The following is a 144,179-nucleotide window of genomic DNA, read 5'->3' as shown; positions in this document are numbered from 1 at the left end:
CATCCATATCCTGGCTCCTGCTATTGAAAATCAGGTGGCCATGGAAATAGAAGAGGATTCGGTGATGATCCCTAGTGAGGATACTCAATCTTGTTCAGGATCATGGATCTCACCAATCATGAGATACTTACAACACGGAGAGATTCCTGTGGGAGAAAACCCTAGGGCTTTCAGAATTAAGGTATCTCAATTCACAATCTTAAATAATATGCTGTATAAGCGATCTCTTGCAGGACCATATTTAAGATGTATCGAGGATCCTGAAGTTCAAAAAGTTTTAAAAGACTTCCATGAAGGAGATTGTGGAAACCACACTGGGGGCAGGGCATTGTTCTCAAGGATCTTAAGGACAGGATACTACTGGCCAACTATGAAAAGGGATGCTGTGGAGTATGCTAAGAAGTGTGATCCTTGTCAAAGACACAACAATATCCTTCATCAGCCGGCTGAATTTCTACATCCTATACCATCTTCTTGGCCATTCATGAGATGGGGGATGGATATAGTTGGCAAGCTCCCTAAGGCACCTGGTGGGAAAGTGTTCATGCTTGCTATGACTGACTACTTCTCCAAGTGGATAGAGGCTGAGGCTTTTGCCCAAGTCAGAGAAAAGGAAGTTATATCCTTTATTAAGAGAAATATTATAACTAGATTCGGCATTCCTTCTGAAATTGTATGTGATAATGGTTCCCAATTTATTGGGAGTAGAACTACTAACTTTTGTGACAGCTGGGGGATTAAGATGATAACATCAACACCAGTCCACCCACAAGCTAATGGTCAAGCAGAATCATCCAACAAGATCATCATCAACAATTTGAAGAAGAAACTTGGATCCAAGAAGGGGAAATGGGCAGAAGAATTACCTTATGTGCTTTAGGCTGATAGGACAACCCCCAAGAATGCTACTGGTCAAACACCATTCTCTTTGGTATTTGGGGCAGAATCAGTGATCCCAACAGAAATGGTGGTTCCAACTGCTAGAAGAAGTACCCGTGATCCTGAGGAAAATGATCAGAACTTGGTTCAAGACTTGGATACTATTGAGGAAATCAGGGATTTGGCTAGGATAAGGATGGCTAGCTACCAACAAAGAATGGCTGGTGCTTACAACAAAAATGTCAGGATAAGAAAATTCCAAGTTGGGGATATGGTATTGAGAAAAGCATTCCAAAAATACCACTAATCCTGCTGATGGGAAATTGGCACCAAAATGGGAAGGCCCTTATTTGATTGAAGCCGAAGCAGGAAAGGGGGCATATAGATTGCTTACCATGGAAGGTAATTTGTTACCAAGAGCCTGGAATGCTGTCCACTTGAAGAAATATTTCATGTAAGCTGATCCTTACATTTGCAGTATCCTTCAAGGATCCGTGAAGTATCGGTAATCCTAACTCTGGTAATGTCCTAAGCTCGAACTCTTATTTACATATTTTCTTATTTAAGGATAAGGATCATGTATCCTTCATCCTTCTCTCACGAGATTTTGAGTTCTGATAGTCCAGGTATCCTTAGCATATTGTCGACAGTCTTCAGAAGCAACTCAGATCCTTGGGTTCAACCCCAGTTGTTTGGGCTTGTCCCCAGTTATCCTTGGGCTTGTCCCCAGTTTCGCCTGTAGCGCACGATGATCCTGGTATAGTTCAAGTCTTTGGGACTAGTACTCGCTTTAGGGGCTGATAATTCCATCGTACTGGCTATACCTAGGATCCTACGTATAATGGTAGACGTACCATACATCCGTTCCTAAGGTTTCTAAGGTTTTCACGTTAGCTAAGGTTTTGGCATTATCATGTCACTAAGTTTGGATAGTCGCCAGTAAGGGCCATACTCCAGTTCACCTATGATCCTTGGGCTTGTCCCCAGTTATCCTTTGGGCTTGTCCCCAGTTATCCTTTGGGCTTGTCCCAAGTTATCCTTTGGGCTTGTCCCCAGTTATCCTTTGAATTGTTGGGCTTGTCCCCAGTTACTAACTTGTCCTTTATATTGGCTTAGTCCCAAGTTATATCCTATTTTCAGGTTTTCAAAGTTAAACAACTAAGGATCCTCAATCCTTATTATCTACTAAGGTTTTTCTTGTGGTTATCCTGATTATAGTGTTAAAGGTTAGGATCCTAACTTGGATTCTCAGGTATGATCCTTAACTATTTTTGATTTTATTCATTATTCATTAGAATAACCCTTATACTTTGACAACTGAACCTATGATCCTTAAAATGAACTACTTTTTGAAAGTTTTCGACTATAGGATATTTAATCCTGGATCATATCCTAAATTTCTTAAACATAATTTGCCTAACTTTTCTTACTCAGACAAGTATAAATCAAAATAATTGAAAGTTTAAAGGATATACAAGGATAACATCACAGGATAAGTCAAAAGTTAAAAGTTTTATTCATTCACAAAACATTTAACCCTTTAAAGTTGTCAAAATTGCCAACCCATGTTTCTACCAGCAAAACGTGGCCCGTCCACATGGGTTGGCAAAGGGTGTCCATTGTTCATGCGGTCATAGCATTGCAGGAAATAAAGGTCGGTAGGATAACAAGTGGCTTCATCCCCCAAATGGAGGATCCCTCCACCACCTATTATCCTACCTATTGTTCAAAGGATCATGGATCCTTACCCTAAAAACTATTTTTCAAGTTACAAACCCTTAAACTGTTCAAACAAACAACCACCAACAAAAAAAAACTGGGCTCCGGCTAAGTCTCGAAATTTCCATCATCGCCCAATCCTGCAGCTCAATCCTTCGCTGCACCATCACCACCAGCTCCGCTTGCCTCACCACCATGATCCTGGCCAGCACCTCCACCCTCAAGCATCGGGATCTCCTCAGCCTCTTCATCATCCTCTAGCTCTGCCAGCCTCGCCTTCCAGCCCTCCACGTCCCATGTGCTCCTGTCGAAAGCAGGATCCTGAGCCTCCATAGCCATTTGCAGCTGGATCTTGTACATAGCTATTGCAGCAGAGACCTTGGCATCCGATCTCATGCTTCTCATAGTCAAAGTTGATCAGCATCTTGGCAGCATCATCCTTGGTGGCTCGGAGCTCCTTCTCAAGATCAGCTATCTTGAGATCCTTCAACACAGCAACCTGTTGGAGGTCAGCAATCTGGCGGTCCTGATCCTCGACATGGCCAACATACGTCTCTATCTCAACAAATTTCTGCAAGGAAGACAAGGCATAATATCAGAAACAATCAATCCTCAAAACTATCAGGATACGCAAGTAAGGACAGTGATCCTTACCTCGTTGAAGTAGTCCAGAAACTGTTGGCGGAGCAGGGGCAGACCTTCAAGGACCTCGGCTTCAGAGGCCTTTCTCTTCTTGCCTCCTTTCCCTCTGACAGGCGCCTTGGGGACGGAAGCACTTGGGCTAGCAGGAGTCTTCTTCCTTGAGGATTTGACATTAGTAAGATCGGTGATGCTGAACTTCGAGGCTGACTTGGTGGATTTCCCAGCACCTACACAACCAAAATAAGATAAGTATTTTAACTTAATTCAAATTCCCGCATAGAATTACTTCTTAATAAGGATACTTACTTGACATTGTGGCAGAGGCAGAGGATACTTCCTGAGAATCCTGGGTGGTAACCTGGAAAGTTCTTATCTCAGGATCAAGCTTCTTAAAGGCCAGGAGTCTCTCTTTTGCAGCAGGAGTCAACCTAAGATGAAAAACAGAGCAAGCAAGAGAGAAGATGAAGGGGAATACCTGTTCAATCCTCTGGTCGCGGTTATAAAGGGAAGAGTCCTTGAATTTAAATGCAAACGATCCTATCCCTATTTCTATTTACAATCATGATTTGTGCAGGGCTGTCACCTCCATGACGTCAGATCGCAACGGATAGTTCATTCCTAACGGCTATATATCCGTTGAGTTAGTTATAGATAAGACCGGCAAAATATAACCCGTAAATATTATATATAGTTACTCCTTATATTTTGGGGGCAATTGTTAGTGCAGGATTTTAATGACCTATGATCCTTACATGATATCCTAACAAATGATCCTTGTTTCTTTGGCAGATAGTGATCCTCAGAAGAGCTTCAGGATCAGGATCATGGATCATCCTAAGGATCCTCATACTAACGATTGTTCTCTTTCAATTTAATGTTGTTTTGCAGGAATGACGAGTTGGACCTGGTCTTGGCAATGTTATTAAGGAATCTTTCACGTAAATCTCGCACATACATCACCGGAAATAGACGTTGTGGAGAATATGGAAACCTAGCACAAATTACGGGCAATTAGTTAGGCTAAATTTACTTCTATTTCTAAAGGGGTAACGAGCTAGTAGTTAGGTGACTTGCCTAAAATTCAACCACACACGCTTGTATAAATTGCACTCTTGAACATTCGGAAAAGACAACACATTTCTTACACGTACTAGCATACTACACCATAGTGATCCTTGTACCTAGCTCGTTACCATCCGAAGTTGTAAACATTGTTTGTTATATTGAAGTTTGGTGATCGGTAGTTTCCATCACCCGAGGTTTTTTATGCTGAAGATCATTTATTGATCAAGGGCTTTTTCCTCGTATAAATCTTTGTGTCACTTGTGCAGTTTTCATTTAAGTGATCCTTATCTTTGTTCATCATACCAAGTGTTTTGGTCAAAAATCACACAAGGATAATGCAACCAAACTTTATGTAAATGGGGTATGATGCTTGGTTAGTAGAAAAAGTAAAGGATCACTTCAATGTGAAATATGCAAAGACACGGTGATTTATACGAGGAAAAAGCCCTTGATCAATATATGATCTCCGGCATAAAAAACCTCGGGTGATGGCAACTACCGATCACCAAACTTCAATATAAGGAAAATGGTTACAACTTTGGATGATAATGAGCTGAGTACAAGGATCACTATAGTTTCGAGTGTCTAAGCGTGTGAGAGTTGTGTTGTGTGTTCTTCCGAATGAGGAAGAGTGTTATATATACAAGTGTAGGTGACCTATTTTAGGTAAAAAGACTAATAATCAGCTCATTACCCCTTTAGAAATAAAAGTAAATCTAGCCTAAATTATCGCCCTTAAATCATGCCAAGTTTCCATATCCTTCATAACGTCCATCTCCGATTAAGCACATGCCATAGTTGTGAAGACGTGTCCTTTAATTGTGATGCTAAGAGCGGATCCTGCTAGTCATTCCTGCAAAACAACATTAAATTCAACGAAAGCAACTGTTAGCATGAGGATCCTATGATGGTCCGTGATCCTGATCCTGGAGGTCTGCTGAGGATCACTATCTGCCAAAGAAACATGGATCACTGGTTAGGATCACATGTGAGGATCATGTATTGTAAAAATCCAGCCCTAACAATTGCCCCCAAAATATAAGGAGTTTATTGTAAATTAACGAGTTGTATTTTGTTTGATCTTATCTCCAACGGGCAACTCCGAATAACTAGCCGTTACAACCGGACTAGCCGTTGTGATCATTACGTCACTGAAGTGACATCCCTGCAAATCATGATTATAAATAGGAGATAGGGTTGGGATCGATCCTCATTTAAATTCAAGATATCTTCCCTTTATAATCTCCATCGAAGGTTGATCAGGTATTCCCTTCCCTTCTCTTCTCTTTCTTTCTTCTATTACTCTGTTTTCTATTCCCCTGTTTCTATTCTCCCGCAAGGATGTTTGCTCCGAAATTCTCCTCATAAGGATCACAAGAAGAGTAGTCCCCTAAAAAGCCAAGGGATCATCAAGGACTCTCCTACTGAGAGATGCTGTTACACCGATGCTCTCATTGATAGGATCCGTCACTGTTTTCCGGCGGATACCGTCTTTAAATCTTTTTCTCCTATCGCCCTAAGTGATTTTATCTCCGACACCTGGGTGGCTTTTCCTGCAACTCCGTTCTCCATAGGATATTCGTATCCTTTTCCAGCCTTCACCCAATCTTTCTTTTTCTTAACCAGCATCTCTTACATCCAAGCTATGCCGATGATCTGGAGGGTTCTGTATACCTTCGAGAGGATCATCGAGCAGAAAGGGATTGACCTAGGGATGGCGGAGTTGGCCGAGCTTTATGATCTTACCTTGTTTGGCTCTTATCGATATTTGTTGAAACGGAAAGCTGGGGAAGATCACCCTGTTTTTAAGGTTACAAAAAATGATACAAATTGGAAGCGACGCTTCTTCTTTGTCAGAAGGGATACCATCCCTTATGGGAAGGATCTGCCCAAGGAGTGGGCCACTCATGGTAGGATAGAGGATCCTCGAAGGATCACTATCAGACTTGTCTCTTATGATGAGGATCACTAATGTCCTTTTTATCTTTTGTGCAGCTATATCCATTGCTCATCTTAAATTAACCCCTGCCGCAAGAGAAAGAGTTTTAGCCTTTAAAAAGCTTGATCCTGAGGTTAGAAGTTTCCAAGTCACCGTCCAAGATTCACAAGAAGTATCCTCCGCATCTGCCACTATGTCAAGTAAGTATCCTTGTAAAAAGTAAGTTATATGTGAGATTGTTTGATTAATAAGGGAACTTATCTTGTTTTTTGATTGTGTAGGCGCTGGAAAGTCTGCCAAATCTGCGAAGTCTGCCTCCAAGTTTGGGATAGATGATCTCGCCAACGTCAAGTCTTCGAGGAGGAAGACTTCTGCTGCCAGTCCCTCCGCTTCAGCCCCTAAAGCACCCATTAGGGGTAAGGGAAAGAAGAGGAAGACTTCTGAAGATCTCCATGGATTTCCTCTGCTTCGCCAACAGTTTCTCGACTATGTTAATGAGGTAAGGATCACTTCCCCTGTTGGTTATCCTTCTTGAATATCCTGCTTGCATATCCTGCTTTTTTGTGGATCATCTGATCCTGAATCTACCTTATTTCTCTTTTGCAGAAACTTGCTGAGATCGAGACCTATCTTGGACATGTCGAGGATCAGGAAAGCCAAATCGCCGACCTCCAACAAATGGGCGTGTTGAAGGATCTCAAGATTGCAGATCTTGAGAAGGAACTCCGGGCTACAAAGGATGAGGCTGCTCAAAGGCTGATTGACATGGATGGCGAGAAGCAGGAGATCACCCAGGATGCCAAGGTTTCTGCAGCAATTGCCATGTACAAGATACAACTACAGATGGCTGCGGAGGCTCAGGATCCTGCCTTTGACAAAAGCACATGGGATGTTGAGGGTTGGAAGGCAAGACTGGCGGAACTGGAGGACGAGGATGAAGCCGAGGATATCCCAATGCTGGAGGGTGGTGATGCTGACAAGGATCAGGGCGGAGAAGCTGGTGGTGGTGGAGCAGCAAAGGTGTAAGCTGCATGATTGGGCGATGATGGATATTTGTGACTAGGCCGGAGCCCAATTTTTTAAGCTTGGTAGTGGTTTGTGGTTGTGGTATTTGAAACAATTGATGGTCTGTAATCTTTGAACAATAGTTTTTAGGGTTAAGGATCCTGGATCCTTTGGACAATAGGTGGGATTACAAAAGGTGGAGGGATCCTCTGTTTGGGGGATGAAGCCTTTGTGATCCTGCCGCCTTTAATTTCTTGCACCTGCTAAGACCGCATAGACAATGGACACCCTTTGCTAACCCATGTGGACGGGCCACGTTTTGCTGGTAGAAATGTGGGTTAGCAATTTTGACAACTTTTTGCAAGGGTTTAAGATCCTTTTGTTAATAAAATAACTTTAATCTTTCTGGCTTACCTCGTGTTGTTATCCTTTGTCTTCTTATTTCCCAGTTTTTAGAAACATATTTGTTAGAGTAACAAGAGTTGAGCAACCATGTTTAATAAATTTAGGATATGATCCTAGATCAAATATCCTATCATTGAAAATTTTCAAGGATCATAGGTTTAGTTGTCAAAGTGTAAGGGTTGTTCAGTATAATCAGAATAGTCAAGGATCATACCTGAGGATCCAAGTTAGGATCCTAACCTTTAATCAAGATAACCATAAGTGAAATTTTAACGGATAATAAGGATTAAGGATCCTTATTTGTTTAACTTCGAGAACCTGAAAAATGGAACATAACTTGGGACTAAGCCAATGTAAAGATAAATTAGTAGCTGGGGACATGCCCAAAGGATAACTGGGGATGATCCCAAAGGATCACTGGGGACAAGCCCAAAGGATAACTGGGGACAGCCCAAGGAACGGGACAGCCCAAAGGGATCGTATGTAAACTGGAGTATGGCCCTTACTGGCGACTATCCAAACTTAGTGACATGAAAATGTCAAAACCTTAGCTAACGTGAAAACGTTAGAAACCTTATGAACGGATGTATGGTACGTCTACCATTATACGTAGGATCCTAGGTATAGCCAGTACGATGAGGTTGTCAGCCCCGGAAGTGGGTACTGGTCCCAAAGACGTGAACTATATCAGGATCATCGTGCGCTGCTGGCGGAAACTGGGGATAATCCCAAGGATAACTGGGGTTAGACCCAAGGATCTGCGTTGCTTTTGAAGATCTTTGACGATATGCTGTAGATACCTGAACTATCATAACTCAAATGGTTTGTGAGAAGAGGATGAAGGATACAGGATCCTTATCCTTTGGTAAAAAGTAAGGAAATGTAATAGTTTTAAGATAAGGACATTACCAGAGTAAGGATCACTGACATCACCGGGATTCTTTGAGGATACTTCAATGTAAGGATCACATGCTTGAAGGATCATGTTCACATAAAGTATCTCTTTAAGTGAACAGCATTCCAGGCTCTTGGTAACAAGTTTCCTTCCATAGTTAGCAATCTGTATGCCCCCTTTCCTGCTTCAGCTTCAATCAAGTAAGGGCCTTCCCATTTTGGTGCTAACTTCCCGTCAGCAGGATTAATAGTGTTTTGGAATGTTTTTCTCAACACCATATCTCCGACTTGGAACTTCCTTATCCTAACATTTTTGTTGTAAGCACCAGCCATTCTTTGTTGGTAGCTTGCCATCCTTATCCTAGCCAGATCCCTGATTTCCTCAATAGTATCCAAATCCTGAGCCAGGATTGTAGCATTTTCTTCAGGATCACGAGCACTTGTTCTAGCAGTTGGGATCACCATCTCTGTTGGGATCACTGCTTCTGCCCCAAATACTAAAGAAAAAGGTGTTTGACCAGTGGCATTCTTGGGAGTTGTTCTATCAGCCCATAGCACATAAGGTAACTCCTCTGCCCATTTTCCCTTCTTGGATCCTAGCTTCTTCTTCAGATTGTTGATGATGATCTTGTTGGATGATTCTGCTTGGCCATTGGCCTGTGGATGAACTGGTGTTGATGTTATCATCTTGATTCCCCAACTGTCACAAAAGTTAGTAGTTCTGCTTCCAATGAATTGGGAACCATTATCACATACAATTTCAGAGGGAATGCCAAATCTAGTTATAATGTTTCTTTTGATAAAGGATATAACTTCTTTTTCTCTGACTTGAGCAAAAGCTTCAGCTTCTATCCACTTAGAGAAGTAGTCAGTCATGGCAAGCATAAATACTTTTCCACCAGGTGCTTTAGGGAGCTTGCCAACTATATCCATTCCCCATCTCATGAATGGCCAAGAGGATGGTATGGGGTGTAGCAATTCAGCTGGTTGATGAAGGATATTGCTGTGTCTTTGACAAGGATCACATTTCCTAGCATATTCTACAGCATCCCTTTTCATGGTTGGCCAGTAGTATCCTGTTCTAAGGATCCTTGAGAATAATGCCCTGCCCCCAGTGTGGTTTCCACAATCTCCTTCATGGAAGTCTCTCAACACTTCTTCAATTTCAGGATCCTCAATACATCTTAAATATGGTCCTGCAAGGGATCGTTTATATAGCACATTATTTAAGATTGTAAATTGAGATACCTTAATCCTGAAAGCTCTAGGATTTTCTCCCATCGGAATCTCCCCGTGTTGCAAGTATTTCATGATTGGTGAGATCCATGATCCTGCATAAGATTGAGCTTCTTCACTAGGGATTACTGCAGTATCCTCTTCTATTTCCATGGCCACTTGATTTTCAATAGCAGGAGCCAGGATATGGATGATAGGGATACTTATGTCTTCTGGAATTTTTAAGGATGATCCTAAGTTGGCCAATGCATCAGCTTCCGTGTTATCCTCCCTTGGTACCTGTGTTAAGCTGAAAGAAACAAAAGAGAGTGCCAATTCTTTGACTATCTCTAAATATTTGGTTAGTTTTTCACCTTTAACAGCATAGGATCCATTAAAGTGATTGGTGATCAATAATGAGTCTACATATACTTTAAGATATTTCACCCCCATATCCTTAGCAATTTGCAAGCCAGCAATTAAGGCTTCATATTCAGCCTCATTGTTAGTTGCTTGGAACTCACAGGCTATGGAGTGGGGTATTATGTCCCCCTGTGGCGATTTTAGTAGTATCCCGAGCCCTGTGCCCTTGACATTTGAGGATCCATCGGTGTGTAGTATCCAAGGATCCTTGGTTTCATCCAGCTGCTGGACTTCCAATTCTGCTTCTTTTTGTAGATCACTACTGAAATCAGCCACAAAGTCAGCTAATGCTTGGGATTTAATGGCTGTTCTTGGCTCGTATCTTATATCATGGGCACTAAGCTTTACTGCCCACTTAGCCATTCTTCCTGACATCTCTGGTTTCCTGAGGACATTCTTAATTGGAAAGTTAGTTCTAACAACAATAGTATGGGTTTCAAAATAATGCCTTAACTTAGTTGATGCCATGATTAATGCAAGAATAAGCTTTTCGAGGTGTGAGTACCTGGATTCGGCATCAAGTAAACTCTTACTTACATAGTAGATAGGATATTGTGTACCTTCATGATCCTTAACAAGGACAGCACTTACAGCGGTTGAGGATACCGCCAAATATAAGGATAACACATCTCCTTTTTCGGGCTTTGATAATGCTGGTGCTGAGGACATATATTCTTTAAGGGCTTGTAAAGCATTCTCATGTTTCTCAGTCCATTCAAACTTCTTGTTCTTCCTTAGGATATCGTAAAATTCTTTACATTTTTCTGAGGATTTTGATATGAACCTGTTCAGAGCTGCTATCCTGCCTGTTAGCCTTTGCACATCCTTAGCATTGGCAGGGGACTTGATGTTCACTAGTGCTTTAATTTGCTCCGGACTTGCTTCAATACCTCTCTGAGTTACCATATATCCTAGGAATTTACCTGCCTTAACACCAAAGTGGCACTTTGAAGGATTAAGCTTCATGTTATAATTATCAAGGATATCAAATGCTTCTTCCAAATCCCTTAGGTGATCCTCAGCTTTCTTTGATTTGACTACCATATCATCTATGTATACTTCCATAGTTTGTCCAATTTGATCTTTGAACATCATATTCACCAGCCTTTGATATGTTGCACCTGCATTTCTTAATCCAAAAGGCATGGCAATATAACAATACAAACCTGTTGGGGTCATAAAGGCTGTATCCTCTTGGTCAGATGGTTCCATCTGAATTTGTTGGAATCCAGATGATGCATCCATAAAGGTCAACAGTTCATGCCCCGCTGTTGCATCCACCATGGAGTCAATGTGGGGTAATGGGAAAGGATCCTTGGGACATGCCTTATTCAGATCAGTGAAATCGACACATACCCTCCACTTTCCGTTTTTCTTTTGGACAACGACCACATTGGCTAACCATTTTGGATACTTTACCTCTCTGATCATACCTGCTCGAAGTAGTCTCTCTACTTCTTCTTGGATAATGGCATTCCTTTCTGGTGCAAACTTCCTCCTTTTTTGATGGATTGGTTTGATAGACCTGTCAATGCCAAGTTTGTGAGTAATAATATCCTTAGATATACCTGTCATATCTTCATGTTTCCAAGCAAAGGTAGATTTTCTTCTTTTGAGGAAGGATATTAAGTCTTCTTTCATCTTGCCAAGGATCCCTGATCCGATATAGATTTTTGATTCAGGATCACTAGGATCCAAGAGGATTTCGTCCACATCTTGTTCCCTTGCCTCCAAGACATTCCTCGGAGGATACTGTAATTGCTATTGCTCCCTTGGCTTCGAGGTTGGCTTCATGGATGAGGTATAACAATCCTTAGCCTCCTGCTGATCACTGTCGATCTTGATTATTCCCCATGGGCTAGGGAGCTTCACACATTGATGGTAGGTGGATGGGACTGCTTTCATATCATGTATCCAAGGCCTGCCAAGGATAACATTGCAACAAGATAGACAGTCAATAACACAAAATTTCTGATAATTATGTAATCCTTCCACGTAGATTGGGAGTTTGATGTCCCCCAGAGTTTTCTTCGTTTCTCCACTGAATCCTACAAGCACGGAGGATCTTGGTGTGATGTCTGATTCTGGAATACCCATTTTCTTCAGAACATCAAGCTGGATAATGTTCACTGAGCTTCCTCCATCGATAAGGATCCTGCGGACAAAATGGTTAGAGATAAAGAGAGTGATAACCAAACTATCATGATGAGGATCCTGAATGTTAATGCGATCATCCTCATCAAACGTTATCATCTTCCCCTCTGAGACACTTGATGTTCTAATAGGTCTTTCTCCATTATCCATTTTTGACTCCTTTGCATGCCTTTTGGCCGCCGAGAAGGATGTACCACAGATGTCTGATCCTCCGGAAATAAAGTTGATCACTTGTGCATTTGCCGGAGGTGCTGGAGCCTTTTCAGGGATCCTTTCAGGATCCTGAGTCCTTTTGCTTTTTTCTTCCCAACAATTCTTTTAGGTGCCCCTTGCTTAACAGATATCCAATCTCTTTTCTTAAAGCTATGCATTCTTCAGTTAGATGCCCGAAATCCTCATGGTATGCACACCATTTTGACTTGTCTTTAGTCCCGGATGGTTTATCATTCTTCCTGGGCCACCTAGCTTTTTCACCTAGATTCTGCATTGCAAGGATTAGTTCATGATTATCAACGGAAAAACAATATTCTGAGATTGGAGGATAATCTTCATCATCCTCTTCTTGGTCAACAGCATGCACATTCTGGTTCTCATTTCTATGGTAGGATTTGAATTTGTTGTTCTTGAAGGAGGATCCTTGCTTCTCCTGTTTTGAGGATCCTACTTGTCTCTCCTGGATCCTCTTGTCATCCTCTAGCCGGATGAACCTGAGTGCCCGAGTTCTTACTTCATCTAGATTCCTGCATGGTGTCATAACAAGATCATCATAGAATAATGAATCCTTAAGCAGTCCCATTTTGAAGGCTTCAACAGCCGTAGCCATATCCAAGTTGGGAATGTCCAAGGATTCTTTACTAAATTTAGTTATATAATCCCTTAATGATTCATTATGACTTTGAGTTACCCTATATAAATCACTGGTTAATCTTTCAAATTTTCTACTACAAGAGAATTGGTTATTGAATAAATTAACTAAATTAGCAAATGAAGTAATAGAGTAAGGGGGAAGACTTAGCAGCCACTTAAGAGCTGATCCAGTAAGAGTGGATCCAAATCCTTTACATAGGCATGCTTCCTTCAACTTTTCTGGGATAGGATTGATCTCCATCCTCTCCCTGTATTGTGCTATGTGCTCCTCTGGATCCGTTGTACCATCATACAGCTTCATAGTAGGGATATGGAACCTTTTGGGTACCTCTGCATCACAAATTGGTGGTGCAAAGCGAGATACCTTGTGGCTTCCATCTGCAATCTCTGGGATAGGCTTGACTACCCCTGGAACACTTGAGATCATATCTTTTAGCTTCTGCAATTCCCTGGCCATAGCATGATTGACACCTGTATCCTGCATGAATCCATGGTTAGTAATAAGATGATTATTTAAAGTGTTACCTCCCATTGAGTTCAAGTTAGTGAATCCATATTGCTGGGATTCTGGGATAACGGAGGGACCAGTGGAAGCAATGGTCTGCATTGGAATGAAGTCCCCTTGATGGACATCTAGACTTCCTGTTCGCAAACTTTTTAGGGATCCTGGCATCTGGAAGGATCCTGGTATCTGGGATGATCCTGGAACGAAGGAGGATCCTTGAACCTGGGATGATCCTGGAACGAAGGAGGATCCTTGTCCCTGGGATGATCCTGGAATAAAGTAGGATCCTTGAAACTGCTGTGCTCCCGGATAGGCTCCCGAATTCACGAAGGATCCCATATGCTGGGGATAGGATCCTGCCGGCTGAAAGTGTGAGCCTGATGTCTGAGTCATTGCTGTTGATCCGAGGTGCAATCCTCTTGACTCTCCCACAATCTGCACGTCTGGAATTTCCGATGGCTGAGAAGTGATCATTGGAGTATCAAAGCTCAAGGATTTGGGCATCAGTGGGGAATGATCCTCTGCCGTTCTCCTTTGTCTTTTGAGATCTCCAATTTCCCTGAGGATCCTTTCATTAGTTTCATCCTGCCGCTGCATACGATCCTTCATCTGCAAAATCAAAGTAAATACATCACTAGTACTGGGAATATAAGAATTCATAGCAGAAGGAGATGGAGTTTTAGAATTAGTAGGAGTTTGTCTCTTCTCAGCATTCTTCTGGGATCCTGCCGGTGGAGGAGGTAGAGTGTTCTGAGATGAGGTGACTGCAGACATCGCCGTGGACATGTTTTTCAATGATGAAGCCATGTAATTCTTTGAAATGATTTCGAACAAAAGGTTTTCTTATGAATGAAGCACCAATTGCCCCACGGTGGGCGCCAAACTGTTTTGGTCAAAAATCACACAAGGATAATGCAACCAAACTTTATGTAAATGGGGTATGATGCTTGGTTAGTAGAAAAAGTAAAGGATCACTTCAATGTGAAATATGCAAAGACACGGTGATTTATACGAGGAAAAAGCCCTTGATCAATATATGATCCCCGGCATAAAAAACCTCGGGTGATGGCAACTACCGATCACCAAACTTCAATATAAGGAAAATGGTTACAACTTTGGATGATAATGAGCTGAGTACAAGGATCACTATAGTTTCGAGTGTCTAAGCGTGTGAGAGTTGTGTTGTGTGTTCTTCCGAATGAGGAAGAGTGTTATATATACAAGTGTAGGTGACCTATTTTAGGTAAAAATACTAATAATCAGCTCATTACCCCTTTAGAAATAAAAGTAAATCTAGCCTAAATTATCGCCCTTAAATCATGCCAAGTTTCCATATCCTTCATAACGTCCATCTCCGATTAAGCACATGCCATAGTTGTGAAGACGTGTCCTTTAATTGTGATGCTAAGAGCGGATCCTGCTAGTCATTCCTGCAAAACAACATTAAATTCAACGAAAGCAACTGTTAGCATGAGGATCCTATGATGGTCCGTGATCCTGATCCTGGAGGTCTGCTGAGGATCACTATCTGCCAAAGAAACATGGATCACTGGTTAGGATCACATGTGAGGATCATGTATTGTAAAAAATCCAGCCCTAACACCAAGCATCATTCCCCGTTTACAAAGAGTTTGGTTGCATTATCCTTGTGTGATTTTTGACCAAAACAACACCCACCTTAGTTTGTAGTTGTTTTGCAGCATATGCTCCAGGATATAGCTCCAGGATTTGCACTTGGGACGAATCGGAAGACTAGAGGATTGGCCCCCTCTCTCAAGTTTAAGGGGTCTCAATCCCTTCAAAGGTTTAAAGGTATTCACCTTTCTTTCGAATTGGGTTTAAACACCTCGCCTGGAGCGCAAGTTATCTAGGTATAGTTCAAGGTAGCTGTTTTGGTCAAAAATCACACAAGGATAATGTAACCAAACTTTATGAAAACGGGGTATGATGCTTGGTTAATTATGAAAGTAAAGGATCACTTCTGTGATAAAGATGCAAAGACACGATGATTTATACGAGGAAAAAGCCCTTGATCAATGAATGATCTCCGGCATAAAAAACCTCGGGTGATGGCAACTACCGATCACCAACTTCAATATAACAAAAATATGATTACAACTTTGGATGATAATGAGCTGAGTACAAGGATCACTATTGCTTTTGGTGTCTAAGTGTGTGAGAGTTGCGTTGTATGTCGTGTGTGTTCTTCCGAATGAGGAAGAGTGGTATTTATACATGTGTAGGTGACCTATTTTAGGTAGCTAAACTAATATTCAGCTCATTACCCCTTTAGGAATGAGATACAATCTAGCCTAAATAGCCGCCCATAAATCAAGCCTAGTTTCCATATCCTGTGCAACGTCTTTCTTCGATTAAGCTCTTGCCATATTTGTGAAGACGCGTCCCTGGATCATGATGTCTAGAGCATATCCTGCTAGATGTTCCTGCAAAACAATATTGTATTAAGCGGAAGTGGCCGTTAGTATGAGGATCACCATAATGTCCCATGATCCTGATCCTGAAGTCCTGCTGAGGATCACTGTCTGCCAAAGAAATAAGGATCACTGGTTAGGATCATGTGTAAGGATCATCTATAATAAAAATCCAGCCCTAACAATTGCCCCCAAAATATAAGGAGTTAATTGTAAATAGACGAGTTATATTTTGTTTCGATCTTATCTCTAACGGGCGACTCCAAGAAACTAGCCGTTATGCTCGGACTAGCCGTTGTGATCATTACGTCAGAGATGTGACAATCCTGCAGATCATGATTATAAATAGGAGATAGGGTGAGGATCAGTTTGTATTTAAATTCGAGATACACTCCCTTTATATTCTACACCGAAGATCGATCAGGTACTCTCCTCTTCTCTTTTTCTTCTCTCTACTCTCTTTGCTCTGTTTTCCGTCTCTACTTTGTTTCTGTTCCAAACATGTTGCTCCGGAATTCTCCGCACAAGGATTCCAAGAAGGATAGTCCCTTAAAAAGCCAGGGGATTATCAAGGATTCTCCTACGGAGAGGTGTTGCTTTAGTGATGCTCACGTAGACAAAATTCGTCATTGCTTTCCGGCGAATGCCGTTTTTAAATCCTTTGATCCTACTGCTTTGAGCGACTTTGTCTCGGATGTCTGGGTGGCTTTTCCTGCTACCCCGTTTGCTATAGGGTACTCGTATCCTTTTCCAGACTTTACCCAGTCTTTCTTTTCCTTAACCGGCATCTCTTACATCCAAGCTATGCCGATGATCTGGAGGGTTCTTTATACCTTCGAGAGGATCATCGAGCAGGAAGGGATTGATCTGGGGATGGCGGAGTTAGCTGAGTTTTACGATCTCACCACCTTCGGTTCTCACCGATATTTGTTGAAACGGAAAGCTGGGGAGGATCACCCAATCTTCAAAGTTACTAAGAATGATACAAACTGGAAACGTCGGTTTTTCTTTGTTAAGAGGGATTCCATCCCGGATGGGAAGGATCTGCCCAAGGAATGGGCCACTCATGGTAGGGTAGAGGATCCTCGAAGGATCACTATCAGTCCTGTCTCATATGATGAGGATCACTGATGTCTTTTTTCCTTTGTCTTTTATGCAGCTATTTCCATTGCTCGTCTGAAATTAACCCCCGCTGCAAAAGAGAGAGTGTTAGCTTTTAAAAAGCTTGATCCTGAAGTTAGAAGCTTCCAAATCACTATCCAAGATTCTCAAGAGATATCCTCTGCATCTGCCACAATGTCAAGTAAGTATCCTCATAGAAAGTAAGTTTTATGTAAAAGTATTTAATTTAACAAGGGAACTTATCTTGTTTTTGAATTGTGTAGGTGCTGGAAAATCTGCCAGGTCTGTTAAATCTGCCTCCAAATTTGGGATAAGTGATCTTGCCAATGTCACGTCTTCAAAGAAGAAGGCTCCTGCTGCCAGTCCTTCAGCATCAGCTCCTAAAGCGCCTATCCGAGGCAAAGGGAAGAAGAGGAAGGCTTCAGATGATCTCCAGGGTTTTCCCCTCCTCCGTCAGCAATTCCTCGACTACGTGAATGAAGTAAGGATCACTGCCCCTGTTGGTTATCCGTCTCGCATATCCTGTTTGTGTATCCTGCCTTTCTTGAGGATCATCTGATCCTAAGCTTATCTTTTTTCTCCTGTTGCAGAAACTTGCCGAGATTGAGACCTATCTTGGCCATGTTGAGGACCAGGAGAGCCAAATTGCCGATCTCCAGCAAATGGGTGTGTTAAAGGATCTCAAGATAGGAGATCTTGAGAAGGAACTCCGGGTCATGAAGGCTGAGGCTGCTCAGAGGTTGATCGATATGGATAACGAGAAGCAGGAGATCACCCAAGATGCTAAGGTCTCCGCGGCAATTGCTATGTATAAGATACAACTTCAGATGGCCGAGGAGGCTCAGGATCCTACCTTTGACAAAAGCTCGTGGGATGTTGAAGGTTGGAAGGCAAGGCTGGCAGACCTGGAGGACGAGGATGAGGCTGAGGAGATCCCCATGCTGGAAGGTGGTGGTGCTGAGAAGGATCAAGGTGGAGATGCTGGTGGTGACGAAGCAGCGAAGGAGTAGGCTGCATGATTGGGCGATGATGGATATTGTTGACTAGGCCGGAGCCCAATTTTTTAGGTTTGGTAGTGGTTTTTTGTGGTTGTTGATGGTTTGAAACAATTATGGTCTGTAATCTCTGAACAATAGTTTCTTAGGGTTAAGGATCCTGGATCCTTTGAACAATAGGTAGGATTGCGAAAGGTGGAGGGATCCTCTGTTTGGGGGATGAAGCCTTTGTGATCCTGCCGCTTTAATTTTCCTGCACAATGCTAAGACCGCATAGACAATGGACACCCTTTGCCAACCCATGTGGACGGGCCACGTTTTGCTGGTAGAAATGTGGGTTGGCAATTTTGACAACTTTTTGAAAGGGTTAATGATCCTTTTGTTTAATAATATAACTTAACTTTTCTGGCTTATCTCGTGTTGTTATCCTTATCTTCTTGTTTCTTAGTTGTCTTTGTAATATATTTGCAAGAGTTGAAAATATATTTAATAAATTTAGGATATGATCCTAGATCAAATATCCTGATATTGAAAATATTCAAAGTATTTTAGTTCAAGGATCATAGGTTTGGTTGTCAAAGTATAAGGGTCGGTTAGGATAATGAATATAATCAAAATAGTCAAGGATCATACCTGAGGATCCAAGTCAGGATCCTAACCTTCAATCGAGACAATCGTGGATAAGACTTTGATGGATAATAAGGATTAAGGATCCTTATGTGTTTTACCTTTGACAAACCTGAAAAACGAAGCACAACTTGGGACTAAGCCAATGTAAGAAGTAAATTAGTAACTGGGGTCATGCCCAAAGGATAACTGAGAATGATCCCAGAGGATCACTGGGGACAAGCCCAAAGGATAACTGGGGACAAGCCCAAAGGATAACTGGGGACAAGCCCAAAGGATCGTATGTAAACTGGAGTATGGCCCTTTCTGGCGACTATCCAAACTTAGTGACATGAAAATGTCAAAACCTTAGCTAACGTGAAAACGTTAGAAACCTTAGGAACGGATGTATGGTACGTCTACCATTATACGTAGGATCCTAAATATAGCCAGTACGATGAGGTTGTCAGCCCCGAAAGTGGGTACTGGTCCCAAAGACGTGAACTATACCAGGATCATCGTGCGCTGCTGGCGGAAACTGGGGATAATCCCAAGGATAACTGGGGTTGGACCCAAGGATCTGTGGTGCTTTTGGAGATCTTTGACGATTTGCTGAAGATACCTGAACTATCATAACTCAAATGGTTTGTGAGTAGAGGATGAAGGATACATGATCCTTATCCTTAGGTAAAAAGTAAGAAAATGCAATAGTTTTAGGATAAGCATATTACCAGAGTAAGGATCACTGATATCTCCGGGATCCTTCAAGGATACTTCAATGTAAGGATCACATGCATGAAGGATCATGTTCACATGAAATATTTCTTTAAGTGAACAGCATTCCAGGCTCTTGGTAACAAGTTTCCTTCCATGGTTAGCAACCTGTATGCCCCCTTTCCTGCTTCAGCTTCAATCAAGTAGGGGCCTTCCCATTTTGGTGCTAGCTTCCCGTCAGCAGGATTGATAGTATTTTGAAATGCTTTTCTCAACACCATATCTCCGACTTGGAACTTCCTTATCCTGACATTTTTGTTGTAGGTACCAGCCATTCTTTGTTGGTAGCTTGCCATCCTTATTCTAGCTAGATCCCTGACTTCCTCAATAGTATCCAAATCCTGAGCTAGGATTGCAGCATTTTCTTCAGGATCACGAGCAATTGTTCTAGCAGTTGGGATCACCATCTCTGTTGGGATCACTGCTTCTGCCCCAAATACTAAAGAGAAAGGTGTTTGACCAGTGGCATTCTTGGGAGTTGTTCTATCAGCCCATAGCACATAAGGTAACTCCTCTGCCCATTTCCCCTTCTTGGATCCTAGCTTCTTCTTCAGATTGTTGATGATGATCTTGTTGGATGATTCTGCTTGACCATTGGCTTGTGGATGAACTGGTGTTGATGTTATCATCTTGATTCCCCAACTGTCACAAAAGTTAGTGGTTCTGCTTCCAATGAATTGGGAGCCATTATCACATACAATTTCAGAGGGAATGCCAAATCTAGTTATAATGTTTCTTTTAATGAAGGATATGACTTCCTTTTCTCTGACTTGAGCGAAGGCTTCAGCTTCTATCCACTTGGAAAAATAGTCAGTCATGGCAAGCATAAATACTTTTCCACCAGGTGCTTTAGGGAGCTTGCCAACTATATCCATTCCCCATCTCATGAATGGCCAAGAGGATGGTATTGGGTGTAAAAATTCAGCTGGCTGATGGAGGATATTGCTATGTCTTTGGCAAGGATCACACTTCTTAGCATACTGTATAGCATCCCTTTTCATGGTTGGCCAGTAGTATCCTGTTCTAAGGATCCTTGAGAATAATGCCCTGCCCCCAGTGTGGTTTCCGCAATCTCCTTCATGGAAATCTTTCAACACTTCCTCGATTTCAGGATCCTCGATACATCTCAAATATGGTCCTGCAAGAGATCGCTTATATAATACATTATTCAACGTTGTAAATTGAGATACCTTAATCCTGAAAGCTCTATGATTTTCTCCCGTCGGAATCTCCCCATGTTGCAAGTATCTCATGATTGGTGAGATCCATGATCCTGAATAAGATTGGGCTTCTTCACTAGGGATCATTGCAGTATCCTCTTCTATTTCCATGGCCACCTGATTTTCAATAGCAGGAGCCAGGATATGGATGATAGGCATACTTATATCTTCTGGAATCTTCAAGGATGATCCTAGGTTGGCCAATGCATCAGCCCCTGTGTTCTCCTCCCTTGGTACCTGTGTCAAGCTGAAAGAAACAAAAGAGAGTGCCAATTCTTTGACTATCTCTAAATATTTGGTTAGTTTTTCACCTTTAACAGCATAGGATCCGTTAAAGTGATTAGTGATCAATAATGAATCTACATATACTTTAAGATACTTTACCCCCATATCCTTAGCAATTTGTAAGCCAGCAATTAAGGCTTCATACTCAGCCTCATTGTTAGTTGCTTGGAACTCACAGGCTATGGAGTGGGGTATTATGTCCCCCTGTGGCGATTTTAGTAGGATCCCTAGCCCTGTGCCTTTGATATTTGAGGATCCGTCAGTGTGTAGTATCCAAGGATCCTTGGTCTCATCCAGCTGCTGAACCTCCAATTCTGCTTCTTTTTGTAGATCACTACTGAAATCAGCCACAAAGTCAGCTAGTGCTTGAGATTTAATAGCTGTTCTTGGTTCGTATCTTATATCATGGGCACTAAGCTTTACTGCCCACTTAGCCATTCTCCCTGACATATCTGGTTTCCTGAGGACATTCTTAATTGGAAAATTAGTTCTAACAACAATAGTATGGGTTTCAAAATAATGTCTTAACTTAGTCGATGCCATGATTAATGCAAGGATAAGTTTTTCGAGGTGTGAGTACCTGGATTCGGCATCAAGTAGACTTTTACTTACATAGTAGATAGGATATTGTGTACCTTCGTGATCCTTAACAAGGACAGCACTTACAGCGGTTGAGGATACCGCCAGATATAAGGATAACACATCTCCTTTTTCCGGTTTTGCTAATGCTGGTGCTGAGGACATATACTCTTTTAGGGCTTGTAAAGCGTTCTCATGCTTCTCAGTCCATTCGAACTTCTTATTCTTCCTTAGGATATCGTAAAATTCTCTGCATTTCTCTGAGGATTTCGATATGAACCTGTTCAAAGCTGCTATCCTGCCTGTCAGTCTTTGAACATCCTTGGCATTGGCAGGAGATTTGATATTTATTAATGCTTTGATTTGTTCCGGGCTTGCTTCAATGCCCCTCTGGGTTACCATGTATCCTAAGAACTTTCCTGCCTTAACACCAAAATGGCATTTTGAAGGATTAAGTTTCATGTTGTAATTATCAAGGATATCGAATGCTTCTTCTAAGTCCCTTAGGTGATCCTCAGCTTTCTTTGACTTGACCACCATATCATCTATGTATACCTCCATAGTTTTTCCAATTTGATCTTTGAACATCATATTTACCAGCCTTTGATATGTTGCACCTGCATTTCTTAGTCCAAAAGGCATGGCAATATAACAATATAAACCGGTTGGGGTCATAAAGGCTGTATCCTCTTGGTCAGATGGTTCCATCTGGATTTGTTGGAACCCAGATGATGCATCCATAAAGGTCAACAGTTCATGCCCCGCTGTTGCATCCACCATGGAGTCAATGTGGGGTAATGGGAAAGGATCCTTGGGACATGCCTTGTTCAGATCAGTGAAGTCGACACATACCCTCCACTTTCCGTTTTTCTTTTGGACAACAACCACATTGGCTAACCATTTTGGATACTTTACCTCTCTGATCATACCTGCTCGAAGTAGTCTCTCTACTTCTTCTTGGATAATGGCATTCCTTTCTGGTGCAAACTTCCTCCTTTTTTGATGGATTGGTTTGATAGACCTGTCAATGCCAAGTTTGTGAGTAATAATATCCTTAGATATACCTGTCATATCTTCATGTTTCCAAGCAAAGGTAGATTTTCTTCTTTTGAGGAAGGATATCATGTCTTCTTTCATCTTGCCAAGGATCCCTGATCCGATATAGATTTTTGATTCAGGATCACTAGGATCCAAGAGGATTTCATCTACATCTTGTTCCCTTGCCTCCAAGACATTCCTTGGAGGATACTGTAATTGCTATTGCTCCCTTGGCTTCGAGGTTGGCTTCATAGATGAGGTATAACAATCCTTAGCCTCCTGCTGGTCACTATCGATCTTGATTATTCCCCATGGGCTAGGGAGCTTCACACATTGATGGTAGGTAGATGGGACTGCTTTCATATCATGTATCCAAGGCCTGCCAAGGATAACGTTGCAACAAGATAAACAGTCAATAACACAAAATTTTTGGTAATTATGTAATCCTTCCACGTAGATTGGGAGTTTGATGTCCCCCAGAGTTTTCTTCGTTTCCCCACCGAATCCTACAAGCACGGAGGATCTTGGTGTGATGTCTGATTCTGGGATTCCCATCTTCTTCAAGACATCAAGCTGGATAATGTTCACTGAGCTCCCTCCGTCAATAAGGATCCTGCGGACAAAATGGTTAGAGATAAAGAGAGTGATAACTAAACTATCATGGTGAGGATCCTGAATGTTAATGCGATCATCCTCATCAAATGTTATCATCTTCCCTTCTGAGACACTTGAGGTTCTAATAGGCCTTTCTCCATTATCCATTTTTGATTCTTTTGCATGTCTTTTGGCCGCTGAAAAGGATGTACCACAAATGTCTGATCCTCCGGATATAAAGTTAATCACTTGTGCGTTTGCCGGAGGTGCTGGAGCCTTTTCAGGGATCCTTTCAGGATCCTGGGTCCTTTGCTTTTTTCTCCCCAACAATTCTTTTAGATGCCCCTTGCTTAGCAGGTATCCAATTTCTTTTCTTAAGGCTATGCAATCTTCAGTCAGATGCCCGAAATCCTCATGGTATGCACACCATTTGGACTTATCTTTAGTCCCGGATGGTTTATCATTCTTCCTGGGCCATCTGGCTTTTTCACCTAGATTCTGCATTGCAAGGATCAGTTCATGATTATCAACGGAGAAACAATATTCTGAGATTGGAGGATAATCTTCATCATCCTCTTCCTGGTCAACAGCATGCACATTCTTGTTCTCATTCCTATGGTAGGATTTGAATTTGTTGCTCTTGAAGGAGGATCCTTGCTTCTCCGGTTTTGAGGATCCCACTTGTCTCTCCTGGATCCTCTTGTCATCCTCTAGCCGGATAAACCTGAGTGCTCGAGTTCTTACTTCATCTAAATTCCTGCATGGTGTCATAACAAGATCATCATAGAATAATGAATCCTTAAGCAGTCCCATTTTGAAGGCTTCAACAGCCGTAGCCATATCCAAGTTGGGAATGTCCAAGGATTCTTTACTAAATTTAGTTATATAATCCCTTAATGATTCATTATGATTTTGAGTTATCCTGTACAAATCACTAGTTAATTTTTCAAATTTTCTACTACAAGAGAATTGGTTATTGAATAAATTAACTAAATTAGCAAATGAAGTAATAGAGTAGGGGGGAAGACTTAGCAGCCACTTAAGAGCTGATCCAGTTAGAGTGGATCCAAATCCTTTACATAGGCATGCTTCCTTCAACTTTTCTGGGATAGGATTGATTTCCATCCTTTCCCTGTATTGTGCTATATGCTCCTCTGGATCCGTTGTGCCATCATACAGCTTCATGGTAGGGATATGGAACCTTTTGGGTACCTCTGCATCACAAATTGGTGGTGCAAAGCGAGATACCTTGTGGCTTCCATCTGCAATCTCTGGGATAGGCTTGACTACCCCTGGAACACTTGAGATCATGTCCTTTAGTTTCTGTAATTCCCTGGCCATAGCATGATTGGTACCTGTATCCTGCATGAACCCATGGTTAGTGGTAGGATAATTATTTAAAGTGTTACCTCCCATTGGGTTCAAGTTAGGGAATCCATATTGCTGGGTTTCTGGAATAACGGAGGGACCAGTGGAAGCAATGGTCTGCATTGGAATGAAGTCCCCTTGATGGACATCTAGACTTCCTGTTTGCAAACTTTTTAGGGATCCTGGCATCTGTAAGGATCCTGGTATCTGGGATGATCCTGGAACGAAGGAGGATCCGTGAACCTGGGATGATCCTGGAACAAAGGAGGATCCTTGGCCCTGGAATGATTCTGGAACAAAGTAGGATCCTCGAAACTGCTGTGCCCCCGGATAGGCTCCCGGATTCATGAAGGATCCCATGTATTGAGGATAGGATCCTACAGGCTGAAAATGTGAGTCTGATGTCTGAGTCATCGCTGCCGAGTTGAGATGTGATCCTCTTGACTCCCCTATGATTTGTACGTCCGGGATCCCTGATGGCTGGGAAGTGATCATTGGAGTATCAAAGCTCAAGGATTTGGGCATCAGCGGAGAATGATCCTCTGCCGCTTTCTTTTGTCTTTTGAGATCTCCAATTTCCCTGAGGATCCTTTCGTTAGTTTCATCTTGCCGCTGCATACGATCCTTCATCTGCAAAATTAAAGCAAATACATCACTAGTACTGGGAATAGAAGAATTCATAGTAGAAGAAGATAGAGGTTTAGAGAAAGTGGGAGTTGATCTCTTCTCAGTATTTTTCTGAGATCCTGCCGGTGGAGGAGGCAAGGTGATCTGTGATGAGGTGACCGCAGACATCGCCGTGGACGTGTTCTTCAATGATGAAGCCATGTAACTCTTTGAAATGATTTCGAACAAAAGATTTTCTTATGAATGAAGCACCAATTGCCCCACGGTGGGCGCCAAACTGTTTTGGTCAAAAATCACACAAGGATAATGTAACCAAACTTTATGAAAACGGGGTATGATGCTTGGTTAATTATGAAAGTAAAGGATCACTTCTGTGATAAAGATGCAAAGACACGATGATTTATACGAGGAAAAAGCCCTTGATCAATGAATGATCTCCGGCATAAAAAACCTCGGGTGATGGCAACTACCGATCACCAACTTCAATATAACAAAAATATGATTACAACTTTGGATGATAATGAGCTGAGTACAAGGATCACTATTGCTTTTGGTGTCTAAGTGTGTGAGAGTTGCGTTGTATGTCGTGTGTGTTCTTCCGAATGAGGAAGAGTGGTATTTATACATGTGTAGGTGACCTATTTTAGGTAGCTAAACTAATATTCAGCTCATTACCCCTTTAGGAATGAGATACAATCTAGCCTAAATAGCCGCCCATAAATCAAGCCTAGTTTCCATATCCTGTGCAACGTCTTTCTTCGATTAAGCTCTTGCCATATTTGTGAAGACGCGTCCCTGGATCATGATGTCTAGAGCATATCCTGCTAGATGTTCCTGCAAAACAATATTGTATTAAGCGGAAGTGGCCGTTAGTATGAGGATCACCATAATGTCCCATGATCCTGATCCTGAAGTCCTGCTGAGGATCACTGTCTGCCAAAGAAATAAGGATCACTGGTTAGGATCATGTGTAAGGATCATCTATAATAAAAATCCAGCCCTAACAGTAGCGGGACCAGTTCATGTAAAAGTGGCTGACAATTTCGTTACTGTTGGCTATATCCTGGATCCTGAAGGTATATGAGGATTGATCACCCTCTCTCACGAAAGGGTATTTTCATACTCTCTAAGGTTTAAAGGTTTTCACCTTTCTAAGATTTGGAGTTTATACACTCTCGTCTGTAGCGCATGAAACTCAGGGTTTATCCCCAGAATATTAAGGGTTTGCCCCAGTATGTTGAGGATTCATTTCAGGATAACAAGGTGTTTGCCTCGATGTGTTTGGAATTTGTTCAAGCCAAACCATGAATACATTTGCATTTTTGTGTTATAACAGGGGACATTATACTATTCCAAGGTCGGATCCAAGTTTATAAGTATGAACTGGGGACATTCCTATGGTGAAAAATTGGAATTGACTCTTTGGGAATCTATGGTATGATCTTTCCTTTTCTCAGAAGATTTACATTTCCTAATTTATATAATGATATCCTGACCAGGATATCTCTTAAGATACTTGTCAGGATATTCCTAGATGATGTTCCCATAATATTTCTAAGAATTCTCAAACAAAACAATTTTCATAAATAAGATTCACGTAATGAAAGGAGTAAAGTCAAAAAAGGGTTATATTATTAACTTGGTAAAAGATTATGCTTTTGGCTTCGTCTCAAACCGAGACCCATCCACCAAAAGCATAATTAGTTTTTCAACATATTTACTTAACAAATGAAGGCTTCGTCTTGGAACCCAAGATACCTCCACCTTCACTTGTTAAAAGTATTCAAAATAAACTATACTAACTGATAACCAAGGGCTTCGTCCTGAAACTCAGGATCCCTCCACCTTTGGTTATCATATTGTCTAAATGCAGGAAAGTAAATTGTTTCAAAGACAAGAAAAGTAAATTGTTCAAGGGACCACAACCATCAACTCTAAAAAAGTGGGCTCCGGCCTAAGCATCAATATCCATCATCGCCCACTCAGATGGCCACACACAGCGGCATCCTCTCCAACCTTCTCTGGTTTACCAGCATCCTGCCCAGCATCCTCACCAGCATCCGCTCCAGCATCCTTCTTGTCTCCAACCTGATCCACCACCTCGGCTGATTTGGAAGACTCACCGGCTTCTGCAGGGAGTGGCACAGCTTTCCCTCCAAGCTCCTTCAGTTTGGCCACCCAAGAGTCCACCGGCCAAGCTGGGCACACGAGGCCTGTCTCCTTGGCCTCATAGGCCATCTTAATGCGGGCTTGTAGCAAGGAGACGATGGCGGAGGCCTTAATCCCTTCCCGGAAAGAAACCATGGCCTGCTCATGATCCATTTCTGCGGTGGCAAGTTTGAGCTCAGCCTCTTGGGTAACTTTCTTCATTAAGCTCTCGTAATGCCGGGACTTTGCTTCAGCGATGGCGCCTTGGTCAGCAACTGTGCTTTCGAGCTGTTTGATTCTGGCTTCATGGAGTGCAACAGTACCACAGGCATCGTTGTACAGGTGGAGCAGATGCTGAAGGCCCTGCACATCAAATTCAGGTATAGGTCAGAATATATTAATCAGGATATCCTTTCAGGATATATATGCAGGATATGTAGCAGGATACTACCTTGTTGAGGAAGGATGTCATGGGCTCTAAGGAGTCGGAGAAGCAGAGTTCATCATAGGAGAACCCCTCGGAGCCTGGGGCACTGATTTCAGAGCCCTTCCTCTTCTTTGCTGTGGAAGCACGGGTCCTAAGGTTAGCCTTGGGGGCCGGCAGTGGCTTGGAGCTGGTAGCAGCAGGTGTCTCTTTCTAGACCATGATAGGAGTAGGATAACTGTCAAGCTCGTCAAGGTCAAGGAGGATCGGAACTTTGCTGGAGTCTGCACAACAGGGAGTAAAAATTCTTTCCTAAGATATTTCAAATAAGAACATGTATGCAGGATATTGAGCAGGATCCTTACCAGACATGTTAACACTGGAAAGAGGGCTTGGAGTTGGTGGAGACGGGTTAAAACTTCTTTCAGCTTCAGGAAGGAGTCTGATAGCATCAATCCTTTTCTGTGAATCTGCAAGAGGAGGTGCTAGCTTCCTAAAATCGGCTGCAAACAAAACAGTAAAAAGAAAGTTGATCAGTTCAGGATATGAAACAAGATACAAAACAGGATCATCCTAAAGCCCTAAATCCTACCCTTTCCCAACCACTGCACTGGGTATTCCGTTCCACCAGGGATTGAGTCTCTTTTTACAAAGAAAAACTTGGACTTCCCTTCCTCCTCATTCCTGGTGGCACGAAGTACCAGTGGGTCGCTGGAGGTAGAGTAGAACAAAAAACGGCAGGAACCATGGCATCTAAGCTGATATGCTAAGGGGAGGTCATGAATGGAAAGGTCAGGAATATGGTTGTTCTTGATTTGATCAAGAACGAGCAGGACTCGCCATAGCATTGGCATTGTTTGACTGAAACAGATTTTTGTGGTATCGAAGAACTCGGTGATGAAATCGGGAAATGGAAACTGTAACCCCAAGGTAAAAGGAAAAGCGTTGAAGCATATCCATTCGTCGGAAACCATGTCTGATCGGATTTCCCGATCAAATGGCCGGAACACCGTCCCTTTCGGGAAGATGCCGGAGGTTTTAAGGGCCGACAGATGTGCGCTGTCAAAGGTGCATATTTCCTTCTCCGGGTCCTGGAGAATATTTTGGTGAATAAACGAAGGAGCGGAGTCACCGGAGCTTGACCTTGTCTGTCTCGCCATATCTTTACCGGAATAATATAGAGGAAAGAAGTAAGGAGAGAGAGAGAAGGATTTTACCTTTTTCTTCTTGATAAAGATTAAATGGAGTGAACGAGAGAAGATATAGGGGAGTAATGAGTAGAAATAGGCTGAACGGTTACAAGCGGTCACATCAAGTCCTATCTCTTAATTGCCTTGGTTGTTGTGAAAAAATGTAACCGTTAGGACTCAGGATCCTTAACGGCAACATTTTTGGGGACAATTTTTATGGGTAAAATTCTGAGCTCCTCATATCCTGGGAAATATTTTGGGATATATCTTGAATAAATGATATCTGCTTTTATCCGAGATTCTCATTCAGGATGTCTATAATATCCTGAATAGTATCCTCAGGATTACTAACGTGTTGAGTGCAGGAGTACGCGTGCAGGTGCCCAACGTTCACAAAGACTCTTTCTCCAAGAGACTCGGTCCAAGTCGTTCAAATGAAGACGTTGAAGCCGCATTACCCGGACTACAACGTTAACAATGGAATATTCGGAAGCATCCCATATTTGTAGGAATTTCAGTTTGTAAATAGGTGGGTATATCGAATCGAATAGGACATCACAGCTACACTCTCTACACTTACACACTTGTTCTCTCGCAACCTGTACTCTCACACAAATCATTGTAACACTTAGCGATCTGGTCAATATCCTGCACTGTATCCTGAAGTTTGAAGTAATAAGAAGAACTAGGCAGCTACGATTGTCAGCTCCCGAGGTTTTGTGCCAGCGATCTAGATTGATCAAGGGCTTTCCTCGTACATCTCGTGTCAACGCCTTTACTTTTTGCTCATCGTTTTTTTCATAGATACAGCTCAATATCCTGAGCCGTATCCTGAACACTGTTTTTCCAAACAACATAAACACAAAAAGTGCTCATATAAAAACCCATTCCCACAAAAAGTGAGTTTTGAGCCTTTATTGAGCATACAAATTTACATCTTTAGACTAAATGCTCATTTTTCGTTTCTTGTGTGAATAGCCGTTTGGTTCTTACGACTCTAGAACTTGCCACGACGATTCATTCCCGGTCCTTACCAACTTAAACCCAAGTAAGTAAATGATGGAGGCATTAGGACTAACCATTTTTCTTTCTACACCATTATTTTTCATTTTTTTTTCATCACCTACCCAAAAACCCCCTAGTTAACCCCTTTGAGCCTAAACCTTTCATTTCTTTACCCTAAAAACCTTTTTACCCACCAAAAACCATTTTTATTTTCACCCTTTATTTTAGTAACAAGCTCGGTTTTTCGTGTGACTGGAAATATATATATATATATATATATATATATATGATGAAGTTGGAAATAAACAAACAAAGCTCTTAAAACAAAAAGCTTGTTTGGAAAAGTACTTCAAAATAAAAAGTCACTAAAACAAAGTGTTTTACGAAAACCGACGCTTTTTACGCTTTTCGCCCTTTTCTACTAACCCATTCACCCACCTTTAGCCCAAGCCTATACACAAAAAGTCCTCTTGATATTTACAAAGGTAACAAGTTAAAAAGGAGGAGGATTGATTGCTTGGCAAGCTTATGGTAGGAATAAGTTCCATGCCGCTCTCGAGTGATTCACTAAAAATACACCTTCGGCCGAGTGTGAGTGATTCCTCCCGTGAGGTATGTGAACTTGTATATAAATGGAATTTTAAAAAGGCATGTTATGCCCAAATAAGTAATTTCCCCTATGAACCATTCTAAACGAATCATAACGAATAGGATTGTAAATAGATAAAAATAAAACACAAAAAGATCTTGGATTCTCAACACTCTATGACAAGGCAAAACCTTCTCTTCTACCCATTCCATTTGGGAGTGTAAGCCACATATTAAAGAGTTTTGCTTGAGGACAAGCAAAAGTTCAAGTGTGGGGGTATTTGATGTGTGTAAAATGCAACATATAAATTACATCAGATAAGGCATAAAACTAACCCTTTTTAAGTACTAATGTTGGAAAAAGAGTGTTTTTGTCTTCCTTTTGTATTTTCAGGATGAAATGAGCTCAAATTCACAAAAGAAGCAAAAAGACAGCTAAATCTAACATAAATACAAGAAAAGGAACAAAAGTGGATTGCCCGACTCCTCAACGGTATCCTCCCAAGCAAAATAGAGAAATCAGAAGACTGAACACGCCCCGTGCTCAGCCAGCACGGGGCCGTGCCCAAGAAGCAGCAGAAAAGACAAACCTATAGAAGCTTCTATTGCCCACCACGGGGCCGTGTCCAGTGAGCACGGGGGCGTGGCGAAAGTACAGCAGGCGCATTAATTGTAATTGCGAATTACAATTAATGAAGAGAGAGAGAGTGTCAGACGGGCACGGGGGCGTGTCCAGCGGACACGGGGCCGTGCCCAGCCTTCTGTTCAGCCTATAAATAGGAGTGCTTGGCTTCATTTCAACTCATCCCTTGGCACACCACCTCTCTCACACTTCATCCACCACCCACCACCATCACAACACCATCATCCACCACCATCATCCATTGTCCATCATAGAGTGTGTGAGTCGTCTTGGGATCCAAGATTGATCGTAAGAGTTCTTGACAATCAAGGCCATGTTTGCCTAAGTCTCTTACATCACTTGGTGAAGACAAGTGTTTAGTATAATACTTTTTTATTTTTAATCTTTTGCACTTTTTATTTGGTTTTGTATTAATGACTTTAATAACTAGTTGCTTATGTTGAAGGTGATCTTTCTTTATCGTTTGTCTGTGGTGTCTTGGCATTATTTTACTGTCTATATAAAATAAAAGATTTTCACCATTCATATCTCCACGGTCTATATGGAGGTATGTTGGCTACCTGGTCGGGGGTTAAGGGAACGGTTTGTTAAGGGTCTTGCCCTTGTTCAGCGTTTAGAGGTCCTGCAAGGGACCTGGGTCAAATTTAGTAGGATCTCCTTCAATGCCCATAGGTATTGGATGGCGGGGATCCAAACTCTTTGACCCCCTCATAAGTTAACTACTATTAATACTATAACCCGGATATTTAGGACTGTATCCCTGCTGACTCAGACTACTTAGTCGAGGGTAACGTCACCGCCAAAAGCGGGGCCTACCATAATTTGCATTAATAACTTAATTCATTATCTTCCAATAATCCAACCCTTTAGGATTGTATCCTTGCTGACTCAAACTACTGGGTTGAGGGTAACGTCGCCTTCAAAAGAGGGGCCTACTACAATAACTAAGATAATCTCTTAAACAAGTGCAAAAGTGCGAAAATAATCAAAGGTTATACTAATACACGAGTCGGATCCAAGTGATTCATCTTGTCTATCTGTTTTTATTTTATTTTATTTTTCAGCATTTAGTTAGTTTTTATTTTCTTAGTTAAAAAAAATTCTTTTCTAACTTTTTGATTTGATTAGACGTTGAGGATAAACCGGTACTAAAAGCTCTTGTGTCCTTGGACGACCTCGGTATCTTACCAACACTATACTACGTCCACGATGGGTGCACTTGCCCACATGTGTGTTTAGTGTTAGTAAATATCGTGTTTTATAAATTTAAAACTTGGCTAAAAGTGTAAAAAGGGCTTAAAATATACATCAAAAATATACTACACTTCGCACGCATCAGATACATTCATCCTCTTCAATGTTTCCAGCTGAATTATATTGACAGAACTACCGTTGTCTACCAGTATCCTGCGTACAAAATGGTTAGCCACATATAATGTTATTACCAAAGCATCATGGTGAGGATCCTGAACAGTATCCCTGTCATCACTATCGAAAGTGATCACTTTATAGTTGTGAGGGTAGTCATCCTGACTGGTTTGTCTCCCCTTTCACTCTTAGCTTCCTTTGCATGCCTCTTAGCCGCCGAATACAAAGTCCCACAAATGTCGGATCCTCCTGAAATAAAGTTAATTATCTTGGCATCTGCTGGGGGTGATGCTGCTCGTTCAGGATCCTTCTCGGGATCCTGCCCTTTATTCTTCTTTTTTCCCAGCAAGTCCTTCAGATACCCCTTGCTTAAAGGTAATTTATCTCTTTCCTTAAAGCAATGCAATCCTCGGTCATATGTCCGAAGTCTTCATGGAAGGCACACCATTTAGATTTATCCTTCCAATCAGCTTTCTGCTGGTTCTTTCGAGGCCACCTAGCTTTGTCCCATAAACCCTGCATAGCATACATTAACTCAGGTATATTAACAGAAAAGCAGTATTCAGATAAGTCAGGATATTCTTCAGGATCCTCGTCTTCAACAGCATTCACTTTCTTGTTATCATTTCTGCCATATGGCTTGGAGCGATATGGCTTATATGAAGATTCTGATTTCCTGTTAGTTGATTCATAGATTGAGGTAGAATTCATCCTCTCCTGCATCTTCTTTTCATCTTCCAAACGGATATATCTCAAAGCCCTGTTACGAGCTTCGTCGAGATTCCTGCAGGGGTTCATTACAAGATCCTGATAAAACTGAGAATCCTTTTGCAACCCCATCTTAAAAGCTTGCACAACTGTTGCAACATCAAGATGTGGGATATCCAAGGATTCTCGACTGAATTTGTTCACATAATCCCTCAAGGATTCCTGAGGCCCTTGAGTTATCCTGTAAAGATCACTGGTTAGTTTCTCAAAACTCTGGCTGCAAGAAAACTGACTATTGAATAAATTAACCAAATGAGCGAACGAGGTAATTGAGTGAGGAGGGACATTTAGTAGCCATTTTAAGGCTGATCCTGTCAGGGTAGACCCAAAACCCTTGCACAAGCATGCTTCCTTGAGCTCCGGAGGGATAGGGTTAATCTCCATTCTTTCCCTATACTGGGCAATATGCTCTTCAGGATCCGTAGTCCCATCATACAGCTTCATGTTGGGAGTCTGAAATCTTTTTGGGATTTCAGCATCACAGATAGGATATGCAAAGCGGGATATCCTGTGACTGTCTTGGGATACTTCCGGAATTGGCTGGACCACCCTAGGTACACTGGATATCATGTCCTTCAATTTCTGGAGCTCCCTGGTAAATGTTGACGTCATACCTGCATCCTGCAAAGAGCCATTGTTGTTAGTAGAAAGAATATTATTATTTGACACATTACCGGTCTGAGGATTTTGGCCATATCCTGAAGCATATCCTGAACTCCTCACAGTCGACATCCTGACCGAGGAGGGTATCTCAGGGGTATTATTCTGAGAATGGCTTGGGACGATATTCCCCCTGTTGTCCTCAGTGTAAACTGCGGAACTGAAATTCAAAGCCCTGGGCTGTATAGGAGTGACAGTTTCTTTAGCGGGTCTACTCGAGCTAGCTTTTAAGAGTTGTATTTCTCTTAACAGCATTTGATTAGTTTCCTGTTGCTGCCTCATTTGTTCCTGCACACTTCCAAATAAAGTTAGAATTTCATCATTAGAGGCTAAAACGGGAGCAGATCCCTGAACACTCCGAGTAGGGATAACATCTTGAGATTGTGAAGAAAATGGCATCCTTGGAGGAGGTGGTGTAAGCACCGAACCGATAGTAGCTGTTTTGGTCAAAAATCACACTAGGATAATGCAACCAAACTCCAAGTTACGGGGAATGATGCTTGAAATGAAGAATAATGATAAGGATCACTATGAAATAAATTGCACGAACAACACAAGGATTTATACGAGGAAAAAGCCCTTGATCTTTAGAAGATCTCCGGCTTAAAAAACCTCGGGTGATGGAAACTACCGATCACCAAGCTCAAATAAATCAAATAAAGTTTACAACTTCGGATAGTGACGAGCTAAGTACAAGGATCACTATATCTAGACGTGTAAAATTGTGAGAAATGTGAAGTGTTTGCCGAAAGCTTCTTGACTGCAAGTGTACGAGAGTGTGTGTAAGCAAAAAATAGCTAAGTGTTCTAATTTTAGCTCGTCACCCCATTTAAATATGAAAGCTAGACTAAACTAACTAACTGCCCGACTTTCATGCCACTCTCCCACGTTCTACACAACGTCCATTTTCGTTCAAATGACTGCGAAATGCCCGGGGAATATTCCGTTGCAACGTTGCCAAGACCAAGTCAAACTCATCACTCCTGCAAAATAATACGAAATACAAATAGCCAATTGTTAGCATGAGGATCCTTAAGGTGATCCATGATCCTCCAGGTGATCCATGATCCTGATTCCTAAAGCTGCTCTGAGGATCACTATCTGTCACAGAAGTAAGGATCACTTGTCAGGATAATAAGTAAGGATCACTAATTGTTAGAAAATCCTCCCCTAACAATTGCCCCCAAAATATAAGGAGTGAAATGTAAAAGTAACGAATTATGTTTTCTCGATCTTATCCGCAACAAACTCAACGGATTTATAGCCGTTAAATTCTAACTATTCGTTGCATTGTGACGTAGTGACATATCTGCAAAAATCATGATTATAAATAGAGATAGGGATATGATCAAATGCATTTAAATTCAAAGCAACTCCCTTTATAACCGTGTTCTGAAGATCAACCAGGTATTCTCCCTTTCATCTTCTCTCTTGCTTGCTCTGTTCAAAATGCTACTTCGGAACTCCCCTGCTAAGGATCACCAGAAGAATAGTCCACCAAAAAGCCAAGGAATCATCGAAGATTCCATAAAGGAACGATGCTGCTTCACCGATCCACAGATTGACAGGATCCGTTATTGCTTCTCGGCGACCGCTGTTTTCAAACCCTTTAACCCCAATGCTCTCAGCGATCACATCTCTGACAACTGGGTTGCTTTCCCTGTCACCCCATTTACCATAGGTTACACATATCCTTTCCCAGCTTTCACCCAATCCTTCTTCTCCCTGACCGGCATATCCTACATCCAAGCTATGCCGATGATCTGGAGGGTTCTATACACCCTGGAGAGGATCATCGAGCAGGAGGGGATAGATTTAGGCATGGCTGAGTTAGGAGAGCTGTATGATCTGACCACCTTCGGTTCCCATCGCTATCTGTTCAAACGAAAGCCTGGGGAGGAGCATCCAATCTTTAAGGCCACCAAGAACGACACTAACTGGAAGCGACGCTTCTTTTTTGTGAGGAGAGATTCTATCCCTGATGGGAAGGATCTACCCAAGATGTGGGCTATTCATGGTAGGATGAAGGATCCTGGGGAGGATCACCAGAGAACCTTTCTTTTGATATAAGGATCACTGACTTTTTACTGTTCTTTTGTTGTACAGCTATCTCTGTTGCACATCTTAGACTAACTCCTGCTGCAAAGGAAAGACTCCTAGCTTTCAAGAGACTGGACCCTGAAACAAGAACTTTCAAGACCACCACTCAAGATTCTCAGGAAGTATCCTCTGGTTCTGTCACAATGTCGAGTAAGTATCCTTGTTTTAAAGATTTAATTAAATAATGAAATTCAAATAAAATTTAGATACTTATCTTGTTTTGGTTGTGTAGGTGCCGGAAAGTCCACCAAGTCAGCTTCGAAGTTCAGCATCACTGATCTCACCAACGTTAAATCCTCAAAGAAGAAGACCCCTGCTAGCCCATCTGCTTCTATCCCCAAGGCACCCATCAGAGGAAAGGGAGGCAAGAAGAGAAAGGCCTCCGAAGCCGAGGATTTGCAAGGTCTGCCCCTGATCCGCCAACAGTTCATGGACTACTTTAATGAGGTAAGGATCACTGTCCCTGCTTGTACATCCTGCTTGCATGAGGATCACTTGGTTCTGACAATATCCTTGTTTCTCTTGCAGAAATTTGCTGAGATAGAGACTTATGTTGGCCACGTTGAGGATCAGGATAGCAAGATCGCTGATCTTCAACAAGTTGCTGTGCTGAAAGACCTCAAGATAGCCGATCTTCAGAAGGATCTCCAGGCCACCAAGAACGAAGCTGCCAAGATGCTGATCAACTTTGACTATGAGAAGCACGAGATCACCCAGGATGCTAAGGTCTCCGCCGCCATAGCAATGTACAAGATCCAGTTGCAAATGGCCATGGAAGCTCAGGATCCTGCTTTCGATAAGAGCACCTGGGACGTGGAGGGCTGGAAAGCGAGGTTGGCTGAACTGGAGAACGATGAAGAGGCTGAGGAGATCTTGACGCTTGAGGCTGGAGGCAGTGGCAAGGATCAGGGTGGTGAGGCAAGTGGAGCAGGTGGTGAGGATGCAGCGAAGGTCTAGGCTGCAGGATTGGGCAATGATGGAAATTTCGAGACTTAGCCGGAGCCCATTTTTTTGGTTTAGTGGTTGTTTGTTTGAACACTTTCATGGTTTGTACTTAAACAATAGTTTCTTAGGATTAAGGATCTAGGATCCTTCAGACAATATGTAGGATTGCATATGGTGGAGGGATCCTCTGTTTGGGGGATGAAACCATTGTGATCCTGCCATCTTTATTTTCCTGCACAACTTAAAACCTATTATCATGGACACCCTTTACCTACCCCAGCGGACGGGCCACGTTTTGCTGGTAGATGCTTGGGGTAGGTAATTTTGACAACCTTTGAAGGGTTAGACTTTTTGTTAATAAATAAAGCTTTAACCTTTTGTCGCTTATCCTGTGTTGTTGTTCTTTAAATTCCTTTACTTTTCAATTGTCTTGGTATTCATTTGTTTGAATAAGAAAACTTTAACAGATTAAGTTTAAGAATTTTAGGATATGATCCAGGATCAAATATCCTATAGTCGAAAAGTTCCGAAAAGTAATATATTCTAAGGATTATAAGTTCAGTTTTCAAAGTATAAGGGTTATTCAAATAAATAAATAAGATAAAAATAATTAAGGATTATACCTGAGGATCCAAGTTAGGATCCTAACCATGATCAGGATAACCATAAGACAAACCTTAGAAAGAAACAAGGATCAAGGATCCTTAGTTGTTTAACTTTAAGGACCTGAAATAGAACACAACTTGGGACTAAGCCAATATAGAATAAGAGTTAGCAACTGGGGACAAGCCCAAGGATAACTGGGGACAAGCCCAAGGATAACTGGGGACAAGCCCAAGGATCGTATGTAAACTGGAGTATGGCCCTAACTGGCGACTATCCAAACTTAGTGACATGATAATGCCAAAACCTTAGCTAACGTGAAAACGTTAGAAACCTTAGGAACGGATGTATGGTACGTCTACCATTATACGTAGGATCCTAGGTATAGCCAGTACAATGGAATTATCAGCCCCTAAAGCGAGTACTGGTCCCAAAGACTTGAACTATACCAGGATCATCGTGCGCTACGGGCGAAACCGGGGTCAAGCCCAAAATAACTAGGGTTAAACCCAAGGATCTGGATTGCTTCTGTAGATAGTCAACATTATGCTAAGGATACCTGAACTTTCAAAACTCAAAGTCTTGTGAGAGAAGGATAAAGGATACATGATCCTTATCCTTGTATGGGAAAGTAATTAAATGAAATAGTTCAAGATTAGGATGTTACCAGAGTGAGGATCATTGACGCTTTAAGGATCCTTCAAGGATACCCCTAATGTAAGGATCATATGCTTTCGGAGGATCCTGCTCACATAAAATACTTCTTCAAATGGACAGCATTCCAAGCCCTTGGTAACAAATCACCTTCCATGGTCAGCAATCTATATGCCCCCTTTCCTGCTTCAGCTTCAATCAAATAAGGGCCTTCCCATTTTGGTGCCAACTTTCCATCAGCAGGATTGGTGGTATTCTGGAATGCTTTCTTCAATACCATATCTCCAATTTGAAACTTCCTTATCCTGACATTTTTGTTGTAAGCACCAGCCATTTTCTATTGATAACTAGCCATCCTTATCCTAGCCAAATCCCTGATTTCCTCAATAGTATCCAAGTCTTGAGCCAAGTTCTCATCATTTTCCTCAGGATCACAGGTACTTGTTCTAGCAGTTGGAACCACCATTTCTGTTGGGATCACAGATTCTGCCCCAAATACCAAAGAGAATGGTGTTTGACCAGTAGCATTCTTGGGGGTTGTCCTATCAGCCCAAAGCACATAAGGTAATTCTTCTGCCCATTTCCCTTTCTTGGATCCAAGTTTCTTCTTCAAATTGTTGATGATGATCTTGTTGGATGATTCTGCTTGACCATTAGCTTGTGGGTGGACTGGTGTTGATGTTATCATCTTAATCCCCCAGCTGTCACAAAAGTTAGTGGTTCTGCCCCCAATAAATTGGGAACCATTATCACATATAATTTCAGAAGGAATGCCAAATCTAGTTATAATATTTCTCTTAATAAAGGATATAACTTCCTTCTCTCTGACTTGGGCAAAAGCTTCAGCCTTTATCCACTTGGAGAAGTAATCAGTCATAGCAAGCATGAACACTTTCCCACCAGGTGCCCTAGGGAGCTTACCAACTATATCCATGCCCCATCTCATAAATGGCCAAGAGGAGGATATAGGATGTAGAAATTCAGCCGGCTGATGAAGGATATTGCTGTGTCTCTGGCAAGGATCACACTTCTTAGCATATTCCACAGCATCCCTCTTCATTATTGGCCAGTAATATATTGTCCTTAGGATCCTTGAGAACAGTGCCCTGCCCCCAGTGTGGTTTCCACAGTCTCCTTCATGGAAGTCTTTTAAAACTTCTTGGACTTCAGGATCCTCGATGCATCTTAAATATGGTCCTGCAAGAGATCGCTTATACAACATATTATTTAAGATTGTGAATTGAGATACCTTAGTTTTGAAAGCTCTAGGGTTTTCTCCCATAGGAATCTCTCCGTGTTGTAAGTATCTCATGATTGGTGAGATCCATGATCCTGATCCTGAATGAGATTGAGTATCCTCACTAGGGATAATCGCAGAATCCTCTCCTATTTCCATCGCCACATGATCCTCGATGGCGGAAGCCAGGATATGGATAATGGGAATGCTTATATCTTCCGGGATCTTCAAAGATGATCCTAGATTAGCCAGTGCATCAGCTTCTGTATTTTCTTCCCTTGGCACCTGTGTCAAACTATAGGAAACAAAAGAGAGTGCCAATTCTTTGACTATCTCCAAATACTTGGTTAGCTTTTCACCTTTAACAGCATAGGATCCATTAAAGTGATTTGTAATTAACAATGAATCTACATGTACCTCAAGATACCTGATTCCCATATGCTTAGCAATTTGCAAACCAGCAATCAAGGCTTCATATTCGGCCTCATTGTTAGTGGTTTGGAACTCACAAGCTATGGAGTGGGGTATTATGTCCCCCTGTGGCGATTTTAGTAGTATACCAAGCCCTGTGCCTTTGACATTTGAGGATCCATCAGTATGGAGTATCCAAGGATCCTTCGTCTCTTCCAACTGCTGGACTTCTAATTCGGATTCCTTTTGTAAATCACTACTGAAATCAGCCACAAAGTCGGCTAATGCTTGGGATTTGATGGCTGTTCTAGGCTCATATCTTATATCATAGGCACTAAGCTTCACTGCCCACTTAGCCATCCTTCCAGACATCTCTGGTTTCCTGAGGACATTCTTAATTGGAAAATTAGTTTTAACGATTGTTAGGGCTGGATTTTTATGACATATGATCCTTACATGTGATCCTAACCAGTGATCCTTATTTCTTTGGCAGATAGTGATCCTCAGAAGAGTTCCAGGATCAGGATCACGGACCATCATAGGGATCCTCATGCTAACAGTTGTTTTCATTGGATTTAATGTTATCTTGCAGGAATGTCTAGCAGGATCCGCTCTTAGCAACGTAATCAAGGGACTCGTCTTTACAACTTTGGCATATGCTTAATCAGAGATGAACGTTGTAGAGGATATGGAAACTCAGCATGATTTAAGGGCGATAATTTAGGCTAGATTTACTTTTATTCCTAAAGGGGTAATGAGCTGATAGTTAGTCTATTTACCTAAAATAGAGCTACTCACACTTGTATATATAGCACTCTTCCACATTCGGAAGACACACAACACATTCCTCACACGCTTAGACACAATACTATAGTGATCCTTGTACTCAGCTCGTTACCATCCGAAGTTGTAATCATTATTTGTTATATTGAAGTTTGGTGATCGGTAGTTGCCATCACCCGAGGTTTTTTATGCCGGAGATCATTCATTGATCAAGGGCTTTTTCCTCGTATAAATCCTTGTGTCACTTGCATATTCCATACAAAAGTGATCCTTTACCATTTCATCAAACCAAGCATCATTCCCCGTTTACATAGAGTTTGGTTGCATTATCCTTGTGTGATTTTTTGACCAAAACAGTTTGGCGCCCACCGTGGGGCAATTGGTGCTTCATTCATAAAAAGTTTTTATGTTGGTGACCATTCCGGAGTGTTGCATGGCTTCGTCGTTGAAGAATACTTCCACAGCGATGTCGGCAGTCAATTCATCTTCTGGCATTCCACCTTTGCCTCCACCACCAGCCGGATCTCAGAAAAATGCTGAGAAGAGACCAACTACTATCTCCTCTAAACCATCATCTTCTGCTCTAACTTCTTCTGTTCCCAGTACTAGTGATATATTTACTTTGATTTTGCAGATGAGGGATCGTATGCAGCAGCAGGATGAAACTAATGACAGGATCCTCAGGGAAATCGGAGATCTCAAAAGGCAAAAGAAAACGGCAGAGGATCATTCCCCACTGATGCCCAAATCTTTAAATTTTGATACTCCAATGATTACTTCTCAGCCATCAGAGGTCCCAGACATTCAATATATGGGTGGATCAAGAGGAGTGCATTGCGGCCCAGCAACAATGACTCAGGCATCAGGATCATATTTCCAACCGGCAGGATCCTATACTCAGCATATGGGATCCTTCATGAGCTTAGGATCCTCCTTTGTTCCAGGGTCATCCCAGGTTCAAGGATCCTCCTTTGTTCCAGGATCATCCCTGGTTCAAGGATCCCTTCAGATGCCAGGATCCTTGAAGAATTTGCAAACAGGAAGTCTAGATGTCCATCAAGGAGATTTCATTCCAATGCAGACCGTTGCTTCCACTGGTCCCTCCATCATCCCAGAATCCCAGCAATATGGATTCACATCCGGTGTTCCTAACTTGAACCCAATGGGAGGTAACGCCTTAAATAATTATCTTACCGCTAACCATGGATTCGTGCAGGATACAGGTATCAACCATGCTATGGCCAGAGAACTGCAGAAGCTGAAGGATATGATCTCAAGTGTTCCAGGGGTAGTCAAGCCTATCCCGGAGATTGCAAATGGAAGCCATAAGGTATCTCGTTTTGCACCACCAATTTGTGATGCAGAGGTACCCAAAAGGTTCCATATCCCTACTATGAAGCTGTATGATGGTACAACGGATCCTGAGGAGCACATAGCACAATACAGGGAGAGGATGGAGATCAATCCAATTCCAGAAAAGTTAAAGGAAGCATGCCTATGTAAAGGATTTGGATCCACTCTTACTGGATCAGCTCTTAAATGGCTGCTAAGTATTCACCCTTACTCTATTACTTCATTTGCTAATTTAGTTAATTTATTCAATAATCAATTCTCTTGTAGTAGAAAGTTTGAAAGATTGACTAGTGATTTATATAGGGTAACTCAGGGTCATAATGAATCATTAAGGGATTACATAACGAAGTTTAGTAAAGAATCCTTGGATATTCCTAACTTGGATATGGCCACAGCTGTTGAGGCCTTCAAGATGGGATTGCTTAAGGATTCATTGTTCTATGATGATCTTGTTATGACACCATGCAGGAACCTAGATGAAGTAAGAACTCGGGCACTCAGGTTCATCCGGCTAGAGGATGACAAGAGGATCCAGGAAAGACAAGCAGGATCCTCAAAGCAAGAAAAGCAAGGATCCTCTTTCAATAGCAACAAATTCAAATCCTACCATAGAAATGACAACCAGAACGTGCATGCTGTTGACCAAGAAGAGGATGATGAGGATTATCCTCCGATTTCTGAATATTGTTTTTCCATTGACAATCATGAACTAATCCTTGCAATGCAGAATCTAGGAGAAAAAGCCAGGTGGCCCAGAAAGAATGACAAACCAACTGGAACTAAAGACAAATCGAAGTGGTGTGCATACCACGAGGATTTTGGGCATTTAACTGAAGAATGTATCGCATTAAGAAAGGAAATTGGATATCTGCTAAGCAAGGGGCATCTAAAAGAGTTGTTGGGAAGAAAAAAGCAAAGGACTCAGGATCCTGAAAGGATCCCTGAAAAAGCTCCAGCCCCTCCGGCAAATGCACAAGTGATCAACTTTATTTCTGGAGGATCAGACATCTGTGGTACATCCTTCTCGGCAGCTAAAAGGCATGCAAAGGAAGCTAAAATGGATAACGGAGAAAGGCCTATTCGAACATCAAGCGTCTCGGAAGGAAAAATTATAACCTTCGATGAGGATGATAGAATTAACATCCAGGATCCTCATCATGATAGTCTAGTCATCACTCTCTTTATCTCTAACCATTTTGTCCGCAGGATCCTTATCGACGGAGGAAGCTCAGTAAACATTATCCAGCTTGATGTTCTGAAGAAGATGGGTATTCCAGAATCAGACATCACACCAAGATCCTCTGTGCTTGTGGGATTCAGTGGAGAAACTAAGAAAACCCTGGGGGACATCAAACTCCCAATCTACGTGGAAGGATTACATAATTATCAAAAATTTTGTGTTATTGACTGTTTATCTTGTTGTAATGTTATCCTTGGCAGGCCCTGGATACATGATATGAAAGCAGTCCCATCCACCTACCATCAATGTGTGAAACTCCCTAGCCCATGGGGAATAATCAAGATCGACAGTGATCAGCAGGAGGCTAAGGATTGTTATACCTCATCCATGAAACCAACCTCGAAGCCAAGGGAGCAATAGCAATTACAGTATCCTCCAAGGAATGTCTTGGAGGCAAGGGAACAGGATGTGGACGAAATCCTTTTGGATCCTAATGATCCTGAATCAAAAATCTATATCGGATCAGGGATCCTTAGCAAGATGAAAGAAGACATGATATCCTTCCTCAAAAGAAGAAAATCTACCTTTGCATGGAAACACGAAGATATGACAGGTATATCTAAGGATATTATCACTCATAAACTTGGCATTGACATGTCAATCAAACCAATCCATCAAAAAAGGAGGAAGTTTGCACCAGAAAGGAATGCCATTATCCAGGAAGAAGTAGAAAGACTACTTCGAGCAGGTATGATCAGAGAGGTAAAATATCCAAAATGGTTAGCCAATGTGGTTGTTGTCTAAAAGAAAAACGGAAAGTGGAGGGTATGTGTCGATTTCACTGATCTGAATAAGGCATGTCCCAAGGATCCTTTCCCATTACCCCACATTGACTCCATGGTGGATGCAACGGCGGGGCATGAACTGTTAACTTTTATGGATGCATCATCTGGATTCCAACAAATTCAGATGGAGCCATCTGACCAAGAGGATACGGCTTTTATGACCCCAACCGGTTTATATTGTTATATTGCCATGCCTTTTAGATTAAGAAATGCAGGTGCAACATATCAAAGGCTGGTGAATATGATGTTCAAAGATCAAATTGGACAGACTATGGAAGTGTACATAGATGATATGGTAGTAAAGTCAAAGAAAGCTGAGGATCACCTAAGGGACTTGGAGGAAGCATTTGATATCCTTGATAATTATAACATGAAGCTTAATCCTTCAAAATGTCACTTTGGTGTTAAAGCAGGTAAATTTCTAGGATATATGGTAACTCAGAGGGGCATTGAAGCAAGCCCGGAACAAATTAAAGCATTGGTGAATATCAAATCCCCTGCCAACGCTAAGGATGTGCAAAGGCTAACAGGCAGGATAGCAGCTCTAAATAGGTTCATATCCAAATCCTCAGAAAGATGTAAAGAATTCTATGAAATCCTAAGAAAGAACAAGAAATTTGAGTGGACTGAAAAACATGAGAATGCTTTACAAGCCCTCAAAGAATACATGTCCTCAGCTCCAGCATTGATGAAACCCGGAAAAGGAGATGTGTTATCCTTATACCTGGCGGTATCCTCAACAGCTGTAAGTGCAGTCCTTGTTAAGGATCATGAAGGTACACAATATCCTGTCTATTATGTAAGTAAGAGTTTACTTGATGCTGAATCCAGGTACTCACACCTTGAAAAACTTATTCTTGCATTAGTTATGGCATCTACTAAGCTAAGACATTATTTTGAAACCCATGCTATTGTTGTTAGAACTAATTTTCCAATAAAGAATGTCCTCAGGAAACCAGAGATGTCCGGAAGGATAGCTAAGTGGGCAGTAAAGCTTAGTGCCCATGATATAAGATATGAGCCTAGAACAACCATCAAATCTCAAGCATTAGCAGACTTTGTGGCTGATTTCAGTAGTGATCTACAAAAGGAAGCCGAATTGGAGGTCCAACAGCTGGATGAGACCAAGGATCCTTGGATACTACATACTGATGGATCCTCAAATGTCAAAGGCACAGGGCTTGGCATACTACTAAAATCGCCACAGGGGGACATAATACCCCATTCCATAGCTTGTGAGTTCCAAGCCACTAATAATGAGGCTGAATATGAAGCCTTAATCGCTGGCTTACAAATTGCTAAGCATATGGGGATCAGGTATCTTGAGGTATACGTGGATTCATTGTTAATCACTAATCACTTTAATGGATCCTATGCTGTGAAAGGTGAAAAACTAACCAAATATTTAGAGATAGTCAAAGAATTGGCACTCTCCTTTGTTTCTTTCAGTTTGTCACAGGTACCAAGGGAGGAAAATACAGAAGCTGATGCATTGGCCAATCTAGGATCATCTTTGAAGATCCCAGAGAATATAAGTATCCCCATCATCCATATCCTGGCTCCTGCTATTGAAAAACAGGTGGCCATGGAAATAGAAGAGGATACTGCAATGATCCCTAGCGAGGATACTCAATCTTATTCAGGATCATGGATCTCGTCAATCATGAGATACTTACAACACGGGGAGATTCCTATGGGAGAAAATCCTAGGGCTTTCAGGATTAAGGTATCTCAATTCACAATCTTAAATAATGTGTTATATAAGCGATCTCTTGCAGGACCATATTTAAGATGTATTGAGGATCCTGAAATTCATTAAGTGTTAAAAGACTTCCATGAAGGAGATTGTGGAAACCACACTGGGGGCAGGGCATTGTTCTCAAGGATCCTTAGGACAGGATACTATTGGCCAACTATGAAGAGGGATGCTGTGGAGTATGCTAAGAGGTGTGATCCTTGTCAAAGACACAGCAATATCCTTCATCAGCCGGCTGAATTTCTACATCCTATACCATCCTCTTGGCCATTCATGAGATGGGGGATGGATATAGTTGGCAAGCTCCCTAAGGCACCTGGTGGAAAAGTATTTATGCTTGCCATGACTGACTACTTCTCCAAGTGGATAGAGGCCGAAGCCTTTGCCCAAGTCAGAGAAAAGGAAGTGATATCCTTTATTAAAAGAAACATTATAACTAGATTTGGCATTCCTTCTGAAATTGTATGTGATAATGGTTCCCAATTTATTGGGAGCATGTCACACCCCAATTTTCCACGTGTCACCGGTGGGCCCGGTGGGGAGCATAGTGACGTAGTTGGCGTCATCATAGACAAACAACACAATATATAAATGCACAGCGGAAGCAAAAGATAAATATATTACATTCCGAATATAAGTAATGTCAAAGTATTACAACGGAAGGTAAAGGATCCACAGGCGGATCAATAAAAGATAACTGTTCAATAGACTTTAGGCATCTAGGACTTGCAAGATTCCCTAGTGATGCCCCGAGCTCCTAGCCAATTACGCATAGTACCTGTCACTTAACCTTTTGGAAAAATACGTCAGTTTACACTGGTAAATACAATTAACTGACTCATTTTGGAAAAAGAGTTTGAAAAGTAATTTGAGTGCAAACGGCACAAAATATCTTGACACATTGATTAAAATGCACAGAGGCAAAATTAATCTTTATACTTGGGACAATTTTGTTAATAAAAATCTTGTATCCGATTTACATGGTTGTCCAACATTTAGGGCCGGTGATTATACAATACAAGCCGGACAAGATTAATCGACACACCACAAATATAATCTCACAAGAAGATAATCTTACGAGTGAGTATACGTTATACATATGCAACAGGAGGTGTTCTGCCTACACCTTGTGCTTACGTCGTGGCCATTCACTTTTTAAAATGAGCCAAGGATATCCAGGACACGGTCATTAACCCCCAATGTTATTTGTTATCAATCAACACAGATTAAAACGGGATTATGCAATTTAATAATCTCCGATTAAACAGTTTCTACACCCGACCAAGCGGTATTTTTATAATACCGTATCCCAAGCCCGTATAAGGGAAAATAAGTTAAAAGTATTTACCTGAGCTGGCTCCTGTCTCAAATAGCAAGAATAATAACTCAGCCGTATTCCTAAGTAAGCGTAGGTACAATTTACCGGAAAGCTCTAGTCTGGAACGATGGTATAAATAACCAATTTAGAATACTAACGGGTCTTTAATTAAGCCTAAGCTTTGACCGGTTAGTTTTAAGGATGATACGGTTAAACGCACGATTAAGCGAAAGACCGGATGGAATGTGATTTAGACCCGACAAGCTTGAATACTTGTATAATATGGGTATACTAAATACATCCTGGATTTTGAGATAAAAATGATAACGTTTGACCCGTTTCGGTCAATTTACGCAAACTAGTTACGTAACCCGAACCGAACGCAAAAAGGGCGTTACGGGTAGCCAAATAAGTCAAATGCAAGTTCCCTGAGATAATTATGCCTTAAATATGATATAATATCAGTAAGTTATGTTCTATATTGCCCGGAATAATTTTAAACTCAATTTATGCCTTAGAAGGGCATTTTGGTCATTTAAAAGATCATAAAAGAGTAAAATTAGAAATCTGAGTTTCGGGTCTGGTTCATACAGAAAATATACTTAATTTAACAGGTTATAACAGTAGGGTATGACCCATATATCAAATTTATCATTTAAAACCAAACTATGCACCGTAGGGGTATTTTAGTAAATTTACAAGGGCTAAAAACGCCAAAACTGGAAGTCTGAGTTCATGTACTTATACTCATTGTTTTTATATGAAAATATGCTATACACATCAGTAGGTATAGGTCTTATATAATTAAAACGAGTATAACGCTTACTATACGCTTAACACGCTAAAAATGCGATTTAAGGGCGTTTTCGGGTTTTCAAGGAAAAGCTGAGATTTTTATATTTCCAGAATACTTAAAATACTTTATTCAACAATTAAAAACAGTAGGAAAAGGTTTCGGGTCAAAAGAATGTATAAAACTCATTTTATGGCTTAAACGGTCAAAACCGACATAAACCGAATCGACTAAGCGATCTAAGATACGTTCAGCCAAAAATTAATTAAAAATCATCAAAAATCCCAAAATATTATAATACATCAGTGGGTAAAAAGTTTTATATCAAAACGTGGCCAGAAGTGGGTTATACGCGAAAAGGGCCGTTTATGTAACTTTAAGATATAGTTTTACGCTAATGGCCATAACTCAAAATCTGGACCACCAACTGATCCGAAATTTTCGGTGCAAGTTTATATATTAGAAATAAAGATTTCTACTCTTTCACTTTTCCAGAAATCACGTTTTCTCAAAAAGGGCGAAATAGTCAACTTTATGCATAAATCGGAAACATGCATTTGAATCGGCTAAGTATAGACTCAATCAACAAAAATTCCAGAAAGTTTTACCAAAATAAAAATGGTCAAAAATACTTTCCAATACAGATCTCGAACATGCATGTGTGAATCCGAATCGATAGTCTACGAGATAATCGTTTTACAAGACTTTCGGTTCCGATTCGTGTCTATACTATAGATTGTCGAGTTGATGATGGTAAAACACATTCTTATATGTATTACAAGTCATTTAAGATGATCAATCAGATTGCATGTCTAATATATTAACATTCAAGCTTATTTTTGCAAAAATCACTTCTGTTGACTTTTTAGAAACATGTTTGACTCGACAATTAGCATGCATATAGTGGGATTCAGATAGTACCCTTTAGAGGGTTTGTTTCCCACATAAATACCAACATATATCAGGTTTCAATTCGAGAAATGACTGAAAGAAATCCGCTTAATCAGAAGGTCAAAGCTTATGAACAACAGTTTGACTTTTAGCAATAATCAAAGCAAGAACGGATTAGAGAACGAATTAGAAGCTTACAAAGGTCCTATAGATGCTTAGTTACTACTAGGATGTTGCCTTGTTGATCAGAAATGCTCCAGAAATGCTTGAGAGAGTTTTGCAAGTTGAGAGTGTTCTTGATCACAAAAGGAAATGCTAAGAAATGGGGTTTTGATCTGATTTAAAGAGGGATTCAGAGGTTGAGGATAGGTTACTGTTGCCATAGGCATGCAAGGATGTTTATTGGAGCTTTTGGAGGTGCCATGAGCTGTTATGCACTTCAAATTCGGACCAGAATTGCAATTTTCGCGAAATTTCGCTTCTGATAGTCTCACGCGGCCCGCCTAAGGATTCCCAGGCGGGTCGCCTGGGGTCTGCAGGCCCAAAAACTTTCAAACATTGGCAGATTTGGTCCCTGCACTTGCACGCGATGTTTCGGCTGATTATTTTGACTCGTAAACCCCCAAACTTGGTTTTTAAGAACCTTAGGACATTTACCAACATGGTAATGTCCTCGGATAACTTTGCGCTCAACCGAAAAGCCATGAAATTCGACGTTGACGCTTTTAGTCCCTTAAGTACGGTTTTGGCCATAACTTTCTCATACGTTGACGAAACTTCATGAAATTTTTACCACATATTCTAGTGAGTATATTTTAGCTTCTCAAAGCTTCGAGTCTGCCAAAAGTTCACTCAGAGGTATAAATTCAACATGTTGACACTTTTGGCCCCTATAGTTTGCAATACTTCACTTTTGTGAAAATTTCCGCGTCGTATGACCCATGAACCATCCGTTTAAGGTTATGAACATTATGTAGGGTTATCATAGAGTCTATTTATCCATTGTTGACACTTTGGACCCTTACGTTCCATAGTTTTCACTGTTTGTCACTTTTAGTCCCTCTAAAGTATGTTTTCACATACCGGAACCTTATGACACGTGTCAAGACATTATTGGACGAAATTTTTCGAGGTGTTACATCCTCACCCCCTTAAAAGAAATCTCGACCTCGAGATTTACTGAAATAAATGAGGGTATTTCTCTTTCATCGTGGATTCCACTTCCCACGTATATTCGGGACCTCTACGGGCATCCGATTTGACCTTAACATAGGCACGTGCTTCCTTCGAAGCTTCTTCACCTGTCGATCCTCAATCGACAAAGGTTTTTCCACAAACTTCAGACTCTCACCTATGTGTATATCTGTATGTGGTATCACCAGTGATTTGTCAGCGAAACACTTCTTCAAATTACAGATGTGGGACTCATTACGAATAGCGCTAAGTCCTCCAGGCAAGTTTAACTTGTAAGCAACTGCCCCGACACGTTCGATTATCTCGAAAGGTCCTTTGTACTTCGGGCTTAGCTTGCCTTTCTTTCCAAATCGCATCACACCTTTCCAAGGTGATACCTTAAGTAACACTTTTTCACCTACTTTGACGTGAAAATCTTTGCGCCATGGATCCGTATTCGATACGGGTTTATCATTATATCACAAGTCTTCCAACCGTTATGTGCTAGTGCTTCTTGACTTATTGGCGAAACATATCCCTTAATCTTTAGGGTGCAATACATTGCGAGCTCCACCAAGCTCCTTAAATAGGCTTTTAGCTCATAAGTTATATGATCTATGATACATTCGATTCCTTTGAATGATTTTTTTAATCAGAGTTAACTAGCCTGATACTTATTAATTTGGCACACCCTTCCAGAGTGATGTCTTTGATGAACCTTATTTCTTAACAAGGACTTAGGAGGGTTGCTATTTTCACAACTCTTTGACTTTTCTGCCAAAGCTGGCAATCTTACAGTTGATCATGGATTTGCCTGATCTTATTCGTTGTTTCCAAGGCAACTATCAGACCGGATGATTGGACTTACCAATCTTCTATGTATCAATAGATAATTAACATTCCATCTAAGCAAGGTCTCCAAAGGAGTAGCCTTGATACTTATACATCACTATCATAGAAATGCTTATCTTAATGAGAGATGGTTCTTCCTACCATTACTTAAAACTAGTCTTAAGGGATAGTTAATTCTCTCAGTTAGTCGAACAATCGACGATCCTGGGCAGCTGATGGAAATTCTTAATTGTTGCTTAATTTGGGTTGTGATATTCAATGCATCAGCAGAATGAACCTTCTTTCTTAAATAACAATACCGATTTCTTCAGGATATCGAGTTAGGCTATATGAATCCTTTATTTTAAAACTTACTTAATCGGGGTTTCGGTTCTTCCAATGATGGTACTAGCTACCTTGAAGGTTTCATAATAGAATAACCCGAAATGGGATATAGATCTTAACTCTACTTGTCTCTCAAGAGGTGAACATGGTAATTCTTATAAGGAAGCTAATTATGACACATAAAGATGTCAGAGATTTCCGTACTCTCAGGCTTTGGCTCATCTGTCGCTGTGGGTGTCAGATAATGACACATTCCTTTTACCATTGCAAAGATGCCCTAAGTAGAGATACTTATAAGGACATTTTTATATTGGATATCTTCTTTGAATACTACTAGTCGACTTTAGTACTATATGACTATTGGGATATCTTCGGGGATCCCATGCATTAAACCTCCATACTGATCAGGCATGGAAGCAATCTATGGGACACACTAGGATACGCAAATCCCCATATGGCACTTTTATCAAACATAGTTGGCATTCGCAGGCGATATAAAACAATGAGAAAAAAAAGGAAAAATAATAATTAAAATAACATATATTGTCGTATTCTATGCGAAGAAAGAGTACCCTTAGATCTTTCGGAAGGATCCCTTGCCGATACGAGGAGAATCGGTTACTAAGATTTCCTTGGTAATTTATACCTTGGCTAATATAAAGTTTACTAAGCTTATGGTTTATGAAGGATTTACTGGTATCCGAACCAAAATAAAACTCTTAGCATTTAAATTATTGATAAAACGACAAGGAATTGTACCTGATGTCATTATTTATGGCCAGCTTAGGCATCTTAAGCGCTTTCAATTTTTGGCTTTACTTCCTCCGCCGCATTTCCCTTGACATATTTAGGGCACGTAGTCTTGATGTGGCCTTTCTCATTACAGCCAAAACAAACTGCATTCTTCATGTCCTTACAGTCCAATGCTTTATGTCCCTTAGACTTGCAGATCCCACAAACCCTGGGCTGTGATTTGGATCTTAGTTTGAGCCTGCATTTCCCATAATGGCGCTTCTTGCAAGTCTTACATACTGGTTTCTTGTCAGACTTTTGTTTGTTCTTTTTCTTAGAACTCTGGGAGTTATCTACCTCCCTTTTCCTTTTTAGTCCATCCTTTGCATCCGAGGCATGAACGAGATCCTCCTTAAGAGCAAGGAAATGTGGTCCTAGATAAAACTTGGACCGAGCAGCATGGGGCTCTTTTAACTTTTTCACAGCCTTCTTCACAGCTTTTCCAACGGCTGCGTCTATCATATTTTGAAGAACATCTTTGGAAATTCTAAGGTTTACAATTTCAGCATCATTAGCATGTGTCGCGTCATCAATGGCGCGATTGACTGTTATCTTACCCGAGTTTGCCATACTCGATATTGGTTCCTAATACCAATAAAACAATTTCTTAGTTGAAATCCAACAACTGCTATTTTTCACTCTGATGGCCTTAATATATACTAACCATGGTGTCAATCACCTATACAGGCTATTATAGCACTAACATTCTTAATGAACGTTATTTAAATATATTAATATTACTTAGCCTAGGTCGCAAAAGACCATCAATGGCATTAAAGATTTGGACCTAGTCCATTACCTTTCTGACAGAGGATCAAAACGTCACATCTGACTTTATTATATTAAAGAATTTAGGTAGCTTGAAAGCTTGCCATAGGAATATCAGAAAAGAGTGATTCCTATTTAGATATAAAATATCCATCTAAGGTTTGTTGGAGCATTTTCTAAAGTGTCATCGGCCAATTCCTTCTTCGTATAAAATGACCGAAGTCCTACTAAGACGGAGACAACAGTTCTCAACGGTGATCGTTCATTATTGAATCACATGTGTCAGTATCAATTAAATTTCTGCATAAACTGCTTGATAAGGAATAGTACCTGCTATATAGTTATCCTTCCTAGCATTCATCCGGAAGACTCATGCATTTGTTTTTCCTGGCCTCTCAGGCTTCTTTATAAGCTTTGGGCAGTTGGTTTTGATGTGCCCTTCCTCGTTACAGTTGTAGCATGTGGCGTTCTTTAACCCCTTGCATTCTAAGGTTTTGTGGCCCTTGGTCTTGCAAATTCCACACAATTTAGCGCGTGGGTTTATTGTACATTTTCCAAAATGCTGCTTTTTGCAGTTATTGCATTTGGGTCTGTTATCAGACTGACTCGAGTTCTTCCTCAACTCGGAATCTTTCCCACGCTCCGAGCTTCCCTTCTTCTTCTTGTTAGTTTGATGAGAGTTTTCCTCCTCTCTTCCTCTTCTTCTCTCGCCAGAAGCCTTAACAGACTTAAGTCTGATTGCATCTAAGGTGAGAGATAAGGATAAGTCCACCGCGGACCTATATGTGGTTGGCCTTGATGCTTTAACATTTCCTTTTATCTCTGGTGCTAGGCCTCCAATGAAACGCGTTATGCGTTTAGGTTCAGGGGTGACTAGATAAGGAACTAGGCGGGACATAGTGTTGAAACTTGTCACATATGCCGGACAATTCAAATCTTCCATGACCAAAGTCAAGAAGTCTGATTCTATCTTTTCTACTTCATGCTGAGGGCAATAGTTTTCCTTGACTAAAGCAACAAATTGTCCCCAAGATAAGTTGTAGAGTAGAACTTTCCCCGTGGCTTGGAGCAATGATCTCCACCATGCCAACGCTTCTCCTTTAAATGATTGTGAAACAAACTTCACAACATCTTGCTCCGCACAACCGCTGATGTCAACAACAGCGTCCATCTCATCGAGCCATGTCATGCAATCGATGGCCCCATTTTCTCCTGTAAAGTCTCTGGGCTTGCAGGAGACAAAATATTTATATGAACAGGTCTTAACTGGTGCCTCTTGATGAAACACAACTTGTCTAGACGGAACACTCCTTTGATTTGACAAGTTATGGTCATCGTCCTTCCTTGACTCATGTGTTTCAGGAGGGGGCTCACTACGAGCCATAGATAGAGTCTTGGAGTGGGTATCATTTGATTCATCATTCTGTCGATCAAGAGCTCGAGTAACAGCATAATCTATCATTGCCTGCAGTTCTGCTCCAGTTACACTAATTCTGGTAGTATCATTGCTTTCCTTCAAACGACTGTTAACTTCATCTAATCCAGCCATGTAGCTTGATTGCTACACAATTATTAACAATGATTTATTCAGAGATTATTATGGAATCATCATCTTTGACGATTTATCAACCATGGTAATATAAACCATATTGGTTAACTTGTTAGTTATATTTAACTAGTATTTTCCATTATAATTTATCCTAGTTATAAAACATTAAGGATATTAAAGTGGCGCATAAGGCCTAGTCACAAGGACAGTTCTAAATTTTTTATAAGCCATGATTTCAGAGAATCGAGGCATTTAAGGTTCGAACCACGTTCATTACCTTCTATTGACAGGGAGTTGTAGACTTCAACTGTCTTTTGTCCTTTAGGACAATAGGCATAGCCCGTGGGCGTTCCCCTCATGAGGTATGGTTATAATATGATCATCTTCTCAGATGCTATTAGTCGAGATCGTATGGATCCTACCGACTATTATGCTTGGACCTGGTCCAACACTTTTAGACAGGAGGTCAGAGACCACCACTGTCGTTGTCTTATCGGACAACAAGTTTAGCCCGGAGGCACTTCATCACTATCGGATGTTTATAATGTGATCATCTTATAGGATGACACAAGCCATGATTTCTAAATCACTAGGCTAGATAAGAAAATTGGAAGAATCCAATATAAGTTTGATTGTTGTGATTTATCGAATCACATTTGTCAGGAGTGCTAACACGTTCTTCGGCGTTAACAAGGATCTGAATCCCTTGGGTAGGTTTCACCATCTTGGCCGCGTAGGCTAGATTCCACCTTTAAGATTCTTTTTAAAAATGCCTACTGGCAGGGAAGGAAGGATATTTATTTTATTCAGGATTTTATCATAAATCCTAATTTATAAGTTAATAATAGCACAAATGGCCTAGTCGCGTAGACAAGTTAATTTATAAGCCATGATCATCTGGGATCGAGGCATTTAGTAATAGCACAAAAGGCTTAGTCACGCGGACAAGTTTAATTTATAAGCCATGATCGTCTGGGATCAAGGCATTTAGTAATAGCACAAAAGGCTTAGTCACGCGGACAAGTTTAATTTATAAGCCATGATCGTCTGGGATCAAGGCATTTAGTAATAGCACAAAAGGCTTAGTCACGCGGACAAGTTTAATTTATAAGCCATGATCGTCTGGGATCAAGGCATTTAGTAATAGCACAAAAGGCTTAGTCACGCGGACAAGTTTAATTTATAAGCCATGATCGTCTGGGATCAAGGCATTTAGGTGTGAATCAAAGTTCATTACCTTTTCTTGACAGGGAGTCATAGACCACCACTGCCTTTTGTCTTATATGACAATTAGTATGGCCCGTAGGCGCTACATCACTAATTGGATGTTTAATAAGTTTGGCCCGCAGGCACTACATCACTAATGGATGTTTAATAAGTTTGGCCCGCAGGCATTAAAAGATAATTATGTCCTTATAAGGACTAATAAGGAAAACGATTTTCAGTAAAAGGAGTTCCTTCTTCATCTTATTTCTGAATGCTTTCTCCTTGGATGTTCGTTCCATTTTAGCCGCGGTACGAGACTCAGCATCTCGGGCTCCGGTGTGGAGAACTCCTATTACGGCTTCTTCGCTTGATAACGTATCCAATATAAATAAAATAATCGGAAGCGGTAAATTCCAGATTAGAATCGGGAGTATTCCTATGTTAAGTCTAGACTCAAGTATGTGCAATTGTGTCACTGAGATTAAACACATTAGGATAGTGTTTAATTCACTCAGCGTTGGCTCTGATACCAACCTGTCACACCCCAATTTTCCACGTGTCACCGGTGGGCCCGGTGGGGAGCATAGTGACGTAGTTGGCGTCATCATAGACAAACAACACAATATATAAATGCACAGCGGAAGCAAAAGATAAATATATTACATTCCGAATATAAGTAATGTCAAAGTATTACAACGGAAGGTAAAGGATCCACAGGCGGATCAATAAAAGATAACTGTTCAATAGACTTTAGGCATCTAGGACTTGCAAGATTCCCTAGTGATGCCCCGAGCTCCTAGCCAATTACGCATAGTACCTGTCACTTAACCTTTTGGAAAAATACGTCAGTTTACACTGGTAAATACAATTAACTGACTCATTTTGGAAAAAGAGTTTGAAAAGTAATTTGAGTGCAAACGGCACAAAATATCTTGACACATTGATTAAAATGCACAGAGGCAAAATTAATCTTTATACTTGGGACAATTTTGTTAATAAAAATCTTGTATCCGATTTACATGGTTGTCCAACATTTAGGGCCGGTGATTATACAATACAAGCCGGACAAGATTAATCGACACACCACAAATATAATCTCACAAGAAGATAATCTTACGAGTGAGTATACGTTATACATATGCAACAGGAGGTGTTCTGCCTACACCTTGTGCTTACGTCGTGGCCATTCACTTTTTAAAATGAGCCAAGGATATCCAGGACACGGTCATTAACCCCCAATGTTATTTGTTATCAATCAACACAGATTAAAACGGGATTATGCAATTTAATAATCTCCGATTAAACAGTTTCTACACCCGACCAAGCGGTATTTTTATAATACCGTATCCCAAGCCCGTATAAGGGAAAATAAGTTAAAAGTATTTACCTGAGCTAGCTCCTGTCTCAAATAGCAAGAATAATAACTCAGCCGTATTCCTAAGTAAGCGTAGGTACAATTTACCGGAAAGCTCTAGTCTGGAACGATGGTATAAATAACCAATTTAGAATACTAACGGGTCTTTAATTAAGCCTAAGCTTTGACCGGTTAGTTTTAAGGATGATACGGTTAAACGCACGATTAAGCGAAAGACCGGATGGAATGTGATTTAGACCCGACAAGCTTGAATACTTGTATAATATGGGTATACTAAATACATCCTGGATTTTGAGATAAAAATGATAACGTTTGACCCGTTTCGGTCAATTTACGCAAACTAGTTACGTAACCCGAACCGAACGCAAAAAGGGCGTTACGGGTAGCCAAATAAGTCAAATGCAAGTTCCCTGAGATAATTATGCCTTAAATATGATATAATATCAGTAAGTTATGTTCTATATTGCCCGGAATAATTTTAAACTCAATTTATGCCTTAGAAGGGCATTTTGGTCATTTAAAAGATCATAAAAGAGTAAAATTAGAAATCTGAGTTTCGGGTCTGGTTCATACAGAAAATATACTTAATTTAACAGGTTATAACAGTAGGGTATGACCCATATATCAAATTTATCATTTAAAACCAAACTATGCACCGTAGGGGTATTTTAGTAAATTTACAAGGGCTAAAAACGCCAAAACTGGAAGTCTGAGTTCATGTACTTATACTCATTGTTTTTATATGAAAATATGCTATACACATCAGTAGGTATAGGTCTTATATAATTAAAACGAGTATAACGCTTACTATACGCTTAACACGCTAAAAATGCGATTTAAGGGCGTTTTCGGGTTTTCAAGGAAAAGCTGAGATTTTTATATTTCCAGAATACTTAAAATACTTTATTCAACAATTAAAAACAGTAGGAAAAGGTTTCGGGTCAAAAGAATGTATAAAACTCATTTTATGGCTTAAACGGTCAAAACCGACATAAACCGAATCGACTAAGCGATCTAAGATACGTTCAGCCAAAAATTAATTAAAAATCATCAAAAATCCCAAAATATTATAATACATCAGTGGGTAAAAAGTTTTATATCAAAACGTGGCCAGAAGTGGGTTATACGCGAAAAGGGCCGTTTATGTAACTTTAAGATATAGTTTTACGCTAATGGCCATAACTCAAAATCTGGACCACCAACTGATCCGAAATTTTCGGTGCAAGTTTATATATTAGAAATAAAGATTTCTACTCTTTCACTTTTCCAGAAATCACGTTTTCTCAAAAAGGGCGAAATAGTCAACTTTATGCATAAATCGGAAACATGCATTTGAATCGGCTAAGTATAGACTCAATCAACAAAAATTCCAGAAAGTTTTACCAAAATAAAAATGGTCAAAAATACTTTCCAATACAGATCTCGAACATGCATGTGTGAATCCGAATCGATAGTCTACGAGATAATCGTTTTACAAGACTTTCGGTTCCGATTCGTGTCTATACTATAGATTGTCGAGTTGATGATGGTAAAACACATTCTTATATGTATTACAAGTCATTTAAGATGATCAATCAGATTGCATGTCTAATATATTAACATTCAAGCTTATTTTTGCAAAAATCACTTCTGTTGACTTTTTAGAAACATGTTTGACTCGACAATTAGCATGCATATAGTGGGATTCAGATAGTACCCTTTAGAGGGTTTGTTTCCCACATAAATACCAACATATATCAGGTTTCAATTCGAGAAATGACTGAAAGAAATCCGCTTAATCAGAAGGTCAAAGCTTATGAACAACAGTTTGACTTTTAGCAATAATCAAAGCAAGAACGGATTAGAGAACGAATTAGAAGCTTACAAAGGTCCTATAGATGCTTAGTTACTACTAGGATGTTGCCTTGTTGATCAGAAATGCTCCAGAAATGCTTGAGAGAGTTTTGCAAGTTGAGAGTGTTCTTGATCACAAAAGGAAATGCTAAGAAATGGGGTTTTGATCTGATTTAAAGAGGGATTCAGAGGTTGAGGATAGGTTACTGTTGCCATAGGCATGCAAGGATGTTTATTGGAGCTTTTGGAGGTGCCATGAGCTGTTATGCACTTCAAATTCGGACCAGAATTGCAATTTTCGCGAAATTTCGCTTCTGATAGTCTCACGCGGCCCGCCTAAGGATTCCCAGGCGGGTCGCCTGGGGTCTGCAGGCCCAAAAACTTTCAAACATTGGCAGATTTGGTCCCTGCACTTGCACGCGATGTTTCGGCTGATTATTTTGACTCGTAAACCCCCAAACTTGGTTTTTAAGAACCTTAGGACATTTACCAACATGGTAATGTCCTCGGATAACTTTGCGCTCAACCGAAAGCCATGAAATTTGACGTTGACGCTTTTAGTCCCTTAAGTACGGTTTTGGCCATAACTTTCTCATACGTTGACGAAACTTCATGAAATTTTTACCACATATTCTAGTGAGTATATTTTAGCTTCTCAAAGCTTCGGGTCTGCCAAAAGTTCACTCAGAGGTATAAATTCAACATGTTGACACTTTTGGCCCCTATAGTTTGCAATACTTCACTTTTGTGAAAATTTCCGCGTCGTATGACCCATGAACCATCCGTTTAAGGTTATGAACATTATGTAGGGTTATCATAGAGTCTATTTATCCATTGTTGACACTTTGGACCCTTACGTTCCATAGTTTTCACTGTTTGTCACTTTTAGTCCCTCTAAAGTATGTTTTCACATACCGGAACCTTATGACACGTGTCAAGACATTATTGGACGAAATTTTTCGAGGTGTTACAGAGCAGGACTACTAACTTTTGTGACAGTTGGGGGATTAAGATGATAACATCAACACCAGTCCACCCACAAGCCAATGGCCAAGCAGAATCATCCAACAAGATCATCATCAACAATCTGAAGAAGAAACTTGGATCCAAGAAGGGGAAATGGGCAGAAGAATTGCCTTATGTGCTTTGGGCTGACAGGACAACTCCCAAGAATGCTACTGGTCAAACACCCTTCTCCTTGGTGTTTGGGGCAGAAGCAGTGATCCCAACAGAAATGGTGGTTCCAACTGCTAGAACAAGTACCCGTGATCCTGAAGAGAATGCTGCAAACTTGGCTCAGGATTTGGATACTATTGAAGAAATCAGGGATCTGGCTAGGATAAGGATGGCTAGCTACCAACAAAGAATGGCTGGTGCTTACAACAAAAATGTCAGAATAAGGAAATTCCAAGTGGGGGATATGGTATTGAGAAAAGCATTCCAAAATACCATCAATCCTGCTGACGGGAAATTAGCACCAAAGTGGGAAGGTCCTTACTTGATTGAAGCTGAAGCAGGAAAAGGGGCATATAGATTGCTAACCATGGAAGGAAATTCGTTACCTAGAGCCTGGAATGTTGTTCACTTAAAGAAATATTTCATGTGAACAGGATCCTCCTGGCACATATGATCCCTACATTGAAAGCATCCTCGAAGGATCCCGATAATGTCAATGATCCTTACTCTGGTAAAATCCTAATCCTAAACAATTTCATTTTCTTATTTTTACCTAAGGATAAGGATCATGCATCCTTCATCCTCTTCTCACGAGAATTTAAGTTCTGATAGTCCAGGTATCCTCAGCATATCATTAAGAATCTTCAAAAGCATCTCAGATCCTTGGGTTCAACCCCAGTTATCCTTGGGCTTGTCCCCAGTTTCCGCCTGTAGCGCACGATGATCCTGGTATAGTTCACGTCTTTGGGACCAGTACCCACTTTCGGGGCTGATAACCTCATCGTACTGGCTATACCTAGGATCCTACGTATAATGGTAGACGTACCATACATCCGTTCCTAAGGTTTCTAACGTTTTCACGTTAGCTAAGGTTTTGGCATTTTCATGTCACTAAGTTTGGATAGTCGCCAGTAAGGGCCATACTCTAGTTTACATACGATCCTATGGGCTTGTCCCCAGTTATCCTTCGGGCTTGTCCCCAGTGATCCTATGGGCTTGTCCCCAGTTATCCTTTGGGCTTGTCCCCATGTAACACCCCGAAAATATAAATCTTTATATAAGAATTTAAGGATTTCATAAACAAGAAATAATCATGTAGAAACTTTAACCTAGTCAAGTTTACAAGTCTTGAAAATAACCTACACTTGGTTAAAACTCTAGTATTTAAAAAGAAATGGTAGTTAAGGGACTAATCTTGCCAAGAATCAAAAGTTTAATTTTTAATTGTAACAAAACTAAACCAAACACACCAAATTGGTGTGTCTGGTCGACAGAAGCAAGAAAAGGGGCGACCCCCATTGTTCCAAAACCCTAAAATCACAATTTCCTGCAAATTGAAGGCTCAAATCCTAACCTAAACGAAATCCGAGCTTAGAATTGTGTTCCTCATCGCAAGAGGATTAAGAGGTATGTAAAATTTTATGAGAATTCACTACTTGAAATCCTCATGAATCTAAGCAAATCTGAAATTTTGTTGATGCATGACAGTAATTAGTTAGATTAAAGATGATATAGTGTCTAGGATTAAAACCTAGACAACTATATATGAAATCATGCCCTAATTCAGGAAAATTCCATGAATCCATGGATGTTAGGTTATGGGTTTTAAATGTTGATGATGAACATTAGGATTATGAGTGTAATCATAGTATAAATTTCATCATAGGAAGTAACTCCTGTGATATTGATACTAAATGTATGCAAACATTACTATTATAGTGAAAATTGATGTAGAATCATAAAGTCATGAACTTGTTTATGAAGGTGGGAAAATCTGACCCGCTAGGTGTTCGTAGAAATGCCTAAGTGGGGATTTAAATGTGAAATTTGGATAAAAACGCAGATTTGATAATGGTCCATAATTATGTGATTGTGGTCATAAAAAGGAGTTCTAAACATGTTATAAAACTGAATCTTCTAGGCAAAGAGTCCGGTTCATCTAGCGGACAAGCCGGAGGGAGTTCACGAGGAAAAGACGCGCTTTAAAAGGTACGAAATTTATTGTTTCGATACATTATACCTAATTGCTAGTTTATGTAATAAATTCTGAAACATGATAATCAAGGTTACCAAAATGCCATGAAAATGATTAGTGACCTAAACAAGCGAAATGGGTCAAAACATGCGACAAACATGGATACTTACATGCCCTGAATGGTGCTTGATTCAGCACCCAAACGGGTCAAAACAAGTCTTGTATTAAACATGAAGCTAGACACTATCGCTTAATGCTTGGATATATCCTTTGTGTAAGTCGTAATTTAGACATGCCATGATAGTTGTAAAGTTTAAATTCCTTATATAGGAGTTGTAATCTTGATTGATAATTGTGAATAGTTGTGTAGATGGCAAATACGAAAGTTGGATATAGTCATATATAGATTGATGTGGGAGTGTTTCCCTTTTGGGATAGCAAAAGTGATAACGGGTGATAGTCCTAAATTGGGTAATTAACCTTGGGTGGGTAATAAACCTGTTCAAGGTCACTTTGCTGCAAAATGGAACTTGAATGCTCAAGGTCAAAAAGCAAGAAAACAAGTGCAGGGCCCACCGTAAATTACGGTGACACCGTAATTTACGGTGGCTATTAAAATGTTACGGTGGGGATCTACTGATTTACGGTAGGTACCCCAAATGCCCAGAACCCACCGTAATTTACGGTGACACCGTAAATTACGGTGAAGCCCAGTTTTGCTGAAATTTTACTTCTTGATTTGAATGAGTTATCGATCCTAATCCAAATACGTGAATTCCCATCGTTAATAACACTAATGCCTGTTTAAAAACATTAGTTTTTCAGGTACTCAAGTGAAGGATGATGATCAAGCAATCGATTCGGACCGAACACCTAACGTTACGCTTCCGCGCTTGAACCTCGTTTTGTTATTATGTAAACTCTAGTAGTTTATTTTGGAACATTGTTGTAGGTTAAACATGTAAATGTTTTATTAAATGGGTTTCGAATCTTGAAGGTTTTTGTAAAGACTACTTTTAGTGTATTATGTAAAGCTTATTTGCTATTAAAAATGGGTATTATAAACTGGGTCTTACAAGTTGGTAATCAGAGCTTAAGGTTGCCAATAAGTGTTCGGTTCAAGCTTGATCAACATCCGGTAAGAGTAATTGCTGAAGTAAAATTTAAGGAGTATAGAAATAATTCACGAACGTATATGCATGGAAAAGAGTGTGTAAACACACTCAAACACAAGAAAAGCATGAAACAAGAATAATGGAATTAAGAGTGTGTAAGCACACTCAAACACAAGAAAGGCATGAAACAAGAATGATTGAGTCAAGTTGCGAACTTGATCAAATCAAAACAAGTAAAACATGTATTACAAATGAAATGTTTAACAATGTATGTAAACATTTCAGTATCAAAGATGGCAAGCGGAGGTGATGGTGATGCGGTGCCAAGAGTCACCGAACAAATGAGAATAGTGATTGCCGAAGAGGTTGGAAAGGCGATCGAAAACAGTTTGTCGAACTTCATTGATAAAATCTAAAATACGGTTTTATCAGTGGTAGAAGAGAGAATCAAGAAGCTAGAAGATAATTCAAATCTAGCAAAGGAAAAATCTGGGGAACGAAAACCTTGTTCATACAAGGAATTCATAGCATGTAAACCACCTATATATAATGGGGAGGTTGATCCAATCGTGTGTCAGCGATGGATAGGCGATATCGAGGGAGTATTCGAGAGAACCCACTGTGACGAGAATGACTACGTAGCTTATGGCACGGGTCAGTTAAGAGGTCAAGCGAAAGACTGGTGGGATAATAAAAAGAAGGAAATTGGAAGCGAAGCGGCCAAGGCCATGACGTGGGAGGAGTTTAAGACACCGTTTCTTAAACACCATAGCCCCAAAGCGGTTATAAACAAGATCAAGGAAGAGTTCATGCAACTCAGACACAAGGGTGAATCCATAGACAAGATCACGGGGGTGTTTATGGACAAAATGAAATTCTGTGACGATCTGATAACGAACGAAGAACAAAAAGTTTATTACTACCATAACATGCTGAGCGCAGAATATAGGGAGTTCATAACCCCTTCAAAGTATGAGACCCTTACCGAGATTGTCAATGCTGCTCGGGAAAGGGAGATTGAGTTGAAAAAGAGTATAGAGCGGGGTGAACGAAGGGCACAGGATATAAATCCAAGCCCTACCAAGAAAGCAAGAACGAATGAAACGACGAAGAAATCAGATGCGAAGGGCGGTACATCAAGTTGCAAAATCTGCGGCAAGAATCATAAGGGTGAATGTCGCTTCAAAGATAAGCCTTGTCCTATATGTCGAAAAACGGGACATATGGCTATATCATGCCCGGAAAAAGTGACCGTTTGTTACAACTGTTACCGAACGGGTCATAAAAGATCGGAGTGCCCAGAATTGGCGGGAAAGAAAGAAGGGCAAGACTCAAAAGGTGAAGCCGCAAAAGCCAAAGCAAGATCCTTTCAATTGACCGCTGCTGAAGCAAAGGTCGAACCTGACGTGGTCTCAGGTATATTCACTATAAATTCAATTCCCGCACGTGTGTTATTTGATACTGGTGCGAATAAATCCTTTGTTTCATATGGGTTTATTCGACACCCTTCATTTGTTCTAACAAAATTACCTATGCCTTTAGAGGTAGAGATAGGTAATAATAAAAGCTTTATTGTCTGTGATGTATGTGAAAACTGCACGATGAATATTGATGACGAGGAATATGCAATAGACTTGATCCCGATGTCGATGGGAGAATTCCAAGTGGTAGTGGGAATGGATTGGCTATCCCGTTACCACGCAAAAGTGGTTTGTTTCTGAAAGGAAATAAAACTAACGTCTCCTAGCGGAAAGCAAGTTACGATATATGGAGAAAAGGGAGGTAACCCGGTGATATGCACAATGCTAGAAGCTCGCAAACTCATGAAACATGGATGCAAGGCCTTTATGGTATATGCGAGCGAAACGGAAAAGGAACTCCTCAAAATTGGGGATGTACCGGTCATGCGAGATTATGAAGACGTGTTTCCGGAAGAACTACCGGGGATACCGCCAGAACGGGAGGTAGAGTTCGGAATCGAGTTGATTCCGTGTGCGAAACCCGTGGCCAAGGCGCCATACCGACTTGCACCGTCGGAGTTACAAGAATTGATGTCTCAAATTCAGGAATTTCTTGACAAGGGATTTATCCGACCGAGTGTGTCTCCGTGGGGCGCACCAGTCTTATTCGTGAAAAAGAAAGATGGCAGTATGCGCATGTGTATCGATTACCGGGAGTTAAACAAACTCATGGTGAAGAATCGATACCCACTTCCAAGAATTGACGATTTATTCGACCAACTGCAAGGAGCAAGTTGGTTTTCCAAAATTGATCTCCGATCCGGTTATCACCAATTGAAAGTCAAGGAGGAGGACGTACCCAAAATGGCTTTCCGTACGAGGTACGGGCATTATGAATTCCTCATAATGCCTTTCGGATTGACCAATGCGCCCACGGCTTTCATGGACCTCATGAACCGGGTTTGCAAACCCATGCTAGATAAGTCGGTAATTGTATTTATCGACGACATTCTGGTATATTCAAAGAGTGAAGCCGAGCACGTGTGTCATTTGCGGGAAATATAAGACACACTCAGACGAGAGAAGCTGTATGCAAAATTCACGAAGTGTGCCTTCTGGCTACGAGAGGTACAGTTTCTTGGGCATCTTATTAGTGCTGATGGAGTACTAGTAGACCCGTCCAAGATAGAAGCTGTGTCGAAATGGAGCCCTCCAAGAAATCCCTCGGAAATCCGAAGCTTTTTAGGGCTTGCGGGATATTATCGGAGATTCATACAGGATTTCTCCAAAATTGCCTTACCATTGACCAAATTAACTCGTAAGGAGGAAAAGTTCGTGTGGGGCATTAAGCAAGAGGAAGCTTTCCAAACACTCAAGGAAAAGTTGACCCACGCTCCGGTACTGACTTTACCGGAAGGGACTGAAGACATGGAGGTTTACTCGGACGCTTCTCAATTGGGGCTCGGGTGTGTATTAATGCAACGAGGCAAGGTCATCGCCTATGCCTCGAGGCAATTGAAGATACATGAAAATAAATATCCGGTTCACGACTTAGAATTAGCGGCGGTGGTGTTTGCCTTAAAGATGTGGAGACATTACTTGTACGGAGTAAAGTTTACCATCTTTACCGACCATAAAAGTTTGAAATATTTCTTCGACCAGAAGGAATTAAACATGCGGCAAAGACGGTGGTTGGAAACCGTCAAAGACTTCGATTGCGAAATACATTACCACCCCGGTAAGGCCAATGTAGTGGCCGATGCGCTGAGCCGCAAAACAGATTATACCCCGATACGGGTACGATCAATGCAACTGGTGGTGACTTCAAGTTTACTAGAACGAATTCGAGAAGCACAAGATGAAGCTATAAAGGCGGAAAACTGGAAAAAGGAAAGAATTATTGGTCAAGTTGAGGACCTTGAAGTGGGCAGTCACGGCCTAAAGACTCGTTTTAATAGAATCTGTGTTCCTAACACATGTGGGGTTAAGAAGCTTCTACTTGATGAAGCTCATAAATCCCGTTATTCCATTCACCCGGGAGCGACCAAAATGTATCATGACTTGAAGCAAAACTATTGGTGGCCCGGAATGAAGCGAGACACTGTGAAATACGTGGAAAAATGCTTGACATGCCTACAAGTCAAGGCGGAGCACCAAAAGCCGTATGGTAAACTCCAACCGTTAGAAATTCCGGTTTGGAAATGGGAGCAAATCACGATGGACCTATTGACCAAACTACCTAAAACAAGTCGTGGTTTTGATGCTATTTGGGTGGTCGTGGATAGGTTAACTAAAAGCGCCCACTTTATTCCGATTCGTGAAACTTATACATCTGAGAAAATGTCGGAGGTATACACCAATGAAATCATAGCAAGGCATGGGGTACCGATATCCATTGTATCAGACAGAGATACTCGGTTTACTTCGAAATTCTGGCGTGAATTCCAAGAACAGATGGGAACTAAATTGTTCCTTAGCACTGCTTATCATCCACAAACGGATGGGCAGAGCGAAAGAACAATACAAACATTGGGTGATATGCTGCGGGCTTGCATTATTGATTTTGGGGGTAGTTGGGATGTCCATTTACCCTTGGTCGAATTCGCATATAACAATAGCTATCACGCGAGCATTAAAATGGCCCCGTACGAGCTATTATATGGCAGAAAGTGTCAGACTCCGGTATGTTGGGGAGAAGTGGGTCCGCGAGGGCTAGCACCAACCGATATAATCCGAGCCACAAATGCGAAAATCGACATAGTTCGGGCACACTTGAAAGTGGCTCAAGACCGGCAAAAGGCATACACAGATAAAAGAAATAGGCCAATTGAGTTTCAGGTTGGCGATATGGTCATGCTAAAGGTTTCCCCATGGAAGGGTATTATTAGATTCAGAAAAAGGGGAAAGTTAAGCCCGAGATTCATTGGGCCATTTAGAATCATTGAACGGGTTGGTAAGGTAGCTTATCGACTCGAATTACCCGAAGAGTTGAGTGGAATTCATAGCACATTCCACGTATCACATCTTCGAAAATGTTTGGCCGACGAAACTGCTCATATCCACTACGACGATATCGAAGTGGATAACAGCCTCAACTATGCAGTAAAACCAATTGCGATTTTAGATCGTAAGGAGAAAAGTTTGAGGAACAAAATGATAACCCAAGTCAAGGTCAAATAGGAGCACAGAAAAGGGTCAGACACTACTTGGGAATCCGAAGAGGAAATGCGACGTCTACACCCGACATTATTTGGTACGTAATTCGGTTTCGGGGACGAAACCCTTTTAAGGGGGTGGACTTGTAACACCCCGAAAATATAAATCTTTATATAAGAATTTAAGGATTTCATAAACAAGAAATAATCATGTAGAAACTTTAACCTAGTCAAGTTTACAAGTCTTGAAAATAACCTACACTTGGTTAAAACTCTAGTATTTAAAAAGAAATGGTAGTTAAGGGACTAATCTTGCCAAGAATCAAAAGTTTAATTTTTAATTGTAACAAAACTAAACCAAACACACCAAATTGGTGTGTCTGGTCGACAGAAGCAAGAAAAGGGGCGACCCCCATTGTTCCAAAACCCTAAAATCACAATTTCCTGCAAATTGAAGGCTCAAATCCTAACCTAAACGAAATCCGAGCTTAGAATTGTGTTCCTCATCGCAAGAGGATTAAGAGGTATGTAAAATTTTATGAGAATTCACTACTTGAAATCCTCATGAATCTAAGTAAATCTGAAATTTTGTTGATGCATGACAGTAATTAGTTAGATTAAAGATGATATAGTGTCTAGGATTAAAACCTAGACAACTATATATGAAATCATGCCCTAATTCAGGAAAATTCCATGAATCCATGGATGTTAGGTTATGGGTTTTAAATGTTGATGATGAACATTAGGATTATGAGTGTAATCATAGTATAAATTTCATCATAGGAAGTAACTCCTGTGATATTGATACTAAATGTATGCAAACATTACTATTATAGTGAAAATTGATGTAGAATCATAAAGTCATGAACTTGTTTATGAAGGTGGGAAAATCTGACCCGCTAGGTGTTCGTAGAAATGCCTAAGTGGGGATTTAAATGTGAAATTTGGATAAAAACGCAGATTTGATAATGGTCCATAATTATGTGATTGTGGTCATAAAAAGGAGTTCTAAACATGTTATAAAACTGAATCTTCTAGGCAAAGAGTCCGGTTCATCTAGCGGACAAGCCGGAGGGAGTTCACGAGGAAAAGACGCGCTCTAAAAGGTACGAAATTTATTGTTTCGATACATTATACCTAATTGCTAGTTTATGTAATAAATTCTGAAACATGATAATCAAGGTTACCAAAATGCCATGAAAATGATTAGTGACCTAAACAAGCGAAATGGGTCAAAACATGCGACAAACATGGATACTTACATGCCCTGAATGGTGCTTGATTCAGCACCCAAACGGGTCAAAACAAGTCTTGTATTAAACATGAAGCTAGACACTATCGCTTAATGCTTGGATATATCCTTTGTGTAAGTCGTAATTTAGACATGCCATGATAGTTGTAAAGTTTAAATTCCTTATATAGGAGTTGTAATCTTGATTGATAATTGTGAATAGTTGTGTAGATGGCAAATACGAAAGTTGGATATAGTCATATATAGATTGATGTGGGAGTGTTTCCCTTTTGGGATAGCAAAAGTGATAACGGGTGATAGTCCTAAATTGGGTAATTAACCTTGGGTGGGTAATAAACCTGTTCAAGGTCACTTTGCTGCAAAATGGAACTTGAATGCTCAAGGTCAAAAAGCAAGAAAACAAGTGCAGGGCCCACCGTAAATTACGGTGACACCGTAATTTACGGTGGCTATTAAAATGTTACGGTGGGGATCTACTGATTTACGGTAGGTACCCCAAATGCCCAGAACCCACCGTAATTTACGGTGACACCGTAAATTACGGTGAAGCCCAGTTTTGCTGAAATTTTACTTCTTGATTTGAATGAGTTATCGATCCTAATCCAAATACGTGAATTCCCATCGTTAATAACACTAATGCCTGTTTAAAAACATTAGTTTTTCAGGTACTCAAGTGAAGGATGATGATCAAGCAATCGATTCGGACCGAACACCTAACGTTACGCTTCCGCGCTTGAACCTCGTTTTGTTATTATGTAAACTCTAGTAGTTTATTTTGGAACATTGTTGTAGGTTAAACATGTAAATGTTTTATTAAATGGGTTTCGAATCTTGAAGGTTTTTGTAAAGACTACTTTTAGTGTATTATGTAAAGCTTATTTGCTATTAAAAATGGGTATTATAAACTGGGTCTTACACCCCAGTTACTAACTTATCCTTTATATTGGCTTAGTCCCAAGTTATATTCCATTTTTTCAGGTTTTCGAAGTTAAACAATTAAGGATCCTTAATCCTTATTATCCATTAAAGTTTTACTTATGGTTATCCTGATTAAAGGTTAGGATCCTAACTTGGATCCTCAGGTATGATCCTTAACTATTTTTAATTTCATTCATTATTCATTTGAATAACCCTTAGACCTTGACAACTGAACCTATGATTCTTAAAATAAACTACTTTGAAAAATTTTCGATTATAGGATATTTGATCCAGGATCATATCCTAAAATTCTTGAACATGATTTGCTTAACCTTTCTTACTCAAATGAATATGTTTTTAAACAATTGGAAAATAAGAGGATAAACAAAGGATAACAACACGAGATAAGCCAAAAAGATTAGAGTTATTTTATTAACAAAGGATTTTAAACCCTTCAAAGTTGTCAAAATTGCCAACCCACGTTTCTACCGGCAAAACGTGGCCCGTCCACATGGGTTGGCAAAGGGTGTCCATTGTTTGTGCGGTCGTAGCATGCAGGAAAATAAAAAGCGGCAGGATCACAAAGGCTTCATCCCCCAAACAGAGGATCCCTCCACCATTTGCAATCCTACCTATTGTCTGAAGGATCCTGGATCCTCAATCCTAAAACTATCGTTTAAGTTACAGACCATCATTGTTTAAAACATCACAACCACAAAAAAAACCACTACCAAAATTAAAAAATTGGGCTCCGGCTATGTCTAGAAGTTTCCTTCATCGCCCAATTCTGCAGCTCAAACCTTCGCTGCACCATCACCACCAGCTCCACTTGCTTCCCCCTGATCCTTGCCAGCATCACCACCTTCAAGCATTGGGATCTCCTCAGCATCATCATCATCCTCCAACTCTGCTAGCCTTGCCTTCCAACCCTCCACGTCCCACGTGCTCTTGTCGAAGGAAGGATCCTGAGCCTCCGCAGCCATCTGCAACTGGATCTTGTACATGGTTATCGCAGCAGAAACCTTGGCATCCTGGGTGATCTCCTGCTTCTCACAATCCAAGTTGATCAGCATTTTGGCAGCTTCATCCTTGGTAGCCCGGAGCTCCTTCTCAAGATCAGCAATCTTGAGATCCTTCAGCACACCCATCTGTTAGAGGTCGGCAATTTGGCGGTCTTGATCCTCAACGTGGCCAATATATGTTTCTATTTCAGCGAGTTTCTGCAGAAAGGGAAAAGGGTAAGTTCAGGACCAGGTGATCCTCAAACAAGCAGGATATACAAGCAGGAGCAGTGATCCTTACTTCGTTAACGTAATCAAGAAACTGTTGGCGGAGCAGGGGAAATCCTTAAAGATCCTTAGAGGCCTTTCTCTTCTTTCCTTTACCCCTAATAGGTGCTTTAGGGGCTGAAGCGGTTGGACTGGCAGCAGGATTCTTCTTCCTTGCAGATTTAACATTAGCAAGATCATCAATGCCAAACTTGGAGGCAGATTTAGCAGATTTTCCTGCACCTACACAACCAAAATAAGATAAGTATTCTAACTGATTTAGAAATCCTACGTAAAACTACTTTTTAAATGAGGATACTTACTTGACATTGTGACAGATGCGGAGGATACTTCCTGTGAATCTTGGGTGGCAACTTGAAAACTTCTTGTTTCCGGATCAAGCTTCTTGAAGGCCAAAAGCCTCTCTTTTGCAGCAGGTGTCAGCTTCAGATGAGAGATGGAGATAGCTGCACAATAAACAAAAAAACAAAGAAAATATTAGTGATCCTCATCCTAAGGAACAAATCTGATGGTGATTCTTCTAGGATCCTCTATCCTACCATGAGTAGCCCACTCCTTGGGCAGATCCTTCCCATCAGGGATGGTATCCCTCCTAACAAAGAAGAATCGTCGCTTCCAATTCGTGTCATTCTTGGTGACCTTGAGAACACGGTGATCCTCTCCGGCTTTCCGTTTAAACAAATATCGACAGGATCCAAACGTTGTGAGATCATACATCTCAGCCAGCTCCGCCATTCCTAAATCAATCCCTTCCTGCTCAATGATCCTTTCAAGGGTATATAAAACCCTCCAGATCATTGGCATGGCCTGGATATAGGAGACGCCGGTGAGGGAAAAGAAGGACTGGGTGAATTGAGGAAAAGGATACGAATATCCTATTAAGAACGGAGTAACGGGAAAGGCTACCCAAGTATTAGAAATAAAGTCACTCAAAGCAGTGGGAGTGAAGGACTTGAAGATGGTGTTCGCCGGAAAACAATGACGGATTCTATCAACCTGAGGATCAGTAAAACAGCACCTCTCGGTGGGAGAGTCTTTGATGATCCCTTGACCCTTCAAAGGACTGTTCTTCTCAGGATCCTTATGAGGGGAATTCCGGAGCAACATATTTGCAGAAGAATGGAAAGAGACAGAGAAACAGAGTAAGAGAAGGAAGAAAAGAGGAGAATACCTGATCAATCTTCGGACGAGATTATAAAGGGAGTTTCTCTTGAATTTAAATGCAAATTGATCCTATCTCCATCTCCTATTTATAATGATGATCTGCAGGGCTGTCACTTCTGTGACGTAAGGTTCGCAACGGCTAGTCCGTCTCTAACGGCTAGTTATTCGATTAACTTGTTGAGGATAAGATCAAACAAAATACAACTCGTTTATTTACAATATTACTCCTTATATTTTGGGGGCAATTGTTAGGGCTGGATTTTTATGACATATGATCCTTACATGTGATCCTAACCAGTGATCCTTATTTCTTTGGCAGATAGTGATCCTCAGAAGAGTTCCAGGATCAGGATCACGGACCATCATAGGTATCCTCATGCTAACAGTTGTTTTCATTGGATTTAATGTTATCTTGCAGGAATGTCTAGCAGGATCCGCTCTTAGCAACGTAATCAAGGGACTCATCTTTACAACTTTGGCATATGCTTAATCAGAGATGAACGTTGTAGAGGACATGGAAACTCAGCATGATTTAAGGGCGATAATTTAGGCTAGATTTACTTTTATTCCTAAAGGGGTAATGAGCTGATAGTTAGTCTATTTACCTAAAATAGGGCTACTCACACTTGTATATATAGCACTCTTCCACATTCGGAAGACACACAACACATTCCTCACACGCTTAGACACAATACTATAGTGATCCTTGTACTCAGCTCGTTACCATCCGAAGTTGTAATCATTATTTGTTATATTGAAGTTTGGTGATCGGTAGTTGCCATCACCCGAGGTTTTTTATGCCGGAGATCATTCATTGATCAAGGGCTTTTTCCTCGTATAAATCCTTGTGTCACTTGCATATTCCATACAAAAGTGATCCTTTACTTTTTCATCAAACCAAGCATCATTCCCCGTTTACATAGAGTTTGGTTGCATTATCCTTGTGTGATTTTTTGACCAAAACAACGATAATAACATGAGTTTCAAAATAATGTCTCAACTTAGTAGATGCCATGATTAATGCAAGAATAAGCTTTTCAAGGTGTGAATACCTGGATTCGGCATCAAGTAAACTCTTACTTACATAATAGATAGGATGTTGTGTACCTTCATGATCCTTAACAAGGACTGCACTTACTGCTTTTGAGGATACCGCAAGATATAAGGATAGCACATCTCCTTTTTCTGGTTTCATCAAGGCTGGAGCCGAGGATAGGTATTCTTTGAGAGCTCGTAAAACATTCTCATGCTTCTCAGTCCACTCAAATTTCTTGTTCTTCCTTAGGATATCATAGAATTCTTTGCACTTCTCTGAAGATTTGGATATAAATCTGTTCAAAGCTGCTATCCTGCCTGTTAGCCTTTGCACATCCTTAGCATTAGCAGGAGATTTGATGTTCACTAAGGCTTTGATTTGTTCCGGGCTAGCTTCAATGCCTCTCTTGGTCACCATATATCCTAAGAATTTACCCGCTTTAACACCAAAGTGACATTTTGAAGGATTAAGTTTCATGTTATATCTATCAAGGATATCAAATGCTTCCTCCAAGTCTCTTAGGTGATCCTCAGCTTTTATGGACTTTACCACCATATCATCTATGTACACCTCCATAGTTTGTCCAATCTGATCCTTGAACATCATGTTCACCAGCCTTTGATATGTTGCACCTGCATTCCTTAATCCAAACGGCATAGCAATATAACAATATATACCGGTTGGGGTCATAAAAGCCGTATCCTCTTGGTCAGATGGTTCCATCTGAATTTGTTGGAATCCAGATAAAGCATCCATAAAAGTCAACAGTTCATGACCCGTCGTTGCATCCACGATGGAGTCAATGTGGGGTAATGAGAAAGGATCCTTGGGACATGCCTTATTTAAATCAATGAAATCGACACATACCCTCCACTTTCCATTTTTCTTTTGAATAACAACCACATTGGCCAACCATCTTGGATACTTGACTTCTCTAATCATACCTGCCCGAAGCAATTTTTCTACCTCTTCCTGGATAATGGCATTTCTTTCAGGTGCAAACTTCCTCCTTTTTTGATGGATTGGTTTGAATGACCTGTCAATGCCAAGTTTATGAGTAATAATATCCTTAGATATACCTGTCATATCCTCATGTTTCCATGCAAAGGTAGTTTTTCTTCTTTTGAGGAAGGATACAAGATCTTCTTTAATCTTGCCAAGGATCCCTGACCCTATATAGATTTTGGATTCAGGATCATCAGGATCCATGAGGATTTCTACCACATCCTGCTCTCTTTCCTCCAAGACATCCCTTGGAGGATACTTTGATTGCTATTGATCCCTTGATTTTGAGGCTGGTTTCATTGATGAAGTATAACAATCCTTAGCCTCCTGTTGATCACTATCGATCTTGATTATTCCCCAAGGGCTAGGGAGCTTCACACATTGATGGTATGTAGATGGGACTGCCTTCATATCGTGTATCCAGGGCCTGCCAAGGATAACATTACAACAAGATAAACAGTCAATAACACAAAATTTTTGATAATTATGTAATCCTTCGACATAAATTGGGAGTTTGATGTCCCCCAGGGTGTTCTTAGTTTCGCCACTAAATCCCACAAGCACGGAGGATCTTGGTATGATATCTGATTCAGGGATACCCATTTTCTTCAGAACATCTAGCTGGATAATGTTCACTGAGCTTCCTCCGTCAATAAGGATCCTGCGGACAAAATGGTTAGAAATAAAAAGAGTAATAACCAAACCATCGTGATGAGGATCCTGGATGTCAACACGATCATCCTCATCAAAGGTTATGACTTTTCCCTCAGAGACACTTGATGTTCGAACAGGTCTTTCTCCATTATCCATTTTAGCTTCCTTTGCATGCCTTTTAGCTGCTGAGAAGGATGTACCACAGATGTCTGATCCTCCAGAAATAAAGTTTATCACTTGTGCATCTGCCGGAGGGGCTGGAGCTTTCTCAGGGATCCTTTCAGGATCCTGGGTCCTTGACTTTTTTCTACCCACCAATTCTTTTAAATGCCCCTTGCTCAATAGATATCCAATTTCCTTTCTCAATGCGATGCATTCTTCTGTTAAATGCCCAAAATCCTCATGGTATGCACACCACTTTGATTTATCTTTGGTTGCAGCCGGTCTGTCATTTTTTCTAGGTTATCTGGCTTTTTCTCCTAGATTCTGCATCGCAAGGATTAGTTCATTGTTGTCAACGGAAAAACAATATTCAGAAATTGGAGGATAATCCTCATCATCATCTTCTTGATCAACAGCATGCACGTTCTGGTTGTCAGATCTGTTATAGGATTTGAATTTGTTATTCTTGTACGTGGATCCTTGCTTTTCTTGTTTTGAGGATCCTGCTAATCTCTCCTGGATCCTCTTGTCATCCTCTAGCCGGATGAACCTGAGTGCCCAGGTTCTTACCTCATCTAGGTTCCTGCATGGTGTCATAACAAGATCATCATAGAAAAATGAATCCCTAAGCAATCCCATTTTGAAGGCTTCAACAGCCGTGGCTATATCCAAGTTGGGAATGTCTAAGGATTCTTTACTAAATTTGGTTATGTAATCCCTTAATGATTCATTGTGACCCTGAGTTATCCTATATAAATCACTAGTTAATCGTTCAAATTTTCTACTGCAAGAAAACTGATTATTGAATAAGTTAACTAGATTAGCAAATGAGGTAATAGAGTAAGGGGGAAGACTTAGCAGCCATTTGAGAGCCGATCCAGTAAGAGTGGATCCAAATCCCTTGCATAGGCATGCTTCCTTTAACCTTTCTGGAATTGGATTGATCTCCATCCTCTCCCTGTATTGTGCTATGTGTTCCTCAGGATCCGTCGAACCATCATACAGCTTCATAGTTGGAACATGGAACTTTTTGGGTATCTCAGCATCACAAATTGGTGGTGCAAAACGAGATATCTTATGGCTTCCATCTGCAATCTCCGGGATAGGTTTGACCACTCCTGGAACACTTGATATCATATCCTTTAGTTTTTGCAACTCTCTGGCCATAGCATGGTTGATACCTGCATCCTGCATGTTTCCATGGTTAGTGGTTAGAGAATTATTAAATGTGTTACCTCCCATTGGGTTCAAGTTAGGAACACTGGATGTGAATCCGTATTGCTGGGACTCTGGGATGATGGAGGGACCAGTGGAAGCAATGGTCTGCATTGGAATAAAATCTCCCTGATGGACATCTGAACTTCCTGTTTGCAAACTCCTCAAGGATCCTGGCATCTGGAAGGATCCCGGAAACTGGGATGATCCTGGAACAAAGGAGGATCCTTGAACCTGGGATGATCCTGGAACAAAGGAGGATCCTTGAACCTGGGATGATCCTGGAACAAAGGAGGATCCTTGAACCTGGGATGATCCTGGAACAAAGGAAGATCCTTGAACCTGGGATGATCCTAGAATGAAGGAGGATCCTTGAACCTGGGATGATCCTGGAACAAAGGAGGATCCTTGATTCTGCTGTGCTCCTGAGTAGGCTCCTGAACTCATGAAGGATCCCATATGCTGAGGATAGGATCCTGCTGGCTGGAAATATGAACCTGATGCCTGAGTCATTACTGCCGATCCGTAGTGCACTCCTTTTGGTCCACCCACATACTGAACATCTGGAATCACCGAAGGCTGAGAAGTAATCACCGGAGTATCAAAATTCAAAGATCTGGGCACCAGTGGGGAATGATCCTTTGCCACTTTCTTTTGTTTCTTAAGATCTCCGATTTCTTTGAGGATCCTGTCATTGGTCTTATCCTGTTGCTGTATATGTTCCTTCATCTGCAAAATTAAAGTAAACATGTCACTAGTAGTGGGAGTGTAAGGAGCAGAAGAAGTTGGAGGTTTAGAGAATATGGGAGTTGGTTTCTTCTCAGCATTTTTCTGAGATCCAGCAGGTGGTGGAGGCAAAGGTGGAATGCCCTGGGACGAATTGACCGCAGACATTGCCGTAGAGGTATTCTTCACTGATGAAGCCATGTATTCGTATGCAATGAACCGGAATGATCACCAACAGAAAACTTTCTTATGAATGAAGCACCAATTGCCCCACGGTGGGCGCCAAACTGTTTTGGTCAAAAATCACACTAGGATAATGCAACCAAACTCCAAGTTACGGGGAATGATGCTTGAAATGAAGAATAATGATAAGGATCACTATGAAATAAATTGCACGAACAACACAAGGATTTATACGAGGAAAAAGCCCTTGATCTTTAGAAGATCTCCGGCATAAAAAACCTCGGGTGATGGAAACTACCGATCACCAAGCTCAAATAAATCAAATAAAGTTTACAACTTCGGATAGTGACGAGCTAAGTACAAGGATCACTATATCTAGACGTGTAAAATTGTGAGAAATGTGAAGTGTTTGCCGAAAGCTTCTTGACTGCAAGTGTACGAGAGTGTGTGTAAGCAAAAAATAGCTAAGTGTTCTAATTTTAGCTCGTCACCCCATTTAAATATGAAAGCTAGACTAAACTAACTAACTGCCCGACTTTCATGCCACTCTCCCACGTTCTCCACAACGTCCATTTTCGTTCAAATGACTGCGAAATGCCCGGGGAATATTCCGTTGCAACGTTGCCAAGACCAAGTCAAGCTCATCACTCCTGCAAAATAATACGAAATACAAATAGCCAATCGTTAGCATGAGGATCCTTAAGGTGATCCATGATCCTCCAGGTGATCCATGATCCTGATTCCTGAAGCTGCTCTGAGGATCACTATCTGTCACAGAAGTAAGGATCACTTGTCAGGATAATAAGTAAGGATCACTAATTGTTAGAAAATCCTCCCCTAACAGTAGAAGAGGTTGCAGCAGACGTAGTGGAGGAGCTCATGTTTGATCTTGAGGCCATTGTAAACAATGTGTCAAAAAGTTTTGAAAATAGAAAACCGATTAACGATTTTACAAAAATTTTTAGTAAAAGTAGCACCACTGGCCCCACGGTGGGCGCCAAATTGTTTTGGTCAAAAATTACCGAAGCAATTTAGTGATCAAATTAGTTAAGTTAGGTAGTGTGCTAATATTACGTGTGAAAAATGTGTTAACCAAATTAGTTATGAAAACAGTTTCAGGATACGGCTTGGGATATCGAACTGTATCCACAATCAAACAATGAGCAAAAAGGTAAAGGTTGACACGTGATGTACGAGGAAAGCCCTTGATCAATCTAGATCGCCGGCATAAAACCTCGGGAGCTGACAATCGCAGCTGCCTTGTTCTTCTATTGCTTCAAATATCAGGATACAGTACAGGATGTGGTGCGGATCGACTACGTGTTACAATGCAATTCGAATACAAGTGTTGTGTGTAGTGTTTGCGATGAGCTAGAGAGAAAGTGTTCGAAAATGTGTAAGTTGAGTGCCTTAATCTGATCCGCCCCCATCTATTTATAGTAAAACGAATGTAACTAACTATCCTATATAACCGGGATCCAACGAATATTCCTTAGCCAAACGTTGCAGACCTGGTCTTTCGGGTTCAACGTCTCTCCTTTAACAAATACGCCCGAGTCTTGAGGAGATGAAGTCCATTTGACCGTTAGCAAGTCCCAGTCTTTAAGTTGCACGTGATTAATTCGATATACCTTAGGATATCACCCAGGATGTTAGCAATATCCCCGTCCAGTATCCTGATCGCCGATAAACAATTAAAAGCAGGATATAGTTCAAGATATGTATGCTTAGAAATGAGCCATAACAGTTACCTCCTGGTGAATTCGAGCTTGGAATCCCGGATGTGAATCCATATTGACGGGATTCTGGTATGATTGAAGGACCAGTAGAAGTAATGGTTTGCATTGGAATGAAATCTCCTTGATGGACATCCGAACTTCCAGGTTGCAAACTTCTTAAGAAACCTGAAAGGATCCTTGAACCTGCGAGGATCCTTGAACATGCGAGGATCCTTGAACCTGAGAGGATCCTTGAACCTGAGATGATCCTTGAACATGAGAGGATCCTTGAACCTGCGAGGATCCTTGAACCTGAGAGGATCCTTGAACCTGAGAGGATCCTTGAACCCGCGAGGATCCTTGAACCTGCGAGGATCTTTGAACCTGCTGCGTCCCCAAGTACCCTCCTGAGCTAGTGAAGGATCCTATATGATGAGGGAGAGATCCTGCTGGTTGAAAATATGATCCTGAGGTCTGAGTCATTGCTGATGATCCGTAATGCATTCCTCTTGCTCCTCCCACGTATTGCATATTTGGAGCTGCCGAATGTTGAGAGGTTATGACCGGAGTGTCGAAATTCAAAGATCTGGGCATCAATGGGGAATGATCCTCTGCCGATCTCTTATGTTTCTTGATGTCTCCAATTTCTCTGAGAATCCTTTCGTTGGTCTTATCCTGCTTGTTTTGGTCAAAAATTACCGAAGCAATTTAGTGATCAAATTAGTTAAGTGAGGTAGTGTGCTGAAAAGTGTGTTGAAAATATGCTGTTTATGTTGTTTGGAAAAACAGTGTTCAGGATACGGCTTAGGATATTGAGCTGTATCTATGATCAAACGATGACCAAAAAGTAAAGGGGTTGACACGAGATGTACGAGGAAAGCCCTTGATCATTCTAGATCGCCGGCACAAAACCTCGGGAGCTGACAATCGCAGCTGCCTAGTTCTTCTTATTACTTCAAACTTCAGGATACAGTGCAGGATATTGACCAGATCGCTAAGTGTTACAATGATTTGTGTGAGAGTACAGGTTGCAAGAGAACAAGTGTGTAAGTGTAGTGAGTGTAGCTGTGATGTCCTATTCGATCAGGTATACCCACCTATTTATAGTAATCAAATACAAACTGAAATTCCTACAAATATGGGTTGCTTCCGAATATTCCATTGTTAACGTTGTAGTCCGGGTAATGCGGCTTCAACATCTTCATTTGAACGACTTGGACCGAGTCTCTTGGAGAAAGAGTCTTTGTGAACGTTGGGCACCTGCACGCGTACTCCTGCACTCAACACGTTAGTAATCCTGAGGATACTATTCGGGATATTATAGACATCCTGAATGAGCATCTCGGATATAAGCAGATATCATTTATTCAAGATATAACCCAAGATATTTCCCAGGATATGAGGAGCTCAGAATTTTACCCATAACAATTGTCCCCAAAAATGTTGCCGTTAAGGATCCTGAGTCCTAACGGTTACATTTTTTCACAACAACCGAGGCAATTAAGAGATAGGACTTGATGTGACCGCTTGTAACCGTTCAGCCTATTTATACTCATTACTCCCCTATATCTTCTCTCGTTCACCCCATTTAATCTTTATCAAGAAGAAAAAGGTAAAACCCTTCTCTCTCTCTCCTTACTTCTTTCCTCTATACTATTCCGGTAAAGATATGGCGAGACAGACAAGGTCAAGCTCCGGTGACTCCGCTCCTTCGTTTATTCACCAAAATATTCTCCAGGATCCGGAGATCTGTTGGCCCTTAAAACCTCCGGCATCTTCCCGAAAGGGACGGTGTTCCGGCCATTTGATCGGGAAATCCGACCAGACATGGTTTCCGACGAATGGATATGCTTCAACGCTTTTCCTTTTACCTTGGGGTTACAGTTTCCATTTCCCGATTTCATCACCGAGTTCTTCGATACCACAAAAATCTGTTTCAGTCAAACAATGCCAATGCTATTGCGAGTCCTGCTCGTTCTTGCTCAAATCAAGAACAACCATATTCCTGACCTTTCCGTTCATGACCTCCCCTTAGCATATCGACTTAGATGCCATGGTTCCTGGCGTTTTTTGTTCTACTCTACCTCCAGCGACCCACTGGTACTTCATGCCACCAGGAATGAGGAGGAATGGAAGTCCAAGTTTTTCTTTGTAAAAAGAGACTCAATCCCTGGTGGAACGGAATACCCAGTGCAGTGGTTGAGAAAGGGTAGGATTTAGGGCTTTAGGATGATCCTGTTTTGTATCTTGTTTCATATCCTGAACTGATCAACTTTCTTTTTACTGTTTTGTTTGCAGCCGATTTTAGGAAGCTAGCACCTCCTCTTGCAGATTCACAGAAAAGGATTGACGCTATCAGACTCCTTCCTGAAGCTGAAAGAAGTTTTAACCCGTCTCCACCAACTCCAAGCCCTCTTTCCGGTGTTAACATGTCTGGTAAGGATCCTGCTCAATATCCTGCATACATGTTCTTATTTGAAATATCTTAGGAAATAATTTTTACTCCCTGTTGTGCAGACTCCAGCAAAGTTCTGATCCTCCTTGACCTTGACGAGCTTGACAGTTATCCTACTCCTGTCATGGTCAAGAAAGAGACACCTGCTGCTACCAGCTCCAAGCCACTGCCGGCCCCCAAGGCTAACCCTAAGACACGTTCTTCCATAGCAAAGAAGAGGAAGGTCTCTGAAATCAGTGCCCCAGGCTCCGAGGGGTTCTCCTATGATGAACTCATCTTCTCCGACTCCTTAGAACCCATGACATCCTTCCTCAACAAGGTAGTATCCTGCTACATATCCTGCATATATATCCTAAAAGGATATCCTGATTAATATATTCTGACCCATACCTGAATTTGATGTGCAGGGCCTTCAGCATCTGCTCCACCTGTACAACGATGCATGCGGTATTGTTGCACTCCACGAAGCCAGAATCAAACAGCTCGAAAGCACAGTTGCTGACCAAGGCGCCATCGCTGAAGCAAAGTCCCGGCATTACGAGAGCTTAATGAAGAAAGTTACCCAAGAGGCTAAGCTCAAACTTGCCACCGTAGAAATGGATCAGAGCAGGCCATGGTTTCTTTCCGGGAAGGGATTAAGGCCTCCGCCATCGTCTCCTTGCTACAAGCCCGCATTAAGATGGCCTATGAGGCCAAGGAGACAGGCCTCGTGTGCCCAGCTTGGCCGGTGGACTCTTGGGTGGCCAAACTGAAGGAGCTTGGAGGGAAAGTTGTGCCACTCCCTGCAGAAGCCGGTGAGTCTTCCAAATCAGCCGAGGTGGTGGATCAGGTTGGAGACAAGAAGGATGCTGGAGCGGATGCTAGTGAGGATGCTGGGCAGGATGCTGGTAAACCAGAGAAGGTTGGAGAGGATGCCGCTGTGTGAGGGCATCTGAGTGGGCGATGATGGATATTGATGCTTAGGCCGGAGCCCACTTTTTTAGAGTTGATGGTTGTGGTCCCTTGAACAATTTACTTTTCTTGTCTTTGAAACAATTTACTTTCCTGCATTTAGACAATATGATAACCAAAGGTGGAGGGATCCTGAGTTTCAGGACGAAGCCCTTGGTTATCAGTTAGTATAGTTTATTTTGAATACTTTTAACAAGTGAAGGTGGAGGTATCTTGGGTTCCAAGACGAAGCCTTCATTTGTTAAGTAAATATGTTGAAAAACTAATTATGCTTTTGGTGGATGGGTCTCGGTTTGAGACGAAGCCAAAAGCATAATCTTTTGCCAAGTTAATAATATAACCCTTTTTTGACTTTACTCCTTTCATTATGTGAATCTTATTTATGAAAATTGTTTTGTTTGAGAATTCTTAGAAATATTATGGGAACATCATCTAGGAATATCCTGACAAGTATCTTAAGAGATATCCTGGTCAGGATATCATTATATAACTTAGGAAATGTAAATCTTCTGAGAAAAGGAAAGATCATACCATAGATTCCCAAAGAGTCAATTCCAATTTTTCACCATAGGAATGTCCCCAGTTCATACTTATAAACTTGGATCCGACCTTGGAATAGTATAATGTCCCCTGTTATGACACAAAAATGCAAATGTATTCATGGTTTGGCTTGAACAAATTCCAAACACATCGAGGCAAACACCTTGTTATCCTGAAATGAATCCTCAACATACTGGGGCAAACCCTTAATATTCTGGGGATAAACCCTGAGTTTCATGCGCTACAGGCGAGAGTGTATAAACTCCAAATCTTAGAAAGGTGAAAACCTTTAAACCTTAGAGAGTATGAAAATACCCTTTCGTGAGAGAGGGTGATCAATCCTCATATACCTTCAGGATCCAGGATATAGCCAACAGTAACGAAATTGTCAGCCACTTTTACATGAACTGGTCCCGCTACCTTGAACTATACCTAGATAACTTGCGCTCCAGGCGAGGTGTTTAAACCCAATTCGAAAGAAAGGTGAATACCTTTAAACCTTTGAAGGGATTGAGACCCCTTAAACTTGAGAGAGGGGGCCAATCCTCTAGTCTTCCGATTCGTCCCAAGTGCAAATCCTGGAGCTATATCCTGGAGCATATGCTGCAAAACAACTACAAACTAAGGTGGGTGTTAGCCTGGCTAACACCCCTCCGATGCTTAAGTCAGTATTGGGTTCAAGATAATGCATAAATATACTTAAAAAGATAGAGTACATACTGTTTTGGTCAAAAATCACACAAGGATAATGTAACCAAACTTTATGAAAACGGGGTATGATGCTTGGTTAATTATGAAAGTAAAGGATCACTTCTGTGATAAAGATGCAAAGACACGATGATTTATACGAGGAAAAAGCCCTTGATCAATGAATGATCTCCGGCATAAAAAACCTCGGGTGATGGCAACTACCGATCACCAACTTCAATATAACAAAAATATGATTACAACTTTGGATGATAATGAGCTGAGTACAAGGATCACTATTGCTTTTGGTGTCTAAGTGTGTGAGAGTTGCGTTGTATGTCGTGTGTGTTCTTCCGAATGAGGAAGAGTGGTATTTATACATGTGTAGGTGACCTATTTTAGGTAGCTAAACTAATATTCAGCTCATTACCCCTTTAGGAATGAGATACAATCTAGCCTAAATAGCCGCCCATAAATCAAGCCTAGTTTCCATATCCTGTGCAACGTCTTTCTTCGATTAAGCTCTTGCCATATTTGTGAAGACGCGTCCCTGGATCATGATGTCTAGAGCATATCCTGCTAGATGTTCCTGCAAAACAATATTGTATTAAGCGGAAGTGGCCGTTAGTATGAGGATCACCATAATGTCCCATGATCCTGATCCTGAAGCCCTGCTGAGGATCCCTGTCTGCCAAAGAAATAAGGATCACTGGTTAGGATCATGTGTAAGGATCATCTATAATAAAAATCCAGCCCTAACAATTGCCCCCAAAATATAAGGAGTTAATTGTAAATAGACGAGTTATATTTTGTTTCGATCTTATCTCTAACGGGCGATTCCAAGAAACTAGCCGTTATGCTCGGACTAGCCGTTGTGATCATTACGTCAGAGATGTGACAATCCTGCAGATCATGATTATAAATAGGAGATAGGGTGAGGATCAGTTTGTATTTAAATTCGAGATACACTCCCTTTATATTCTACACCGAAGATCGATCAGGTACTCTCCTCTTCTCTTTTTCTTCTCTCTACTCTCTTTGCTCTGTTTTCCGTCTCTACTTTGTTTCTGTTCCAAACATGTTGCTCCGGAATTCTCCGCACAAGGATTCCAAGAAGGATAGTCCCTTAAAAAGCCAGGGGATTATCAAGGATTCTCCTACGGAGAGGTGTTGCTTTAGTGATGCTCACGTAGACAAAATTCGTCATTGCTTTCCGGCGAATGCTGTTTTTAAATCCTTTGATCCTACTGCTTTGAGCGACTTTGTCTCGGATGTCTGGGTGGCTTTTCCTGCTACCCCGTTTGCTATAGGGTACTCGTATCCTTTTCCAGACTTTACCCAGTCTTTCTTTTCCTTAACCGGCATCTCTTACATCCAAGCTATGCCGATGATCTGGAGGGTCCTTTATACCTTCGAGAGGATCATCGAGCAGGAAGGGATTGATCTGGGGATGGCGGAGTTAGCTGAGTTTTACGATCTCACCACCTTCGGTTCTTACCGATATTTGTTGAAACGGAAAGCTGGGGAGGATCACCCAATCTTCAAAGTTACTAAGAATGATACAAACTGGAAACGTCGGTTTTTCTTTGTTAAGAGGGATTCCATCCCGGATGGGAAGGATCTGCCCAAGGAATGGGCCACTCATGGTAGGGTAGAGGATCCTCGAAGGATCACTATCAGTCCTGTCTCATATGATGAGGATCACTGATGTCTTTTTTCCTTTGTCTTTTATGCAGCTATTTCCATTGCTCGTCTGAAATTAACCCCCGCTGCAAAAGAGAGAGTGTTAGCTTTTAAAAAGCTTGATCCTGAAGTTAGAAGCTTCCAAATCACTATCCAAGATTCTCAAGAGATATCCTCTTCATCTGCCACAATGTCAAGTAAGTATCCTCATAGAAAGTAAGTTTTATGTAAAAGTATTTAATTTAACAAGGGAACTTATCTTGTTTTTGAATTGTGTAGGTGCTGGAAAATCTGCCAGGTCTGTTAAATCTGCCTCCAAATTTGGGATAAGTGATCTTGCCAATGTCACGTCTTCAAAGAAGAAGGCTCCTGCTGCCAGTCCTTCAGCATCAGCTCCTAAAGCGCCTATCCGAGGCAAAGGGAAGAAGAGGAAGGCTTCCGATGATCTCCAGGGTTTTCCCCTCCTCCGTCAGCAATTCCTCGACTACGTGAATGAAGTAAGGATCACTGCCCCTGTTGGTTATCCGTCTCGCATATCCTGTTTGTGTATCCTGCCTTTCTTGAGGATCATCTGATCCTAAGCTTATCTTTTTTCTCCTGTTGCAGAAACTTGCCGAGATTGAGACCTATCTTGGCCATGTTGAGGACCAAGAGAGCCAAATTGCCGATCTCCAGCAAATGGGTGTGTTAAAGGATCTCAAGATAGGAGATCTTGAGAAGGAACTCCGGGTCATGAAGGCTGAGGCTGCTCAGAGGTTGATCGATATGGATAACGAGAAGCAGGAGATCACCCAAGATGCTAAGGTCTCCGCGGCAATTGCTATGTATAAGATACAACTTCAGATGGCCGAGGAGGCTCAGGATCCTACCTTTGACAAAAGCTCGTGGGATGTTGAAGGTTGGAAGGCAAGGCTGGCAGACCTGGAGGACGAGGATGAGGCTGAGGAGATCCCCATGCTGGAAGGTGGTGGTGCTGAGAAGGATCAAGGTGGAGATGCTGGTGGTGACGAAGCAGCGAAGGAGTAGGCTGCATGATTGGGCGATGATGGATATTGTTGACTAGGCCGGAGCCCAATTTTTTAGGTTTGGTAGTGGTTTTTTGTGGTTGTTGATGGTTTGAAACAATTATGGTCTGTAATCTCTGAACAATAGTTTCTTAGGGTTAAGGATCCTGGATCCTTTGAACAATAGGTAGGATTGCGAAAGGTGGAGGGATCCTCTGTTTGGGGGATGAAGCCTTTGTGATCCTGCCGCTTTAATTTTCCTGCACAATGCTAAGACCGCATAGACAATGGACACCCTTTGCCAACCCATGTGGACGGGCCACGTTTTGCTGGTAGAAATGTGGGTTGGCAATTTTGACAACTTTTTGAAAGGGTTAATGATCCTTTTGTTTAATAATATAACTTAACTTTTCTGGCTTATCTCGTGTTGTTATCCTTATCTTCTTGTTTCTTAGTTGTCTTTGTAATATATTTGCAAGAGTTGAAAATATATTTAATAAATTTAGGCTATGATCCTAGATCAAATATCCTGATATTGAAAATATTCAAAGTATTTTAGTTCAAGGATCATAGGTTTGGTTGTCAAAGTATAAGGGTCGGTTAGGATAATGAATATAATCAAAATAGTCAAGGATCATACCTGAGGATCCAAGTCAGGATCCTAACCTTCAATCGAGACAATCGTGGATAAGACTTTGATGGATAATAAGGATTAAGGATCCTTATGTGTTTTACCTTTGACAAACCTGAAAAACGAAGCACAACTTGGGACTAAGCCAATGTAAGAAGTAAATTAGTAACTGGGGTCATGCCCAAAGGATAACTGAGAATGATCCCAGAGGATCACTGGGGACAAGCCCAAAGGATAACTGGGGACAAGCCCAAAGGATAACTGGGGACAAGCCCAAAGGATCGTATGTAAACTGGAGTATGGCCCTTCTCTGGCGACTATCCAAACTTAGTGACATGAAAATGTCAAAACCTTAGCTAACGTGAAAACGTTAGAAACCTTAGGAACGGATGTATGGTACGTCTACCATTATACGTAGGATCCTAAATATAGCCAGTACGATGAGGTTGTCAGCCCCGAAAGTGGGTACTGGTCCCAAAGACGTGAACTATACCAGGATCATCGTGCGCTGCTGGCGGAAACTGGGGATAATCCCAAGGAAAACTGGGGTTGGACCCAAGGATCTGTGGTGCTTTTGGAGATCTTTGACGATTTGCTGAAGATACCTGAACTATCATAACTCAAATGGTTTGTGAGTAGAGGATGAAGGATACATGATCCTTATCCTTAGGTAAAAAGTAAGAAAATGCAATAGTTTTATGATAAGCATATTACCAGAGTTAGGATCACTGATATCTCCGGGATCCTTCAAGGATACTTCAATGTAAGGATCACATGCATGAAGGATCATGTTCACATGAAATATTTCCTTAAGTGAACAGCATTCCAGGCTCTTGGTAACAAGTTTCCTTCCATGGTTAGCAACCTGTATGCCCCCTTTCCTGCTTCAGCTTCAATCAAGTAGGGGCCTTCCCATTTTGGTGCTAGCTTCCCGTCAGCAGGATTGATAGTATTTTGAAATGCTTTTCTCAACACCATATCTCCGACTTGGAACTTCCTTATCCTGACATTTTTGTTGTAGGTACCAGCCATTCTTTGTTGGTAGCTTGCCATCCTTATTCTAGCTAGATCCCTGACTTCCTCAATAGTATCCAAATCCTGAGCTAGGATTGCAGCATTTTCTTCAGGATCACGAGCAATTGTTCTAGCAGTTGGGATCACCATCTCTGTTGGGATCACTGCTTCTGCCCCAAATACTAAAGCGAAAGGTGTTTGACCAGTGGCATTCTTGGGAGTTGTTCTATCAGCCCATAGCACATAAGGTAACTCCTCTGCCCATTTCCCCTTCTTGGATCCTAGCTTCTTCTTCAGATTGTTGATGATGATCTTGTTGGATGATTCTGCTTGACCATTGGCTTGTGGATGAACTGGTGTTGATGTTATCATCTTGATTCCCCAACTGTCACAAAAGTTAGTGGTTCTGCTTCCAATGAATTGGGAGCCATTATCACATACAATTTCAGAGGGAATGCCAAATCTAGTTATAATGTTTCTTTTAATGAAGGATATGACCTCCTTTTCTCTAACTTGAGCGAAGGCTTCAGCTTCTATCCACTTGGAAAAATAGTCAGTCATGGCAAGCATAAATACTTTTCCACCAGGTGCTTTAGGGAGCTTGCCAACTATATCCATTCCCCATCTCATGAATGGCCAAGAGGATGGTATTGGGTGTAAAAATTCAGCTGGCTGATGGAGGATATTGCTATGTCTTTGGCAAGGATCACACTTCTTAGCATACTGTATAGCATCCCTTTTCATGGTTGGCCAGTAGTATCCTGTTCTAAGGATCCTTGAGAATAATGCCCTGCCCCCAGTGTGGTTTCCGCAATCTCCTTCATGGAAATCTTTCAACACTTCCTCGATTTCAGGATCCTCGATACATCTCAAATATGGTCCTGCAAGAGATCGCTTATATAATACATTATTCAACGTTGTAAATTGAGATACCTTAATCCTGAAAGCTCTAGGATTTTCTCCCGTCGGAATCTCCCCATGTTGCAAGTATCTCATGATTGGTGAGATCCATGATCCTGAATAAGATTGGGCTTCTTCACTAGGGATCATTGCAGTATCCTCTTCTATTTCCATGGCCACCTGATTTTCAATAGCAGGAGCCAGGATATGGATGATAGGTATACTTATATCTTCTGGAATCTTCAAGGATGATCCTAGGTTGGCCAATGCATCAGCCCCTGTGTTCTCCTCCCTTGGTACCTGTGTCAAGCTGAAAGAAACAAAAGAGAGTGCCAATTCTTTGACTATCTCTAAATATTTGGTTAGTTTTTCACCTTTAACAGCATAGGATCCGTTAAAGTGATTAGTGATCAATAATGAATCTACATATACTTTAAGATACTTTACCCTCATATCCTTAGCAATTTGTAAGCCAGCAATTAAGGCTTCATACTCAGCCTCATTGTTAGTTGCTTGGAACTCACAGGCTATGGAGTGGGGTATTATGTCCCCCTGTGGCGATTTTAGTAGGATCCCTAGCCCTGTGCCTTTGATATTTGAGGATCCATCAGTGTGTAGTATCCAAGGATCCTTGGTCTCATCCAGCTGCTGAACCTCCAATTCTGCTTCTTTTTGTAGATCATTACTGAAATCAGCCACAAAGTCAGCTAGTGCTTGAGATTTAATAGCTGTTCTTGGTTCGTATCTTATATCATGGGCACTAAGCTTTACTGCCCACCTAGCCATTCTCCCTGACATATCTGGTTTCCTGAGGACATTCTTAATTGGAAAATTAGTTCTAACAACAATAGTATGGGTTTCAAAATAATGTCTTAACTTAGTCGATGCCATGATTAATGCAAGGATAAGTTTTTCGAGGTGTGAGTACCTGGATTCGGCATCAAGTAGACTTTTACTTACATAGTAGATAGGATATTGTGTACCTTCGTGATCCTTAACAAGGACAGCACTTACAGCGGTTGAGGATACCGCCAGATATAAGGATAACACATCTCCTTTTTCCGGTTTTGCTAATGCTGGTGCTGAGGACATATACTCTTTTAGGGCTTGTAAAGCGTTCTCATGCTTCTCAGTCCATTCGAACTTCTTATTCTTCCTTAGGATATCGTAAAATTCTCTGCATTTCTCTGAGGATTTCGATATGAACCTGTTCAAAGCTGCTATCCTGCCTGTCAGTCTTTGAACATCCTTGGCATTGGCAGGAGATTTGATATTTATTAATGCTTTGATTTGTTCCGGGCTTGCTTCAATGCCCCTCTGGGTTACTGTTTTGGTCAAAAATCACACAAGGATAATGTAACCAAACTTTATGTAAACGGGGTATGATGCTTGGTTAATTATGAAAATAAAGGATCACTTCTGTGATAAAAGATGCAAAGACACAATGATTTATACGAGGAAAAAGCCCTTGATCAATGAATGATCTCCGGCATAAAAAACCTCGGGTGATGGCAACTACCGATCACCAACTTCAATATAATAAAAATATGATTACAACTTTGGATGATAATGAGCTGAGTACAAGGATCACTATCGCTTTTGGTGTCTAAGTGTGTGAGAGTTGTGTCGTATGTTGTGTCGTATGTTGTGTGTCCCCTTCCGAATGAGGAAGATGGGTATTTATACAAGTGTAGGTGACTTATTTTAGGTAAAGGGACTAATTATCAGCTCATTACCCCTTTAGAAATAAAGACAATCTAGCCTAAATTGCTGCCCATGAATCAAGCCATGTTTCCATATCCTGTGCAACGTCTTTCTTCAATTAAGCTCTTGCCATATTTGTGAAGACGCGTCCCTGGATCATGATGTCTAGAGCATATCCTGCTAGATGTTCCTGCAAAACAATATTGTATTAAGCGGAAGTGGCCGTTAGTATGAGGATCCTTCCAATGGTCCATGATCCTGATCCTGAAGTCCTGCTGAGGATCACTGTCTGCCACATAAACAAGGATCACTGGTTAGGATCACGTGTAAGGATCACATATGATGAAAATCCAGCCCTAACAATTGCCCCCAAAATATAAGGAGTTAATTGTAAATAGACGAGTTATATTTTGTTTCGATCTTATCTCTAACGGGTGATTCCGAATAAGTAGCCGTTACACATGGACTAGCCGTTGTGATCATTACGTCACAGATGTGACAATCCCTGCAAATCATCATTATAAATAGGAGATAGGGTGAGGATCAGTTTGTATTTAAATTCGAGATATCTTCCCTTTATAATCATCACCGAAGACTTTGATCAGGTATCCTCTTCTTCTTTCTTTCCCTTCTTCCTTTTCTCTGCTCTGTTTTTTGCTTTTACTCTGTTTCCGCTCCAAACATGCTGCTCCGTAATTCCCCACATAAGGATTCCAAGAAAGATAGTCCTTTAAAAGGTCAGGGGATTATCAAGGATTCTCCTATGGAGAGGTGCTGCTTTTCTGATGTCCACATAGACAAGATTCGCCATTGCTTCCCGGCGAATGTTGTTTTTAAATCCTTTGACCCTACTGCTTTGAGTGACTTTGTTTCGAATACCTGGGTGGCTTTTCCTGCTACTCCCTTCCTTATTGGGTATTCATATCCTTTCCCGACGTTCACCCAATCTTTCTTTTCTCTGACCGGCATCTCATATATCCAAGCTATGCCGATGATCTGGAGGGTTCTGTATACCTTCGAGAGGATCATCGAGCAAGAAGGGATTGATTTGGGGATGGCAGAGTTAGCTGAGCTTTACGATCTCACCACCTTCGGTTCTCACCGGTATTTGTTGAAACGGAAAGCTGGGGAGGATCATCCAATCTTTAAAGTTACCAAGAATGATACAAACTGGAAACGTCGATTTTTCTTTGTTAAGAGGGATTCCATCCCGGATGGGAAGGATCTGCCCAAGGAATGGGCCACTCATGGTAGGGTAGAGGATCCTCGAAGGATCACTATCAGCCCTGTCTCATACGATGAGGATCACTGATGTCTTTTCTTTTTGTCTTTTCATGTAGCTATTTCCGTTGCTCATCTGAAGTTAACCCCCGCTGCAAAAGAGAGAGTGTTAGCTTTTAAAAAGCTTGATCCTGAAGTTAGAAGCTTCCAAATCACTATCCAAGATTCTCAAGAGATATCCTCTGCATCTGCCACAATGTCAAGAAAGTATCCTCATAAAAAGTAAGTTTTATGTAAAAGTATTTAATTTAATAAGGGAACTTATCTTGTTTTTGAATTGTGTAGGTGCTGGAAAATCTGCCAGGTCTGTCAAATCTGCCTCCATATTTGGGATAAGTGATCTTGCCAATGTCACGTCTTCAAAGAAGAAGAAGGCTCCTGCTGCCAGTCCTTCAGCATCAGCTCCCAAAGCGTCTATCCGTGGCAAGGGAAAAAAGAGGAAAACCTCTGAAGATCTCCAAGGATTTCCCCTCCTCCGTCAGCAATTCCTTGATTACGTGAATGAGGTAAGGATCACTGCCCCTGTTGGTCATCCGTTTTGAATATCCTGTTTGGGTATCCTGTTTCTTCGAGGATCATCCGGTTCTGAACTTACCTTATTTCCTTCTTTGCAGAAACTTGCCGAGATCGAGACTTATCTTGGCCATGTTGAGGATCAAGAGAGCCAGATTGCTGACCTTCAACAAATGGGCGTGCTTAAGGATCTCAAGATAGCAGATCTTGAGAAGGAACTCCGGGCCACGAAGACTGAGGCTGCTCAGAGGTTGATTGATATGGATAACGAGAAGCAGGAGATCACCCAAGATGCTAAGGTCTCTGCCGCGATAACCATGTACAGGATACAACTGCAAATGGCTACGGAGGCTCAGGATCCTTCCTTTGACAGGAGCACATGGGATGTTGAAGGCTGGAAGGCAAGGTAAGCAGAGTTGGAAGATGATGATGATGCTGAGGACATCCCAATGTTGGAGGGAGGTGATGCTGACAAGGATCAGGGTGGAGAAGCTGGTGGTGATGGAGCAGCGAAGAAGTAAGCTGCATGATTGGGCGATGATGGATATTTCGAGACTAGGCCGGAGCCCAATTTTTTAGGATTGGTAGTGGTTTTTTGTGGTTGTTGATGTTTGAAACAATTATGGTCTGTAATCTCTGAACAATAGTTTCTTAGGGTTAAGGATCCTGGATCCTTTGAACAATAGGTAGGATTACACATGGTGGAGGGATCCTCTGTTTGGGGGATGAAGCCTTTGTGATCCTGCCGCTTTTACTTTCCTGCACAATGCTAAGACCGCATAGACAATGGACACCCTTTGCCAACCCATGTGGACGGGCCACGTTTTGCTGGTAGAAATGTGGGTTGGCAATTTTGACAACTTTTTGAAAGGGTTAATGATCCTTTTGTTTAATAATATAACTTAATTTTTCTGGCTTATCTTGTGTCGTTATCCTTCAATAATCCTCTTATTTCTCAATTGCTAAATTTGTTAAAATAACGAGAGTTGAAAAAGTGTTTAATAAACTTAGGATATGATCCTAGATCAAATATCCTCATATTGAAATTATTCAAAGTATTTTAGTTCAAGGATCATAGGTTTGGTTGTCAAAGTATAAGGGTTGGTTAGGATAATGAATAATGAAATTGAAAATAGTTAAGGATCATACCTGAAGATCCACGTTAGGATCCTAACCTTTAATCAGTACAACCATAGGTAAAACTTTAATGGATAATAAGGATTAAGGATCCTTAATCGTTTAACCTCGAAAACCTGAAAAAATGGAATATAACTTGGGACTAGGCCAATATAAAAGATAAGTTAGTAACTGGGGACAAGCCCAAAGGATAACTGAGAATGATCCCAAAGGATCACTGGGGACAAGCCCAAAGGATAACTGGGGATGATCCCGGAGGATCACTGGGGACAAGCCCAAAGGATAACTAGGGATGATCCCGGAGGATCACTGGGGACAAGCCCAAAGGATAACTGAGAATGATCCCGGAGGATCACTGGGGACAAGCCCAAAGGATAACTGGGGACAAGCCCAAAGGATCGTATGTAAACTGGAGTATGGCCCTTTCTGGCAACTATCCAAACTTAGTGACATGAAAATGTCAAAACCTTAGCTAACGTGAAAACGCTAGAAACCTTAGGAACGGATGTATGGTGCGTCCACCATTATACGTAGGATCCCGGGTATAGCCAGTACGATGAGGTCGCCAGCCCCGGAAGTGGGTACTGATCCCAAAGACGTGAACTATATCAGGATCATCGTGCGCTGCTGGCGGAAACTGGGGATAATCCCAAGGATAACTGGGGTTGGACCCAAGGATCTGCGGTGCTTTTGAAGATCTTTGACGATATGCTGAAGATACCTGAACTTATCATAACTCAAATGTTTCGTGAGTAGAGGATGAAGGATACACGATCCTTATCCTTAGGCAACAAGTAAGGAAATGTAATAGTTTTAGGATAAGCATATTACCAGAGTAAAGATCACCGATATCTCCAGGATCCTTCAAGGATACTTCAATGTAAGGATCACATGCAGGAAGGATCATGTTCACATGAAATATTTCTTTAAGTGAACAGCATTCCAGGCTCTTGGTAACAAGTTTCCTTCCATGGTTAGCAACCTGTATGCCCCCTTTCCTGCTTCAGCTTCAATCAAGTAGGGACCTTCCCATTTTGGTGCTAGCTTCCCGTCAGCAGGATTGATAGTATTTTGAAATGCTTTTCTCAACACCATATCTCCAACTTGGAACTTCCTTATCCTGACATTCTTGTTGTAGGCACCAGCCATTCTTTGTTGGTAGCTTGCCATCCTTATTCTAGCTAGATCCCTGATTTCCTCAATAGTATCCAAATCCTGAGCTAGGATTGCAGCATTTTCTTCAGGATCACAAGCACTTGTTCTAGCAGTTGGGATCACCAACTCTGTTGGGATCACTGCTTCTGCCCCAAATACTAAAGAGAAAGGTGTTTGGCCAGTGGCATTTTTGGGAGTTGTCCTATCAGCCCATAGCACATAAGGTAACTCTTCTGCCCATTTTCCTTTCTTGGATCCTAGCTTCTTCTTCAGATTGTTGATGATGATCTTGTTGGATGATTCCGCTTGACCATTGGCTTGTGGATGAACTGGTGTTGATGTTATCATCTTGATTCCCCAACTGTTACAAAAGTTAGTGGTTCTTCTTCCAATAAATTGAGAACCATTATCACATACAATTTCAGAGGGAATGCCAAATCTAGTTATAATGTTTCTTTTAATGAAGGATATGACTTCCTTTTCTCTGACTTGAGCGAAGGCTTCAGCTTCTATCCACTTGGAAAAATAGTCAGTCATGGCAAGCATAAATACTTTTCCACCAGGTGCTTTAGGGAGCTTGCCAACTATATCCATTCCCCATCTCATGAATGGCCAAGAGGATGGTATGGGGTGTAGTAATTCAGCTGGTTGGTGAAGGATATTGCTATGTCTTTGGCAAGGATCACATTTCTTAGCATACTCTATAGCATCCCTTTTCATGGTTGGCCAGTAGTATCCTGTTCTAAGGATCCTTGAGAATAATGCCCTGCCCCCAGTGTGGTTTCCACAATCTCCTTCGTGGAAGTCTCTCAACACTTCTTCAATTTCAGGATCTTCAATACATCTTAAATATGGTCCTGCAAGGGATCGTTTATATAGCACATTATTTAAGATTGCAAATTGAGATACCTTAATCCTGAAAGCTCTAGGATTTTCTCCCGTTGGAATCTCCCCATGTTGCAAGTATCTCATGATCGGTGAGATCCATGATCCTGAATAAGATTGGGCTTCTTCACTAGGGATCATTACAGTATCCTCTTCTATTTCCATGGCCACCTGATTTTCAATAGCAGGAGCCAGGATATGGATGATAGGGATACTTATATCTTCTGGAATTTTCAAGGATGATCCTAGGTTGGCCAATGCATCAGCTTCCGTGTTATCCTCCCTTGGTACCTGTGTCAAGCTGAAAGAGACAAAAGAGAGTGCCAATTCTTTGACTATCTCTAAATATTTGGTTAGTTTTTCACCTTTAACAGCATAGGATCCATTAAAGTGATTGGTGATCAATAATGAATCTACATATACTTCGAGATATCTTACCCCCATATCCTTAGCAATCTGTAAGCCAGCAATTAAGGCTTCATATTCAGCCTCATTGTTAGTTGCTTGGAACTCACAGGCTATGGAGTGGGGTATTATGTCCCCCTGTGGCGATTTTAGTAGGATCCCTAGCCCTGTGCCTTTGATATTTGAGGATCCGTCAGTGTGTAGGATCCAAGGATCCTTGGTCTCATCCAGCTGTTGGACCTCCAATTCTGCTTCCTTTTGTAGATCACTACTGAAATCAGCCACAAAGTCAGCTAATGCTTGAGATTTAATGGCTGTTCTTGGTTCGTATCTTATATCATGGGCACTAAGCTTCACTGCCCATTTAGCCATTCTCCCTGACATCTCCGGTTTCCTGAGGACATTCTTAATTGGAAAATTAGTTTTAACCACAATAGTATGGGTTTCAAAATAATGCCTTAACTTAGTGGATGCCATGATTAATGCAAGGATAAGTTTTTCGAGGTGTGAGTACCTGGATTCGGCATCAAGTAGACTTTTACTTACATAGTAGATAGGATATTGTGTACCTTCATGATCCTTGACAAGGACTGCACTTACAGCGGTTGAGGATACCGCTAGGTATAAGGATAACACATCTCCTTTCTCTGGTTTTGCTAATGCTGGTGCTGAGGACATATATTCTTTAAGGGCTTGTAAAGCATTCTCATGCTTCTCAGTCCATTCGAACTTCTTATTCTTCCTTAGGATATCGTAGAATTCTTTGCATTTTTCTGAGGATTTCGATATGAATCTGTTCAAAGCTGCTATCCTGCCTGTTAGTCTTTGAACATCCTTGGCATTGGCAGGAGATTTGATATTTATTAATGCTTTGATTTGTTCCGGGCTTGCTTCAATGCCCCTCTGGGTTACCATGTATCCTAAGAACTTTCCTGCCTTAACACCAAAATGGCATTTTGAAGGATTAAGTTTCATGTTATAATTATCAAGGATATCGAATGCCTCTTCCAAGTCCCTTAGGTGATCCTCAGCTTTCTTTGACTTGACCACCATATCATCTATGTACACCTCCATAGTTTTTCCAATTTGATCCTTGAACATCATATTTACCAGCCTTTGATATGTTGCACCTGCATTTCTTAGTCCAAAAGGCATGGCAATATAACAATATAAACCGGTTGGGGTCATAAAGGCTGTATCCTCTTGGTCAGATGGTTCCATCTGGATTTGTTGGAATCCAGATGATGCATCCATAAAAGTTAACAGTTCATGCCCCGCTGTTGCATCCACCATGGAGTCAATGTGGGGTAATGGGAAAGGATCCTTGGGACATGCCTTATTCAAATCAGTGAAATCGACACATACCCTCCACTTTCCGTTTTTCTTTTGGACAACAACCACATTGGCTAACCATTTAGGATACTTTACCTCTCTGATCATACCTGCTCGAAGTAGTCTCTCTACTTCTTCTTGGATAATGGCATTCCTTTCTGGTGCAAACTTCCTCCTTTTTTGATGGATTGGCTTGATAGACCTGTCAATGCCAAGTTTGTGAGTAATAATTTCCTTAGATATACCTGTCATATCTTCATGTTTCCATGCAAAGGTAGATTTTCTTCTTTTGAGGAAGGATATCATGTCTTCTTTCATCTTGCCAAGGATCCCTGATCCGATATAGATTTTTGATTCAGGATCACTAGGATCCAAGAGGATTTCATCTACATCTTGTTCCTTTGCCTCCAAGACATTCCTCGGAGGATACTGTAATTGCTATTGCTCCCTTGGCTTCGAGGTTGGCTTCATGGATGAGGTATAGCAATCCTTAGCCTCTTGCTGATCACTGTCGATCTTGATTATCCCCCGTGGGCTAGGGAGCTTCACACATTGATGGTAGGTAGATGGAACTGCTTTCATGTCATGTATCCAAGGCCTGCCAAGGATAACGTTGCAACAAGATAAACAGTCAATAACACAAAATTTTTGGTAATTATGTAATCCTTCCACGTAGATTGGGAGTTTGATGTCCCCCAGAGTTTTCTTCGTTTCCCCACTGAATCCTACAAGCACGGAGGATCTTGGTGTGATGTCTGATTCTGGGATTCCCATCTTCTTCAAGACATCAAGCTGGATAATGTTCACTGAGCTCCCCCCGTCAATAAGGATCCTGCGGACAAAATGGTTAGAGATAAAGAGAGTGATAACTAAACTATCATGGTGAGGATCCTGAATGTTAATGCGATCATCCTCATCAAATGTTATCATCCTCCCTTCTGAGACACTTGAGGTTCTAATAGGCCTTTCTCCATTATCCATTTTTGATTCTTTTGCATGTCTTTTGGCCGCTGAAAAGGATGTACCACAAATGTCTGATCCTCCGGATATAAAGTTAATCACTTGTGCGTCTGCCGGATGTGCTGGAGCCTTTTCAGGGATCCTTTCAGGATCCTGGGTCCTTTGCTTTTTTCTCCCCAATAATTCTTTTAGATGCCCCTTGCTTAGCAGGTATCCAATTTCTTTTCTTAAGGCTATGCAATCTTCAGTTAGATGCCCGAAATCCTCATGGTATGCACACCATTTGGACTTGTCTTTAGTCCCGGATGGTTTATCATTCTTCTTGGGCCACCTGGCCTTTTCACCTAGATTCTGCATTGCAAGGATTAGTTCATGATTATCAACGGAAAAACAATATTCTGAGATTGGAGGATATTCTTCATCATCCTCTTCTTGGTCAACAGCATGCACATTCTTGTTCTCGTTTCTATGGTAGGATTTGAACTTGTTGTTTTTGAAGGAGGATCCTTGCTTATCTTGTGTTGAGGATCCTACTTGTCTCTCCTGGATCCTCTTGTCATCCTCTAGCCGGATAAACCTGAGTGCTCGAGTTCTTACTTCATCTAAATTCCTGCAAGGTGTCATAACAAGATCATCATAGAATAATGAATCCTTAAGAAGTCCCATTTTGAAGGCTTCAACAGCCGTAGCCATATCCAAGTTGGGAATGTCCAAGGATTCTTTACTAAATTTAGTTATATAATCCCTTAATGATTCATTATGATTTTGAGTTATCCTGTACAAATCACTAGTTAATTTTTCAAATTTTCTACTACAAGAGAATTGGTTATTGAATAAATTAACTAAATTGGCAAATGAAGTAATAGAGTAGGGGGGAAGACTTAGCAGCCACTTAAGAGCTGATCCAGTTAGAGTGGATCCAAATCCTTTACACAGGCATGCTTCCTTCAACTTTTCTGGGATAGGATTGATTTCCATCCTTTCCCTGTATTGTGCTATATGCTCCTCTGGATCCGTTGTGCCATCATACAGCTTCATGGTAGGGATATGGAACCTTTTGGGTACCTCTGCATCACAAATTGGTGGTGCAAAGCGAGATACCTTGTGGCTTCCATCCGCAATCTCTGGGATAGGCTTGACTACCCCTGGGACACTTGAGATCATATCCTTTAATTTCTGTAATTCCCTGGCCATAGCATGATTGGTACCTGTATCCTGCATGAATCCAAGGTTAGTAGTAGGATAATTATTTAAAGTGTTACCTCCCATTGGGTTCAAGTTAGAGAATCTGTATTGCTGGGATTCTGGGACAACGGAGGGACCAGTGGAAGCAATGGTCTGCATTGGAATGAAGTCCCCTTGATGGACATCTAGACTTCCTGTTTGCAAACTTTTTAGGGATCCTGGTATCTGTAGGGATACTGGTATCTGGGATGATCCTGGAACGAAGGAGGATCCTTGAACCTGGGATAATCCTGGAACGAAGGAGGATCCTTGAACCTGGGATGATCCTGGAACGAAGGAGGATCCTTGGCCCTGGAACGATCCTGGAATAAAGTAGGATCCCTGAAACTGCTGTGCCCCCGGATAGGCTCCCGGATTCATGAAGGATCCCATGTATTGAGGATAGGATCCTATTGGCTGAAAATATGGATCTGATGTCTGAGTCATTGCTGCCGAGTTGAGACGTGATCCTCTTGACTCCCCTATGATTTGCACGTCCGGGATCCCTGATGGCTGGGAAGTGATTATTGGAGTATCGAAGCTCAAGGATTTGGGCATCAGTGGAGAATGATCCTCTGCCGCTTTCTTTTGTCTTTTGAGATCTCCAATTTCCCTGAGGATCCTTTCGTTAGTTTCATCTTGCCGCTGCATACGATCCTTCATCTGCAAAATTAAAGCAAATACATCACTAGTACTGGGAATAGAAGAATTCATAGCAGAAGAAGATAGAGGTTTAGAGAGAGTGGGAGTTGGTCTCTTCTCCGTATTTTTCTGAGATCCTGCCGGTGGAGGAGGCAAGGTGATCTGTGATGAGGTGACCGCAGACATCGCCGTGGATGTGTTCTTCAATGATGAAGCCATGTAACTCTTTGAAATGGTTTCGAACAAAAGATTTTTTTTTATGAATGAAGCACCAATTGCCCCACGGTGGGCGCCAAACTGTTTTGGTCAAAAATCACACAAGGATAATGTAACCAAACTTTATGTAAACGGGGTATGATGCTTGGTTAATTATGAAAATAAAGGATCACTTCTGTGATAAAAGATGCAAAGACACAATGATTTATACGAGGAAAAAGCCCTTGATCAATGAATGATCTCCGGCATAAAAAACCTCGGGTGATGGCAACTACCGATCACCAACTTCAATATAATAAAAATATGATTACAACTTTGGATGATAATGAGCTGAGTACAAGGATCACTATCGCTTTTGGTGTCTAAGTGTGTGAGAGTTGTGTCGTATGTTGTGTCGTATGTTGTGTGTCCCCTTCCGAATGAGGAAGATGGGTATTTATACAAGTGTAGGTGACTTATTTTAGGTAAAGGGACTAATTATCAGCTCATTACCCCTTTAGAAATAAAGACAATCTAGCCTAAATTGCTGCCCATGAATCAAGCCATGTTTCCATATCCTGTGCAACGTCTTTCTTCAATTAAGCTCTTGCCATATTTGTGAAGACGCGTCCCTGGATCATGATGTCTAGAGCATATCCTGCTAGATGTTCCTGCAAAACAATATTGTATTAAGCGGAAGTGGCCGTTTGTATGAGGATCCTTCCAATGGTCCATGATCCTGATCCTGAAGTCCTGCTGAGGATCACTGTCTGCCACATAAACAAGGATCACTGGTTAGGATCACGTGTAAGGATCACATATGATGAAAATCCAGCCCTAACAGTTACCATGTATCCTAAGAACTTTCCTGCCTTAACACCAAAATGGCATTTTGAAGGATTAAGTTTCATGTTGTAATTATCAAGGATATCGAATGCTTCTTCTAAGTCCCTTAGGTGATCCTCAGCTTTCTTTGACTTGACCACCATATCATCTATGTATACCTCCATAGTTTTTCCAATTTGATCTTTGAACATCATATTTACCAGCCTTTGATATGTTGCACCTGCATTTCTTAGTCCAAAAGGCATGGCAATATAACAATATAAACCGGTTGGGGTCATAAAGGCTGTATCCTCTTGGTCAGATGGTTCCATCTGGATTTGTTGGAACCCAGATGATGCATCCATAAAGGTCAACAGTTCATGCCCCGCTGTTGCATCCACCATGGAGTCAATGTGGGGTAATGGGAAAGGATCCTTGGGACATGCCTTGTTCAGATCAGTGAAGTCGACACATACCCTCCACTTTCCGTTTTTCTTTTGGACAACAACCACATTGGCTAACCATTTTGGATACTTTACCTCTCTGATCATACCTGCTCGAAGTAGTCTCTCTACTTGTTCTTGGATAATGGCATTCCTTTCTGGTGCAAACTTCCTCCTTTTTTGATGGATTGGTTTGATAGACCTGTCAATGCCAAGTTTGTGAGTTAATAATATCCTTAGATATACCTGTCATATCTTCATGTTTCCAAGCAAAGGTAGATTTTCTTCTTTTGAGGAAGGATATCATGTCTTCTTTCATCTTGCCAAGGATCCCTGATCCGATATAGATTTTTGATTCAGGATCACTAGGATCCAAGAGGATTTCATCTACATCTTGTTCCCTTGCCTCCAAGACATTCCTTGGAGGATACTGTAATTGCTATTGCTCCCTTGGCTTCGAGGTTGGCTTCATAGATGAGGTATAACAATCCTTAGCCTCCTGCTGGTCACTATCGATCTTGATTATTCCCCATGGGCTAGGGAGCTTCACACATTGATGGTAGGTAGATGGGACTGCTTTCATATCATGTATCCAAGGCCTGCCAAGGATAACGTTGCAACAAGATAAACAGTCAATAACACAAAATTTTTGGTAATTATGTAATCCTTCCACGTAGATTGGGAGTTTGATGTCCCCCAGAGTTTTCTTCGTTTCCCCACTGAATCCTACAAGCACGGAGGATTTTGGTGTGATGTCTGATTCTGGGATTCCCATCTTCTTCAAGACATCAAGCTGGATAATGTTCACTGAGCTCCCTCCGTCAATAAGGATCCTGCGGACAAAATGGTTAGAGATAAAGAGAGTGATAACTAAACTATCATGGTGAGGATCCTGAATGTTAATGCGATCATCCTCATCAAATGTTATCATCTTCCCTTCTGAGACACTTGAGGTTCTAATAGGCCTTTCTCCATTATCCATTTTTGATTCTTTTGCATGTCTTTTGGCCGCTGAAAAGGATGTACCACAGATGTCTGATCCTCCGGATATAAAGTTAATCACTTGTGCGTTTGCCGGAGGTGCTGGAGCCTTTTCAGGGATCCTTTCAGGATCCTGGGTCCTTTGCTTTTTTCTCCCCAACAATTCTTTTAGATGCCCCTTGCTTAGCAGGTATCCAATTTCTTTTCTTAAGGCTATGCAATCTTCAGTTAGATGCCCGAAATCCTCATGGTATGCACACCATTTGGACTTGTCTTTAGTCCCGGATGGTTTATCATTCTTCCTGGGCCACCTAGCTTTTTCACCTAGATTCTGCATTGCAAGGATTAGTTCATGATTATCAACGGAAAAACAATATTCTGAGATTGGAGGATATTCTTCATCATCCTCTTCTTGGTCAACAGCATGCACATTCTTGTTCTCATTTCTATGGTAGGATTTGAACTTGTTGCTTTTGAAGGAGGATCCTTGCTTATCTTGTTTTGAGGATCCTACTTGTCTTTCCTGGATCCTCTTGTCATCCTCTAGCCGGATAAACCTGAATGCTCGAGTTCTTACTTCATCTAAATTCCTGCATGGTGTCATAACAAGATCATCATAGAATAATGAATCCTTAAGCAGTCCCATTTTGAAGGCTTCAACAGCCGTAGCCATATCCAAGTTGGGAATGTCCAAGGATTCTTTACTAAATTTAGTTATATAATCCCTTAATGATTCATTATGATTTTGAGTTATCCTGTACAAATCACTAGTTAATTTTTCAAATTTTCTACTACAAGAGAATTGGTTATTGAATAAATTAACTAAATTGGCAAATGAAGTAATAGAGTAAGGGGGAAGACTTAGCAGCCACTTAAGAGCTGATCCAGTAAGAGTGGATCCAAATCCTTTACATAGGCATGCTTCCTTCAATTTTTCTGGGATAGGATTGATCTCCATCCTCTCCCTGTATTGTGCTATATGCTCCTCTGGATCCGTTGTGCCATCATACAGCTTCATGGTAGGGATATGGAACCTTTTGGGTACCTCTGCATCACAAATTGGTGGTGCAAAGCGAGATACCTTGTGGCTTCCATCTGCAATCTCTGGGATAGGCTTGACTACCCCTGGAACACTTGAGATCATGTCCTTTAGTTTCTGTAATTCCCTGGCCATAGCATGATTGGTACCTGTATCCTGCATGAATCCATGGTTAGTGGTAGGATAATTATTTAAAGTGTTACCTCCCATTGGGTTCAAGTTAGGGAATCCATATTGCTGGGTTTCTGGAATAACGGAGGGACCAGTGGAAGCAATGGTCTGCATTGGAATGAAGTCCCCTTGATGGACATCTAGACTTCCTGTTTGCAAACTTTTTAGGGATCCTGGCATCTGTAAGGATCCTGGTATCTGGGATGATCCTGGAACGAAGGAGGATCCGTGAACCTGGGATGATCCTGGAACAAAGGAGGATCCTTGGCCCTGGAATGATTCTGGAACAAAGTAGGATCCTCGAAACTGCTGTGCCCCCGGATAGGCTCCCGGATTCATGAAGGATCCCATGTATTGAGGATAGGATCCTACAGGCTGAAAATGTGAGTCTGATGTCTGAGTCATCGCTGCCGAGTTGAGATGTGATCCTCTTGACTCCCCTATGATTTGTACGTCCGGGATCCCTGATGGCTGGGAAGTGATCATTGGAGTATCAAAGCTCAAGGATTTGGGCATCAGCGGAGAATGATCCTCTGCCGCTTTCTTTTGTCTTTTGAGATCTCCAATTTCCCTGAGGATCCTTTCGTTAGTTTCATCTTGCCGCTGCATACGATCCTTCATCTGCAAAATTAAAGCAAATACATCACTAGTACTGGGAATAGAAGAATTCATAGCAGAAGAAGATAGAGGTTTAGAGAAAGTGGGAGTTGATCTCTTCTCAGTATTTTTCTGAGATCCTGCCGGTGGAGGAGGCAAGGTGATCTGTGATGAGGTGACCGCAGACATCGCCGTGGACGTGTTCTTCAATGATGAAGCCATGTAACTCTTTGAAATGATTTCGAACAAAAGATTTTCTTATGAATGAAGCACCAATTGCCCCACGGTGGGCGCCAAACTGTTTTGGTCAAAAATCACACAAGGATAATGTAACCAAACTTTATGAAAACGGGGTATGATGCTTGGTTAATTATGAAAGTAAAGGATCACTTCTGTGATAAAGATGCAAAGACACGATGATTTATACGAGGAAAAAGCCCTTGATCAATGAATGATCTCCGGCATAAAAAACCTCGGGTGATGGCAACTACCGATCACCAACTTCAATATAACAAAAATATGATTACAACTTTGGATGATAATGAGCTGAGTACAAGGATCACTATTGCTTTTGGTGTCTAAGTGTGTGAGAGTTGCGTTGTATGTCGTGTGTGTTCTTCCGAATGAGGAAGAGTGGTATTTATACATGTGTAGGTGACCTATTTTAGGTAGCTAAACTAATATTCAGCTCATTACCCCTTTAGGAATGAGATACAATCTAGCCTAAATAGCCGCCCATAAATCAAGCCTAGTTTCCATATCCTGTGCAACGTCTTTCTTCGATTAAGCTCTTGCCATATTTGTGAAGACGCGTCCCTGGATCATGATGTCTAGAGCATATCCTGCTAGATGTTCCTGCAAAACAATATTGTATTAAGCGGAAGTGGCCGTTAGTATGAGGATCACCATAATGTCCCATGATCCTGATCCTGAAGCCCTGCTGAGGATCCCTGTCTGCCAAAGAAATAAGGATCACTGGTTAGGATCATGTGTAAGGATCATCTATAATAAAAATCCAGCCCTAACACATACCATTAGGATAGAAACTAAATTCTACTCTTACTTGAAATAGAGCTTTAAGTGTATTGCATTCTAGGATCTTGGTAGCATATCCCCTTTCATATCCTTGAGTCTATATGCTCCTTTCCCTGCTTCTGATTCAACTTCGTATGGTCCTTCCCATTTTGGAGCTAGCTTGTCGTCGGCAGGATTAGTAGTATTCTGAAAAGCCTTTCTTAACACCCAATCACCAACTCGAAATCTTCTAGTCCTTATATTCTTTTTATATGCCCTGGATATTCTTTGTTGATACGCTGCCATCCTTAACCTTGCTGCATCCCTTTTTTCATCTATAGTATCCAAATCTTGACATAAATCCTCAGGATTCCGTTCAGGATCCTGTAGGATAGATCTCGCAGTAGGTATCGTCATTTCCATTGGAATCATTGCTTCTGCTCCAAACACTAAGGAAAATGGGGTCTGGCCTGTGGCATTCTTTACCGTCGTTCTATCAGCCCACAAAACAAAGGGTAATTCTTCTGCCCATCTTCCTTTCTTGGCCCCTAATCTTTTCTTCAAGTTGTTGACGATTATCTTGTTTGAGGATTCTGCTTGTCCATTCGCTTGAGGATGTTCTGGGGTGGATGTTACCATTTTGATTCCCCAACTCTTGCAAAAGTCAGTGGTCCTCTTGCTTATAAACTGGGACCCATTATCACAGACGATTTCGGCTGGTACCCCAAACCTGGTCAGGATATTCCTCTTTATGAAGGATACTACTTCTTGGTCTCTAACTTGGACAAATGCTTCAGCCTCAACCCACTTAGAGAAATAATCCGACATTGCTAGCATAAAGACTTTTCCTCCCGGAGCTTTTGGTAACTTTCCTACTATATCCATCCCCCATTTCATGAACGGCCAAGGGGATGCTATAGGATATAGTGGTTCAGCTGGTTGATGTAGTATGTTACTATGCCTTTGACATGCATCACATCTTCGAGCATATTCTGCAGCATCTTTCCTCATCGTTGGCCAATAATATCCTGTCCTTAATACTTTGGAGAACAATGACCTGCCCCCAGTATGGTTACCACAATCCCCTTCATGTATATCCTGAAGTACTTCTTTGGCTTCAGGATCCTCCAAGCACCTCAAATATGGTCCTGCAAGAGATTTCTTGTACAAAACATTATTTATAATAGTGAATCGGGATACCTTCATCCTAAATGCCTTAGGATTTTCATCTTCGGGGATATGTCCTTCTTTGAGATATCTGATGATTGAAGTCGTCCAGGATGTAGAATTCTTCTCAGGATACTCTACTCCAGGATCCTGAATACCTGCTACTCCTTTATCCCGAGGATCCGTTGCAAGATACAAGATATGTAATATTAGTATTTGGGTCCCATCTAGTATCCTGATTGATGATCCCAGGTTTGCCAAGGCATTTGCCTCAGCATTATCCTCCCTTGGTACCTGTTTGTAACACCCCAAAAACAGGTTTGGTAATCAAACCACGTTAATAGTAAAGACGGGGTAAAATACCGTTAGTGGTAAAAATTAACCCGGTAAATATTAGGACTCAAATAAATAAACCTAATATTAATTTAAAAGAATGAAAAGAATACTTGAGAAAACAAAAGTATATAAAAAGGGCCCGAGTTAACGGGACTTAAAAGAAAAACGGATTTTTTTTAAACAAGATAAAGTAACTGGGAATAAATGACCTAGTTAGTCATAAGTCTTATAGTGATAAGACAATTTGTTAGAAACACACTACATGTAACTTGTTAAAGTATAGGGACCAAAGGTGACAAACTTGAAGCAAGTTTGTATTAAATAAAATATCTAACACCAAAACACACACTTTAAGTGTGTGTTCTGGTCGTGAATCGCAGGAGAGCCAGGGGGTTCCATGCCCAAACCCTAGCCAGCAAAAATCAAGCAATTGAGAAGCCAAATCGACTCCAAATTGAAATCTAAGCTTGGATTAGTGATCACTTCAGTGAAAGGATCATAAGGTATGTCAAAATTTCCACTTTTGTTCCAACTCAAATCTGGATGAACACATAAGAATCTGAAATTTATGGTTGCATGTTTGTTATATGGATAGAATAGGAACATAGTAGTGTCTAGGAGTAAACCCTAGACAAGTATATGTTGAAATCATGCTTAGCTCAAGTCTTTGTTGATACCAAATTCATGTATGAGATGTTTTTAGGGTTTTGATTTCAAAAGAATAGTGTTATGATGTCAAGAACAAGCTTAAACTGAAAGCTGAATTCAAACGATTCTTGATCAGAATTTACAGCCGATTTGTATTGGCTGTAACCTGGACAAAACCTGACAAAATCATGTGTTTCTTGAGTCTAAAATGGAATTCCAGGAAATATCTTTAAAACCCCACTGGAATTGCATTTTTTCGATGAAAATTGAGCGTTTTATGAATTTTTCCGTATCAAAGGTTCAAGCTGCGTTTTCTGGCAGAATTTGCAGCCCATTCCGAATGTCATAACTCAATTTAGGAATTGATTTATGATGTCAAATTTGTACTGTAGAAAGTGCTAAGTGATTAGAAAAATCGCCAATTGGAATTTCGTCAATCGGATAAACGAGGAATTTTAAATGAATTTTTCCGTAAGCTGTAGTCAGAAGTGACGAATCTGATTGCAGCTTAGTAAATGAATTTTCACGAATTTTTGGTAAAGAGTTAGATCTTGAAATTTTAACTCAAGAGCTAACCCTCCGAGAGGTACGCCACATACAAAAATCATAATTTTTGAGGACTTGTAAACAGGTTAAACAAGTCACCAAAAACAGCCAATTTTCATTGATATGAAATGCCTAAATGAAATCGCGGCTTACTAGTTAGTATGTAAAAATTGATTTTTTGTTAAGAGTTCGGATGAAATATGCCTAAGTGAGTTCAAAGAACCAAATGTGCATATGAATATGTTGGTAAGTCAATTGACTTTTAAAAGTCAAACTAACCAATGATAAAGTCAAATAGTAGTTTCGACATAGAAAATACGTGAGGTGGAATAGTCGTGAATTGAAATGACTAATCTAACCACCTTGTGAATGATGATAGTTTGTCGCCTAACGAGCTAGGTGGAGGCTTGGGATAGAAGCGGTCAAACGAATCAAGCACGAGAAGAAAAGCATATTCGGATGCGAGGTAAGTGGAGCTTACGCCCCTTTACATTGCTTGCAAAATTACTTAATTTCAAGTATTGCATATGAATGCTACTAAGTGTTGGTATACAATGTTCCGACACGATTCAATGAGAGTCGGAACAAGGGAAAATGGTAGAAATCATGAATCATGGTAAAAGGAGTAAAAAGGTAAATTAGTCATGTAATGACGAACAAATAAAAACGGTTTTAAGTAAAACAAGTTAAAGGAAAACCGGGTTAGGTTTAAAGGGATGAAATGGTAACTAAGTACCATCTCATATGGATAAATGGCAAATTAGACTAAATGGGTCAAATGGTGTTGTTAGCACCATTTGACAATCGCTTGTTGAGTTTTGTAATCACAGGAAATAACATAAGTATGCGTTGCTTAAACTAAAAAGCTTTAAAGCAAAAGTTATGTAAACGGGTCAATACCTTGACCCGAGCCAGGTACGTTTAAATATGCTTTTGGTTAAACATACAATTTTTGGTCAAATATTTAGCGAAAGCCCTTCGTCGTATAGTGATTCATATTCGTGGGTCAAATGCTCAAAAACGGTCATTTGCGTAAAATGATCAACCAATGGGTAAATTTGGGAAAAAGGGATTCATTATGTTAAATCCGTCACAAAATAGTTGTGGTGGAATATTTGTAGTTAATTAGACATGGACTTTTGTGGCGTCAAAAGAAAAGCACAAGTTCTAGACTAAAATGCGTAAATACCTCAAACGGGTCAAAATAAGCATATGGGTGAAATGGATTAAAGAAGGTATATAATTCTATAATCGGAACCTAATATGTTAGACATTATTGAATTTAATAGGTTGGTGAGAAATAAGGGTCGAACAAACTTGTATGTTTGATAAAATCACAAACGGGTCAAATTTTGGTAAAAGAGTATTAAGCCGAAGACTTAAAAGTCTTAAATTTTATCAAGCTAGATATCGGATTTTAACACTATATGATGGAGAATCAAATTTTAAACATGCAGGAAGAAACGGTAAGTCAAACGGATAAGCGGTTTGAAAGATACGAAAGATTTCGTGTCAAATTACGGCAAAATGGAAAAGTTGCATACAGGGCCCACCGTAACTTACGTTGCCACCGTAAGTTACGGTGGAGCTGATATGGTTACGGTGGTAACCTACTGTTGTACGGTAGAAGAGTATGAACTCAGGGGCCACCGTAACTTACGGTGCCACCGTAAGTTACGGTGGAGATTATTTTTCAAGTCCTTGTTTTTCTTTTGAACATCAATTGTTTCCCGTACTCGTTTGGACATGATTTAAACCCCGTAAGACTAAAGCATTTCATGTTTATGAAATGTAGGTACACTTTGGGATGCCGGAAGACGATCAAGCTCAACGAAGAACCGAACACACTATAGATACACGCTTCCGCACTTTGCTATGTTGTAAATTTTAAACAACGAATTCAACCACGTGATGTAGAATAACTTATGATTTGTAAAAGTTTTTAGTAAACCCGTATTTCCGATGTATATGTAATTGTAATTACATGATTGTTTTCGAAAAAGATTCATTAAACCTTAAATTAACTTAACGGGTGTTACACTGTTCAAGTGTAAAAACATCGAAATATCCTGCTAATTTTTTAAGAATACCAAGGTATTCAATTAATTTTTCACCCTTGACTGCATAGGATCCGTTAAAATGATTAGTAATTAACAAAGAATCAACATATACTTGCAAATTCTTAATACTCATTTTCTTAGCCAATTCTAATCCTGCAATCAAAGCCTCATACTCTGCTTCGTTGTTGGTAGCAGGGAATTCACACCTAATAGCCTGGGGTAATATGTCCCCCTGTGGCGATTTTAGTAGTATACCCAAACCTACTCCTCTTACATTAGACGCACCATCAGTATATAATGTCCAGGATCCTGAGGATTCTCCTAACTGCTGGACTTCTAGGTCTACCTCATCCTGAATATCACTACTGAAATCAGCCACAAAGTCAGCTAAGGCCTGGGACTTTATGGCATTTATAGGTTCATATACTAAGTCATAAGCACTCAACTTTACCGACCACTTAGCCATCCTACCGGACATCTCTGGCTTCCTAAGCACATTTTTAACAGGATAATTAGATTAACATGAATCCTATGTGTCTCAAAGTAATGTCTAAGCTTTGTTGATGCCATAACTAGAGCCAATATTAACTTTTCTAGGTGAGAATATCTAGTTTCAGCATTTAATAAACTTTTGCTAACATAATAAACAGGATACTGCTGACCTTCGTGATCCTTTACGAGGACTGCACTTACTGCATTCCCTGATACTGCAATATACAGGGATAATGGTTCACCATCCTCAGGTTTCATCAATAGAGGGGCGGTTGAGAGATACTGCTTCAAGTTCTGAAGGGCTGCTTCATGCTTCTCACCCCATTCAAATTTTTTATTCTTTTTCAGGATATCGTAGAACTCTTTACATTTTTCTGAGGATCTTGAAATAAATCGGTTTAGTGCCGCCACTCTTCCTGTTAACCGCTGAACGTCTTTCATATTTGAAGGTGATTTAATATCCAAGATGGCTTTAATCTGCTCCGGGCTCGCCTCTATTCCTCTTTTGGTCACCATATACCCTAGGAATTTTCCTGCCCTACTCCGAAATGGCACTTGGCAGGATTTAGCTTCATATTATATTGGTCCAAGATATCAAATGCTCCCTTAATATCCTAGAGGTGATCCTGAGCTCTCTTCGATTTTACCACCATATCATCAATGTATACCTCCATGGTGTCCCCCAGCTTGTCTTTAAACATCATATTTACCAATCTCTGGTATGTTGCACCTGCATTTTTTAAACCAAAGGGCATAGCAGCATAACAATAGATACCTGTTGGTGTCATGAAGGCAGTATCCTCCTGGTCAGAAGGTTCCATTTGAATCTGCTGAAATCCTGAGGATGCGTCCATGAAAGTCAACATTTCATGCCCGGCAGTAGCATCCACCATTGAGTCGATATGTGGAAGAGGGAACGGGTCTTTTGGACAAGCTTTGTTCAGGTCTGTGTAGTCTACACAAACTCTCCACTTCCCATTCTTCTTTTGAACCACTACCACATTTGCTAGCCATCTAGGGAATTTGACTTCTCTAATCATCCTGGACTTCAATAATCTTTCAACTTCCTCTTGGATAATTGCATTTCGTTTAGGGGCGAACTTCCTTCTCTTTTGTTGTATAGGCTTGAATGACCTGTCAATTCCAAGCTTGTGAGTAATAATGTCTTTGGATATACCTGTCATATCCTCATGCTTCCATGCGAATGTTGACATCCTGCATTTCAAAAAGTTAGTTAATTGATCTTCAATATCCTGAGGGATATTTGTTCCTACGAGCACCGAGATATCAGGATTATCCTGATCCAGGATAACTTTCTTTACATCCTGCTCCGAATTTTCCACGATATCCTGGGCCCGCATCTTTAATTGCTATGCTGCACTTGGTTTCGTCGAGGGTTTCATCGAGGATGAGTAACATTCTTTCGCTTCCTGCTGATCACTATCAACTTTGACAACCCCCCAAGGGATAGGGATCTTGATGCATTGATGATACGTTGATGGCACAGCCTTCATATCATGGATCCATGGTCTTCCCAGTATGATGTTATAGCAGGATAGAGAATCCATCACACAGAAACGTTGTATCGAGTTGACTCCTTCAACATATACTGGCAACTTTATCTCTCCCACTGTGTTCCTAGCCTCTCCACTAAACCCAACAAGCACGGTGGACTTTGAAGTGATATCCATTGGAGACACATTCATTCTTTTCAGAGTCTCTAGTTGGATTATATTGACGGAGCTACCATTATCAACCAGTATCCTGCGTACAAAATGGTTAGCCACATATAACGTTATTACCAGAGCATCATGATGAGGATCCTGGACAGTATCCCTGTCATCAGTATCAAACGTGATCATTTTGTTAGTTGTGAGGGTAGTCATCCTGACAGGTTTGTCTCCCCTCTCAGCCTTAGCTTCTTTTGCATGTCTTTTCGCCGCCGAATACGAAGTCCCACAAATGTCGGATCCTCCCGAAATGAAGTTGATTATCTTGGCATCCGCGAGAGGTGAGGCTGCTCGTTCAGGATCCTTCTCAGTATCCTGACCCTTATTCTTCTTTCTTCCCAAGAGATCTTTTAGATATCCCTTGCTCAGAAGATAGCTTATTTCCTTCCTCAAGGCAATGCAATCCTCAGTCACATGTCCGAAATCTTTGTGGAAGGCACACCATTTTGACTTATCTTTCCAATCAGCTTTTTGTTGATTCTTTCGAGGCCACCTAGCCTTGTCTCCTAAACCCTGCATGGCACACATTAGTTCAGGAATGTTAACAGAAAAGCAATATTCAGATAATTCAGGATATTCTTCAGGATCCTCGTCTTCAACGGCATTCACTCTCTTGTTATCACTTCTACCATATGGCTTAGAGCGGTATGGTTTGTACGAGGATTCTGACTTCCTGTTAGTCGATTCGTATGTTGAGGATGCATTCATCCTTTCTTGCATCTTTTTGTCATCCTCCAATCGAATATATCTTAGAGCCATGTTTTGAGCTTCATCCAAGTTCCTGCATGGGTTCATCACAAGGTCTTGGTAAAATTGAGAGTCTTTTTGCAACCCCATCTTGAAGGCTTGCACAGCTGTTGCGACATCAAGATGTGGGATGTCTAAAGATTCCCTACTGAACTTGTTAACATAATCCCTTAGGGACTCTTGAGGCCCCTGTGTTATCCTGTAAAGGTCACTTGTTAGTTTTTCAAAGCTTCTACTACAAGAAAACTGACTATTAAATAAATTGACTAGGTGAGCAAATGATGTAATCGAATGTGGAGGAACATTTAACAGCCATTTTAAGGCTGATCCTGTCAGAGTAGAACCGAAACCCTTGCATAGGCAAGCTTCCTTGAGCTCCAGAGGGATAGGGTTGATTTCCATCCTCTCCCTATACTGGGCAATATGCTCTTCAGGATCCGTGGTTCCATCGTAAAGCTTCATGTTTGGAGTCTGGAATCTTTTTGGGATTTCAGCATCACAAATAGGACGTACGAACCGAGATATCCTGTGGCTATCCTGGGATACTTCAGGAATTGGCTGAACCACCCCAGGCACACTGGATATCATATCATTTAGCTTCTGAAGCTCCCTGGATAATGCTGACGTTACAGCTGTATCCTGCAAAGATCCAACACTGTTAGCGGCAAAAGTATTATCATTATTAGGTACGTTACCAGTCTGAGGATTCTGCCCATATCCTGAAGCATATCCTGAGCTCCTCACGGTTGACATCCTAACCGAGGAGGGTATTTCACGAGCACGATTCTGAGGAAGGCTGGGCACAATATTCCCCCTGTTATCTTCAGTATACACAGCTGAACTAAAGTTCAAGGCTCTGGGTTGTAGAGGAGTGACGATATCTTCAGTGGATCTGCTTGAACCAGCTTTTAAGAGTTGTATCTCTCTTAGCAGCGTTTGGTTTGTTTCCTGTTGTTGCCTCATTTGTTCCTGCACACTTCCAAACAAGGTTAGAATTTCATCATTTGAAGCTAAAATCGGAGCAGATCCCTGAACATTCCGGGTAGGGATAATATCCTGAGGTTGTGAAGAAGATTGCATCCTTGGAGGAGGTGGTGGAAGCACCGGACCAGTAGTAGCAGAAGTCATAGCAGACACAGTAGAAGAGCTCATGCTTGATCTTGAGGCCATTGCAAATAATGTGGCAAAAAGTTTTGAAAACAGAAAACCGATTAATGATTTCACAAAGATTTTTAGTAAAGATAGCACCACTTGCCCCACGGTGGGCGCCAAATTGTTTTGGTCAAAAATTACCGAAGCAGATCAAATTAGTTAAGTGAGGTAGTGTGCTGAAAAGTGTGTTGAAAATATGCTGTTTATGTTGTTTGGAAAAACAGTGTTCAAGATACGGCTCAGGATATTGAGCTGTATCTATGATCAAACGATGAGCAAAAAGTAAAGGGGTTGACACGAGAAGTACGAGGAAAGCCCTTGATCAATCTAGATCACCGGCACAAAACCTCGGGAGCTGACAATCGCAGCTGCCTAGTTCTTCTTATTACTTCAAACTTCAGGATACAGTGCAGGATATTGACCAGATCGCTAAGTGTTACAATGATTTGTGTGAGAGTACAGGTTGCGAGAGAACAAGTGTGTAAGTGTAGTGAGTGTAGCTGTGATGTCCTATTCGATCCGGTATACCCACCTATTTATAGTAATCAAATACAAACTGAAATTCCTACAAATATGGGATGCTTCCGAATATTCCATTGTTAACGTTGTAGTCCGGGTAATGCGGCTTCAACGTCTTCATTTGAACTACTTGGACCGAGTCTCTTGGAGAAAGAGTCTTTGTGAACGTTGGGCACCTGCACGCGTACTCCTGCACTCAACACGTTAGTAATACTGAGGATACTATTCAGGAAATTATAGACATCCTGAATGAGCATCTCGGATATAAGCAGATATCATTTATTCAAGATATAACCCAAGATATTTCCCAGGATATGAGGAGCTCAGAATTTTACCCATAACACTGCTGTTGTATGTGATCCTTCATCTGCAAAATTAAAGTAAAAAGGTCACTAGTAGTAGGAGTATAAGAAGCAGAAGAAGTTGGAGGTTTCGAGAAAATGGGAGTCGGTTTCTTTTCAGCATTCTTCTGGGATCCAGAAGGTGGTGGAGGCAAAGGCGGAATGCCCTGGGATGAATTGACCGCAGACATCGCACTTGAAGTGTTCTTTGCTGAAGAAGCCATCTGCTTGGTTGAAACGAACCGAAATGACCACAAAAACGAGAATTCCTTAGGAATGAAGCACCAATTGCCCCACGGTGGACGCCAAACTGTTTTGGTCAAAAATCAAGCAATGATAATGCAACCAAACTTTCTGTTATAGGGTATGATGCTTGAATTAATGAACAATATTAAGGATCACTCGGAAATGCAATGAACAAATGACACATAGATTTATACGAGGAAAAAGCCCTTGATCAATGAATGATCTCCGGCATAAAAAACCTCGGGTGATGGAAACTACCGATCACCAACTCAGATTAAACAAGAAATGTATTACAACTTCGGATGATAGCGAGCTAATTACAAGGATCACTAAGGTGTAACGTGTATATAAGTGTGTAATCGCTAAGTGAATTGTCGAGAGCTGGTGAGAGTGGTTACTAGTGTGTGTTAAGCCAAAAATAGCCAAGTGTCTCTATTTAGCTCGCTATCCCCTTTAAAAATAGAAAATATCTAAGCTAACAAACATTCCGCATTTGGTGCAAGTCCTCCACGACCTCCATAACGTCCATTTCAGTCATGCACGTGCGGAATAAATATGGAATATGCTCCAGGAATATCGCCAAGACCAAGTCCAAGCTCGACTCCTGCAAAACAACATCATATTCAAAGCAGACAATCGTTAGTATAAGGATCCTTATAATGATCCATGATCTTGATCCTGCAATACTTCTGAGGATCACTAACTGAAATAGAAGTAAGGATCACTAAACCCAACAGCAATTGAGGATCATTTAGAGATAGTCAAAGAATTGGCACTCTCTTTTGTTTTCTTTAGTTTGACACAGGTACCAAGGGAAGAGAATGCAGAGGCTGATGCATTGGCTAATCTAGGATCATCCTTGAAGATCCCAGAGGATATAAGGATTCGTATTATCCATATCCTGGCCCTTGCTATCGAGAATCATATGGCTATGGAGATAGGAGAGGATTCTGCAATCATCCCTAGTGATGATACTCAATCTCATTCAAGATCATGGATCCTTCCAATCATGAGATACATACAACATGGAGAGATTCCTACAGGAGAAAACCCTAGGGCTTTCAAAATTAAGGTATCTCAATTTACAATATTGAATAATATGTTGTATAAACGATCTCTTGCAGGTCCATATCTAAGATGTATTGAGGATCCTGAAATCCAAGAAGTCTTAAAGGACTTTCATGAAGGAGATTGTGGAAATCACACTGGGGGCAGGGCATTATTCTCAAGGATCCTGAGGACAGGATACTATTGGCCTACTATGAAGAAGGATGCTGTGGAATATGCCAAGAAGTGTGATCCTTGTCAAAGACATAGTAATATCCTTCATCAACCAGCTGAACTTTTGCATCCTATATCCTCCTCTTGGCCATTTATGAGATGGGGAATGGATATAGTTGGTAAGCTTCCTAAGGCACCTGGTGGAAAAGTATTCATGCTTGCTATGACTGATTACTTCTCCAAGTGGATAGAGGCTGAAACCTTTGCTCAAGTCAGAGAAAAAGAAGTGATATCCTTTATCAAAAGAAATATTATTACTAGATTTGGTATCCCTTCTGAAATTGTATGTGATAATGGATCCCAATTTATTGGGAATAGAACTACTAAGTTTTGTGACAGCTGGGGGATTAAGATGATAACATCAACACCAGTCCACCCACAAGCTAATGGTCAGGCAGAATCATCCAACAAGATCATCATCAACAACTTGAAAAAGAAGCTTGGGTCCAAGAAAGGAAAATGGGCAGAAGAACTACCTTATGTGCTTTGGGCTGATAGGACAACTCCCAAGAATGCTACTGGCCAAACTCCATTTTCTTTGGTATTTGGGGCAGAATCAGTGATCCCTACAGAGATGGTGGTTCCAACTGCAAGAACAAGCATTCGTGATCCTGAAGAAAATGCTGAAAACTTGGTTCAAGACTTGGATACTATAGAAGAAATCAGGGATTTGGGAAGGATAAGGATGGCCAGTTATCAACAAAGGATGGCTGGAGCTTACAAAAAAAATGTCAGGATCAGGAAATTCCAAGTTGGTGATATGGTATTAAGGAAAGCGTTTCAGAATACCACAAATCCTGCTGGTGGAAAGTTGGCAACAAAGTGGGAAGGCCCTTATTTGATTGAAGCTGGGGCAGGAAAGGGGGCATATCGATTGCTAACAATGGAAGGTGATTTGCTACCAAGAGCTTGGAATGCTGTCCATTTGAAGAAATACTTCATGTGACAAGGATCCATGATCCTCACATGACAAGTATCCTTGAAGGATCCTTACAGAACAGATGATCCTCATTTTGGTAACATTCTAATCTCAAACTATTTCATTCTTTTATTCTCTTATATAAGGATAAGGATCCTGCATCCTTTATCCTCCTTTCACTTGATTCTGAGTTTTGAAGGTTCAGGTATCCTTAACAAAGGATTGATTATCCACAGAAGTATCCAGTTATTTGGGCTTGACCCCAGTTTGGGCCTGTCCCCAGTTTCGCCAGTAGCGCACGATGATCCTGGTACAGTTCATGGCAATGGGACCAGTACTCGCTTTAGGGGCTGACAATTTCATTGTACTGGCTGTATCCGGGATCCTACGTATAATGATAGACGTACCATACATCCGTTCCTAATGTTTCTAATGTTTTCACGTTAGCTAAGGTTTTGGCATTTTCATGTCACTAAGTTTGGATAGTCGCCAGTGAGGGCCATACTCCAGTTTACACACGATCATTTGAGCTTGTCCCCAGTTATCCTTTGGGCTTGTCCCCAGTTATCCTTTGGGCTTGTCCCCAGTATATTGGGCTTGTCCCCATAATTGTTGGGCTTGTCCCCAGTTACTAACTCTTATCTTATATTGGCTTAGTCCCAAGTTGTATCCTATTTCAGGTTTTTGAAGTTAAACAACCAAGGATCCTTGATCCTTACCTTCCACTAAGGTTTGTCTTTGTGATTATCCTAATCATTATTATTAAGGAGTTAGGATCCTAACTTGGATCCTCAGGTATGATCCTTAAATCACTTTGATTTTATTTATCATTTATATAAGTGACCCTTATACTTTGACAACTGAACTTTTGATCCTTAAAATATACTACTTTTCGGAACTTGTCGACTATAGGATATGTGATCCTTGATCATATCCTAAACTTTTTGAGGATATTTTTTAAGTTTTTTCTTTACTTGATAAGTTTAAACAAAATGAATATCACAACAATTGAAAAGTAAAGTACTAACAAGGATAGCAACACGGGAGATAGCCAAAAAGTCAAAGTTATTTTATTCACAAAACATTAAACCCTTTAAGGTTGTCAAAATTGCCAACCCACGTTTCTACCAGCAAAACGTGGCCCGTCCACATGGGTTGGCAAAGGGTGTCCATTGTTTACGGGTCTTTGTAGTGCAGGACATAAAAGACGGAAGGATAACGAGTGGCTTCATCCCCCAAACAGAGGATCCATCCACCACCCATTATCCTGCCTATTGTTCAAGGATCCATGATCCTTCACCCTAGAAACTACTGTCTAAAGTTATTACAACCCATCATTGTTCAACAAAAACATCATAACCAAAAAACCACTACCAGACTTAAAAAATGGGCTCCGGCTATGTCTAGAAGTGTCCATCATCGCCCATCCTTGCAGCTTACACCTTCGCTGCATCACCTTCACCAGCTCCACTTGCCTGTCCACCGGCCTGATCCTTGCCACTCTCGATTGCCAGAACCTCTTCAGCCTCCTCTTCATCCTCCAACTCAGCCAGCCTAGCCTTCCAGCCCTCAATGTCCCAGTTGGTCCTGTTAAAGTCAGGATCCTGAGCTTCTTGGGCCATCTGCAGCTTGGTCTTATACATGGCAATGGCAGCGGAGACTTTAGCACCCTCCATGAGCTCGTGCTTCTCATAGTCAGCGTTGATCAGAACTTTAGCCGTCTGGGTTTTGGCATCATTGAGGTCCTTTTCAAGAGAAGCAATCTTGTGATCCTTGAGCACCGCTACTTGTTGAAGGTTCGAGTATTTCCCTTCCAGCTCTTCAACATTCCCAACATAGTCCTCGATTTCAGCAAATTTCTGCAAAGAAGACGATATAAAGTTCAGAATCACGTGATCCTCAAGTGAGCAGGATATTTAAGCTAAGTCAGTGATCCTTACATCAGAAAAGTACTCAAGGAACTGATGACGGATCAGAGGCAAGCCTTGTAGATTGTCAGCCTCAGAGGTCTTCATTTTCTTGCCACCCTTGCATTTAGAAGTGGTTGCCTTGGGGATCGCGACAGTTGGACTGGCAGCAAGCTTCTTCTTTGAGGATCAGACAGTGTCAAGGTCAGTGACACTAAATTTGGAGGCAGATCTTGAAGATTTTCCAGCACCTACACATCCAAAACCGATAAGTATCCTTATTTCATTTTAATTTAAGCATTTAATTACATATAAACATGGATACTTACTCGACATGGTGACAGAACCTGAGGATACCTCTTGAGAATCCTGGGTGTTTGTTTTGAATGATCTTTTTGCAGGATCAAGTCTCCGGAAAGCGGCAAGCCTTTCCTTTGTTGCAGGTGTTGTAATAAGGTGTGCGACAGTAATAGCTGCAAAATAGACACAAAAGGATGTTAGTGATCCTCAAACAGAAACAAGGTTATCCTGTGATCCTTTTCAGGATCCTCTATCCTACCATGAGTGGTCCATTTTCTTGGCAGATCCTTTCCATCAGGGATAGAATCCCTTCTGACAAAGAAGAATCGCCGTTTCCAGTTGGTGTCATTCTTAGTGGATTTGAAGATGGGGTGTTCTTCACCAGGTTTATGTTTGAGTAGATACCGGTGAGACCCATGGCTTACGAGGTCGTACATCTCTGCAAGCTCCAACATTCCCAGATCAATACCTTGCTGCTCAATGATCCTTTCAAGGGTATACAAGACCCTCCAGATCATAGGCATTGCTTGGATATAGGAGATGCCAGTGTGAGTGAAGAAATATTGGGTGAAATCTGGAAAAGGGTATGTGTATCCTATTGTGAATGGGGTGACCGGAAAAGCTACCCAGGTTTCAGAAACGGAATCACTTAGAACAGTGGGATCAAATGGTTTGAAATCGGTGTTTGCCAGAAAGCAATGTCGAATTCTGTCTATTTGTGGATCAGTAAAGCAGCACCGTTCCTTCACAGAATCTTTGATGATTGCCTGGCTTTTTAAAGGACTATCCTTACGGTGATCCTTAGCCAGCGAAGATCTCAGCATCATCTTGATTATGACGGTGGTGAATGTTTTGGTCAAAAATCTAATGAGGATAATGCAAGCAAACTCTTAGTTACGGGGAATGATGCTTGAAATGATGAACAATGATAAGGATCACTTAAATGTAAATTGCACAAGTGACACAAAGATTTATACGAGGAAAAAGCCCTTGATCAATGAATGATCTCCGGCATAAAAAACCTCGGGTGATGGAAACTACCGATCACCAAGTTCAAATTAAACAGCCAATGTTTACAGCTTCGGATAATAACGAGCTAGGTACAAGGATCACTATGGTGTAATGTGCAAGAATGTGTGAAAAATGTGAAGTGTTTTACCGAATGCTCAAGAGTGCAGTTGTACGAGTGTGTGTAGCTGAAACTAGCCAAGTGTTCTCACTACTAGCTCGTTACCCCTTTTAAAAATAGAAGTTAACTAGCCTAACAAACTATCCGCAATTCGTGCCAAGCTCCCACGTTCTCCACAACGTCCATTTCCGGTCAAACGTGTGCGAAATAAGCGTGGAATATTCCTTAGTAACGTTGCCAAGACCAGGTCCAACTCGTAACTCCTGCAAAACAATACGAAATTCAAAGAGAACAATCGTTAGTATAAGGATCCTTAGGATGATCCATGATCCTGATCCTGAAGCTCTTCTGAGGATCACTATCTGCCACAGAAGTAAGGATCACTATTAGGATATCATGTGAGGATCACAGGTCATTAAAAATCCTGCCCTAACAATTGCCCCCAAAATATAAGGAGTAATTATGTAACATTGACGAGTTATATTTTGCTGATCTTATCCGTAACTGACTAACGGATATATAGCCGTTGTAATCGAACTATCCGTTGCGATCCTGACGTCACGGAAGTGACAACCCTGCACAAATCATGATTATAAATAGAGATAGGGATAGGATCGTTTGCATTTAAATTCAAGAACTTCTCCCTTTATAACCGCATTTAGAAGATCAAACAGGTATTCTCCCCTTCATCTTCTTTCTTTTGCTTGCTCTGTTTCTCCTCTTATCTATTCCGTTCAAAATGTTGCTCCGGAACTCCCCTGCTAAAGATCACCGGAAGGAAAGCCCCTTCAAGAGTCAAGGGATCATCACATATTCCACTAAAGAACGCTGTATTTTCACCGATCCTCAAATTGACAGGGTCCGGTACTGTTTTCCCGCAAACACTGTATTCAAACCCTATGATCCTTCTACCCTGAGCGATCACACTTCTGATTCATGGGTTGCCTTCCCTGTGACCCCGTTTGCCATAGGTTACACGTATCCTTTTCCAGTTTTCACCCAGTCCTTCTTCTCCCTAACCGGCATCTCTTATATCCAAGCCATGCCGATGATCTGGAGGGTTTTACATACCCTTGAGAGGATCATCGAGCAGGAGGGGATAGATTTAGGCATGGCTGAGTTAGGGGAACTGTATGATCTTACCACCTTTGGTTCCCATCGTTATCTGTTCAAACGAAAACCTAGGGAGGAGCACCCAATCTACAAGGCTACCAAAAACGACACCAACTGGAAACGGCGCTTCTTTTTTGTGAGAAGAGATACCATCCCTGATGGGAAGGATTTACCCAAGAAATGGGCTACCCATGGTAGGATAGAGGATCCTGAGAAGGATCACCAGAGAACCTTTCTATATGAGGATCACTGATATTATTTTGTTTTCTTGTTGTGCAGTTATCTCCGTTTCACACCTTAGATTGACTCCTGCTGCAAAAGAGAGACTCTTGGCCTTCAAGAGACTTGATCCTGAAATAAGAACTTTCAAGACTACCACCCAAGATTCTCAGGAAGTATCCTCTGGTTCTGTCACAATGTCAAGTAAGTATCCTTGTTTAAAGATTCAATTACATAATGAAATTCAAATAAAATTAAGATACTTATCTTGTTTTGGTTGTGTAGGTGCTGGAAAATCCACCAAGTCTGCTTCAAAGTTCAGCATCACCGATCTCACCAATGTCAAATCCTCGAGGAAGAAGACTCCTGCCAGCCCAACTGCTTCAATCCCCAAGGCACCCCTCAGAGGGAAGGGAGGCAAGAAGAGAAAGGCCTCCGAAGCTGAGGATCTACAAGGTCTGCCTCTGATCCGCCAACAGTTCCTGGACTACTTCAACGAGGTAAGGATCACTGTCCCTGCTTGTGTATCCTGCTTGTTTGAGGATCATTTGGTTCTGACGTTATCCCTTGTCTTCCTTGCAGAAATTTGCTGAGATAGAGACCTATGTTGGCCATGTTGAGGATCAGGATAGCAAGATTGCTGATCTTCAACAGGTTGCTGTGCTGAAGGACCTCAAGATAGCCGATCTTCAGAAGGATCTCCAGGCCACCAAGAATGAAGCTGCCAAGATGCTGATCAACTTTGACTATGAGAAGCACGAGATCACCCAGGATGCTAAGGTCTCCGCCGCCATAGCAATGTACAAGATCCAGCTGCAAATGGCCATGGAAGCTCAGGATCCTGCTTTTGACAAGAGCACCTGGGATGCGGAGGGCTGGAAAGCAAGGCTAGCTGAACTGGAGGACAATGAAGAGGCTGAGGAGATCTTGACGCTTGAGGCTGGAGGCAGTGGCAAGGATCAGGGTGGTGAGGCAAGTGGAGCTGGTGGTGAGGATGCAGCGAAGGTCTAAGCTGCAGGATTGGGCGATGAAGGAAACTTCTAGACATAGCCGGAGCCCAATTTTTTTTGTTTAGTGGTTGTTTTGTTTGAACAATGATGGTCTGTACTTGTGAACAATAGTTTTAGGTTTAAGGATCTAGGATCCTTCAGATAATAGGCAGGATTGCAACTGGTGGAGGGATCCTCTGTTTGGGGGATGAAACCATTGTGATCCTGCCGCCTTTACTTTCCTGCACAACTTCAAACCTATTATCATGGACACCCTTTACCTACCCCAGCGGACGGGCCACGTATTGCTGGTAGATGCTTGGGGTAGGTAATTTTGACAACCTTTGAAGGGTTAGTCTTTTTTGTTAATAAATAAAATCTTAACCTTTTGTCGCTTATCATGTGTTGTTATCCTTTTGGTTCCTTTGATTCTCAATTGTTTTGGTATACACTTATTAAATCAGTAGTTTTAAATAAGTCAGATTGAAATCATTTAGTATATGATCCTTGATCAAATATCCTATAGTTGAAAAATCCCAAAAAGTAGTATATATTTTAAAGATCATAAGTTCAGTTGTCAAAGTATAAGGGTTATTCAAATAAACAATGAATAGAATTGAAATAGTTAAGGATCATACCTGAGGATCCAAGTTAGGATCCTAACTATAATCAGGATAACTATAAGATAGACCTTAGGGAGAGATAAGGATCAAGGATCCTTAGTTGTTAAACTTCAAGGACCTGAAATAGATTATAACTTGGGACTAAGCCAATATAAGATAAGAGTTAGCAACTGGGGACAAGCCCAAGGATAACTGGGGACAAGCCCAAGGATAACTGGGGACAAGCCCAAGGATAACTGGGGATAAGCCCAAGGATAACTGGGGACAAGCCAAAGGATAACTGGGGACAAGCCCAAGGATCGCATGTAAACTGGATTATGGCCCTAACTGGCGACTATACAAACTTAGTGACATGATAATGCCAAAACCTTAGCTAACGTGAAAACGTTAGAAACCTTAGGAACGGATGTATGGTACGTCTACCATTATACGTAGCATCCTAGGTATAGCCAGTACAATGGAATTATCAGCCCCTAAAGCGAGTACTGGTCCCAATGCCTTGAACTATACTAGGATCATCATGCGCTACAGGCGAAACTGGGGTCAAGCCCGAATAACTGGGGTTAAACCCAAGGATCTTGATTGCTTCTGTAGATAATCAACATTATGCTAAGGATACCTGAACTTTCAAAACTCAAAGTCTTATGAGAGAAGGATAAAGGACACATGATCCTTATCCTTGTATGAGAAAATCAATAAAGGAAATAGTTCAAGATTAGGACATTACCAGGGTAAGGATCATTGATGCTTTAAGGATCCTTCAAGGATAACTCTAATGTAAGGATCATATGCACCAGGAGGATCCTGCTCACATAAAATATTTCTTCAAATGGACAGCATTCCAAGCTCTTGGTAACAAATCACCTTCCATGGTTAGCAATCTATATGCCCACTTTCCTGCTTCAGCTTCAATCAAATAAGGGTCTTCCCATTTCGGTGCCAACTTTCCATCAGCAGGATTGGTGGTATTCTGAAATGCTTTTCTTAATACCATATCTCCAACTTGGAACTTCCTGATCCTGACATTTTTGTTGTAAGCACCAGCCATTCTTTGTTGATAACTAGCCATCCTTATCCTAGCCAGATCCCTGATTTCTTCAATAGTATCCAAGTCTTGAGCCAAGTTCTCATCATTTTCCTCAAGATCACGGGTACTTGTTCTAGCAGTTGGAACCACCATTTCTGTTGGGATCACTGATTCTGCTCCAAATACCAAAGAGAATGGTGTTTGACCAGTAGCATTCTTGGGGGTTGTCCTATCAGCCCAAAGCACATAAGGTAATTCTTCTGCCCATTTCCCTTTCTTGGATCCAAGTTTCTTCTTCAAATTGTTGATGATAATCTTATTGGATGATTCTGCTTGACCATTAGCTTGTGGATGGACTGGTGTTGATGTTATCATCCTAATCCCCCAGCTGTCACAAAAGTTAGTGGTTCTGCCCCCAATAAATTGGGAACCATTATAACATATAATTTCAGAAGGAATGCCAAATCTAGTTATAATATTTCTCTTAATAAAGGATATAACTTCCTTTTCTCTGACTTGGGCAAAAGCTTCAGCCTCTATCCACTTGGAGAAGTAATCAGTCATAGCAAGCATGAACACTTTTCCACCAGGTGCCTTAGGGAGCTTACCAACTATATCCATCCCCCATCTCATAAATGGCCAAGAGGAGGATATAGGATGTAGAAATTCAGCCGGCTGATGAAGGATATTGCTGTGTCTCTGACAAGGATCACACTTCTTAGCATACTCCACTGCATCCCTTTTCATAGTTGGCCAGTAGTATCCTGTCCTTAAGATCCTTGAGAACAATGCCCTGCCCCCAGTGTGGTTTCCACAATCTCCTTCATGGAAGTCTTTTAAAACTTCTTGAACTTCAGGATCCTCGATGCATCTTAAATATGGTCCTGCAAGAGATCGCTTATACAACATATTATTTAAGATTGTGAATTGAGATACCTTAATTTTGAAAGCCCTAGGGTTTTCTCCCATAGGAATCTCTCCGTGTTGTAAGTATCTCATGATTGGTGAGATCCATGATCCTGATCCTGGAAAAGATTGAGTATCCTCACTAGGGATAATTGCAGAATCCTCTCCTATTTCCATGGCCACATGATCCTCGATGGCAGGAGCCAAGATATGGATAATAGGAATGCTTATATCCTCCGGGATCTTCAAAGATGATCCTAAATTAGCCAATGCATCAGCTTCTGTATTTTCTTCCCTTGGTACCTGTGTCAAACTAAAAGAAAGAAAAGAGAGTGCCAATTCTTTGACTATCTCAAGATATTTGGTTAGCTTTTCACCTTTAACAGCATAGGATCCATTAAAATGATTTGTAATTAATAATGAATCCACATGTACCTCAAGGTACCTGATCCCCATATGCTTAGCAATTTGCAAACCAGCAATCAAGGCTTCATATTCAGCCTCATTGTTAGTGGTTTGGAACTCACAGGCTATGGAGTGGGGTATTATGTCCCCCTGTGGCGATTTTAGTAGTATACCAAGCCCTGTGCCTTTGACATTTGAGGATCCATCAGTATAGAGTATCCAAGGATCCTTGGTCTCCTCCAGCTGCTGGACTTCTAATTCGGCTTCCTTTTGTAAATCACTACTGAAATCAGCCACAAAGTCGGCCAATGCTTGGGATTTGATGGCTGTCCTAGGCTCATATCTTATATCATAGGCACTAAGCTTCACTGCCCACTTGGCCATCCTACCTGACATCTCTGGTTTCCTGAGGACATTCTTAATTGGAAAATTAGTTTTAACGACAATAACGAGAGTTTCAAAATAATGTCTCAACTTAGTAGATGCCATGATTAATGCAAGAATAAGTTTTTCAAGGTGTGAATACCTGGATTCAGCATCAAGTAAACTCTTACTTACATAATAGACAGAATGTTGTGTACCTTCATGATCCTTAACAAGGACTGCACTTACTGCTTTTGAGGATACCGCAAGATATAAGGATAACACATCTCCTTTCTCTGGTTTCATCAAGGCTGGAGCTGAGGATAGGTATTCTTTGAGAGCTCGTAAAGCATTCTCATGCTTCTCAGTCCACTCAAATTTCTTGTTCTTCCTTAGGATATCATAGAATTCTTTACACTTCTCCGAGGATTTGGATATAAATCTGTTTAAAGCTGCTATCCTGCCTGTTAGCCTTTGCACATCCTTAGCATTGGCAGGAGATTTGATATTCACCAAGGCTTTAATTTGTTCCGGGCTGGCTTCAATGCCTCTCTTGGTCACCATATATCCTAAGAATTTACCTGCTTTAACACCAAATTGACATTTTGAAGGATTAAGTTTCATGTTATATCTGTCAAGGATATCAAATGCTTCCTCCAAGTCTCTTAGGTGATCCTCAGCTTTTATGGACTTTACCACCATATCATCTATGTAAACCTCCATAGTTTGTCCAATCTGATCCTTGAACATCATATTCACCAACCTTTGATATGTTGCACCTGCATTCCTTAATCCAAATGGCATAGCGATATAACAATATATACCGGTTGGGGTCAAAAAAGCCGTATCCTCTTGATCAGATGGTTCCATCTGAATTTGCTGGAATCCAGAGGAAGCATCCATAAAAATTAACAGTTCATGACCTGCCGTTGCATCCACCATGGAGTCAATGTGGGGTAATGGGAAAGGATCCTTGGGACATGCCTTATTTAAATCAGTAAAATCGACACATACCCTCCACTTTCCATTTTTCTTTTGAACAACAACCACATTGGCCAACCATCTTGAATACTTGACCTCTCTAATCATACCTGCCCGAAGTAATTTCTCTACCTCTTCCTGGATAATGGCATTTCTTTCCGGTGCAAACTTCCTCCTTTTTTGATGGATTGGTTTGAATGACCTGTCAATACCAAGTTTATGAGTGATAATATCCTTAGATATACCTGTCATATCCTCATGTTTCCATGCAAAGGTAGTCTTTCTTCTTTTGAGGAAGGATACAAGGTCTTCTTTCATTTTGCCAAGGATCCCTGACCCGATATAGATTTTGGATTCAGGATCATCAGGATCCATGAGGATTTCTACCACATCCTGCTCTCTTGCCTCCAAGACATCCCTTGGAGGATACTTTGATTGCTATTGCTCCCTTGATTTCGAGGCTGGTTTCATTGATGAAGTATAGCAATCCTTAGCCTCCTGCTGATCACTATCGATCTTGACTATTCCCCAAGGGCTAGGGAGCTTCACACATTGATGGTAGGTAGATGGGACTGCCTTCATATCGTGTATCCAGGGCCTGCCAAGGATAACATTACAACAAGATAAACAGTCAATAACACAAAATTTTTGATAATTATGTAATCCTTCAACATAAATTGGGAGTTGGATGTCCCCGGGGTGTTCTTAGTTTCGCCACTAAATCCCACAAGCACGGAGGATCTTGGTATGATATCTGATTCAGGGATACCCATTTTCTTCAGAACATCTAGCTGGATAATGTTCACTGAGCTTCCTCCGTCAATAAGGATCCTGCGGACAAAATGGTTAGAAATAAAACGAGTAATAACTAAACCATCGTGATGAGGATCCTGGATGTCAACACGATCATCCTCATCAAAGGTTATGACTTTTCCTTCAGAGACACTTGATGTTCGAACAGGTCTTTCTCCATTATCCATTTTAGCTTCCTTTGCATGCCTTTTAGCTGCTGAGAAGGATGTACCACAGATGTCTGATCCTCCAGAAATAAAGTTTATCACTTGTGCATCTGCCGGAGGGGCTGGAGCTTTCTCAGGGATCCTTTCAGGATCCTGGGTCCTTGACTTTTTTCTACCCAACAATTCTTTTAAATGCCCCTTGCTCAATAGATATCCAATTTCCTTTCTCAATGCGATGCATTCCTCTGTTAAATGCCCGAAATCCTCATGGTATGCACACCACTTTGATTTGTCTTTGGTTGCAGCCGGTCTATCATTTTTTCTAGGCCATCTGACTTTATCTCCTAGATTCTGCATCGCAAGGATTAGTTCATTGTTATCAACGGAAAAACAATATTCAGAAATTGGAGGATAATCCTCATCATCATCTTCTTGATCAACAGCATGCACGTTCTGGTTGTCAGATCTGTTATAGGATTTGAATTTGTTGTTCTTGAACGAGGATCCTTGCTTTTCTTGTTTTGAGGATCCTGCTAATCTCTCCTGGATCCTCTTGTCATCCTCTAGCCGGATGAACCTGAGTGCCCGGGTTCTTACCTCATCTAGGTTCCTGCATGGTGTCATAACAAGATCATCATAGAACAATGAATCCCTAAGCAATCCCATTTTGAAGGCCTCGACAGCCGTGGCTATATCCAAGTTGGGAATGTCTAAGGATTCTTTACTAAATTTGGTTATATAATCCCTTAATGATTCATTATGACCCTAGGTTATCCTATATAGATCACTAGTTAATCGTTCAAACTTTCTACTTCAAGAAAACTGATTATTGAATAAACTTTCAACTCCCACTTTCTCTAAACCTCTATCTTCTTCTGCTATGAATTCTTCTATTCCCAGTACTAGTGATGTATTTGCTTTAATTTTGCAGATGAAGGATCGTATGCAGCGGCAAGATGAAACTAATGAAAGAATCCTCAGGGAAATTGGAGATCTCAAAAGACAAAAGAAAGCGGCAGAGGATCATTCTCCACTGATGCCCAAATCCTTGAGCTTCGATACTCCAATAATCACTTCCCAGCCATCAGGGATCCCGGACGTGCAAATCATAGGGGAGTCAAGAGGATCACGTCTCAACTCGGCAGCAATGACTCAGACATCAGACTCACATTTTCAGCCAATAGGATCCTATCCTCAGTACATGGGATCCTTCATGAATCCGGGAGCCTATCCGGGGGCACAGCAGTTTCAAGGATCCTACTTTGTTCCAGGATCATCCCAGGTTCAAGGATCCTCCTTTGTTCCAGGATCATCCCAGGTTCAAGGATCCTCCTTTGTTCCAGGATCATCCTAGATACCAGGATCCTTACAGATGCCAGGATCCCTAAAAAGTTTGCAAACAGGAAGTCTAGATGTCCATCAAGGGGACTTCATTCCAATGCAGACCATTGCTTCCACTGGTCCCTCCGTTGTTCCAGAATCCCAGCAATGTGGATTCCCTAACCTGAACCCAATGGGAGGTAACACTTTAAATAATTATCCTACTACTAACCTTGGATTCATGCAGGATACAGGTACCAATCATGTTATGGCCAGGGAACTACAGAAACTAAAGGACATGATCTCAAGTGTTCCAGGGGTAGTCAAGCCTATCCCAGAGATTGCAGATGGAAGCCACAAGGTATCTCGCTTTGCACCACCAATTTGTGATGCAGAGGTACCCAAAAGGTTCCATATCCCTACCATGAAGCTGTATGATGGCACAACGGATCCAGATGAGCATATAGCACAATACAGGGAAAGGATGGAAATCAATCCTATCCCAGAAAAGTTGAAGGAAGCATGCCTGTGTAAAGGATTTGGATCCACTCTAACTGGATCAGCTCTTAAGTGGCTGCTAAGTCTTCCCCCCTACTCTATTACTTCATTTGCCAATTTAGTTAATTTATTCAATAACCAATTCTCTTGTAGTAGAAAATTTGAAAAATTAACTAGTGATTTGTACAGGATAACTCAAAATAATAATGAATCATTAAGGGATTATATAACTAAATTTAGTAAAGAGTCCTTGGATATTCCCAACTTGGATATGGCTACGGCTGTTGAAGCCTTCAAAATGGGACTTCTTAAGGATTCATTATTCTATGATGATCTTGTTATGACACCTTGCAGGAATTTAGATGAAGTAAGAACTCGAGCACTCAGGTTTATCCGGCTAGAGGATGACAAGAGGATCCAGGAGAGACAAGTAGGATCCTCAACACAAGATAAGCAAGGATCCTCCTTCAAAAGCAACAAGTTCAAATCCTACCACAGAAACGAGAACAAGAATGTGCATGCTGTTGACCAAGAGGAGGATGATGAAGAATATCCTCCAATCTCAGAATATTGTTTTTCCGTTGATAATCATGAACTAATCCTTGCAATGCAGAATCTAGGTGAAAAGGCTAGGTGGCCCAGGAAGAATGATAAACCATCCGGGACTAAAGACAAGTCCAAATGGTGTGCATACCATGAGGATTTCGGGCATCTAACTGAAGATTGCATAGCCTTAAGAAAAGAAATTGGATACCTGCTAAGCAAGGGGCATCTAAAAGAATTATTGGGGAGAAAAAAGCAAAGGACCCAGGATCCTGAAAGGATCCCTGAAAAGGCTCCAGCACCTCCGGCAGACGCACAAGTGATTAACTTTATATCCGGAGGATCAGACATTTGTGGTACATCCTTTTCAGCGGCCAAAAGACATGCAAAAGAATCAAAAATGGATAATGGAGAAAGGCCTATTAGAACCTCAAGTGTCTCAGAAGGGAGGATGATAACATTTGATGAGGATGATCGCATTAACATTCAGGATCCTCACCATGATAGTTTAGTTATCACTCTCTTTATCTCTAACCATTTTGTCCGCAGGATCCTTATTGACGGGGGGAGCTCAGTGAACATTATCCAGCTTGATGTCTTGAAGAAGATGGGAATCCCAGAATCAGACATCACACCAAGATCCTCCGTGCTTGTAGGATTCAGTGGGGAAACGAAGAAAACTCTGGGGGACATCAAACTCCCAATCTACGTGGAAGGATTACATAATTACCAAAAATTTTGTGTTATTGACTGTTTATCTTGTTGCAACGTTATCCTTGGCAGGCCTTGGATACATGACATGAAAGCAGTTCCATCTACCTACCATCAATGTGTGAAGCTCCCTAGCCCATGGGGGATAATCAAGATCGACAGTGATCAGCAAGAGGCTAAGGATTGCTATACCTCATCCATGAAGCCAACCTCGAAGCCAAGGGAGCAATAGCAATTACAGTATCCTCCGAGGAATGTCTTGGAGGCAAAGGAACAAGATGTAGATGAAATCCTCTTGGATCCTAGTGATCCTGAATCAAAAATCTATATCGGATCAGGGATCCTTGGCAAGATGAAAGAAGACATGATATCCTTCCTCAAAAGAAGAAAATCTACCTTTGCATGGAAACATGAAGATATGACAGGTATATCTAAGGAAATTATTACTCACAAACTTGGCATTGACAGGTCTATCAAGCCAATCCATCAAAAAAGGAGGAAGTTTGCACCAGAAAGGAATGCCATTATCCAAGAAGAAGTAGAGAGACTACTTCGAGCAGGTATGATCAGAGAGGTAAAGTATCCTAAATGGTTAGCCAATGTGGTTGTTGTCCAAAAGAAAAACGGAAAGTGGAGGGTATGTGTCGATTTCACTGATTTGAATAAGGCATGTCCCAAGGATCCTTTCCCATTACCCCACATTGACTCCATGGTGGATGCGACAGCGGGGCATGAACTGTTAACTTTTATGGATGCATCATCTGGATTCCAACAAATCCAGATGGAACCATCTGACCAAGAGGATACAGCCTTTATGACCCCAACCGGTTTATATTGTTATATTGCCATGCCTTTTGGACTAAGAAATGCAGGTGCAACATATCAAAGGCTGGTAAATATGATGTTCAAGGATCAAATTGGAAAAACTATGGAGGTGTACATAGATGATATGGTGGTCAAGTCAAAGAAAGCTGAGGATCACCTAAGGGACTTGGAAGAGGCATTCGATATCCTTGATAATTATAACATGAAACTTAATCCTTCAAAATGCCATTTTGGTGTTAAGGCAGGAAAGTTCTTAGGATACATGGTAACCCAGAGGGGCATTGAAGCAAGCCCGGAACAAATCAAAGCATTAATAAATATCAAATCTCCTGCCAATGCCAAGGATGTTCAAAGACTAACAGGCAGGATAGCAGCTTTGAACAGATTCATATCGAAATCCTCAGAAAAATGCAAAGAATTCTACGATATCCTAAGGAAGAATAAGAAGTTCGAATGGACTGAGAAGCATGAGAATGCTTTACAAGCCCTTAAAGAATACATGTCCTCAGCACCAGCATTAGCAAAACCGGAGAAAGGAGATGTGTTATCCTTATACCTAGCGGTATCCTCAACCGCTGTAAGTGCAGTCCTTGTCAAGGATCATGAAGGTACACAATATCCTATCTACTATGTAAGTAAAAGTTTGCTTGATGTCGAATCCAGGTACTCACACCTCGAAAAACTTATTCTTGCATTGATCATGGCATCCACTAAGTTAAGGCATTATTTTGAAACCCATACTATTATTGTCAAAACTAATTTTCCAATTAAGAATGTCCTCAGGAAACCAGATATGTCAGGGAGAATGGCTAAGTGGGCAGTAAAGCTTAGTGCCCATGATATAAGATACGAACCAAGAACAGCCATTAAATCTCAAGCATTAGCTGACTTTGTGGCTGATTTCAGTAGTGATCTACAAAAGGAAGCAGAATTGGAGGTCCAACAGCTGGATGAGACCAAGGATCCTTGGATCCTACACACTGACGGATCCTCAAATATCAAAGGCACAGGGCTAGGGATCCTACTAAAATCGCCACAGGGGGACATAATACCCCACTCCATAGCCTGTGAGTTCCAAGCAACTAACAATGAGGCTGAATATGAAGCCTTAATTGCTGGCTTACAGATTGCTAAGGATATGGGGGTAAGATATCTCGAAGTATATGTAGATTCATTATTGATCACCAATCACTTTAATGGATCCTATGCTGTTAAAGGTGAAAAACTAACCAAATATTTAGAGATAGTCAAAGAATTGGCACTCTCTTTTGTTTCTTTTAGCTTAACACAGGTACCAAGGGAGGATAACACGGAAGCTGATGCATTGGCCAACCTAGGATCATCCTTAAAAATTCCAGAAGATATAAGTATCCCTATCATCCATATCCTGGCTCCTGCTATTGAAAATCAAGTAGCCATGGAAATAGAAGAGGATACTGCAGTAATCCCTAGTGAAGAAGCTCGATCTTATTCAGGATCATGGATCCCACCAATCATGAAATACTTGCAAAACGGAGAGATCCCAATGGGAGAAAATCCTAGAGCTTTCAGGATCAAGGTATCTCAATTTACAATCCTAAATAATATGCTATATAAACGATCCCTTGCAGGACCATATTTAAGATGTATTGAGGATCCTGAAATCGAAGAAGTATTGAGAGACTTCCATGAAGGAGATTGTGGAAACCACACTGGGGGCAGGGCATTATTCTCAAGGATCCTCAGAACAGGATATTACTGGCCAACCATGAAAAGAGATGCTGTAGAGTATGCTAAGAAATGTGATCCTTGCCAAAGACATAGCAATATCCTTCACCAACCAGCTGAATTACTACACCCCATACCATCCTCTTGGCCATTCATGAGATGGGGAATGGATATAGTTGGCAAGCTCCCTAAAGCACCTGGTGGAAAAGTATTTATGCTTGCCATGACTGACTATTTTTCCAAGTGGATAGAAGCTGAAGCCTTCGCTCAAGTCAGAGAAAAGGAAGTCATATCCTTCATTAAAAGAAACATTATAACTAGATTTGGCATTCCCTCTGAAATTGTATGTGATAATGGCTCCCAATTCATTGGAAGCAGAACCACTAACTTTTGTGACAGTTGGGGAATCAAGATGATCACATCAACACCAGTTCACCCACAAGCCAATGGTCAAGCAGAATCATCCAACAAGATCATCATCAACAATCTGAAGAAGAAGCTAGGATCCAAGAAAGGAAAATGGGCAGAAGAGTTACCTTATGTGCTATGGGCTGATAGGACAACTCCCAAAAATGCCACTGGCCAAACACCTTTCTCTTTAGTATTTGGGGCAGAAGCAGTGATCCCAACAGAGATGGTGATCCCAACTGCTAGAACAAGTGCTTGTGATCCTGAAGAAAATGCTGCAATCCTAGCTCAGGATTTGGATACTATTGAGGAAATCAGGGATCTAGCTAGAATAAGGATGGCAAGCTACCAACAAAGAGTGGCTGGTGCCTACAACAAGAATGTCAGGATAAGGAAGTTCCAAGTTGGAGATATGGTGTTGAGAAAAGCATTTCAAAATACTATCAATCCTGCTGACGGGAAGCTAGCACCAAAATGGGAAGGTCCCTACTTGATTGAAGCTGAAGCAGGAAAGGGGGCATACAGGTTGCTAACCATGGAAGGAAACTTGTTACCAAGAGCCTGGAATGCTGTTCACTTAAAGAAATATTTCATGTGAACATGATCCTTCCTGCATGTGATCCTTACATTGAAGTATCCTTGAAGGATCCTGGAGATATCGGTGATCTTTACTCTGGTAATATGCTTATCCTAAAACTATTACATTTCCTTACTTGTTGCCTAAGGATAAGGATCATGTATCCTTCATCCTCTACTCACGAAACATTTGAGTTATGATAAGTTCAGGTATCTTCAGCATATCGTCAAAGATCTTCAAAAGCACCGCAGATCCTTGGGTCCAACCCCAGTTATCCTTGGGATTATCCCCAGTTTCCGCCAGCAGCGCACGATGATCCTGATATAGTTCACGTCTTTGGGATCAGTACCCACTTCCGGGGCTGGCGACCTCATCGTACTGGCTATACCCGGGATCCTACGTATAATGGTGGACGCACCATACATCCGTTCCTAAGGTTTCTAGCGTTTTCACGTTAGCTAAGGTTTTGACATTTTCATGTCACTAAGTTTGGATAGTTGCCAGAAAGGGCCATACTCCAGTTTACATACGATCCTTTGGGCTTGTCCCCAGTGATCCTCCGGGATCATCCCCAGTTATCCTTTGGGCTTGTCCCCAGTGATCCTCCGGGATCATCCCCAGTTATCCTTTGGGCTTGTCCCCAGTGATCCTTTGGGATCATTCTCAGTTATCCTTTGGGCTTGTCCCCAGTTACTAACTTATCTTTTATATTGGCTTAGTCCCAAGTTATATTCCATTTTTTCAGGTTTTCGAAGTTAAACGATTAAGGATCCTTAATCCTTATTATCCATTAAAGTTTTACCTATGGTTGTACCGATTAAAGGTTAGGATCCTAACGTGGGTCTTCAGGTATGATCCTTAACTATTTTCAATTTCATTATTCATTATCCTAACCAACCCTTATACTTTGACAACCAAACCTATGATCCTTGAACTAAAATACTTTGAATAATTTCAATATGAGGATATTTGATCTAGGATCATATCCTAAGTTTATTAAACACTTTTTCAACTCTCGTTATTTTAACAAATTTAGCAATTGAGAAATAAGAGGATTATTGAAGGATAACGACACAAGATAAGCCAGAAAAATTAAGTTATATTATTAAACAAAAGGATCAATAACCCTTTCAAAAGATTGTCAAAATTGCCAACCCACATTTCTACCAGCAAAACGTGGCCCGTCCACATGGGTTGGCAAAGGGTGTCCATTGTCTATGCGGTCTTAGCATTTTTGCAGGAAAGTAAAAGCGGCAGGATCACAAAGGCTTCATCCCCCAAACAGAGGATCCCTCCACCTTTTGTAATCCTACCTATTGTCTAAAAGGATCCAGGATCCTTAACCCTAAGAAACTATTGTTTAAGTTACAGACCATAAATTGTTCCAAATACCACAACCACGAACAAACCTAAAAAAATTGGGCTCCGGCCTAGTCAACAATATCCATCATCGCCCAATCATGCAGCCTACTCCTTCGCTGCTCCATCTCCACCAGCTTCTCCATCCTGATCCTTATCAGCATCACCTCCCTCCAGCCTTGGGATATCCTCAGCATCCTCCTCGTCATCCAAGTCCGCCAGCCTTGCCTTCCAACCTTCAACGTCCCATGAGCTTTTGTCAAAGGTGGGATCCTGAGCCTCCTCAGCCATCTGAAGTTGTATCTTGTACATAGCAATCGCCGCCGAGACCTTGGCATCTTGGGTGATCTCCTGCTTCTCGTTATCCATATCAGTCAGCCTCTGAGCAGCTTCATCCTTGGTGGCCTGGAGTTCCTTCTCAAGATCCGCTATCTTGAGATCCTTTAACACACCCATTTGCTGAAGATCGGCAATCTGGCTCTCCTGGTCCTCAACATTGCCAAGATAAGTTTCAATCTCAGCAAGTTTCTGCAACAGGAGAAGAAAAAGATAAGCATAGGATCAGATGATCCTCCAGAAAAACAGGATACACAAACAGGATATGATAGACGGATAACCAACAGGGGTAGTGATCCTTACCTCATTCACGTAGTCGAGGAATCGCTGACGGAGGAGGGGAAATCCTTGGAGATCTTCAGAGGTTTTCCTCTTTTTTCCCTTGCCCCGGATAGATGCTTTAGGAGCTGATGCTGAAGGACTGGCAGCAGGAGCCTTCTTCTTCTTTGAAGACGTGACATTGGCAAGATCACTTATCCCAAACTTGGAAGCAGATTTAACAGACCTGGCAGATTTTCCAGCACCTACACAATTCAAAAACAAGATAAGTCTCCTTGTTAAATTAAATACTTTTACATAAAACTTATTTTCTATAAAGATACTTACTTGACATTGTGGCAGATGCAGAGGATATCTCTTGAGAATCTTGGATAGTGATTTGGAAGCTTCTAACTTCAGGATCAAGCTTTTTGAAAGCTAACACTCTCTCTTTTGCAGCAGGGGTTAATTTCAGACGAGCAATGGAAATAGCTGCATAAAAGACAAAGGAAAAAAGACATCAGTGATCCTCATCATATGAGACAGGACTGATAGTGATCCTTCGAGGATCCTCTACCCTACCATGAGTGGCCCATTCCTTGGGCAGATCCTTCCCATCCGGGATGGAATCCCTCTTAACAAAGAAAAACCGACGTTTCCAGTTGGTATCATTCTTAGTAACTTTGAAGATTGGGTGATCCTCCCCAGCTTTCCGTTTCAACAAATATCGGTGAGAACCGAAGGTGGTGAGATCGTAAAATTCAGCTAACTCCGCCATCCCCAGATCAATCCCTTCTTGCTCGATGATCCTCTCGAAGGTATAAAGAACCCTCCAGATCATCGGCATAGCTTGGATGTAAGAGATGCCGGTTAAGGAAAAGAAAGACTGGGTAAAGACTGGAAAAGGATATGAGTAACCTATAGTAAACGGAGTAGCAGGAAAAGCCACCCAGACATCTGAGACAAAATCGCTCAAAGCAGTAGGATCAAAGGATTTAAAAACAACATTCGCCGGAAAGCAATGGCGAATCATGTCTATATGGACATCAGTAAAGCAGCACCTCTCCGTAGGAGAATCCTTGATAATCCCCTGGCTTTTTAAGGGACTATCCTTCTTGGAATCCTTGTATGGAGAATTCCGGAGCAACATGTTTTGTGACGGAAAAACAGAGTAAAGGGAAGGAAGAAGGGAAAGAGAGAGGAAGAAGATACCTGAACAACCTTCGATGCAGAATATAAAGGGAGTGTATCTCGAATTTAAATACGAACTGATCCTCACCCTATCTCCTATTTATAATCATGATCTGCAGGATTGTCACATCTCTGACGTAATGATCACAACGGCTAGTCCGAACATAACGGCTAGTTTCTTGGAGTCGCCCGTTAGAGATAAGATCGAAACAAAATATAACTCATTTATTTACAATTAACTCCTTATATTTTGGGGGCAATTGTTAGGGCTGGATTTTTATAGGTGATCCTTACACATGATCCTAACCAGTGATCCTTGTTTCTTTGGCAGACAGTGATCCTCAGCAGAACTTCAGGATCAGGATCATGGGACGTTATGGTGATCCTCATACTAACGGCCGCTTCCGCTTAATACAATATTGTTTTGCAGGAACATCTAGCAGGATATACTCTAAAGACCATGATCCAGGGACGCGTCTTCACAAATATGGCAAGAGCTTAATTGAAGAAAGACGTTGCACAGGATATGGAAACATGGCTTGATTCATGGGCAGCAATTTAGGCTAGATTGTCTTTATTTCTAAAGGGGTAATGAGCTGATAATTAGTCCCTTTACCTAAAATAAGTCACCTACACTTGTATAAATACCCATCTTCCTCATTCGGAAGAAGACACACAACATACGACACAACTCTCACACACTTAGACACCAAAAGCGATAGTGATCCTTGTACTCAGCTCATTATCATCCAAAGTTGTAATCATATTTTTATTATATTGAAGTTGGTGATCGGTAGTTGCCATCACCCGAGGTTTTTTATGCCGGAGATCATTCATTGATCAAGGGCTTTTTCCTCGTATAAATCATTGTGTCTTTGCATCTTTTATCACAGAAGTGATCCTTTATTTTCATAATTAACCAAGCATCATACCCCGTTTACATAAAGTTTGGTTACATTATCCTTGTGTGATTTTTGACCAAAACAGTAATAGAGTAAGGGGGAAGACTTAGCAGCCATTTGAGAGCTGATCCAGTAAGAGTGGATCCAAATCCCTTGCATAGGCATGCTTCCTTTAACCTTTCTGGAATTGGATTGATCTCCATCCACTCCCTGTATTGTGCTTTGTGTTCCTCAGGATCCGTCGAACCATCATACAGCTTCATAGTTGGAACATGGAATCTTTTGGGTATCTCAGCATCACAAATTGGTGGTGCAAAACGAGATATCCTGTGACTTCCATCTGCAATCTCCGGGATGGGTTTGACCACTCCTGGAACACTTGATATCATATCCTTCAGTTTTTGCAACTCTCTGGCCATAGCATGGTTGATACCTGTATCCTGCATGAATCCATGGTTAGTGGTAAGAGAATTATTAAAAGTGTTACCTCCCATTGGGTTCAAGTTAGGAACACCGGATGTGAATCCATATTGCTGGGACTCTGGGATGATGGAGGGACCAGTGGAAGCAATGGTCTACATCGGAATAAAATCTCCCTGATGGACATCTGAACTTCCTGTTTGCAAACTCCTCAAGGATCCTGGCATCTGGAAGGATCCCTGAAACTGAGACAATCCTGGAACAAAGGAGGATCCTTGAACCTAGGATGATCCTGGAACAAAGGAGGATCCTTGAACCTAGGATGATCCTGGAACAAAGGAGGATCCTTGAACCTGGGATGATCCTGGAACAAAGGAGGATCCTTGAACCTGGGATGATCCTGGAACAAAGGAGGATCCTTGAACCTGGGATGATCATGGAACAAAGGAGGATCCTTGAACCTGGGATGATCCTGGAACAAAGGAGGATCCTTGAATCTGTTGCGCTCCTGAGTAGGCTCCTGAATTCATGAAGGATCCCATATGCTGAGGATAGGATCCTGCTGGCTGGAAATATGAACCTGATGCCTGAGTCATTACTGTTGAACCGTAGTGCACTCCTTTTGGTCCACCCACATATTGAACATCTGGAACCTCTGTTGGCTGAGAAGTAATCACCGGAGTGTCAAAATTCAAAGATCTGGGCACCAGTGGGGAATGATCCTCTGCCGCTTTCTTTTGTTTCTTGAGATCTCCGATTTCTTTGAGGATCGTATCATTGGTCTTCTCCTGTTGCTGTATATGATCCCTCATCTGCAAAATCAAGGTAAACATGTCACTAGTAGTGGGAGTAGAAGAAGCAGAAGAAGTTGGAGGTTTAGATAATATGGGAGTTGGTTTCTTCTCAGCATTTTTCTGAGATCCAGCAGGTGGTGGAGGCAAAGGTGGAATGCCCTGAGACGAATTGACCGCAGACATTGCAGTGGAGGTATTCTTCACTGATGAAGCCATGTATTCGTATGCAATGAACCGGAATGATCACCAACAGAAAACTTTCTTATGAATGAAGCACCAATTGCCCCACGGTGGGCGCCAAACTGTTTTGGTCAAAAATCTAATGAGGATAATGCAACCAAACTCTTAGTTACGGGGAATGATGCTTGAAATGATGAACAATGATAAGGATCACTTAAATGTAAATTGCACAAGTGACACAAAGATTTATACTAGGAAAAAGCCCTTGATCAATGAATGATCTCCGGCATAAAAAACCTCGGGTGATGGAAACTACCGATCACCAAGTTCAAATTAAACAGCCAATGTTTACAACTTCGGATAATAACGAGCTAGGTACAAGGATCACTATGGTGTAATGTGCAAGAATGTGTGAAAAATGTGAAGTGTTTTGCCGAATGCTCAAGAGTGCAGTTGTACGAGTGTGTGTAGCTGAAATTAGCCAAGTGTTCTCACTACTAGCTCGTTACCCCTTTTAAAATAGAAGTTAACTAGCCTAACAAACTATCCGCAATTCGTGCCAAGCTCCCACGTTCTCCACAACGTCCATTTCCGGTCAAACGTGTGCGAAATAAGCGTGGAATATTCCTTAGTAACGTTGCCAAGACCAGGTCCAACTCGTAACTCCTACAAAACAATACGAAATTCAAAGAGAACAATCGTTAGTATAAGGATCCTTAGGATGATCCATGATCCTGATCCTGAAGCTCTTCTGAGGATCATTATCTGCCACAGAAGTAAGGATCACCATTAGGATATCATGTGAGGATCACAGGTCATTAAAAATCCTGCCCTAACAGTGAAGAAGAGAAACAGAGTGAGAAGATGAAGAGAGAAAGGAAAGAGAAATACCTGATCAAGTCTTCGAATGAAGATTTAAAGGATGAAACGCACGAATTTAAATGCTCTCTAACCCTTATCTCTAACTTCAATTTATAATGATGATTTTGCAGGATAGTCACCTCAATGACGTCAGGATGTTAACGGTTAGTCCGCTCATAACGGCTAGTTATCCGATTGATTCGTTGCGGATAAGAACGAGAAAATATAACTCGTTATTTTACATTATTACTCCTTATATTTTGGGGGAAATTGTTAGGGAAGGATTTTCCAATGATCAGTGATCCTCAATTGCTGTTGGGTTTAGTGATCCTCACTTCTGTTTGAATTGGTGATCCTCAGAAGTATTGCAGGATCAGGATCATGGATCATCGTAAGGATCCTAATACTAACGATTGTCTGCTTTGAATATGATATTGTTTTGCAGGAGTACGAGCTTGGACTTGGTCTTGGCGATATTCCAGGAGCATATTCCATATTTATTCCGCACGTGCATGGCTGAAATAGACGTTATAGAGTTCGTGAAGGACTTGCACAAAATGCGGAATGTTTGTTAGCTTAGATATTTTCCATTTTTAAAGGGGATAGCGAGCTAAATAGAAACACTTGGCTATTTTTAGCTTAAGACATACACTCGTAACTGCTCTCACCAGCTCTTGGCAATTCACTTGGCGATTACATACTTTTTTGCACATTACACTATAGTGATCCTTGTAATTAGCTCGCTATCATCCGAAGTTGTAATACATTTCTTGTTTAATCTGAGTTGGTGATCGGTAGTTTCCATCACCCGAGGTTTTTTATGCCGGAGATCATTCATTGGTCAAGGGTTTTTTCCTCGTATAAATCTCTGTGTCACTTGTTCATTACATTTCAGAGTGATCCTTAATATTGTTCATTGATTCAAGCATCATACCTCACAACAGAAAGTTTGGTTGCATTATCATTGCTTGATTTTTGACCAAAACACTTACCACCACCAATTCTACCACCGCAACCCCACTGCACCCACCATCACCACCGCACCCAAGTTCAAATCAAACAATCAAGCCATCATAACAACAATTAAATGATTAATATCCAATATATCATGATTAACACCCGTAGATATATGACGACATAGAGAGGTAGGAAAAAATCATTTTAAACTTTGAAATTGTTCACAAACAAACCCAAAATACCCGATCAGCAACCCATCCACCATCGAACAAAATGGCCACGGCGGCGCCACCGCCCTCCCAGAAGCAAATCCTCTCATTTTTCGCTCATTCCTCTGATCAACCCGTCAATTCACCGATTACAACATCAGAGAGTACACAAAGCAAATCCTCTCACTTTTTCACCACAAAAACCCAAACAAACCCTAGCTCCGTTGTTGGCGCCTTCGCCGACGGCAATTATCAGCTGCAGGTGGCCAAACGACAAGCCCTAGTGTACCATATGTACTCGCCGGAAATCAAAAGAATCATGGAGATTAAGTATTGATTGGTGTTTGTTTATGTTGTTAGGGTTTTATAATGGTTTATACATATAGTGAATACTGTGGTTCAGGATGGTTGATACAAATGGTGTGTGGAGGTTTTTAGAGAGAGTAGATAGCGTAGGGGAGAAGGAGTTAGAGAGATAGCAGAATTTTAGAGAGGGAGAGTAGAGAGCATGAGGGAGAGAGTTAGAGAGAGAGAGTGCAGACTGAAGTTTTTAATATCTTTATTTTTATACCCAACTAGTCCCTTAATATAAGTTATTTACTCAATAGTCCCTGTATAGGTTAACTGACAAAAATACCCACATGTGCAAGGCACATGACCATATTTAACAAAAAAATCTGACTGAGTTAGGGCTAAAGGACATAATGTGCAGAATTTTGAAACGTTAAGGACAAAACTCGTCAAAATTAAAGGCAAAGGACACCGCCTGCAATTTGGTACAAACATAAAGGACAAAACTTGTAATTTACTCTACTTTAAAGTATGTTTAATTCACTTAAAAACACCCATCACTAGTGTTTTGGTCAAAAATCTAATGAGGATAATGCAACCAAACTCTTAGTTACGGGGAATGATGCTTGAAATGAAGAACAATAATAAGGATCACTTCGATGTAAATTGCACAAACAACACAAGGGTTTATACGAGGAAAAAGCCCTTGATCAACGAATGATCTCCGGCATAAAAAACCTCGGGTGATGGAAACTACCGATCACCAAGCTCAAATAAATCAATAAATGTTTACAACTTCGGATAGTGACAAGCTAGGTACAAGGATCACTATGGTTAATTGTGTAAAAGTGTGTGAAAACTGTTAAGTGTTTGCTGAAAGCTTCGAGAGTGCAGTTGTACGAGAGTGTATGTAGCTGAAAATGGCTAAGTGTTCTAAAAATAGCTCGTCACCCCTTTAAAAATAAAAGCTAACTAAGCTAACAAACTGTCCGACTTTTGTGCCATGCTCCCACGTTCTCCACAACGTCCATTTCCATTCAAACGTGTGCGAAATACCCGTGGAATATTCCATAGTAACGTTGCCAAGACCAAGTCAAGCTTATTACTCCTGCAAAACAATACGAAACATAAACAACCAATCGTTAGTATGAGGATCCTTAGGGTGATCCATGATCCTGATCCTGAAGCTCTTCTGAGGATCACCATCTGTCACAGAAGTAAGGATCACTATTAGGATGACAAGTAAGGATCACTAATTGTTAGAAAATC

The sequence above is a fragment of the Helianthus annuus genome, chromosome 13 (assembly GCF_002127325.2).
Source record: "Helianthus annuus cultivar XRQ/B chromosome 13, HanXRQr2.0-SUNRISE, whole genome shotgun sequence".
Taxonomy (NCBI): Eukaryota; Viridiplantae; Streptophyta; class Magnoliopsida; order Asterales; family Asteraceae; genus Helianthus; species Helianthus annuus.
Note: the sequence above shows the minus strand (reverse complement) of the source record.